At 40.2% G+C, this 108,327-nt stretch overlaps 3 protein-coding genes and 1 non-coding gene across 5 annotated transcripts; 1 reads left to right on the plus strand and 3 right to left on the minus strand.

The window, feature by feature from the left end:
• Positions 1–517: 517 nt before the first annotated feature.
• On the minus strand, positions 518–38,801 carry ZNF143 (zinc finger protein 143). 2 transcript variants are annotated; one of them, XM_030949541.1, is made up of 16 exons: positions 38,697–38,801; positions 26,633–26,751; positions 25,749–25,841; positions 25,227–25,310; positions 24,920–25,000; positions 23,795–23,991; positions 19,937–20,011; positions 15,761–15,880; positions 14,716–14,791; positions 12,519–12,644; positions 9,459–9,638; positions 8,121–8,348; positions 6,735–6,883; positions 5,263–5,424; positions 4,413–4,559; positions 518–2,481 (listed from the first exon to the last, which is right to left on the minus strand). In XM_030949541.1, exons 2-16 carry the CDS (start codon positions 26,742–26,744, stop codon positions 2,398–2,400), a joined length of 1,914 nt encoding a protein of 637 aa, XP_030805401.1. In that variant the 5' UTR covers positions 26,745–26,751; positions 38,697–38,801; the 3' UTR covers positions 518–2,397. The 2 variants fall into 2 exon arrangements, with proteins under 2 accessions (XP_030805401.1, XP_030805400.1); XM_030949540.1 differs by having other exon boundaries at positions 26,621–26,751.
• A 2,691-nt stretch (positions 38,802–41,492) lies between these two features.
• On the minus strand, positions 41,493–75,149 carry IPO7 (importin 7). The gene is made up of 25 exons (XM_030948759.1): positions 74,922–75,149; positions 66,342–66,423; positions 64,602–64,755; positions 64,108–64,266; positions 61,662–61,818; positions 60,966–61,055; positions 60,466–60,560; positions 60,279–60,363; positions 57,153–57,287; positions 56,545–56,644; positions 55,420–55,496; positions 54,958–55,074; positions 54,086–54,175; positions 53,396–53,561; positions 52,494–52,654; positions 51,544–51,672; positions 49,862–49,928; positions 49,658–49,783; positions 49,266–49,363; positions 47,790–47,885; positions 46,860–47,080; positions 46,549–46,754; positions 45,974–46,180; positions 45,505–45,621; positions 41,493–43,221 (listed from the first exon to the last, which is right to left on the minus strand). Exons 1-25 carry the CDS (start codon positions 75,003–75,005, stop codon positions 43,124–43,126), a joined length of 3,117 nt encoding a protein of 1,038 aa, XP_030804619.1. The 5' UTR covers positions 75,006–75,149; the 3' UTR covers positions 41,493–43,123.
• Positions 53,713–53,893, minus strand: LOC115904860. The gene has a single exon (XR_004060818.1). It is a non-coding gene; the product is annotated as a small nucleolar RNA SNORA23 (small nucleolar RNA).
• Positions 75,150–91,808: 16,659 nt separating the features above from the next.
• On the plus strand, positions 91,809–102,980 carry TMEM41B (transmembrane protein 41B). The gene is made up of 7 exons (XM_030950384.1): positions 91,809–92,094; positions 93,923–94,040; positions 95,055–95,183; positions 96,758–96,851; positions 97,681–97,785; positions 99,551–99,689; positions 100,166–102,980. The coding sequence occupies exons 1-7, from the start codon at positions 92,004–92,006 to the stop codon at positions 100,333–100,335; spliced, it is 846 nt and encodes a 281-aa protein (XP_030806244.1). The 5' UTR covers positions 91,809–92,003; the 3' UTR covers positions 100,336–102,980.
• The last annotated feature ends 5,347 nt before the right edge of the window (positions 102,981–108,327 follow it).

Here is a 108,327-nt window from a genome sequence, read left to right on the forward strand (position 1 = left end):
TTGTCCTGTCTAAACTCTGCTACAGGACCTTCCAATGCCAACATGCAGCATCATCAACCAGAACAGCTCCTTCCACTGCTGGCTGCATGGAAGCAGCAGGGGAGAATCACCATGGTCTGTTATGAAGGCAGGCCTTGCAGCTAAGGCAAACATCATCACCTCAGCTTTTCTTTAAACACTAAACACCCTACCTTATTTATGTTGAGAGAGCTAGCAAAACATGGGAGCACCACCTTTGACTTGTGAGTTTTGCAAGAGTAACTGATAAGGTAACAGTCACAGAAATAAATTTAAAATACTACAGGTTTCCTGACTGAGCTGGTTGTGAATGAACACCTTGCAGCAAACCAACTTGTATGAAAGAAAAAGAATACTTACATTTGTACAGTGGTCAGGAAATGTCCTGGGAAATGAGAAGTAAGAACTGAAGTTATTTCTTTGCTAAGTCAAAGTCACCGTTCCAGCCATCATTTCCAGAAACTATTAGCAATGAAATTTAAGAAAAAAAAAAAAAAACTTGAACATTCAGTCAAATGATACAACTTTAATTTCTAAAAGGTGATAAGTACTAAGAAACTGATCTATTTGACAGGCAATTAATCCTCCTTGCATAGTACATTTATCTCCATGGGATATCAAGATTTACAACATTTCAGGAAAACTGGCACCTAAGTGAGCAAGCAACCTCAATCCTATACAAAAGTTACAGACAACCTATATGTTTCCAAGTTTTACTTTGTAATTTATGCAGAGAATGGCCTTTCCTTTGTCCCCATCTATCCCACAGTACTGTATTCTCTCACTGCTCCTGTGTAGAAAACATAAAAGGCTGCAACCCACACTGATACAGTAATTCACAATAAATTGGCTCATTCTATTCAAACTTGGCCTTTCTGAGGTCAAATACCTCAGGGTACTTAGTTATGGACTTTATTTTTTCATGTAGGATGTGCACCTCACAATACTTGGGATTCCTTAATAAAGACTTTGTCCAGAGGGTGTTCAATCCTTCCCTTGAGAAAGCTAAAGGTGAGGCTTCAGTTTCAGCAGTGCTCTTGACACTAATCTAAAATAAGCACTGAATCTTACAGGAAGCCAAAAATGTTTAACTTGCTTAACCAGCTTGCAAACAAGACAAGAGTAAAAACACTTCTTCATATAAAAAAAATTGAAAGTTACATTTTGCTGTATATTTTAGACATATCTACAATGGATTTTTTCCTTTACAGAATGATAGTTGGAGAGGAGCATTGTACTTACATCATCATTAATCCCTTTTTCCTAGTAACTTGTGTCCTGATTTTCAAAAGCACTGATTATCAAGCACATCCTAGGTATTGAATAGTAGCAGCAGGCACTCAGAACTGTTGAAAACAACTATTAGTACTTGTACTTTTGCTGCAAATGCACCATTTGAAAATAGTTCACTTGAAAATGGGTAACTTCACCTTTTAGTGAAAATCACTCTTGTAGTGTTTTAGAATGTCTGAAAGAACTATTACCAGTATTTGCTTAATACACTATAGTGGATTACGATCAAAATTAATGCCAAAAAATTAAGTTTAGGATAAATAAACTTTGGAAAAATTTATACAAGGCCGTAAATAAATAATTTGAACTTCAGTCTCAGTAAGAAGTAAAACAGTATGTCACATGACAATATCATCCTATCTAAACAATACAATCTTGCTATATTTTATTGCATAATAATTCAAGAGTAACATCTTAAGTAAAATATGTAAAGAAACAAAATCATTAGATTTACTTTCTTTAATATTCAACAACCAGTTCTTTGTACATAATCAAATTTAAAGATAATATAATTAGCACTTCCAGCATTAACAGTCTGTATTTACAATGAATGAGATGGGGTAGATAATCTAAAGAGTATTCAAATCTGTATGAAACAAATCAAAATACGAAGATTTACAGTAGTAGGCTCAAAATCCAAGACTTTTCCATTAATGGAATGCAATTTAAAAAGGCTTTGTTGCCTTTATTACTTGTAAGGGTTCCTGAAATGGTTATTTAAACAGCTGAAATCTTCAGTAATGCCTTCATTATTTGTACATGACATTAAAAATTAATTCCAATACTTCTGTTTTTTACTTGCTTGTAGACCAGTCTGAAAATCTGATGAAAGGATAACAAGGAAGTTTACTATATAATCCTAATTCCATATTCCTGAATGCAACGGTTGGAAGTAGATGATGTCAGTCCATTCCAAGGGTTATGTACACAAAACCTAGAAAATGTTCTTCACTCTTGCATATAATGTGTACACAGTGTCAGTGAGTGGGGGACTTCAAAGTTTTTACGGGCTGTTGCTGGCATGGACCTTTGTTGGTTGAAAATAAAATACCTTTCACTCTATTGTTCTGGTAGCAGTTTTACAAGTTAATCATCAATCCCTGGTGTTTCCCCCTGTTGTATTCTGGAGGCTATTCTAATGGCTTCTTCCAGAGACTGTTGTTCTCCAAGCTGAAACAAACACATTTAAACAGAAAAAAATCCAAAATGTTACGCTTAGATAATAAATGCATCAAAAAAGATCTGAAAGCAAAGATCTAGATACTAAACAATACTTCAGCCCAAATAAGTGTGATCAATATTGTCACACCTCTCCTGGATGATAATATATAGCAGCAGCTATCTAATCAGCATGACAATTAAGATAGCTGCTGCTAGGAGATCACACTGAGTTTATATGTAACCACCAAATACATGTGCTTCAAAGAACTGCTGCATGATAAACACACTTCATGACCCACAAAGTAGGTGATATTTTACTTGGCAGATATTACAAAGTTCAGACCCGGCACAGAAGTCACAGTGGGTGTTGCATTTCATTTTATCATTGGTAATGCAAACAAACATCTTCATTTTGCTTAACTCTCTTAACAGAAAGTCAGCTCTTTGGAACACCACGTGACATTACTTTATAGAAAAAGTGTTAATTTATTGCAGAATCCCAACTGCATAAAAAAGCTGTTATGATGACACTGTTTGATTCTACAGTTAATTTCCTCTCTAAACTATCTGGTACTACCAGAAGTAAGATAAGCAATCTGAATAAATACAACTTGACACAATTTTGGGAAGGAATCCGTGGAGTTTGATAATATCTTCATGGGAACACTAAAGACAACCTTAACCTCACAAAAAAATGTAAAGTTGGGCATTACCTATTGGCTCAGAAGAAGCATATACGCGACTGTGAAAGAATTGTCCCATTAGGTCAAGCAATTTTCTTTTACCTAAGTATCACTTGTTATTTTTACAGTCACTGCATATCACATTCAGGATCCACTCAAATCAAGACCTCTGTTTGCACCTCGTTAGGATTTCAATAGGACTATCAGGCTACTGGCTTTACCAGGACTTAGAAACCAAATGGATTAATTTGTTAGTATTGAAGTACAAGAGAAAAGCCAATCAAACTCTCAGGAATAATCAATAATATTTTAATTTTAAAATCTCTCCCTTCTCTTTGTGTATTTTAAGTTTAATTAATGTAAAGTGACTTAAGTTAATGCCCCATTGCTGGTAACAAAAGAGAGGCTTGTGCAGAGTGCCTGTTTTCCTTTCATTCAAAGGACCCTTTTAGCTACTTTTTTCTTGCTCTCATGCAAAAATTGCCTTCTGACATGGTTTCTCTTACAGGCAGTTTTGATTAGTGCCAACTTAGCTCAAAAGAGAGGAGTTCAGAATTCAGAGCTTCTCAGCTTTCAACAGCATCTGACTTGCTACTTTCCATTTAACAAAGGGTAAAATAACAATCTCTTGTTTCTGCTTGAGGATATTAATACTATTCCTTTCAATCTGAGCTCTTAAGAGCTCTTTCATACCTAGAAATTACCTTTTCCTGACAGTGTTTGAACAATGTGAGGAACTATTTACAGAGACTGTTTGTACTGTGCTGGTTTGGCACATTACAGAAGGTCACTATTTCCAGAGATTTCTGATTATTAATCTTTCTATATAACTGTTAGCATTATTTTGCTATCAGCATTTCAAGGTTCAAATAACAAATTTGCTAATTTTATAAGTTCATAGCAATTTATCCTTGAGACTTTGGCTTTATATGTGTCAATCCTACATGTAAAGCTGAAGGATGAACAAAAGCACTTTTTCACTGAAAACCTGTGAGTCCATGAACTACTTGGTTGACTTGAAGTTTGGACCTCCCCCAGCCTTCTCCTTTTTTCAGAGTTCTACAAGATTTGGAAAATCAGATACTGTTTATTCCTTTCCCTAACCCTATATATTATTTTAAATATGAGATAATTTAGTTGTGGGGTATTTTTTCCCAGGGAAACCAAGCTTATTCAAATCATTTTGTTACCTGACTAGGTAGCTTCTAGCTCTAAAAGTAAGAAACACTCCAAAAAAACCATTTCTCCCCATCTTACCTGTACTGCAATTTGTGTCCCATTGGATGTAGCCAACAATGTGACAGGTCTGGTTTCTGTAGTCACTAGGTGGTGTCCGTGCTGCTGGTGTCCCATTTCTGAGGAGGCACTATGAAACGCTGCTAGGTCTTGGGCCACAATTGCAACCTTCAGGACAAAGGGACACAATCACCTGCCTGGCACATCTGTTCCTGCCCCTCACCTCCTACCACCACTGCCTTCACAGTTACAGTCAAAGCTGGGATCACTCATCAGCATAATTGTATTGTGCAAAAGAAAAGTTGCCATAATTGTGTTCGCCAAATTATTACCAGTTCTTAAAGTATAAATATCCTCAGGACTGCAGCAATTCAATAAATGCACCTACAGATCTGTGATTATCTACACAGAGATTAATTACTATCTTCATTTTCATGTGGTGCAATTTTAGAACAGTAGAATGAATTTTACCTTAAAGATAACATCATATTTGTACTAAAAAGTTAGCTGTTTTATCTGTACATTAAAAACCAACCCACAGATATAGACTTACAAAAATGTTTCCCATCTGCCAAATAAATTACAGTCCCATAATATTAACCAATGAAATTATAGCTCATATTGGATTCTATACTTAGTTCTGTCACACATTTACTGTGTGACTTTGGGGAAAAGGCTTGACATTTCTAGGTGTTATTTTACAGACGCCTAAATGAATCATTGGACCGGTACCTCAGATTTTTTTTTCTTGGTGCCCCCTTGTTTTTAAAACATTTTAAAACACTAAAACCTGCAGTGTGGTGGCTCAGGGGCCCCTTTGCCACCAGCTCCTGAGGGGACAGGAGCAGGTGTGCAGGGCAGTGTCCCTCACCTGCTGTCCCTCGGTGCCCTCTGCAGTGACCATGGCCACCGAGTGCGTGCCGGCCGAGGAGATGACGGCGTCGTGGGCAGGGACGGTGATGGTGGTGCCATCTTGTGTCACCATGGTGATGGTGTTGCCGATGGCCTGCATGTCTGCCTGGGAAATGTTCACCTGCAACACACAGCAGCTCCTGAGGCAGGGAACAGGCTGAGAGCTGCTCAAGCCTCATTCCCTCTGCCCCACTGGCTGGGATCCAACAGCTCTGACCTTTCAGACACACTTACCTGCTCACAGAAAACAATATGGCCCTCAGTAGTAGGAGGGGGTGCAAGCCTAATCCCAGAGCCTACAACTCCATGTTATCCCAAATAACAGCATAACAGATTATCTATGCATGTGTCTTCACAGAGGTCAATGGGATTTCAGGTTGTACCACCTGACATGCTTTGATCTTGATGTAAATACTAAAAGGCCCTATGAGGGCTTAGAATTGAAGCCACAAATAAACAATCCATAACAAATTAATGTTATAAATTACTGATGTCTCCAGTATAAATGCATTAAGGCATCAGATACATAATTTGACGTCTGATTTTCAAGTTAATAAATCCCAGAACTGAAATCAAGCTGAAAGATAATTTAAATGTAAGATCTGCGTCAAGGCTTCTGCAGACCCTCATTTTAGAGGGTAAAAATGCCAGTTACTTAGTATTGCTGCAATTTCCAATGTCCTGGCACTGTATCAGGCCCCTTGGATATTTTATTTCAGTCTGAATTCAGAATATATCTTTCATATATTACTGGTATTTCAGTTGCCCTGCTAGCTGATTGAATTTTTTTTCCCAAAAGCCTTCAATATACTGCCACATTGAATCAAGAGAGTTGTGTTGAAATCCCCTTCAAAAGAAATTTCATATGAAATCCTTAAAAATGTGTGTCCATGGAAAACCTTAAAAAAAGACAGCCATAGGAAGGTTCAAGTGGAAAACAGTATCAAAGGCTTCCTTATCCTTTAGTTTATGTTAGAAACTGCACACTACCAACCAAACTGCTTGTGAAGGAAGCACCTGGACTGCAAAGACTTCCCACCCCTCAACCCCCCAAAGTGTGTGCAGAGAAGACAATGAAGATGCCCATGAGATATTAACAGCATAATCTGGGAATTGTGAGAAACCTCAGAAACAGGCTGTATATGTAACAGTTGTTAAAACAGTTCTTTTCAGAGTGAGAATGATAACAAGGAGAGACCAATCCCCTAACTTTGGAAAACTTTACAGTTTCATGTGTCAGAATATGTGGTTTCACTTAGGTATTCCACAGGAGCACAACCCTAAAGATATCTCAACACAGCTCCAAAGAAGCTTCTTTCCACCAACATTTATCCAGAATCCTGAGTGATTTCAGAGAGCCCATGGAGAAGCTACAACCTGTGCCTCAATTCTCAGCATGCTTTTGTCAGCAGGTGACACTGAGTTACTTACATGTTGGGTTCCATCCTGGGATATTAGTGCTACTTGTTGGCCTAATCCTGACTGAGTAACTGTAGCAACCTGTGCAGAAATGACATCTTCTCCCTCTACACCTGTCACATAGGTGATCTGGGAGCCTTTGAGCACATCTTCACCTTGACCTATTGGATACAAAAAGCCAAGAGGTTACTTTCCATACTCTAAATGCTACCAGGAGAGCAAATGACAAGTCCCAGTCTTGTCTGAAGGTTTTAAACACTCCAAGAGAAAAAATTAGTGGAAAGATGAGAAAAATAAAAGAAGGAAAGATACTAGAAGCAAGTCAGAAAGTCTTATTTTGGGAACATGAGGTATAATCTTCTAGCAATCAGTTTAAAGACACATAAATACTACATATACATTTCGTTTGTAAGCAAATATTAAAATGTGATAAACATTTCTAATTTATTCATTGAATGTTAATCTCTCCATGCAAGGGACTCCATGCAAACACAACTGGATTTTTTTCTAAAGTTGTTAATTAACAAACATGCAGAAGAACCTAGCAACATGCCTTTGTTTGAAGATTTAAGTAAATTCATTATCTTGATAAATGTTTAACCTCAGCAAATAAATGTTATCATTCCTTTAAAGGAAGGAATTAAGATATAGTAAGTCTGCTTGAGGCATTCAGTGCAGTTTCCCATGAACATGGAGCAAAACAACTCTGCTAACCAAAACAGTTTGTGAGGATATTTCTGATCTTCAGGCACATCCAAAAATCACGATTTGACAAGTGGTGTTTGTCCTTTCACAGTATTTCCTTCAGTCTGATCCTTTACACTCATAGGATTCAATACTCGTGATACCATGAGCAGCAAACTGTGAGGAGTACTGCAGCACAGCAGCTCCTTTTCATCTCTGCCTCTAGGACAGCTTACAGAAACTGCTCTAAAGCACAGCAAAGCCAGCCCCTATCACTGTACTGCAAAAACAGATTTTTTTTTCTCAAGGCAGAGCCTTTACTCCCACACAAAAGATTGTCACCAGCCATGGTGTTATATATATACACTCTTTGAAAAATCCCTAACAAAAGTCCAGTAAGTTAGCTTAGAGTCTCTCTGGTCCCTTGCCCACATTGATGTTTTTAGCAGGTTTGCTGAGACTACAACTCAAATTTCTCTCTTAACCCCATGACTGCTACAAATGAGTTTATTATCTGGCCAATTACTATGCAATTTCTGTTTACAAGTTGCCTATCACCCTGAAAAGTCTTACAGAGAAATTAAGATATCTTTATTAAGTACTTTTAACTTTTTATCTATGTTTTCATTTCCTTAGCTATCAAAGTCCCCCAGCAAAATACCATCTAGCCTTTTTTTTTTTCCCAACTAGAGATGCAAAGGTTGCAATTCTAACCTGGAGGTGGCTCAAAGAAAGCCTCTTGTTCTTCCTCAATGGGCTCTGTGTCGTTGTGTGCCGTCCGTTTGTGCATAGCAAGGGTAGAGATCTGCTTGTAGGTCTTCCCACAGTGATTGCAGTTGTAGGGTTTGGAATGAGTATGTACAACATGATGTTTGTATAAACTGGAATACTCTGTGAAACGTTTGTCACAGCCAGGAACTGTACACACATAGGGCTTCTCCCCTGCATAGGAAAACAAAAGATATAAATAGAACTTTATTAAGGATGCACAGGAAAAATTGCCAGCAAATGATATTTGAGGACAAACCTTCATTGCCAACCATACTTTAATTTCAAAGGCAATAGAGAAGTTCAACCTCACAAAGTTTATCAATGCAACATCTTACTGTCTTTAAGAATTACTGCCAGTAAATTTGGCCCATTTTTCTCCCTATCATTCCATCTAAAACATCCTTCTGATGAAGGCAGAATGATACAGGTTGAAAGCTGCAATTACTGTTTGTCATTGTGCTGAGAGTTTTGTTCTTTTATTACTGGAAGCCCATAGTTTTCCTCAATGATCAGATATATTCCTCAATGATCTCTATATATATAGATTGACTAGTATCACTTTTGAGTATTGAGAGCTCTGAGGAAATCCATAGGAAGCATGTGTATAAACAATTATGGTTTCATATTAAAAAACCTTCCATTTAAAAATCAATGGAACAAGTGTCCAAATTACATTGTAAACTAAAAATATAAACTAAGCTATAAAACATTGCTCTATGAAGCTTGTCTGTGTTTCTTTAACATACATAATGCTGCCAAGCTGATATGGCTATCACTGGCTTTTACATTTTAGAATCTTCAAATTTGTGCTTATTATTTCTGCTCACCAAACAAGTATTCTGCTCACTAGATAAGTATTTTCACATCTAGTCTATAAAAAAGGAAGTTTTGACCACAGTTCCAGCAGCAAGGAAAATACAGCTGGGATGAAAGGGTGACTCATAACAGTGAGCCAAAGTTAAGCTCAGACTTGTCCTTTACTGGTATTTATTTAAGAAACAGCTCACAAGGGAGGCAAGCCCCAGAATTGTATTAAGGATCCAGCACAATGCCCAGTTTAAAAAACTTTGTATCCAAACCAAAATGCTTCTGCCTTGACAGCAAGGTGGGAAATCTAACTGCTTAAATATCCTCAGCTGAGGGCAGAGGACACCCAAACAGAATTACCAAGCCAAGTCACAGAAACATGACTATACCCAATTACAACATTGTTCACAAGGAGAATGACACAGCCTCTCCCAAGCAGATTCCACTTCAAAATACAATAAATCACTCATATACCTGTGTGTATTCTCACATGATTCTTATAATTAGTTGCACTGGCAAAAGCTCTCCCACATCCTGGCTCTGTACAGTAATAAGGCCTTTCGCCCGTGTGTGTCCTGATGTGAACCTTTCTAATATTAGATGTTGTGAATGACCTGCCACATCCTTCAAAGGGACACTTAAAAGGCCTTTCACCTGAAAAAGAAAACAAGAAAAGGTGCAGAAGCAAAGGTTACAAAAGAATGAAAATCCTAAGTTACACTTAGACTTGAATGTAGGAACCTAAAGCTACCGAATTTTATCTGTGAGATCCTCAGTCAGAAATACCATGAACATGCCACTGTAGAGTGTTCTAGTTTAGCCAAAATGAACAAAACTCAGGAAAATCATACAGTCTGTAAGCTAAATTGTGGACCATTTAGATTAATACTTTAACATGTATAGAACAGACTCAGTTGCTTGGATCAGCTTGCACACTGCCCATAATCTAGCACGTGTTTAACAACCTCCCCAATTCATACATATATTATCCAAACCAAGTGTATCATACCACTGACATCTGACAATTGTTAATTCTTCAAATGAAAAAAATACCTTCGTGATTTAACATATAACCAAGATAAAAATGGATTAATAAAACTTGTTATAGAAAGCATTAACCTTAAAAAAGAACAAATTTTCTAAAGAGAAGCAAGTTTCAAACCCCAATACCAAAGCAAATCACAAATACAGGTTCTTTTAAAGTCTTTTTGTGTAATATAAGTTTAAGCACAATAACTTACATCACTGCACCACAGCATTTCACTGTGAATAGCAGACAAGGCCAACCAATAATAGTGCAATAACCCTGACCTTTCAGATCTATCAAAGCACACAGAGAAGGAGAGCAAGGGGGGTTAAATTTGGAGATGTTGGAGCCACTGACAGGATGTCCTGGGGTAATTTCCCACTTCTAGAGCCAAGTACATTCCACACACTGAGCTGCTTACCAAAGAGCAGAATCTGAGAGCAAGAGCAGAACACCACTACAGATACAACTGTAGGTAATTAAAAATAAAAGAAAAAGTCCTGATAGACAGTAATACCACAAAACTCCAAAGCAGATCGCTCCTTGGCAGAGGAAACTACTATTCACTCCTTGGGGCAGCTGTTTTGGGAAGGTTTTCCAGCTTCCTGCCAACGCAGTGTGTATTCCCCGAACACCTCAGTGTTGTGTTACCATGGCTCCCCTAATGCTCGCTGCAGCCAGGACCCCAAACAGTCCCAAAGCAGCAAGGCTGCAGAGCCAGCCCCACCCAGCAACAGACCCTGCACTAGAAACCAGGACAGACCGCTGGGAAACAATGCCCGCAGGAATGTCACCAGACCGGTCCCTGGAGGGGCCTTTTCAAATTCTAATGTACTTCCTAGCTAAGCGACCTGTTTCCAGGTGACAGCGAATTCCAGCTCTAGAAATGCAAAGCCTTGAGGCTCTACCCCTCGGCAGCACAGGGCACCATCCGCAGCAGCTCTCCTGATGCCAGAGCTGAGTGTCTGGGGAGGTCATGGAGGAAGCCAAGGCAAGCATTTGATGGCACTGAAAGCAGGACTTGACTCTTCTCAGAGAGGGGGAGAAGTCACTCCTGGTTAAAACAGGCAGAAAGTGAAAGAAGTGCTGACCCTGATGCGCCTCCTAAAGGAAGGGAAAGGTTTCTGAGCCTTGGGAGGGAGTGGGAGAGCCCAGAGCTGCCTCCTGCCCTGCTGCAGGGACAAGCACAAGGCATGAGGACACGCTGCTCCATCCATCTGCACAAAGCTGGTGCTGCACTTTTCTTCTCATTCTTTAGCTTCCTGGAAACTCATAAATCTAAAATGAGACACCTCTGGCCCCTGGTCTGCTGGGAGATCATGATTCTATTACTCATACTGTTCAGGTGGGTAGGTTACATAGGGCTGGCTCAAATCTTTTGTCTCAACTGCTGAACAGAGATTAAATTACCACACACCTTCTATGGCCATAAAAAGGAAAGAAAACAGTCCACAGACAAGAAACCTTTCAGTTCATAGTCTGCACTTGATGCAGTGCATATCAACAGTCTTCTAGAGCTGAGATGTGTTCACACTGGTGTTTAAAAATGAAGATAGCACTAATCCCAACAGAATCTTTTTGTGTATGGAAGCCCAAAAAAGCAGAAATATCTTAATGTAATCCCGAGTTTTTACAATTTTTATTGCCTATATTTACATCCCACCCCCCATATTATAAGTATTTTTAATTTGAAAAAAACTAAACCCCTACTTTTATTGTTTCTTCTTGACTCACAAAGACTCAGACAGTTCAGACAGTGGAAAAGCTTGTCAGTGTTCTAGCAGAGACATAAATATATTTAATGAAATAGGTTAGCAAGTGATAGATTGTCCTTCCTACATTTAGGAGTTGTTTTTCTTGAAGATCACAGGCACAAAGGAGACATTGTGTAATCTTGTTTACACGTGTGTGCAGCCACAGAATTTTGCAGAATGTAGTGTACTGTCTAGAATGTGTGGTTTGGCTTTCAATTTAATGTTTTTAGACAAAATGTAAGATTTTATTTTTTGTGCCTTTGCAAGTTTTAGTAGCTGTTGGTTTTCTATGACATTTTGGTTTTTCTGCTGGAAGAAGAGATGGGGAAATGAGGATAACAAGCTCAGAATATCAGCTTTCATGGAGCTGGCATGCGAGTTATATTAAAGCACCAGAACTGAGGAACAGTGAAGCCATTTCTAAAAGGCAAGACAGATTAGTGAGGAAAAGTTCCTTGTTCTGTTACAGCTGCAGATGAAACTGTAAAGGCAATGAGTGACTCAGTAACAATATAAGTGAGGCACTGCTAAAAGTTAGTGCATTTGCCATAGCAGTGTGAATGCTTTAGCACTTTTTCCAAGAAAAGCATGTTGGATTTAATGCTTACCATGCTGAAATGCTGCTGAGCTCACTGGGCTTCAGAAAGAAAATATACACAGGCTGATTTTGTCTGTATAAAGTCACAGAATGAGCAAAGAGAAAGAACTAAAAATCCACCGAGGTGAACGAACAAAGATGTGTGCTGACAGTACCTGTGTGTGTCCGAATGTGCTTCTGCAGGTCTCCAGAAGTCTTGAAGGACTTGGTGCAGTTCTCCTCGGTGCAGCGATAGGGCTTCTCCCCGGTGTGCGTGCGCACGTGGCTCTTCAGCCCGTACCCTGGGGGACACAAAGGCTGTCAGGCACCAGCACACAGCCAGGACACTCAGCAACCAACACACAATCACAGCACTCAGCAAAGGGTACACAAAGGGTGTCAGCAAGGCACCAGCACACAGCCAGGACACTCAGCAACCAACACGCAATCACAGCACTCAGCAAAGGGTGACACAAAGGGTGTCAGCAAGGCACCAGCACACAGCCAGGACACTCAGCAACCAACACGCAATCACAGCACTCAGCAAAGGGTGTCAGCAGGGCACCAGCACACAGCCAGGACACTCAGCAACCAACACACAATCACGGCACTCAGCAACCAGCACCAGCAAAAGCTGGGCTTGTTATTCCACTCAGCAATGTTAATGAGTAAAATTTACTCTCTCATTCTTTGCGAGCCCTTCATTCTACCCTACAGAGCAGCAGAACTCTAGGTAACAGTTTAGAAATTCTTTGATTCTTGGTTTTTTAAAAATTATTTATTTCCACAATTCTTCCCCTTCCCTTCAGAAGGATAAACTGCAATTATGTGGGCAAATATTTATTCTGCCTTCTGAAGAAGCCATGTGCTGTGCATTCCCTCTAGTTTTTACCTCTTCCTACTACTGTCATCAAAAGGACATTTAATTATTTGCTCACAGGAAAAGCAATAACCACAAACAAAGTCAGCAGTAAAATCACATATACAGGTGCTAACCAAGAGCACTCATAGACACTCATTCTTTTTAAGATTACTTTTAGGAAGTCATCATCATCAAAAACTCTACCAATCTGAAGTGAACTTTGAATCAGGCCCTCTACAAATTATTTTGCAATGAGCATTTATCCAAGATTTTCCTTTCAGCACTTCCCTGAAAAGATAATGACTAAAGAAGCCTGAAACAGCCATTTTAGAAAATGAACCTGAATGTCACTTGTACCCACAAGTGATATATAAATTTGTACAAAATAAAGTCTGTAAGAAAATGACATCTGCTTTAATTTCAGTGAGTTCTCCCCAAAACAGCTGAAATTCCTGTTCTTGATGTTTTTAAAGCATGAAGCATGTTAACCAAGCTGAGCATTAAATTCACATGTATATCTAAAATAAACTCAATTTCATGACTCAACCCAGGAGAGTTCTTAACATTTAAACCAAAGACTACTCAGTACTTAAAGTGAACTTTGTCCAAGGCAAGGATTGTTGAACTACAATAGTACAATGGCTCTGATCAAAAAGACAGTGTTTATAAACAACCAGCTGTTTATAGCCATTCATCAGTGTGTTGCAAAGGAAGAGTGTACTTAATTACATAGTTCTGAAATCCCTTTACAAACACTATGCAATTAAACTTAGGTGCAGCCCTTTAAAAGTGTGCTTGTTTCCCTTTTGACTCTTTGCATCAGTATTTATTTTGCTTGTTTTTATTCAAAGCAATTGTAGCAAATGTATTGGATCAGATTAAGTTATTTCAAAATAACCTTATTAAAAAAACAGAGCCTAACTTTTCTGAGCATTATACTAATTTACATTCCAAGTAAAAGAATAAAACTTGAAACAAGTTTTGCTCTTCCACTTTCTTCCCTGTTTCATTCCTCATAATTGCATTTTGCACAATCAAATTTAGTCTCAGGGAGAGCATCACTTATGAGCAGAGTAATCTGTACAAAAGGAGAGTTCCCTTCATGACAGATGTCACTCTGATATAAATTCAATAAAGAACACTTAAACAGTATCTTCTCTCAAAGTTCCTTTCAAATTTAGACCAGATCAGGAATCTGCCTGTAGCCTACAGGTTCAGCTTTCTATTATCACCTCATTTAACTTTTGCTATTAGTTTAATGGTAAGAAAGGCCTATTTTTAACATTTAGTTTGACTTGACACATGAGGAGTGAGGGAAGTGTTGAGTGCTTCACCTCCTTCCCCCTTCATTAAGAGTTAAATCCTCTGTCCTTCTATTGCTACTTTAGATGAAAATGTAAGGTTTTTTTCCAGTTGTCCCAACCAACTCAGCAGTTAAAAAAGGCAATATTAAAAATGTACTTTATTCACAAACACTAACAAGCAGGAGGAGCTAGTCTGCACAAGATTACCTGTTGCAAAGGCTTTGCCACATCCAGGATGTTCACACTGGTATGGTCTGTCTCCAGTGTGAGACCTTTCATGCACCTGTTGACATCCAATACAGTGACATAATGAAATGCTCTATCTGGTTACTTCAGCACAGAAACAGTTCATTCTCAAAGCCAACATATTTTATTTACTAAGATTCACATTGAAGTGTCTCTTTATATCAGTGATGAAAAAATAATGAAATATGGTAACAACATTTTCCCTAAAACTAAAGATGTCTCTTTGCAAGGTCTAACCTGATCCTGCCAGTCCGTTTGGCACAAAACACTTCTGTAAATACATGAACAGTTACCATCATGCACTACACTAAAGACAGGAGGTAAATATGCCTCAGAGCCCACTCTCTATCTGATTTTTGACTGAATGCTTCCAATGATGCTCTTACATTGCATGAAACCTCTACAGCAAGGACATCATTTTAGCAATGACTCCTACAGCCAGCCACTCACTGGCTCCTGTGGTCAGACACAAAGCAGCACTGTGAGCAGGTTACCTCACCAGCAAGGCATTGTGCCAGCCTCAGCTAGAATGTCAGCAGCCCTATATCCTTCACCATTTCAGTAATTCCTTTACTTAATTTAAAATAAGGAAGAGAATTAAGAAGTTGCCATCTGTGAAGAAAAGATGTTCCTATTTTTCACTTTGTATTGGTTTTGAAGAGTCTCACTTTGTACTATGATGGTGAAATATTTCAAAACCTGGAATTTTTGCATGATCATGCATACATGTAAAGTTGATAAAGCAAATGCTGGATTCCAGAATTTCTGTGACACTGCTGGTAGGAACAATCTCATCTTGCTCGCTATGAGCAGCTGATCATCATCCCAGAACACTAAATAAACCCAGCTGAGCACCACCAATTACTGTAAAATCAATCCAATAAACATCTGACAAAACAGCCCCATTGCAACTGGCTCCCTCTCAATTTCTATCACTTTTAACCACATAATCTTTCCAAAAAAATTGTATCTACAAAGTAGCAATGCATATTTTCCATCTCCTCACCTTAAGATGGTGAGCTGTTGTGTACAGTTTTCCACAGCCATCATAATCACAGCGAAAGGCTTTCTCTCCAGTCTGCTGAGATTTTGCTGTCACTCTTGTTCCGTGTCCTTGCAAGACAATCTTAAGCGAAAGAGAAAAAAAAATTTAAAAACCCCAACCACATACTAAAAAAAGAACAACCAAAAGGGATCAGAGAAGTTACACACTTTATTTTGCTATCAAGCCAGAGCTGATTTTGACAGGTTTCTTTGTTTCTCTTTGCTTTGCTATGCCATGTATTTCTGAGCCCTCAATAAATAAGCTAAAAATAAATGAACTAAAAATAATTATGGAAACTGTAAAACATATTTACTTGTACCTAGCAGATTTAAAAGCTTGCATTAATTAGTCCAATAACAAAGACAAATTATTTAAAATATAAGCACAATGGTAAAATGACCAAATTAGTAGACAGACAAGTCATAGGTGCTAGATCTGTTCCTAAGGGAAATTAGTTATAAATCAGACCACCTTCAAATATAAGTTCATGGAAAGGCCAAACAATAATTAAATATCCTTAGAATGAGCATTTTTTGAAAATGAAGGAAAGCATTTTGTACTTGGTCTGCCATGCATGTACTTTGATCAAGCTAATTGGAGCATTGTGAGCTAGGTTCTACTCTCCCTTGTGGCATGACAAGAGGGAAATAAACAGCACAGCTTCAGGGGGCACCTGAAACCCCTTGCACAGGCTCCTTTCTACACTGACATGCAAGAAACATGAAAAAACCTGACATTCATGCAGACAGACACAGAGGCAGCAGCCCAAACATCAGCACTTCCACACAACTCTGTGCAAAGCACTCGAGACTGTTTTATACAGTCTGTCCTTTCAAATCACCTCCCTTTTGTTACAAATCCAGTTCTATTCCAAACTATTAAAAGAACATTTCACAGGGTGGATGAGGAGACAGTACTCTCAGCAGAAAACAGAGTCAGCTGCAGCAGGTTGCTCTGAGCCATATCCAAATGGGTTCTCAGTATCTCTAAGGATGGACACTCCTGAAGTCTGCTCCCAGTGTTCACATTCCCAACTAATTCTTTCGGCAACTGAGGCTCTGCAAAGTGGCTCCCTTTGCTCAGTAGCCTGCTCAGATTGCCCCTTGCCATCCCTGAGCTCCAGACTGCTCCTCCTGTGCTCTGCTGTGCTGCCCTTCTGCAGATACCGAGGAGGTTAAAATTCCCCATGAGGCCGTGGGCCTGTGCACACCACGCTTGCTCCACTTGTCTGGAGAAGGCTTCATCTTCCTCCCGATCATGGCCTTGTGCACAGTCACCACCTCAGCACCCTCACTGGGCTGAGCCACCTCCCATCCCTGGGCAGTCCTGCTGTTCCCACTGGAAGGGCAGCTCCTGCTGCTCTCTTTCCCCAGCTGGCCCTTTTAAAGAGCCTGGATCCATCACCACAGCACTTCAGCCACCTGAGCCCTCCCAGCACAGCTCCCTGCACCAGGGAGACTGCAGCCCTGCAAGAGCACACACCTTTATTTCCTCTTCCAGAGATATCACAAATTTCATTGCTAACACCTTTCTTACAGATCCTTCAGAGAGGACGGAATAACCTGTTACCTGCAGAATATTTCTGAGACTAAATGAGCAAAGTTTAATACAAAACTTTTAATCAGCTGAAATGTTCAACTCCATCACTTCAGAAAGTCTCCTCTGGAACCACAGAGAAAAATAATCTGGATCAAGAAAGCATTACTGATACTATTGTTTAACCTATGTCAGCATGAATCACAGAAATTACTTCAATACATTAAGAATCATGAAGAATATGCACCTGCACTGAAGCACTAATTATTTTTTTCCTATCTATATCTCTACTACTATTTCTTTGTTGTTCCAGCATATAAAAATATTCATATAAAATATGTGTATACTTGCTAAGTTCTGCCATAAAGTTCAAGTATGCCAAAGTTGAAAAGAAAATAAGAACAATTTTGTAATGTGCTGATATCTGCAAGGAAACAACCAGCCATAATCCTACCAATATTAAGATGGATACAAAAACTGGGGAGGAAGCACCTTTCTAATAATGTGGAACTTACTGAGAGGAACTGTGTACTTCAAACATTTTTAAACAGAATGAATAAATAAATAGAATTTTAAACCCCCTATTTTTAAGAGATCACAAATGTATCCTGATCTCAGAGAGGTAACACAAGAGAAAAACAAAGATCTTGGATCAGATTTTTCTACTGCACACATAAAAGCAGAATCATATAACCAAAGTATGTATTATGAGCAGATGGGTATGACAGGATTGAAAGGAAATAGTGAGATATCCATTCGGGCACACAGAGTCTTTTGTTTTCCCATGTAGAAATCACAAAGAGGTTTTATGCTTTTTTTTCTTTGCTGAAACACCTAACTAACCACAAGCAAGACTGAGTGACTGCTTAGCAGTCTGACATCTGTCCTGTGCTGTTCCCTGTGGACTTACAAAGTTTATAAACATACACCTATTTAATTCTACAGCTAAATATAAGACAATTTTATAAATTATATATTAATACATATAAATACAGTATGAGTTCCAAGTAGATATCTACTTAAATCAAGATATAAGAATGACTTCTGTTTTTATACAGAACAGATAGCTGTGGGCCCCTTCAACTGAAGGCCAACTGTAGTCACCTTATAAGGGTCAGAATTTGAGACTAAGCCTCATTACCTTTTTGAAATATCAGATCTTGTTTTGTTTGGAACATGCAGTGCTCCATAGATTGGCACATTTCCATATTGCACATATGTTGCCATATATGTATAAGATAAAACCACATTCAGTTTGCTTTGGGGCTGAGGCCAAAATCAATATTTAGGTGGATACTGATTACAAGTAATTTTGCTTAATAGGCTCTTACTTCAGGTAAAACCAACAAAGCTTTTATCTTACTCTTCTCTGAATTTTCCCTTTCATTGGAGTTGTACCTCTATTCCAGCCTAGAAGTGCAGACCCTCTAAATTTCTTAATTTCATCTTCTGGAACGTGGTCCAATACAGGAAATAATGCAAGTATTAGTTATTCTCTCCTTCCACAGTCATGCCACAAAGGCAAAAGTGAAGTGTCTGCAGCTTTAAATATTGTGGGATCTAACTTGGAAAAGACTAAAAATAGAAAATTTGAGCTGAGAGAGGTGAACCTATAATTATTCTTTTCACAGATGATGTATTTTGAACTTGGAAGAGGACATTTTTCCTCCTTGTCTACTTCATTACTTCTTAAATTAAGTAAAAAGAAAAGGTTTGCCCAGAGAAGCCCCATTCTCAATGCAATGACTTTTCCATTTTTTATTTTGTCATCTGAACATGTGAGGATATAGAGGTTTTAGTATTAGTTTAGTTGTATATTTGAAGCCCAGGATACATTTTTGTCTTTTCCTTTAATGAAATACATTATAATGCCAAATACCATTCTCCTTACATAATTTTATGGATCCTAGGGAAAAAAGCTTGAGACTTAGTAAGTTGCACCTGTATTTTCCATTACCCTTTGAACTTTTACATTAATCTTTTAACATTTAAAGGTTTTTACACTGCTGTGCACAAACAATATGGATCCAGAAGAAGTTGAAGTAATTTTCTGTTCTTTAAGCACTCTCTAGGAGCAACACTCTTAACTACTGATTCCTTATAAAACCTGCTGTAAAGGTCAGGGACCCTAACAGGGCAAGTGGAATCAAAATAAGTCATTAAAGAAAGAACAGTTCCAGACCTATGCCTGGAATGGTCTCTCCTAGATGCAATTTAATAACTGAGACAGCATTTTCTGCTTTAAATACTATCAAAAGTCAGCTCCTTCTCTGGAAAGAATTTCTGAAATACTTACACTCCTATTGAAGAAATACTCAGGTCAGCTTGAAAAATCTTAGAAAGCCAACATAATTTTAAATAACCTTTTAACAGGAAAACCCCCTAGACAGTAGTATGTATTAGAAGATCTTTTACAACTCTTGTGACAGGATCTTGTACAGAGTGAGCTAATATAATCTATCTGTATAGTTTGAAATCCACAACTTCTGAAGGGTAGAAGCAAACCATAGTTCATGGCTACAGGGCTCCCTATCATGAACCTTGCTGAGCAGAAAAGACAAATATATAAATGTATTTAATAATTTTGTATTAAGCACATACCTGCATTTTTTTATCTTGTTCATTTTCACCTATAATTCCTGTGCTACTAACACTGTCATTTCCATCAATAGACACCTGAAAAACAAAGTTGAAATAGGAAAAACATTTACATCAGTTACCTTTATTCATCTGAGAAACAAAGGGTTACAGACAGTTCCTGGGTTTATTATTTCATAGCTCTCTAGCTCCCTCTTGGAACATGGATATCCCATAGTACATGAACTTACACAAAAGTCGCCACTTGCAGCACCTGCATTACACAACAGACCAAGTGAGCACAGCAAAGTTGTTTTGTAACAAGCTAGGAAAGACTGCAAGAACTAAGGATGTTAAATTAATAGACAAAAGTATTACAATATATCAATAAATTTAACTATACTGAATTCTGACAAAAACCAAAAAACCCAAACATTTACTTCTTTTATAATGAAGATCTCTAACTCCTTGCTAAGCAGAATGTACTTGTTTCAAACAGCACAACTGCTTTTTGAATCAAAATACCTAAGACAATGTGTTACATCTCAATTTGAACTAGTCAAATTACAACTAAGCAAAGACTTAGGTATTACTACATAGGTTTGTTTTTAAAGACAGTCTCCAGGAGGAGAAAGGTATTGCTGTTTCCAAGGAGCTCATAAAAATATTTGAAAGACTGTTGGATGTTAATGTGAAATTTTTATTTAAATAAAAATGTAATTACCCAGTTTAAAAAAAGCACCCCAAACTCTCTCACAAGCAGCAGCTCAAAGAACAGCATGTTACTGGTCACTATATAAAAAATTAAAGTATACTTTGCATAGTTTCCCATCCCTAAATTGTCTCTGTACTAACCACAGGCATTCACAATACTCTCTGCCTCCATTATATTCAAGGCTGAGACTGATGCACCTAAGCCTAGTCTAAGTGATTTTATTCTTCTCTAGAGCAGTTTGGCAGGAACCCTACCTCCCAAGAGGCCCCTGAGATCACTGGGGTTGTGTGAAGCACCTTGCCCACAGCACCAGCCCCCAGCAGTTTGCCTGGAGACTGGCAGGAACTCATCCCACAAGAGGTTTTCACACACTCTCTAAATTAAACAATTTACTTTTGGGAACTTTGAGCTACAACAGTAATAAGGAAAGTGCCCAAGCAGAGGCAAATTTACATTACAAAAAGATTGAAAAGAGTGTCAGAAAGCAGGTAATTTTGGGGTGTTTTTTTCAGAGGGAAACAATAGCTATTTTGGGACCTTCTCCCTCAGAATTTTTAAAGGAAGAGGGGAGAACCTGCACAGAAAGGAGACTTGTATTACTTTATCCTGAACTTCCTGTTGTTGGTAGAGAGAAGAACTGCTGACATGAAATTAGAACTTGATCAACTATTGGAAACAAATGATGCCAAGAGAACGTGTGTGCACGTGTTGAGGCAGGCACAAATCCCAGTTCCTGCACGCTGCCAGCAGCTGGGATGGCACAGGAGAGCAGCTCATGGAAGGCAAGGATGTGCTGTAACCTCTTCACCATTCCATCACCTATCCTCACTTCACTGAGAGCAATGACCTTTTCTCCTTGCTTGCTCTGGGAGGATGGTGGCATTGACTCAGCCCAAAATTAGAGGGCTCAAGTTAAGTCTGCATGTGCTTTGCATGTTGGGGAACGTGGTACTTTCCTGCCTCAAGGAGAAGTGAGGGACAATGACAAATGTACATGTTCCGCCACTTCCAGTGAGCTTCTGGGGAGTCTGCTTGCACCTCTTTGTATGAACTCTCTTATATTCTACACTGATCTGTTTCTGCCTGTTGCATAGGACAGGGAAACAAAGAAGAACCACCACTCTCCAAATTCACTTTTTTTTTCTTTGCCCTTTAAATTTCAAAAAGAAAGCCTTAACAGAACCAAACAAAAAAGACACCCAACTTTAAACTTCTCTTTTGCAGTATTGTAAGAATTCTGGAAGGATTCCAGGGCAGATCTTTGAGCTCCTCCTAAAATAATCTCCTTGATGCTAAAGAAAGATTTAGTCTGCCTTCAAATAAAAACACAAGGGCACCTACATTGAGTCAAAGTAAAGGCCATACCACTGCACCATTTCAGTTCCACCAGCAGCCAGCAGCAGATGCGGGAGAACACTAAACAAACAGGCCAAGCATGTAGTGATGCATTCCCCATAATATTCTGCCAACCTCCAAGCAATTTGTGGTTTATGAACTTCCTGAACATGTTTCTACCTAATAGCCATGGACACATTTTTCTTCCATGAATTTATCTAATTACTCCTTGAATCCAAGGACATATTAGTGTCCACAATATCCTACAAGCAGTGCTTAACTTTGAGCTGTTTGAAAAAGCATCTTCATTCTTCTTGAACCCATTACATGAGAGTTTCACTTGATGGTTCCCAGTTCTGAAACTGGTGCAGCCAATGACAAGGCATTACTCTTCTTTGCGCTACCTAAAATTTTATAAAGTCCTATCATATACTTACCATGTGTATTTAATTTCTTCCTGTACCTTTCTCAAGGTGTCTGAAACACCAGCTATGAAAAGTATACCTTGCCTCCCTATGAAGAGTGCATGGACATGGAGAAGAATCACAAAACCACATTTCCTCTTTTAAGAGAGATCCAGGGTTCTGACCATAGAGCTAATATTTGGTTTTGTAACATAAAAAAACCCCATAAACCAGGTGTAGTGCTTGGAAACTCACTTCTACTGACTGTCCCCTAAAGGTTCCATTCAGTACCATTCAGAATAAGGTTCTGAGATGAAAGCTTAAAGAAAACAATTTTTCCTAAACAAACACACAAGTGCACTAAAAAAAACAAATTCACATGACAGAATTAGAAAACCTATATTGAATTAAATAGGATGAAAATGCAAATCTATTTGCATTTACAGAAACATGTCAGAAATTATGATTAATATAGCTGCTGGTTAAAAAGGGCAAAGTTATGATTGATTTAATCTAAATGAAATAGTACCTGTGGAATGTATAAAAGTTTGTGATTACAGCTCTAACACTGAGTTACCTTTTATTTAATGAAATGTTAAAGCACAGCATCACAACACAATTTGACTGCCTGCCTTAGGATCTCTCAATTCTAACAGACACCAGCATAATTAAAAGAATAGTGAATAAGCTATTTAATTACCCTAACTGGCCTCCCAGATTTTGACAACTCTCTGTAACATTAAGAGGACAGATTTTAAAATATATTCTGCTCTTTTTGCAGAGCAATACAAGCACAGATGGCAATTATCCAGCAAGTGGGACACAGCTTAATTAGAGAGTCATGGAAGTTGCATCACCCATTACCATACTTACATCATGCTTTATAGAGCCCAGGAAAGTGAACACCATGAATTTTGTGCATCCTACTGCATTTTTACTATTGAAAATATAGATCAGAGAAGTTTTTTTCTGAACTGTCTGATTGTCTTTTCACACTTCATACCATGTATTGCCCTTGCTCAGTACACCAGGCCATGTACTCTTCCCATTCAGGAAAAAAAAATTAATCCAGCAATAGTGCCTGAACAAGAATAATTCAACTTTGTCCTTCTTTGCAAACAGTGTCCTTCCAAGGGACTCCTTTGCAATGCTATAGGATAGAGAAGATTATAATTTGGCCGTCTAAAGGGCTTTCTAAATCCTACTCCAGTTCAGTGTTCAATCTTTTCTCCTTTTTATGCAACACCAGGCACCAGAGCTGCTCATGACAGTAAAGCACTGCCATGACAATTTGGTGTTTTCTAGGAGTCTGAGACTCTCCCAGTTACAATTTCATTTTTTAAACAACAATTGCCCTGTGCTGCCAGATATGCTGTGCTGTACATTTTTTTAAGACATGAGGGCTAGAGAAAATGCCTTGCAGATTACCTTGGCTGCATATTGCTCCAAAGCACTGATGGTGTCAGGGTCGATGGCAGCATCTCCTGTGTGCAGCCCTGCCACTGTGCCATCAGCCTGGATGGCCAGAATGGTGTCTGACTGTGGCATCTGCACCGTGTGGTGGATGTAGGCAGTGGTTCCATCCTCCAGCTGCACAGCCTGCAGGGCACTCTGGTCATAACTGTCTGAGGAATGATATTACACAGTGTTAGGATTCTGAAAGGAGCAGCAGTGTGTTACATGAGAAACTACTGCTCTCCAAGAGGTGTCTCCTGAAGTCTCAGACACATATGAAATATATGGGAAATATAACCACTAGCATATGAGATACATAAACACTTAAATAATACTATGAATAACACAGAAATTTGTTTTCAAGACAACACCTCCTATAGTTTTATTTCTACACTTCAAAAAGTAAAAAAAATTATATTGATCTAGTTTTATTTATAAAGGAAATCAGGAACACAAATATGCGTTCAATTTCAAATCTACCTATAATAAAATGAAAATAATATAAGAGATCTACTGATATCATTACTTCAGATTTTAGAATTCATAGATCTCACATTTTAAGAAGAGAATCATGCAAATATGCAAAAGAACCACAAAAGATAAACCAACTTTTAACCAAAAAATTCTACATTACATTCTTTCCTCTTATTATTGTTGGTTGTAAAATGTAATTGTCGCACTGGTTTAAAAAGACTTAAAATATATACTTGACCACTTTTTCTAGAGAAGTGGTACTATTTCCAAGACTAATGTTTCTGCAGAAGATGATTACACAAGTTTTCTGGAATAACAACATTTGCATTCTTGACTGTCAGCTATCACATTTTCTGCCCTACTACCTAAAGGTATAAACTCACTTTAATGTGATCCTGGCTAAATAAACAGCGAAACACACTGGGTTTGATTTCATTTATAACTGTTATAGGAGGCCCAAGTCAAGAACTGAAACAGTCATTTCAACAATTTTCGGATGTCAAAGCAACAAGTAATTCACTGGGAATCCCATTAAGAGGATAGTTTCTAGAGAGAATCCTGTTAAATACTGCTGAAGTTCTGTTGGACACTGAGGTGACAAATGCCACTTGGCAGACCAGTTACCTTTTGAGGTGTGATGAATAAATGCTGTGGTTCCATCTTCCAGCTGAACCGCCTGTCCATCTTCCAGGCGCAGGCTCTCCCCTGCTCAGGAGAACAATTACAGCACTTCAGCAAGACTTCAGAGAATCCTTAGATGGAAAGATTAAACACTAAATACCCAGGATTACAAAATACCTAAGATCTCTTCATTACTATTTCCATTAAAATAAGAAATCAAGCTGTTATCATGACTGTTAATTACTTAAGAGCAATATTTTTAGCAGGAATACATTATTTTAGAACATATTTCTTGTATTATTGCACTCACTGCTTTTAGGCATAGGTACATGTTGAACATAAGCAGCAGAACCATCTTCTAATTGAATCACTTGGCCATCCATTAATTTACCATCTGAAAGATACAGAATATTTTTAAGAATTCTTATGGTGTAACACATCACAGTTTTAATACACAGTTGATACTTTCTAGATTAAAATATAAATAAAATATCAACAAGAAATAATGTTTGGTAAATGTTTAATGCTTTTAAAATTCTGGGATTAAAAAAACAGAAAAGGTCTGCTGTCCTATCTGTTAGGCAGAATGTTGATATCTGGGTTTGAACAATAAAGATCTCTTCACTTTTGTTTGACTCATGTTCTGAATTTCATTTTTGCATCTTATTAGTGGCAAAACAAAAACATTTATTTTATAGCATTATCATAATTCCCCATGGGAATTGGAGCTTCAGAAACATTGTACAGATTCTGCCTGACTTTGCAATGCAAAGGGACGGTTAGAAAGGAGAATACCACTTCAGTAGCCATCAGTTGGCACTGCTCTGCCTACCTTTAGAATTGTGCTGGATATAAGCAGTGGAGCCATCTGCCAGGGTAACTGCTTGCAAACTTACACCTTCCATGTTTTCCAAGTTGTCACCATCTAGCAGGGAAAAAAGTTCACCTTCACTACAATCATCATGGAACCCTAGAAATCTCAGCTGCAAGACCTCCATAAATTATGACATCCCCTCAGAGCACATTGGTTTGACAAATAAGAAGAGCAAGTAGTTCTTACTTGCTTTCTGGTTTCTAAGCCTGGGACATGTACTAGAGTCATATATTCTAGATTTTGCTCTGTAAACACGACAGCTAAATATTATTTTCCTTAACAAAAAAAATTCAATGTCACTAAATAAATAACTACAAAGCTGAGGTTTTAGGAGAACTATGAATTAAATCATCAGAGCCAACAGTGAAATCATGACACACACACTTGCATTAATAATTTTGTTTTGTACAAACTACTTGTCATTAATACACATAAAATTATTTAGATTAAAATGCACATTTAGGAGAGAGTTTGTAATCATGTAGAATCATAACAAAGCTGTCAGGAAACATCAGGTTTAAGCCAATTTCAAGTCATTCATCTATTTTAAAACTCAACTTGCTTAATACATACTTAGATATCAACTGAATTTACAAAGTCTAAAACAGTAAGACTATACAGAGAATAAAGTCAGATTTTGTATTTCATATATTTTGGGCACATTTACACTTCTATGATCTTAATTAAAAAATAATTTCCATCCAGGAAATTTAATCAATCTCAGTTAACTGTTTTCTGTTGGACTTTTAATTCAGAATATATGACATGAATGTTAGTGTTTTATCTGAGTTTCAAAGAGAAAAGACATAATAATGTAGAGGTATTTTAACCTGAAGGGTCACCTTGCACAGCTACAGCTTCTGTTAGACACAGAGTCACGTGCTGGGCCTCCATTCCTCCTCCAGAAAACTCCGTCATTCCCTGAGAGTCTCGATTGATCTGAGCTAATAACATTGTCTACCTAGAAAGGATTAAAAAAACAGAACATTGAAATGCAGAGCCATAATCCCAGTTTAATGTGATTTTAACACAGCTGTTACAAATATTTTATGTTATGTTTTGTATAAAATAGCTGCAAAAAATGCTTGATTTATCTGGAAAATACTTTGAAGGAATAAGAGTTATCTGAAATAGATAAGTATTTTACTTAATTTAACAATTAACTTAGATGGTAAGGACTTCAGATAGCACTTATTTATATAAAATGCACCAACCACATTTAAATGTCAGTTAAATATAAATGATTTAACCAATGTACAAAGACTAATGGTGGCAATGACAGTACAGGTAATGATACCTATTTGTCCCCAGAACTGAAATAACGCTGACAACTCACCCATAGCCACCCATGACAACAGCAGGGCTTTATCTGTATAAATCAAAGATCTCTCTAGTGCCAGTAAGAGGTTTAAAAACACCAACACACTGCAAAAGTCTAACTGAACAATTCAACTATTTCCCTAGATTTTTCCAGAAAGGTTTCTGTTTAAACAAAAAAACCAACCAACCCAAAACAACAAGACAATCTGTCCTTTAGAATAATGACGTATCCCATGATAAAATTTGTTAATTAGACAAAAGACCAGTGATCAGGGAGTGACTGCTGTACCTCACAGAACCAGACAGAGCCATCCCCCTGCATATTCACATTTTTACCCAGCCATGTTTTACTATGGGAGATCACATCACAGCTTTTAATCCTAGTGTGGTTCCATGACCTGCAGGTTTATAATTCAAGGCTGAGAAAAATAATCTAGGGGGTTTAATTTATTTATTATTATCTTTATAAATATATTTAGCTATTTTACCTCTACAGTCCAGAAATCTGCTCTCAAAGATCACTGAGAAAATTGCACTTTTCTCAAAACTAAGGAATAAGGAGCACAATATTAGACCATGTAGATACTCCAGTGTGCCTACAGTATTTTAAAAGTTGCCACACTAATTTAGTACTTGAAAATCACACCCAAGCAGTATTTTCCAAATATATCCAAGTGTATAAAGTGAACCAGACTTTTTCCTGGAGCTGCAGGCTCAGTTTCTTATTTCCAGTTAATGGAACAGATACAGCTGAACAAAGGAAGTGGAAAGCAAGGGTACCTTTGGGAAAGTTTTAAGCCCTCCTGTGTTTTTCATATATTACATTGAAAATCATACCAAAAAAATCCCTATATCATTACTAATGATCAGTACATAATTCTGTAAGAAGTATGCCTTCCAAGATTAATGTCCTCATAATTTCTCTCTGGAACATTAGGGAAATTAAAATACTGGCTTGCAATAAGGAATTTGAACCTTGAACAACTGGCATCAAAAAGATACAATTAAGAGAGAAACAAAAATATAATTCAAAATGGGTGTCAGGGGATTTTTTTAGGATCCAAGAGAAGATGGGTAATTCTTCCCAACATCCTTTTCAGGAAAAGAAGCTTTTACAGAAAATAAGGCCTCTAAAAGATATGTAATACACATGAAAAGGAGAAGCCATCCAGACTAAATTACATTTATATAGACATCTCTGAAGAAAACGAAACAGGAAAATTTGTATGGATACTATAATCTAAGAGACAAGGTATTGTATGAGGATATAGGAGATCCTGAGTTCAACCTCTTCCTCTGCCATGTCCATGACTGTGAGTTTGGAAAAGTATCTTCTTTTCCTACTACTTATTTATCATCCCCCATCTCAAAATAGGCAGAAAGCTTTCACTTAGGAAGCAGTTTGATCACAAACCAAAAATCAATCATGATGTAGCTACAGAGTCAGCCTAAGCAGACACAGAAGCAAAGCAGCCCAGCATTCATGGACTATGCAGCAAATAAGATCAGAAAACTGTTGCAGTTTAAAAAAACCCAACAAAACAAAATAAAACAAAGCCAAACAAACCACCACCAACAAATCTAGCAACAAAAGGACTTTTATCCAGCCCAGTTTGCAAGGACTCCGTTTCTGGAGGTACTACCAGCTTGTAGCAAGTTAAATTAACTATTTCTGGTATTACATGCTAGAGGTACCCAGAGGCTGGCTGTCCTCTGACTGCCGACAGAGGTCTGTATTGGCAGCATTTTCCATGCACTCAGTTTTCAGGACACCTCATGGAAGCAGGCTGCAAAACAGCTACACCCAAAATTACACCCAGCAGAGAAGAAAGGCTTCACAACCACAGGTGTTCACTGGAACTAGAGTGAAACAATTCCAGCAGATTGCACCTCAAAGGCCTTTCAACTCAAGGTCTACTGAGGAGAATTCCCTCTCTTAGACAAAGTATCTTTTGAGATCCCCAGCACCGTTAGTATCACCTCCCTTCCTGCAGGACTCACAGCTCTGCACCCACCCCTGGGCAGCAGTGAGGGAGGCAGTCCATGCAGACAGAGGCAGAGCTCCGAGTCTGAGCAGAATTGATGGCTTAAGGGGTGTGTAGCTACTCTGGAAGGAAAATAAATCTAATGCCAGATACATTCAAGGGTTGCAGGTGCAATAGTTTTTGTTTAAATTGTTTCACAGTGTTTGTTACTGTAGCATGGCTATCAACTCACACACACTGAAAACAGCTGAAAAGGGAACTGCCGCACACACAACAACGGCTACAACTTTCCTCTGTTCCAGAGGATCTGGACAATCATACAACCTCACACAAGAACTCAGCAGCAATGCAGCCTGTTTCTCCCAATTCCAGCTCCTTTCAATGGTCACTTCCAACATAGCCTTTTCTCAATCCTCTGTCCTTCCACTAAGTTCCTTATCCCCTACTCCATCCCTTCTCCTTGTACCAATTTTCTTCTTTGGTCCTATCACGATACCAAATTTCCAGGACATGCCTCTTCCCAGCTATAACCCCATCCTTCTTGTCAGAATAATATAAAATACTTACATGCCCACACCAACTCCTTCTGCAACCAGTCTCAGTCTTCTCTTGCTGCTGCTCTGTTCTACGACTCCCTCCCACCATTGTCTATCCCCTTCCTTCCTCTCTTCCTCACCAGCTCATGTTCTGAGCCACCTTGGAACTGCATCCCCCACAAGAAGCTGGAGCACTGGGGTTCCCCCAAACACCAGCCCCAGCTCTGACTCCCTCTGCAGGGACACAGCAGCTTTGCTCTGACACTGCTGCACAGGGAAGAGAGCTCTCAGCCAAAAGTGGCTGAGATGCGCTGCTCTTTCCAGGCTCTCCTCTTCCTCCCCACTGGAGAACACTGACTAGCCAGACAGGGCAGGAAAGATGCAGGAAGGAAGGACAGATGTAGAGCTGCCTGTGTTGCAGAGAAAAGGGTCAATCTGTCAGAGGTAATGATGTCACAATATCACTTGCTGAGAGAAGTCAAATACAGGAACAAATTGCCAAGCCAGGTATGGACCCTCCATCCTTGTAGAGGTTCAAAGCAACTTGGCACAGCCCTGAGCAACCTGGGCAAATGGGACTTGCTTTGATCAAGCCTGAACCAGATAAACTTCTGAAAGTCCTCCTAACTTCACCTGCTCTCTGGTAATCATTTCAATCATGCATACATCTACAATAGCATCACCTTGCTGTTCATGTATCATCCACCCTGCAAAATCTACTCTCCTAACATTTTATGATTTGCTTTGCTTTTTCAAAACCAGTTGGTTTTCACCAAACTAAAATCTCTTTCTTGCCTCCACTTCAGTCACACTCTTCAGTTTCCATCAAATTTGTCTCCATCATTTATTCAATCTGAATCTCACCAGCTTCTTTCACTAATCCTCATCATTGCTTTTATTCCTCTGCATTTGCATCAGTTAGCTTTTTTCTTTAAATCTCCTGTCTGCCAGCAGTTGCGTCAATAAAAATCTAGGAGAGATTTCCTCTACCCACTTCAAATACTGCAGCTCATTAGTTAAAGGCAGCTGAAAGTAACCATTTTTAGGAAAAGCCAGGATCCCTGGGGTGGAGCCTACATAGCAGCTTGGCAAAGATTGACACACGTGGAGTCTGCTTCATCTCAAGAGCTGTCTTACAGAAAAGACAAGTCCAGGCTCAGTCACCAAGTACTCACTGAAGTGAAAACTTAAGAGTTGACTTTGTGAACTCTTGCAAATCTTCACAGATCACAGGCAAGCTGCAACTGTCAGTTTCCAAAGGCACATCAATGACGATATCTGGGCTGACTTTCACAAGGACACTAACGTATCCTGCATTCCTGAAATGATTAGTCACCAAAACATGTCTATGGTATCCACGCAGAGAAAATCTTACCATTCTTTTAGATGGTTCAAACACTTCTCACAAAAATCAGCCTGAGGCAAAAAAAATATTACAGAAAATCTCTGAACTGAAGAGTGTGTCCAACCACAGGCAGCCACCCCCTCTCTAGCACTGATCCATTCCTTCAACAGCATCCAGCAGGACACAGAGGTGCAAGCTCTTACTAAAAAAAAAAACAACAACAAAACAAACCACTGCCCCCTGCAAATTATCTGAACAGAAAAAAAAACAGGTACACATTAGATTCTCAACACTTGGAAACCAAAGGCATGTGAGGACGGAAAGGATGGTTAAAAACAAAAAATGTTTTTCACCAAGTTGCCTATCTAGAGAGCAACTCCTGTAATTTTTCCCCCACCAATACTCAGACAAATAGAATTTTCTGGGTGCTATCACTTGTTTTGGAGAAAAGATGCAATGTTAGAAGAAAGGTTTTTATGTAAACTCAATGTAGCAGCTGGAAACAGGAATCTCCACTAAAAACTAGGAATCAGCAACTAAAAAAACAGCAGGTGGAATTCAGGCAACTGAAAAGCAAGAGGAGAGCTGGCAGAGGGCATGGCTGCTCTGGAGCAGAAAGGGGGTTTGGGGCACCTGGGAACTCCAGCAGCTGAGAGGAGAGCCCAGTGCAGTGGAAAAAAGCAGAAATTAGCAATTTAAAGAATAACTGTACCACTGTATTGCTGGACAAAGGAAAAATCCTGCAGAGACAGTAGGAGAAACTCAGAGAGACAAAGATGATGCTTAATGGGAGGAGGATGATTAATGAGAAATATAATAAAGTTTGTAATAGCAGGCAAGGAAGAAAATTTACTGTTACAAATACAAACTTAGAATGTGCAAACAAACTGGGAAAGAATGACAGGAAAAAAACTACTCTAGATGTTCAGCAATCTTGTGATTGTTCACTCCCCTCATGCAGACAGCACTGAGAAGTTTGAAATAATATGCATTTATTTCATTTGAGAAGAAACATCACTTTTATTTTAATATACTTCTAAATAATGTACAAAACCATTGTAATTTTATAAAACTTATAAAAACAGTAAATAAAAACTAATCAAGAAGGGTAATATGGCAAATAATACACAGCCTCACAATAGTGAAACTTTTATTAAGGAATTTTAGAAAACTGTACTCCCATGTTTGACAAAGCTGGATCCCAAAATCAATTCAAGTATGTCCACAGTGTAGCATGATGAAGATTTTTCTGAATTAAATACTGCCTACCTTAGGGTCCTTGTCAACTGATATGACTGCAAATATCAATAATTTCACAAAACTAATCTGAGCAACAAATGTGTGAAAACTGAAAAACAGTACCTATAATTAACAATCAGGTTAAATACACTTCAATTGATAATTCATATGTGTTACAGCCTTCTGAGTCTCAGTGCAAAAAAAAAAGGTCTGACACACTGGAAAACTGACTATTCCACACAAAGATTTTTCAGGCAACCCAAGAAGACTTCCAGCATTTCTTCCCCCACTAATTACATAAAGTCATTTGTCATCTTTAAGCTCAGAAATAGACACAGGAGAACTAAGACTCTTTTTACAACCTTACCTCTGCTCCCCTACGTAGCTGCATGATAATTTTTCCAGTATTAAACAGAAATCTGTAACAGGGTCAGAAATTAAATCTAGATCCTATGGGTGCTTAGATGAAACACTTCAGGAGACATGGATTTCCTTCTGCATCAACAGCCCTTACCTTTTCCAGGATTTTACTGCACTGAAAAATTGAGGTTTGCACTGTTGTCAGTCAGACTGACTTTCAGTAAGTGTAACAACTTCTTAATTGCTATGTGCTTTCTCACATAATCTCAATTTCTTTTACTGTATTTTCTCCAGTCTCTTGTAAAGGCAAAACATAATTAAAAAGCAATTTGCATCACATTAATCATCCACAGTATAAAATGGAAAAAAGACTGAAATACAGAATAAAAACCTCTCCTACAGAATCTGGTAACATCAGGTGGATTAAGATAATTTAGTAGCAAATCACAATCACTTTCTAATTTCCTACATGGTAAAGAAGTGTTGTGAATGATAAACCACAGGCTCTAAGTCTGGTCCTGCAGAAAAGCCTGACCAAGAGTGAGAGCACTGTCAACTGCACAAGCGCAACTTACACACTCTGAAGCAGTCAAACTCAAGGCTCCTTTTTATTCTTTTTACAGTATTTCAACCTTTCTGTTCCACAAGAGATACATCCTAATAATAATGCAGTTCAAGACTAATTCACTGCCACAGTGTTTGGGATTTCTTCAGAAATGAAAAATAAATGCAGGACCAAATTTATCATTGCCTTCACCACACATCAGTCTGACTTAAGTGTGAGCAGTGGGAACCACACTTAGCCTGACAAAATTACTTCATGTTCCAGCAGTCTTTTTCCCCCAAAAGTCATTTCCATATAGTTTATAGAGCAAATGCTATCTACAAATTGTGACTGTAAAAAGTATTGTCTGATATCAATGCTTGCATTTTATAGATATTAAAAAAAAATGGATTAACCAGTGCAAATAAATATTTACAAATCCTTACTCTAACTAATGAGATTATGGGTGTGTGTTTTCAGTCTGTGAGAATGTGAAGGTTGCTATTATTTTTGAAGGTATGGCATTTAAATACAGGAAGATTTAGAAAGTCACCCACCAACAAGTCCTACACATGTGAGAACACTCAGGCTGATCCCAAATATGACTTCTAACTTCACACATTTCTTGAATATATTAGAGAAGAAATTACTGGTTAATGAACGGAGGCCAGAGTAGTTCCATGAGCACTGAGCTGTCAGCAGTGCTGACAGAAGCTGAACTCCTTCTGCAGCTCTGGGACAAGCAGCTCACAGCAAACACCCACTTCCATGACCACATCTGCCCTGGGTGCACCATTCCAGCAGCACGGGAGGTTTGAAACAGATTTGGGAGTTTCCAACAGAGCCAATTCCAAAAATCCTGCACCGGAAGCTGACAAGCAATTGAGACCCATGCAGCACTGTTTGCAGAGGTACAGACACCAGGATTCCCAAATTTTTATATTAATTGAGTACAAAAAAACCATATTAATGCAGCTGGTCAACGAGCAACATGCTAATGACTCAGTTATTATTATTATTATTATTATTATTAGCTGAAGTAGTACACAGCAGCAGCAGTTTGGCTTGAGGAAGAGCCACCCATATAATCTGTCCCAAACACCAGATTCCAGCATGCCTGAAACACCCGTGTATCATTAAGAATGCTGGGCTCTGTGCATGGAATGCTTTGCAGACCTACTGCAAATGCAACTGCAGAACTCACCTACCCAAACTGCCCATCAAGTTTCTCTCCATGCAGGTGGTATTTCTTGTTCATTTCTTCTCTCCCAGTCAAACTTCTATTATCAGTGCTCAGGCATATCTTCCTTTCTAAAGAACCTCAAACCCATTTCTTTATTGCAGACTGACTGTTAATAAATTTACTTGTGTTTTAAGAGTCAAAAAAGTTTTGGGTAACTAATCATAATATGCACACTCAGAAAAAAAGCTGAATGGCAGGTGAGCCGATTTTCTGAAAAAACTTAGACCATGATTAACAAAGATGAAAAAAACCCAAACCTAAAGTAATTTTACAGCACATGTTAGTGAGATAAAGCATTTAATTCCAAATTGATTTTCACCCCGGAAGTATAAAGGGAAACAGATTTAACACACCTAATAGATGAATGAGTGTGTTTTTAAAACTACAGGCTTTTGGTTTGTTTTTACCATCAAGTGTACATATAGCTAAAATACATATGCAGAAGGCATCCAGCCGATGCATGATGCATGTCACAACCGTATCTAAGTCACTCCTAGAAATGAGCAGTGATGCCTACTTACACTAAAAAATATATACAGTTAACTTCTGAAACACTTCATAGGGCTACTTATCCCTTAAATCATAAAACCTGCAGTTATATTGGTGTTTTAAATAAAACTGGGAACATCTGGTGATTAAATGTACAGGTGAGGGCTAAAAATCTGAAAGAAACTGAGACCTGCTATTTCTATTGTTTTACTTCCATGCCAAACAGACTCCTAACTTTTAAACTGTCAAGCAATCACAAAAGTCTCTTATTTCCATCACCAAAACAAACGAATCCTGGCCATGCCCTTTCAAACCCTGCAAATCCACTGAGACTCCCAACAAAGAGAGGAATTTTGAGTGGGTTGTTTTGTGTGGCTATGAGTTAATTAGCAATCTGGTAAGTGCATTACTGATGTATCAGCATTAGCCATGACAGTTAATGGCACTGCTTTAGCACAGGATTGTATTTCAGGAGCTAAAGGGACAGCTTGCTGGATTGCCAAAGCCAGATCACAAACAGAACTTGTAACACAGTACATTGAAATACATCCTACAAAACTCTGTGCAGAACCACGCTAACTATGTATGAATATACTTAACATATGAGCAAACCAACTAACATGCAAATACAGACCCATCTTTCAATTCTAATCTGTCATCAGAAATGAAGTACAAGAGTATTAAGCAGATAACACAATTTTCTGCTCAAGTGTGTACAGAGGAAAACATTCTGCAGACAGTAAAATACAGACTGAGGTAAGCCTTATGTAGTTTTAAGTGTAACTCTGATGTCAACCTTGAAAATTGCAAAACCTGCTGGAACTGTAAATTCCCTTTGAAAGTGAAAATTTCATTTATTTAACAAGTGTTATCTTGGTGGAGCAAAGTACAATCCCACTATACAATTAAAAACCAGCCACGTAGCCCAGAACATTTTAGCAGACTAAGTCACTGGAAGCATCTACTAATTTAATCCAATTTGGTTTGGAGTAACTGATCAATGATCCCTGGGGCACAGAGTGGGGGGGAGCAAAATCATGTTCTATTGGAATATTATATTCCCTTCACTAAATACAACTAAGGGCAGATGAAGTTACACTTAGGTACAGGCAAAACCCCACAAACCCCAGAGAGCCGAGATGGGTCCCCAGGCTTCCTTCCCCTCCTGCCTAGAAATGGTGTCCATGGGGAGACACCTGGCTCAGACGCTCTCTCCAGGCTCAGAACAAGAGCTGTGCACACCTCAAGTTACAGGAATTTGCACTTCAGAGCTGAACTCTTGGGTTCAAGAAGAGGATCCATAGGTTCAGATGGTTGCATATCTCAGGGATCCATAAGCGAAGCAGAAACTTTCCTCCCATCCTTTGGGATCTTTTGTGATACAATCCACAGGAACAACTACCCAATTCACACTGTCTTTACCAGGTGCGCTGATTTCCTCACACAGAAGAGATAAAAACCCAAGCTGTCCCCAATTAATGCTGAGCAAAAAGCACTGCTGGTGAGCTGCAGAGATGTGGCAGCAACACAGGGGAAAAGTCCGTGAGCAGCAAGGCAAGGCTGGCCTGGGTACTGTGCTAGGTGCACACGTGGCAGAGGAGTTACAGGAGACACCACGGGAGGCACAGATCACGGGATGGCCAAGGAAGCAGGCACAAGCCACAACGCAGACAGGAAAAGAGTAACTACATGAGCATCAAGATGGGTGCCACCCTCCTCATGAATATTTGCATTCTGGCCATTGTAAGGCCTGGAGCTGGAAGAATTGCCCTGATTATCTGTGCGTGTAGAAACCCATCCAAACTAACCGAAGCCCTTTGGAAGACAATTGGCCTCACAGGTGCCCGCTAACGACTCCCTAAAATGCAATAGTGCTTCTCAAAGACTCCACCTACGCTGAGCATGTGTTAACGCCAAACACTTCAGGCGAAGACTCGCAGGCAGTAGTAAGGGAAGACCAAGATCCCGTAGGGTAAATGAAGTCATCCTGACCAAACTAAAGCCGAGGGACCCTCGTCCTTATTATCCCTATGCCCATCCCACAGAGCTCCAGGGGGCAGCCAGCGCTTGGAGCTGGCCGCTGCTCAAACTCCTGGCAATTCCCTGCTCCTGGATGGCACAGATCAGCAAAACGTCCACTGAGCTGAAGCAGCACACAACTGGAGACATTCTAAAGAAAAAAAACTAATTTACAGCCTAATTTTGGCACCTATTACCAAGGACTATTCATCACTTGACTATCTGTGCCTGTCTCCTGAGAAAAGCATTAAAAGCTACACAAGAATGAACACAGAGTGAAGTCAGTGTGACTTTCTACCTGAAGTTCCTTTTACACTAATATAAAGCACAATTAATCTTCCTCAGATAGGGTAGTACAAATGAAATATTAATTACAACGAGAACAGTTTAAATAAATTATTAAATCAATTTGAAATACACTTCTCAGAACTCTTTCAAAATGTTTATTTTTACATCTCATTTAAGCTGCAATCCATTACCAAAGCAATCACCTATTATTTGACCACGTATTCCTGAGGTTCCTTTTCTGCAGTGATACAGACAAATCGCTTTTGACACAAACACAGCTTGAAAGCTCAAGGCATTAATGCAAAATACAAAGAAACGAGCCATGAAAACACGGCTACACCGCACTCTGCCATTCTAAAGCCGTATGGCAAACGCACAAAGCTAACAATCTATCATGTGCATGTAAAAAACTGCTAGTTAAGCACAGTCTGATTTCATTTTTCAGGTACCTAGAAGCTACAACAGAAATATCTGCTATACAGTCTGCAAAGACAGCTGATAGACCAGTTCCTATGTCACTGGACTAGAAATAACATTCCTTACAAATACTGGTATCACTCATGTGCATATGATGGCAAAAGTAATTCTCTGATAGTTCAAAATGAAACTTTAAAAAATTTAAAACTTAAAACAGAGCTGCTCGACCGCAGCCTTGTTTTTACAGAAAAATTAAACTTGCACGGGAGGCACGTCATTTTTTCTGGGTGAAAACGCACCAGAAATAAGGCCTTATCAGAAAACAAAATAAAAATCTTTGCGTATTGCAGGCCATTATTCTAGAGGAGCAGCTTCTCGTTATCACGTTCTACTAGAAGTTCTAGAAAAAAAAAAAAAGGATGACTTGAACAAGAGCAATAGAAAAAATAAAAATTAAAAAAAAAGGTTAAGATGCTTTTGTATTTTGGCGAGGTGATGCAGTAGAGCAGCAGGGTTTGAGGAGGCCGGCGGTGCCAGGAGCTCTCCCGTGAGAGCGCGGCCAGGCCGCGCCGCAGCCCCGCGGCTCGGGCGGGCTCAGCGCATTCGCCGCCGGAGCCTGCGCGGGCCCGGCCAGCCCCGGCCAGGGCTGCTAATGCCGCTCGGCGGCCGACAGCATGGAAATATCACCTTCGGAAAATAATAGCGACAAAAAACGTGTATTTAAAAAATAGGGGGAAAAAAACCCAAAAAATGAAACAACGTGGAAAATGCAAAAATTGATGAGCCCCCCCGATTTAGGCACGGCGGGCGGGGGGCCCGGAGCGCCCCGGCCCGCGCCCCCCTGGCCCCCCGTCCGTGACGCAGCGCCGAGCGGGCCCGGGGGGCGGCCCGGGGGACCCCGCGGGCCCGGCGGGCGGGGAGGGGCCGGGCGGGCCCCGCGGAGCGGAGCGGCTTTATCACCGCGGCTCTGCCGCTCGGCTCGGTGCCGCCCGCGCCCCGCTGCCCCTGCCCGCCTCCCCGAGCACCGCCGGCGGGCGCGGCGGGCGCGGCGCGGCGGCCCCGTCCGGAGATGGCGGAGGGAGCATAAGGCACACTGGGTAAAAGCACATTTATATACGAACCTCGCCGAGAAATTTTCCAACAATTCCTCCGTCCGACCACCATGCACCAGGACAGGAAACGGCCGCTCGGCGCCGCCCGCCCGCCCGGCACCGCCCCGCGCCCCGCGGGCGGGGCCCGGCAGCGCCGGCTCCGCTGCTCCCATTGGCCGCGCCGCGCGCGCCGCCGCCGCCGCCGCCCGCCATTGGCCTCCTGCGGGCCGCGCGCCGGTGCCCATTGGCCGCGCGCCCGCGGCCCCGCCCCGCGGCTTCATGGCGGCTGTGCCGGGCGCGGGGCCGCCGCCATTTTGTGCAGCGGGCAGCGAGGCGCCCGCGCGCCAGCGGGGGAGCGGCGCCATTTCCTGCCCCTCCCCGGCGCGCGCCGGCAGCGCCTGAGGCGGCGGGGACGGGCAGGGCACGGTGAGGGCACCGACAGCGGCCCCCGGGCCCGGGGAGCTGAGCCGCCTCCGCCGGGGCCATCCGCGCGCCCTTGGGCCCTGCGCGGGCCCCGTGGGGCCGCGCGGCCGGGCCGGGGCCAGCGAGCGCTCTGCCCTTCCCTTCCCGGCCTCTTGCCGCGGTATCTCCGGCTGCCATTCCAGCCCGGCTCTGAGGGAGAAGGACGCTGTGATTAAAGCTGTGCTTGGGAGTGTTATCCTTACGAGATTTTTAGGTATGGAAACGTGTAAAAAATAGCCCAAGAGCTCCCAGTGTAAGGCAAGCAAAAGGTGTTACGGTTAATTCCGTACGTGATTTATCATAAAACCCTGTTGTGAAGTAGATGCGAATTATTTCCATTGATGGGACAGTAAGCCCAGCTCTGATGAACTTAAGGTATCTTCCTGAACATGAGAGATGTAAAAAAATACTACGTTTTGCTCCAGAATAGTAGTTCGAAATTCTTGCAGTCCAAAATTGGTACAGTTGTACAAAAAGCCAAAAAATACTTATTCCCTAACAGGCCTAATTGCCAACAATTTTTCTTCTTTAATTTACGATTTCCTAATTGTAAATGTTAAGCCAAATACAAGCTGCAGGCGTCAGTTTGTTTCGAGGTACAGCAGCAGCGAAATACCCAAGATAAAATCCTGTTTCTGATTTGCCAACTCTCCTTAATAGATTATTATAATCTTTGCAAAATACTACAGTCTGTTTCCCATTCTGAAGTGCTTTATGTTTACACCATCAGCGGTTTGCTATGAAAAGCAGAAATACACAAACCAGTGGCACACCATTTAAGATAAAGCTACGTACTGACTGAAAAGTAACTGATAATCAGCAGCAGACAAAGCTTTTCCACCTGGCTCATTCTGGCCAAATAGAAGATTCCACAGAAAAAATAATCAACCCTTCAAATTTACCAGGTATCCATTAGTAGACAAAATCACCTACGTGTTTATTTATTGGCAGGTAGTCAGTAATTATTCCACTGCAGACCTGACAAATCTTACAGTAAGTCCTAAGCTATAGGAGATTGGAATAGAGCTTTGTGGTACTATGCTGATACATATTAATAAGTCTTTGAAGACAGTGATTAAGGGAAAAATACTAACCCAGTATGTCAGCATTTTAAAAAACTACCTTATTATTTACATTTAACACAGTTGAAGAGAACTCTGGTTATGCCTAACATTTGTTTGGAGCAATATTTTGGAGAGGGAAATACAAACCTGAGAGCTGTGCAAGTCGAGCAGGACTCTACTGTAAGGATACAGCTACATTCAAAACACCACACTGAAATAAGTGAAGATAAGGATTTGCTTTAGATGTTTATTAATCCAAGGAGATCTTCCATAATAGAAAAAAAAACAGAGGCTTTAAATTTCCCAGCTCTTCCTTTAGAGTTGCATTATCCTTGAAAATGGAATGGATAAGTGCAAGTTCGAGGAGGAAGATCAGTTTTTAATTTGACATAAGTGTATCACTGAAATTGATATATTGCATCACAAAATGCGCTATCACCACCAACAACAATGCAAAATTGTTTTGCAATTTATATAAATACATTTCTTGGAGCAAAGGAAAGCAAAGTTCTAGATCCATTCTTAAAAAAGATGCTCCTTGCTAGCCAGTCTAGTGACACATAAAAGCACCCTTGAAGTAAGACTGTATTCCTCACACCAAGGTAAAATTCTTCCCTTGACTTGTAAAATATAATTGTTCCAGAACTGACAACAGCACTAAAATTGGTGATTTCCCCCTATTTTTTTGTCATCTGCTTTATACATGAAGCCTTCTCACTGCTGCTGTCACATCTTCTGCCATGAGGCCCAAAATGGCTCCTCTGTCCTCAAAGCTTCTCATGCATTTTTAGGATGCATGTGAAGGTAAGCAGATGCCCAACCAGCAGATATTCAGAAATGATTTGTCAAATTGTCTGGGTGTTCCCAAGCAATGCAAGAAGGCAGGCTGGAAGCACATCTGTCAGCTTTTTCTACAAAAATAAAACCCTGTCTAGAGATTCCCTGGGGCCTGGAGCACATCTGGAAGTGCCCGTGAGTTAGAGGCACAACCCCCAGTGAGTTCTGCTCTGTGCAGCCCCTAAAGCTGCACAGCAACCATCCCAGGTCTCACACCACCACGAGGATGGATATTCCCATCCAAGGCTTCTGTAGTCAGGCTTTTCCATCTCAGGTGCTTTGCTTTCCAAGTGTCCCTTTGGTACTGGGCCAGGGCTCTGTGTCCCACCTTGTCCCCCGGGTGCAGGGAAGCGTTTGCTGGAGCCAGGCAGAGCCTGGGGCTGGGCAGCTCAGCAGGGAAACCCCAAAGCACCACCAAATCCTGCTACTCTGCTGATGCAAAAAAACACACCACACAGACCAATTTTCTGAAGACTGCATTTTGAGTATCATAATATATATATATGTGCATTTCATTTTTACAGATAAAAACTCAGTTTATTTTTAACCTGTATTTAAATTTTGGAGGCTTACATTAAATTAAGGTAGCTTGTTTAATATCAATTGTAACAGCAGGTGACATTTTTATATAAAAACAGCCTAAAGAAAAAAAAAAACCAACCCAAACATTTGATTTAAAAGACCTGACACCAATGATCTCAAGGCAAGATCAAACGCCAATGGATTTGCTTTTAGAAAAGAAAAAGGGGGCATTTAAGCCAACCCATTCACAGCCTCTCCCTGCTGGCTTCTTCATACAGTGGTTTTGATAGTGGTCCCAGAGGGAACTGTATTTTGCCTCTCTAGCTAAAATACTAGTTACTATAGCAACTTTGAAGGAAGAAAATTGTGGCTTCAAAACTGAAAGATTGGCAAAACTTCAAATACACTGTCTGGATCAGGCAGACAACAGCACACACTAATGCTGCAAGTGCAAAAAGAGGGGGAATGAAATGCAGGAGTAGTGCACCTGCACTACCATGATCTGGAAACAGAATATTCTGCACACCTGGGGAAAAAAATTGCATTTATATACCATAGCCCAGATCAGCCAATGACACTGGTTTTTAATAGATTGCATATGTAGGTGTTTCACCCATACACTTCAATTGACCTTAAGAACTTCACGTCTCATTTACCTGCCTTAGAGAGGATAACTTTTCTTTGTGCTTACAGTACATATTTGTTCAATTTTCTAGCTTGTACAGTGAGATCTTTAAAAAAAACAAAGGACACGGAGGGTGTTGCTATTTTTTCTTTAGCAGCAATGAAATATCACTAACCCCTTTTTACATATCCGAATTCAAGTCACAACCAGAGGTGACTGCACCACAAAGTCACCAGGTACAAAACTGCTAGTTCATTTTAAATTAATAACTTGAAATTATTTTCCCCAATACATCCCTTATTTTTTATTTTTATAAACAGCAAACATTTTGCTATTTTTGTACATAGGCTAGCAGGCTTGTTTCAATATGAAAGTGCTAATTCATTTACAGATTTATCAGTTATGTAGTGCTACATTAAGTGTCCAATATTCTACATATGAACAATCTTGATAAATGGAAATGATGAAGATTAAGTAAGGCTATCTGATTACCTTATCTTATTTACATTAAAAGAATAGACACCCAGTAGTAGGGATAAAAGGGAAAGAAACTGGGCAAATACTCATACTGCCACAGGTGTAAAAATTAAGTCTGCCTTCTAGCTTGTACTGTAAATGAGACATTTTAAATAGTCCTGCAGCCCATGTCTAGTTTTTTTTCCTCAGAAAAAGAAAAGCTGCCTTCACGACATCCCCTCTTCATTTCCGATCTCCAAAGTGTGTCATTTGAAGCTTTAAATTCAGATTCTTCCTATCTTCAAAAAAACCTCTGGTTTGCTTTCCAGTATCAGGTTGAATGATCAGGTCCCACTTCTGGGGCTTTTGTCCAATCTATTTATAAATTAGTTTAGAGTGAGTTGTAGATAACATGAACCAGTTCTGGAACCACTATTGGGAGGAACACAAGCTCTTCACTACAATCACACAGTAGCAGGAAAAGTGATAATTCAATTCATTCCTGGGGCAGGGCCTCCAAAATTAAATGAAGTTGGCACAACTGGAGCATTGAATTTGTATCCTCCATGCTTTTCGATCATTTTGGATTCTAAAAACAAAAAAACAGAAGAAGTTTTAGTGTGTGTGCAGGGGAGAAGACAGACCAAGATTCTGTGACTGACCACTTTGAGTTTCTCTGAGATACAGGTTTAACCTGGGGTTCCCCAGCCAAGGAATCAGCACCCACAAGTGAGATGTGCCAGGCCCCAGAGAACAGATGGACTGATTATTTTTTTTTTTAACTTCTCAATATTGTTACCACCATGCTTTCATGAATTTGTACTGTAAAAAGCCCACACTTTAGCTTTTGGACATGACTGTACTTCAGAAACAGGACCAGAAAGAATACTGCACTTATAAATTGGGTAACAGGCACACAATTCTTTCTGGTTAACATCAACAGACTTTGCAGTCTAATCAGTAACAGAGCATGTGCAAAAAAGCAGTACACAGATATTCGCTGAATTTTTGGTGTTCCTATCTCAATTCAACTATATAAGCAGAAACCACCACTGAAGCACCAGAAAAAGCCTTTTTACACATCCTGCTACCCAAGCAGGTAATCTGGACTTTAGGTTACTAGACCACAAAACATAATTCTGAGAGAAAACTACCAAGTTGATCGCTTTTAATTTTTAACCAGAATTTAAGATCTTTAGACATCTGAGGTGCACATATCCATCACTGTAACTACCAGTGATTGTTAAGGTGTCTGGTTTTACCATCCTATAAACGCTGCTGTAGGACAGGGATTACTGTAAACTGCTTTTTACAAGCTCTAATACATGGACAACTGAAAATCAGGTTGGTAATTTGGGTTGTACCTTTACTACAATCTAGATAATGCAGAAGGTGGCTTGTATTATTCCCAGGCCAAGATAACAACAACTTATTAATGTCTTATGTTGGTCTGAGAGCTTTCTCCTAAATCAAAACAGTTGCAATCTCTCTGGGAATACAGGTCAGCTCATATTATCTGGCAAATGTGCATTTTGGCTCTGTTTCTTTGAAAACAAGCCACAAAAATGTTGTCATGGCTAATGGAGCATAGGGGGAGAATCCCTCCCAGCTCCACAGAAGACAAATCTCTCAGCATATAGAAATTCTTCTAAGCTATATTAATAAGGGAGAACTGTATTTCAAATCCTTCTAACAGGATGTCCCCATGTGTGGTAAGTAGCCTAAACGTAGTATCAGTGTGCTGTGATAGTAGGCAAGAATTTCCCATAGGGATCTGGTCACTTAAATTAAACTTTACAACTTCTCTGAAAAAACAGTACAAAAACCACAAACAAACAAACACACACCTCAAACTCTTTTGTCTCCATAAAATGCAGTAGTATAAAATTACATTAAAAAATGTCTACTGCTTGATAGGAGTCACAGTGAAACTGTATTTTATAATCATTAAAATTGGATCATTCTGGACCCAAACAAGCTTTGTGAGGTGATTTAGGCTGTTCTCTCTTAAAAAGCACTTATTAAATGTGTATTCTTACTACCAATATTTTCACTGAAATAAATGATGAATTTCTGTTTTGAAACATCTCTAGCAACTGCTCACTAAGACAGATGACTGTAGCAACTGCTCACTGAGACAGATGATATGAGGCTGGTATATTCTTACTACCAATATTTTTATTGAAAAATTTATCAATTTCTATTTTGAAACATCTGTAGCAACTGCTGCTCACTAAGACACAGGATATGAGGCTGGACTGATCCCTCAATATGCAGTCTTGACTTAATAGTGTTATATATATTGGCTTATGCTCCAAAGTGAAAACCTAGGAAAAAAGGAAAAAATACGAACTGAATAAAGATTTAAAAATCTGTATTCTATGTAATATTTAATAGGCTTAATGATGTGGCTTTACAGATGGTACTACTTCCATAATTTAGTGTTCTCCTACCCACAGAATCCTTGTCTATCCCAGCTGGACTATGTGATACCTCAGGAAATCATTCATCAGTCACTTGATGTGTTTGTAAACATACCTGGAGTTCAACTATCTTCAGGTAATCAAATAAATTGTTTTCAAATCTAAGAAATTAGGACAAATATGCTTTTATTTCCTTGGCTACCTCCCCAGGTGTTTCTAGCACTCCTCTCACCTGTGGTATTGCCACTCAGTTTGTGCATGGAGGCTGGCAATTCTAAGAGCTTTCTAACAACCCTGTTCTGATGGAGCCACTCTCAGGCTTGACTGAAAGGCCTGTTCTGTGCTCCTTGAGCACATCATCATCATCCTCACTGTCATTTTCATGCTCCTTGAGCCCCCCCAGGGCAGGGCAGGGCCCAGGAGGCAGTGCTGTGTGAAGGTGTGAGTACCGTGTGCTGCCCGCCGCTGGTCCGCCAGGGTGGCGATGTCCTGCAGCTGCTTCCTCTGCTCCTCGCTCAAGCCCTGGGTCAAAGCCTGGTACCACACAGGGTTACGGTTCTGAATTGCTGCAGCAGAGAGAAAACATGAGCAAAAGGAAAGTGCTGATTAAAATGTTCTAGAACTCAGACCTTACTCACTCACTGCTGTTTTAATCAGAATAATATTCTGTTATGGTTACATAATTCAAGACACTTAAACACTAGTACAGCTTCTGACCTCCTCCCTACCACTGTAAATTCATTCAAGCAACTCCCTCTGCTATAGAAGTTTAACAATGCCATCTCCTTTCCAAAGAAAGAAATGGTTCAAGCCCATATTGGAAAGCTTGTTTGGAAGTTTTGAACAGGTTCTAGTTAACAGCGTACACTAAAGCTGAAATGTAACTTGTTGGCCGGGAAAAGAAATACAGTTACTTACTCTGAAAAATTGTTTTAAATATTTGATATTCATCAACAGGGTTATCTTCATCATCAATAATTGTGGAATAACCTTCCAAAGCAGTTTCTTCAGCATCATCTTCTTCCCAGTCTTCATCATCTCCATCTTCACCTGCCTGTTTTGCTAGAATTTCAAGATATTCTTGACCATCTTCATCAATGTCATCTTCATCGCTCCCCAGCTCATCTAAGTTAATTATAAAAAAACAAAAGTTTATCTTGAAAATGTCAAGAACAATTCTTTAGAAATGTGGCTAATTAGGTAAAACAGGCAGTGGAAGTGGTAACAATACCATGCAGGCTGGAAAGGGGGGAGCTCTTTTAACTCTGCCCTGGAAGAAGTCAGTTTTAAGAGGGAGTGGAAAGTAATATATACTTTGCACTATATATACTATACAGATAGACTTAAAAGTTGTCAAAAAGATATCCGGTGTTCTACTGCAGTGCTTCATTTTTGGAATTAGGATACTCAGAATAATTTCACATAGGAACTCAGTATCTCCATCAGGAAAAAATGAAACATACAAAATAGTATCAAAGGTTCCGTCTCCATACCTGTTTCCTCATCTTCTTCAGCTTCATCATCATCATCACTGTCATTTTCATGCTCTGCATGACAGGCATATGCTCTTTTCAATCCATTAAATAAAAGAATAAAAGCTGGCAGGATCTGCCCAGCAACTTGATTTAAAACCTGTGGTATTTGCTCCAGATTAATAAGAGCACACAAGCCAAGGACACACATCTTTCTGTCATGGAGTCTACAAAACAGAAGAGTAGAACAGTTGCAAGTTTTGTCATGATTTCCAAGCAGGTCATACACAGGTGTATCACAGAGAATCATCTCCAGAAGTACAAACACTCACCCCAGGAAACAGTCCACATCATTAAGCCACTGAGTTATGAAGTGATTGGTGACAGGCTCCACGTTATTGGGGAAACGAAGATTTTCCAACGTGTTTAATAGTAAATGAGGATTGTAATACAAAGCAGCTATGGCAACCTGGAGGCACATGGTTCGCAGTTCACTGGTTTTCACTTCTCTGGTCAGTCTCTCCAAGGCAGCTTCCACAAACAAGGGTATGCACTGGACAGTGAGAACATTCACACTCAGTGATCAAAAATAAAACTTGTCATTCTGTACTTCAACAGTGTGGCACATAAACACAGATGGCATAAAATTGAGTCATTTTTAATTGCCAGCAGAAGTCAGATACAAAGATGAAATGAAAATGTGAAAATATTTAATCACATGGATTTTGTGACATCCTGCACAGCAAATGTAACTTCTGGTTCTATAATCTTGTGTATTAAAAATGGAAAGTAGAGAAAATGTGTACACTACAAAGTCCAGAAAAATCAACTTATTCATCTCTCAAATTTCAACTGCCATATGTACATAATGAAGTCCCTGGTCCCTCTATTATATTGATTTGGATTCTAGGAACTTCATTTTCATTCTTCATTATTTCAAAGCTATGAGGCTGACAGAATAATTTTCATTAAATATTCACTACAATTAACGTCGAATGCAATTAATTGACTTTTTAGAACCAAGATGCTCCTCAGGTGGCACTCTTCCAGACTCATGAAAACACCAGTTTTGCAGTGTCCTAAATTCTGAGCCAAAGCATGCAAGAACTCTCTGCAGTGCTCTCAGTGAGTAACACTGACAGGATTATCAGTTGCACCACATGAAGTGCTCATAACAAAACTCATCTTAATACATAATCAATTCATACTACACAATAAATATTTTAAAAGTATTAGTTTTAGCAACCAAAGTCATTACCAACCTGATCAATGCCACGCCCTTTACACTGAAGAATAATTACTTCTAACAGCTTTGCTGCATGACATTCTGCATCTTCTCCAGCAACTCCTGTAAGGACCTGAAACACAGCCATTACTGGTGGTGTATCCCCTCAAGGAGTATTCTCTAGACACTGCTTTGCTTTGAAAAGCTGGTATGAATTTACCCCCTCTAACAATGCCAGCATTAACAGCCATCAGTGAAGCAGCCAGATCTACAGCAATGGCTCAGTGTGACAACCAGGAACTGGAAACTGCTGGAATTGGGCAAAACAAACCAAATGTACAAATACTCAAGATCTCTATGGATGCTGAGCCTATCACAGTTACTGTAAAAGCATCAGCTGCTATTTTGCCAAGGATTATTTCCATAAATGAAAGAAAACCTTTACTTATCCATCAATGTACTGAATTTTGTAGAAGTTTTATTTACAAAAATGGGCTATCCAGTGGAAGATCATGCAATACCTAAAACCTATGTTAAAAATTCACTGTGCTCAGGTAACACCAATCACTAAGTGGTCATGACAGGCTAATTTTATATATAAGATTCCAAGAAATTACAAACATCCCAATAGGCCTGGTTGCAACTTGTTTTCAACAAAGGCTGGCAAGAGTTATTCACGAGTATTTATAGAATACTAAAATAGTTATTCACTGTAATATTTTAACATTTTCAAAAGAATTACTCAGGAAATACCATGGGCATCACAGCTGACAGTTCACCTAAGCTCTTATTATAGACACCACACCCCATATCCAGGAGTGGAAATCTGAAATCTATTACTATTAGAGATGGTAAAGCATTAACACATATCTTATAAAAAAGTATTCCTTTCCTCACATGGTGCTAACACTCTAGAAAGCTGTATATTCTAGAATTTGACTGGACAAAGAAAGCCCAGTAATACAAATTAAAATACAGAAACCCTGCCCAAAAGTGCCTGGACTGAGTCAGACCAACTGCATTCTGCTCCCAGCTTTCACCACTGATGTGGCACAAACTCGGGGAGACAACTTCCTATTCCTGTCCCTTTACCTTCCATCCCCACACACTTATTTAGCACACAGGTGTCAGACCTTCAGCACACATGCAGCATGTGTATCCTGGCCATGGTGAGGCTACAAATCCCAGATGGAAGAATCCACCTACCTTTTGCAATCTGTCTTGCATGCCCATATGCACAAAGTGTATTGCACCAAACCTGCTTTGTTTATTCTGCTTTTGTTGTGTAGGATTTCTTTTTCCCTTCTGCCAAAAGCATGTATCTGAAATTTTGATGCAATCTCTTTAAAATTCTCTGCAATAACTTAGTAATTTCAGGAATCTTAGAGGATGTTAGATAGCAAAATGCTTTAAAGAGCAGAAGTCAAAAGCTGCTGTGGAAAAAAATACCCAGTTTAACACGGTTATTTCTTCAGAGATGACAGGTTTTGTTACCACACAGGAATCTACTCACCTTCTTGCACATACTGTAGATCATTTCAAGATATTTTGTGTCTGACAGAAGTGTATCTGTATCAACAGTCACATAATTATGCAAGAGAGGCATCATATCTGTGTTAAAAAGAAGGATGATCACTGTTAGGTATCATCTGTTTGCTATTAAAATCAGGTTGAAATCTGTGTATTAATAATTACAGTTCTTGCATAATGCTTGCCAAGATAAGCCTGCAAGTCATAGGTGCCTTAGCAAAACAAGTCTGGTAGCAGCAACAGCAAAATAAAAATATTTCAAGTGTAACCTCACTTGAGTGTTCTCCTAAGATTTCAGTCATGATGCAATTAATTGTATGGCTGAAATTGCATCCATGAAACCCTCTGGCTCCCTGATTTATTTATATTACTTACCAGTAAAATAATCAAAACCATCCTGCTGGAAGACTTCAAACACAAGAGGAAGAAGCTGCCACATTTGTGCAGAAACCTGTTGGCAGGTCAGACTATGAGCCAAGGAAAAGATCTCCTCGTAGAACTCTAAAACAAACAGAATCTAGGTAAATAGCATGCCAATGCCATGCACTTCTAAAAGTAAGCCAGCAGAAGTACAAATACCTAATACATGCTGCTGCAAAACTGTTCCAATCACTTGCAAACAGATCCCTTCCAGCTGCTGGGTAATCTGAAAAATAAAATAAAATAAAAAAGAACAGGTAATGACTATTTTCAATACTTTGGAGTTGAAATGAAACACATTTTAAAATTTGTCAAAGCAGCTTCTATATATACAATATAGTTTTTAAGAACTATTAGAAATGCCTCACATTTTAGAGCACTAAATGTGTAACAGCACAGCTCAGCTGTGCTCAGCACTCAGCTAAGGACTTGCAAGATAGCTTTCAATACAAGGTGGTTTTTGAGTACTGGAAGAATCTCATTATAGGGAATCCTTTAAAAAGAAAAGCCTGACTAACCCTCTGCACCAGTTCAGTCCCATTAAAACACTGTAAGCAAATATATATATATATATCTCAAAGGAGTAAACAATTGAAATCACAGGAGGTATTTTCTATCCCAGAAAAGAAATTAAATTAAAAAAAAAAAAAAACCAAAAAAATCCTAAATACCAAACCACTTCCCAAACCTAGCTTAGGATGTTCATATGGTATGGAGACCACCAGTGTAAATGCTGGTCCTACAGATTCAGTCAGTGTTCCCAACTGGTATCTGTTAGTCCATGAAATAGCTAACAAAACAGTCAATAACCTGTTGAGGGCACTCACCTTGCACAGGGACAAGTAAAGGCTGAGTTTCTGGTTTTAGCTATGCAGAACAGGATTTGAGCCTAACCTGCTAAATACCTTATCTCTTGGAACACTGGTCATCCTGTGGGAGATGTCTCTAAATATAAATGTTTACTGGTCAACATTTTCAAACTGAGCTCCTCAGGACTAGCATATCATTACACAGACTCTTAACTTAGAAGGCAAGGATTTACTGACAAAAACAAGTACAAACAGCTCTAGCAACAAGTAAATGATCTGAGCTGGTCCTTGGTGTGGCAGCACTGAATTCTTGGGAATTTCCTTGGGAATTTGATGCTGCTTCTTCAATGAAGCCTTCAGAGCTCTACAGCTTATTACTGAACTTTTTAGTCACTAAAAAACTATAATGTATTTATTAAAAGCCTGTAGCTGACTTTGTCAATAAAGATTTTAATTGGAAATAGCATCTTTTGAACTGGCTGTACTCTGGACAGAAGTGACTCCATTCAGTAAACCAAAACGAAATGACAGAAGTTTTAATCCCAGAGGAAAATTCTCCAGGGCAGATGAGGCAGGTAAAATCCCCATCTCTGAGCACAGCCACAAGAGCTGTATTTACCCACATCGATTCTGTCACAGAGAGCCAACCCAGCCAGCAGAGTCAATGTTTACAGCTATGTGAAGCTTTATGTGTTTTGTTTGAAGGGCAGACCTCATCAAATCCGATGTGTGTTCCCAGCTGAGCTGACAGAGCTCCACCTGCTACAGACACATTGCTTCTACTATTTGAACAAGAAGCTGGATTCTTATGGGAAATACTGTGGCAACATTTATGCTCTATTACTGCATGTATTGCATTAGAAAAGTGACCCACTCTGTCACAACTTGGCTACATGATAAGTACTTCACTATTTTCTGTTTTAATATCTTTTTGGCCAAAAGGACAGCTTTTCATGTAACAATGCTAGGACTATAAAAGACTTACAGTGTTCTTACACCATACATATCAACTTTAAAGTAATTTTTACTTACTTCCTTGTGATCTTCAACTACACTGAGAAGTGTATCAATAGTATTCAAGATTCCCATTGCTGTCACTGCTTTGTCATCACTGCCCTCTTCATCTGGACCAGTCTGGATTACCTGGTTAAATGTCATTGCCTGCACAAAACAGCAGAACAACCCATAAATATGTCAATAAATTGTAGAAGTCTGGCACTCTACACAATTTCAGAAGGACTTCTGCTGAGAAAGTGTGTACAAATAATAGCAAGTGACTGCTCTGCTCCAGAATTTCTTCTCAGGATGATAAAATTTGGATGTTAAACTATTGGAGCTGTCTTTACCCTTTATCTACTCCTGATAGAAAATATGTAAATGACATTATGTCCCATGCAAAAGAATACATTTTCCCTTGGTAAGTTCTTCTGACACAAAGTTGCCTCAGTAGCTGTAGACTGGAACACTTGGCACGCATTCCCAGAGAGGACACACAAACAATTCCATTTTTACTCCAAGGCCTTTAATAGGGAAGCACTGAGCTGACCTCTGCTTTTGCAACCATTAATACAACTTGCTAGATATGGCCATTCAAGCTCTGAATTTCTCCTGCAGATTCAACTTTATTTTCACACGAAACTTTTAATTAAAAATTTACTCTTAAATATTTTAAAACAGACAACCTAAGTGACATTATAGAGACTACCTAAAATGTGCTACCAATTTCATTATTACCACTATCAGGAGGAAATATGCAAAGATTTCACAAACATTTCTAGAATTGTTCTTAGAGAAATTTCTACTCAGTGTAAGTTATCAAGCCACTTCTGATGAAACACTGTCTAAATGAAGAAAATTACTTGTATCAATGCACTTAGACTGGAGTGACAACAGCTATTAACTGATGGTCATACTCAACTATCAATTTTAAACACCAATCTTTCCCATATTAAACATCTTCCCAAGCCACTGTAAAGTCTCACCAAATGCTGTGTCATTTCTACTGCAATTGGGGTAACTTCTTCACTATATTCACAGATCATCTTCTGAATCACATTAGTAAGATCATCATTTTCAGTCTCTCTTATAATATGAAGCAAAGCTTGCATTACAGGTCTAATGAATGGAGTAATATATTCTTTAGCTGTAAAACAGGTGGAATGTTTGAATTAACATTCTTAGAAAACCACAGATCAGTTTAAGAACCTACACCTCAAATAACTTTATTTACTGCTTCAGCATTAACATGCCAAAACCATGAGTAGAATAAATCATTATAGCAATACTACCATTCAGAACAGATTTTAATAATATATAACAAGAGGATTGAAATTTAAGTTTGAAAACCAGAGCACTGAAGTCTGAATTAATAAAATGCAAGATTACTGATCAATGCAAATGTTAATTGAATGGGAACTGGTATATATACACCTTTGTCAAATTACCTGAAGTATTAAATATATAGTTTATGTTTGCTTTGTGGCTTTTATGCCAGCTTCAGGAATACTAAGCCATCTAAAACCTGCTTGGATCAAGATAGTTTTTTATTTCTTTAAATAAACTTTAACATGAATGAATATATGCCAAGACAGATATCGCCACTGTATTTCTGATTCAATTATTAGGTACCATAAAACTGGATTTACTGTACCATGAAGCTCTTGTTTACTACATTTTAATAATCATAATGTCTTAAAATGTTAAAATGCAATTTATTTTTAAAAATTAAACTTTTCTAGTTGAAAAATTTAGAGTAAATGATTACAAGTTACAATTGCAAGAGGGAAATTAACATCAGGGAAGGAGAGAACAAGTCTGCCTGAATATCACAAAGTTAACAGCTATTCCATTAAAGCTTCCTGTAGCTGTAGGAAAAGGCTCCTACCTTTCTCTTGATTACTGATGAGAACTTGAAGAGCTATTGCAGCTTCTACTTTCACAGGCATTTCCCTATCATCTATCAGACACCTTCTCGTGAGTTCTAAGGCTGTCTGGAGATTCTGGTCACTTTTAAATTTGACTTCACAAAAATAATGAAGAACCCAGCAAGCCTGAAAAAAAAAAAGACATTGAAGAAATTCAGAGCTGCAAAAGCTACAAAGAGGATTACCAACTGTTTGTATACCCATAACCTACAAAAATCATTGAATCTGAGGTGCAACTCCTGATGAATAAAGATACTGTAAGAGTTGTCAGAGATGAAAATGTCTGAGAGTGTGGAGGCTGGTCAGTGGGAGGCTGTCTTGCAGACATCACTAAACCAGTACTATGATCTCAGGTTCATCTTTGGCCACAGGTTTTGTGTGAGCAGTACAGTCTATGTGCAAAACACACACAGACCCTACCACCAGACACAGATGGGAAACTGTGCACACAGCGCTGCAGCCATTCCAAAACTACACAGGGGCTATCTATAATCACATGTAAAAAATAGTACCCGTCCCTGGAAAAGCTGTACAATTTATTATGGAAAAGGTGCAGAAAGGAGAGCATCTGTGAGAGGGAAGAAATTGCAGATTTCTGAATTCTTCAGTTGGAACAGTGTTTCTCACCAGTAAATGCCACACTTCCTTACCCGAGCTCTCATGTAACCCAGCTCACTGCTGAAGAGAGGGAACACATGATTCTGCAACATATATTCCATCTGATCCTTATAGATCTTTTTCTGTCAAAATATGAAGGGAAGCACATCAGTTTAAAACTTCATATAAAAATGTATTTCTATCCCAGTAAAAAAAGTCACACGTGATAAAGTGTGAAGAGTGCAACAAACCCTCAGACTTTTCACTTATCCCTTTTTTAAAGTCAATGATGTAACAATGATCTCCTATATTAGTAATTGAACTTGGATCCTACATGGATTTTTAAAATTTTCAGTCATAATAGTGACACCTTTTTCCCCAGCCATTTTTTAACCCCAAGAGACACCTTTCTGTTGGCAGCACATTGGCACCAAAAGTAAAAGTGGTCAGGGAAAGTGCTTAGAGCTATGGTCCAAATACAAGTCCATGCCATGCATCTATTTTGCTACCATTTTAACCAAGCAACATCTCTAATTTCATTTTTATTTCCTCTCTTCTAGACACAAAAACCAGTCCATTACATAAACAGCCTCTCACTGTGCACTTTTTTCCTTTCTTCCACAAAAAAAGGAATGTAATTAAGTGAAGCATAGAAATGGTGTAGTAATTCTCACCAGAAGCACAGAACTTAAAGGAACTTAATAACTGAACTTGAACATGTCTATAAAACTTTGGTAATTAAGTAATTAAGCTGACATTAAACCCAAAACAATTAAGTTCAACAGTTAAAAAAAAACCTGGCAGCAATTCAGAAACTTGTGAACTCAGAGCTATTTGCATTTCTTCTAAGGCACTACATGTTAGAAACAGCATAGGAGGGGCAAAAAAAAAGGATGAAAAGAACTACTAGATTTGTTCTGCTTACTTTTAGGAGAATTTCAGCCAAAGAACCAATCATATGTAAAGCACCATCCTTCTTGCGAGGATCAGCATTTGGCTCCGTAAGGATTTGATAACAAAAGCCCATTGTCTTCTGCAGGACCTAGATTACATGTAAGGTCAGTCACAGTATTCCAGTCAATCACCCCAGGTACCATTCTCTGTGCTCTGAAATGCTACAATATCTAATAGCCTGCTCCAAGTCTGGAATGTGGGCAATGTTTTATGTCTTTGTTATAAACACACAATATTCTGTCAAGAATGGGTCCTAGGGGAATTTGCAAATACAAAAAACCATAAATAGACCAGTGCAAAATAAATTTGGAATTTCAAATTTTAGCATACTATGATATCAGAACAGAAAAATAAAAACTTTTATTAATAGCTCTTTCAGCAAATAAACTGAATTTAGCTGGTGGTATTTCAGTATAATCCTTGAACAACTTACCTCTTTCCTTTTACTACACGATGTAAACAATAATGTCTGAGCAGCAGTTGTTGGAGAAATGAAGTCTTCAAATACATCTGTTAAATAACATTGTAACAGTTTTAAATTCCAGTCCTTTACTACAGTTCATGATCCCAATCTATTTAATATGAAAAAAAGAGCACCCTTCAGGTGGTTAATCATGCTATCTTGCTAGAGATATTCCAAGACCAAAGAGCAACGTATACATACCATATGGATACATATGGTTCATGTTTTCCATGATGACTGCCTCTACATGTCTAATTTCAAGTTCTATGTCTCTTATTTTTAAGATAAATCGTTTTCAACAGTAGAAGCAGACACAACAGTCAAGTTTTAACATGGATGTTATTTGCTCTACAGGCCAGCACACAGAATTAATTGGGTTAAAAAATGCACTGTTTCTCATTTCTCTGCAGAAGAGGATTATCAGAGCCTTGTGCAATACCTGTAGTGTTTACAGGTATGCCTCTGACCTGAGGGATAAAAACTCCCAAACTCCTCAAGATTCTTTGTTCCAGCCACATAAACATTCCTAGTGAGGGGATGAATTTGTTCAGGGAGTCTGAAGTATATTTTTTTTTGTTCCCAGCCTCAGAGGACTGCACAGACTTAGAGTAAACCCCAACATAAAGTAGCAGAGCACAGGAGGTGAAATGGGACAAGTCTGGAATGCCAGGCTTACTCCATACCTTGTCATTTACCACTGGCGTAAGTCTGCTCTGAACTGTGCCATGGGTGAAATCCCCTAAGAAATGCAGGGCCTGAAATATTAGCTGTTTGTGGCATAACCTTTAAATGACATTAAATTTATGCAGTTGTTGCTAGCAAGACCAAGACTGTTTGACTTGCAATAAAAACTTTGTAACTGTAAATGAAATACTTTCACAAATGCACAAACTCCTGTGCCATTGATGACTGTTGTAGCCCTCTCCTTTCCACCAATACATCCAACTTCTATTATTTGGTTAATACAATGTGTTTCTCTCTCTCTCTTTTGTTTTTAAAGATTAAATCCACCTCTGCTTTCACAAAAACGCCCCATAAAAATCCCATCCTTTGCGTGAAACCATTTTTTAACATGAGTAGATTTCAAAGGCTCACCAAATTTCATGCGGATATATTCATATGGATCTTCTTGCCAAAGCTCTTCATCAGCATCTGTATAGCACATCAATGGGAAAATAACATCTTGGATGATTCCCTAGAATAAAAAAAGAGATTGAAAGCAGGTTAGCATTACTAAATCAATCTCTGCATTCTGTCCTATATTTTATAGATTTTCTCCATCCTGTCGGTAACATTCTAAAACTATTTGGATTTAGAGTGGATTTATGTGGCACTTTACAAAGAAGCCCATCTTTTGTGTTTAAGCAGAGTTACAATACAACACAAGATACTAAACTGGCTTTGGATAATGGCATGTGGAGATGATTTAATGCCATAAATTCAGCAGCTAACACCATCTCCAAATATGCTGTGTTAGATTGTAATCTTTAATAAATTAAAGCACAAAGGAGAGACAGCAATAAATTAGTGCCTTTGCTCATGTTTCAAGGTAACCTTCATTAAACTGGCCTAAACTCTTTCCACCAGCAATTTATAAGAGAAGCGCCTAAAATGTGAATTATAGCAAGGCTGGAAACACTCTACAGTAGACTGACTAATGTACTTCTGAGTCATGTAAGTATTAAACCCCAAAAATGGCTTACTTGAATATGAGGTTTCAGATTCCTCCAGGTGACTGCATGAGACACTCCTTGATTGATGTAATTTAGTGTTTGCTGCAGAACTCTAGGAGCCATGTACTGCTTTTCCTTATATTGATACAGCACCTTCAGCAACACCTAGAGAAATCAGATCTCGTCAGTGTCTTATACTGAGCACAGCCCATTTTCACCACAATTCTACCCTCCCTCACAAGCCTACATAAGAACCCCTCCAAACTGAACAAAATCCCCCTTTATTCATTAGGCTAAAATGGGTACTGACTAAGCCTTCTACCAAATGTCATTGTTAATTTTATAAGACAATTTGCAGCTCATAGTGGGTGCTTGCACACCTTTTAAAAATACCATCCTTTAATAACACAAACCATACATGCTAATTCACCACCAACACACCCCAGGGGGCTTTGCCCTCTGCCTCTGAGGTTTGATATTCCATCTTCACTCTTTGGGGGCAGAAATTCCCACCCAGCCACTGGATCAGAACACTCCACAGTCTGTGCCTCTGCTGCCTCACAGAGCTGTGAGCAATGTGTGTGTGTGGAGTGATCCAGCAGCCAGATACTCCCTTTGGCTTTCTGGCCTCAACTCTTCTGCAGTTCTCCAGAACTCGTTCACAGGGATCCACCTGTGTTCAAGACCATGCTTCTCCACAAATAAGGTCATGAAAAGGACATGGGACCATGACTAGTAATTAAATTCCAGCTCACAGGAGAGGTTTGCACGGGTAATGCAAAGGAATTCCCTGTAGCCCAATCCAGGTCAGTGGAAACACTGCACCTTCAGAAGCAGCATGACTAAAATTGGAGAGAAATGGCAAATCCCGTTGCCAGGATTTCATTTAAGTCTTCACACAAAAGAAGCATTTTTTAAAAAATCCCAACAAAGGAGCTGGAAAGATATTGATCAATCTGTAATACTACCAAAATAAAAATCAAGGGAAAACAAGATTCATTATTTTGAAAATGAATGCTGTTGATACCATTTATTACACAAAGACTGAAGTGTTTTTCCCAAAAGAATTGCCTTGTACTTCAGTTTAAGGAGCATGCACTCAGTCATCAACATATTCACAGCTTTACAAACAGTTTTATGCTCTAGATGCTTTATCACTTCCCAAAGTTTGAACTGCTCATGTTTAAAAACCTTCAGGATTTAGAGAGAAATTACTTGGTACCAACACCTGAGTACAAGCTTTTGTGGCATTAGGTATTGAGTTAGGATAGAAAAGAAGAGAGCGAAAGATCAAATTGCAGGGTTTTTTACAACTAGCCAAGAAGATGAATGTAGTTTCATGATTCAGATGTAGTAGGTAAAGATATTAAAAACTTAAGAACATTTTTAAGAACTGCAGTGAGAAAAAACAGCATGGACACTCTGGGGCAAATAAAATAAAATTCTGTAACAGTGCCAAGAACTACAAGGCAGCAGTGTCCAACCAGGGCTTAGTTCTGGCTCCTGAGAAGTGTCTTGAGCAAAACAGCTGCTAACACAAGGGATAAATTCAGGGTATTCCAGCTAGGCAGCTCAGCCTGGTTTGGACAAACTAAGAAAGTTTAGCTAAAGTGAATGCTGAATGTACAGGATTTTTTTTTTGAGGGGGCTAATCAATGAGAAGTAATTAGGACAATAATATTAGCAGTATATTTCAAGTTAATACTTGAACCACCTGTAGTCTTATGCCTTATATTTATCTATTACTCCTTTACTAAAAGGGTGCAAACACTTTGGAGAGTAGAGAGTTCATGAAACATATTATCCAAATTTATATTCTTCAGTAATTAATAGATTTACAATTTCTGTGAAGAAACACACCCTGCTCAAAAATCTTCCACAACATTTGTTTGGCAGATTCCATGTCCTGAGCAAAGGCCCAAGATCTATCTTCTGCATAAAAATGGAGGGCAGAACATAGTCTGTCTTCCTAAACAAGTTACATTATTGTTTAGGAACAAACTAAGCCTGCCAAAGTATTGATTTTTTTTAGCAGTTTTCTTTAAATACCTGAATTCTTAGGAGCTTCCTAGCTGTAATAACAATAAGGATCAAAATTGATTCAAAGAGAATGTAAAGAAAAACGAGCATTTTGTCAAACTGTTAAAATTATCTTTTCAAAGACTACTTCTGGCCATAGCCCTTTGTCAGAACTTCATTTTATCTTGGAAGTGCAAAGCAACCAGTAAGGCCTTAAAGAACATGCAGTAATTATCTGTCTAATGTCATCTAGAGGTGACAGGTGAGCACCTCAGCAAGCAAAGCTGACACCACTTCCCTGAGCAGAAGGTTGGGATATATTGCCTCACACTTCATGTGAAAAATGCTTTCCATACTTTGGCCAACCTTCAAAATGCACGGATTTATGAGACACTTCCTCTACATTTCATCTTTAAAAGTTCTGTAATTCATTATAATTTCATCAGAAATTAAGAGAACTGAAACTGAATCAAGAACTGTTTGTCTGACTCAAAGGCTTTAAAGAAAACATTCTGCACTGTGAGATTTTCTTAAATCAATAGTCTATTTATATTTGCAATATAATAACCTTAAAATAAAGGTATTTATGAACCAAATATGAGATAATTTTATAAAAACATACCTGAAGTTTTTAATTAATCCAAAGATTATTTGCATACAGCAAATTTACCTCAAAAACACAGCACAAGTGGCAACCCCAAAACAAGGAGATGAGCGGAAAGGGAACATCAGAATTACCTGTCTATAAGACAGCCTCTGCTTCATCAGGCTTTTGCAGAAGGCTGAAAATTTAGCATTTACATACTTTAAGTAAAAACAACCTGTATCAGAGTTTAAAAGGTAATTCTGAAGGTCAGCTACACCACATACACCCATCTCTTTCAGAAAGGAAAAAAATTGGTAGCATTTGTCTGAAGCTTATTTGAGGGCTTGTAAGTGGAAAGTGGATTGTGATATGTGGCAAATTGATAATTTCTTGATCAGTCTTTTTTTTTAGCCCACAGACATCACTGCTTTCCATACCAATGTGCTTGAAAAAAAACTGTGAATAAGAGCAATTCAGCAAATAATGAAATAAGCAACCAGTACTAACTCTAAACTTATCCTAACACTCCCCCCACACTCAGTGTTTCTTACTTGCTGAACACCAACAGCGAAGGCCTTCAAGAAAACTTCAGCAAACTCATTGTACTCCTTGGAAACATTCCCAGGGCTTCCATACCTAGAATTAGAAGCAAGTATGTAAACTCAAGGCTGCAGCAATATTACTGACTTGAATGTTTGCTTGGAGATTTTTAAAAAATAATAATGGAAGAGAAAATACCTCTCAAAGAGCCTAGCTAAGATATGCAACGCCCACTTCTTGCATTTCCACCAAGGCAACTCAGGTCTATCATCTTCATCAACCTGAAGGGTTTCCTTTAGAGAAAAAAAAAAGACATTATTTACCAATTATTCACAAAGAGTTCAAATGATATCTAATTAGAACAACTACACAGTGTATCTTGCTTTTAACCTGCCATTTGAACATCTAGTTTAATAGAAGTATGAAGCAGAGCATATCTAAAAATAAATCCCATGAAATATGCCTACATGATCAAAAATTTTTGAAACAAGAAGCCAAAATAAGTTTTGCTATAATTTAAAAATAGAACTTGCATACAAAGCTACATATTTTAAAAATTTGTTTAGTCTGTTTGAAACTCCCCATATAGCCTAATATTTTTATTTATTATTTTCTTGGCATCTGTAAAAAAGAACACAGAAATAACATTCTAGTGAATGAAAAATACTTAAAGACATTAATAGCCAAAAGCCACTTACAGCTGGTACATCCCTATCAACAACAGTCTTCAGGATTTCTATCCACTCAGCCAGGTTTTGCTGATTTATCAACTCCAAAGGTAATGTGTACTGGTTAAAAAAAAAAGAAAACAAACAAAAAAAGAAATTATGTTTTAACTGCTTTATAATAAATTTATGTTACTTTTACAGTTTAAATTTTAGCTTTCAAATCTTTCCCCACACCACAAAAGATAGAAATTTGCCTCAAAAACCAGGCTAAAGAACTCAACACCATCTAACCTATATCCTAAATTTCCTCAAAGGTGCTAGAGGTCTTTGCTCCAATTCATTGTGCTTATGCAATGCTAAAATGCTACTTAAATGGATGTTACTCTAATTTCTGAGGCATTTAACAGCAGTTCCATTCCAAACTGCTATATTTACACTGGTAATTCTCTGTAGGCTGGCCTCCACAATCTGTCCTTAGAAAACTCGTTTTCTAACTGGTTTTCAGCAAACACCCTACCTTAGAGGATGGCATGTGTAACTTTTATCTAGAATAGCACTGCTCAAAAGTAAAAGCACAAGACAATCAGAAACTTGTGATTCATGGAGCTGAGTAGTAGAGAAAATTATTCAAATGTAATCTAATACTGTAATATTTCTGTCATTCACTATTTTAATGAAAAGCATAATGCTTTAAATTATTGTTCAAGTATATACAACGTTTTTTACCTGGACAAGAGCATAAAATATTTTGAAGATCTGTTTCTGGATGAGGACAGACTGGTCTGATGGATCATTCAGGAGCTGAATGAAGCTGTCCTTCAGGACTGGCAGAAAATGTTGCATTGCAGCTATCAAGGGACTCCGCTCCTCTGGTTTCTTGTACCTTTAGAGAAGAACAAAACCAGTTTTGTAGTTGTTTCAGGTGGCTTTAAATTGAAAAACCTTACCTTGCCCCAGTGTAGGCACAAGTAGGTTATATGACAGTTCATAACAACCTGTCACTTAAAAAGAAACCCCCAGCCAGTTCCTGTGACACAATCTGAAATAAAGCCATAGCCAGATGGTGTTACAGATAAGAAATACAGTAATCAGAGTGCACAGTTTCTCAAAATATTTGCAGAAGCTACATTGCTTCACTGACACTGGATAAAGCAAACTGAGGAGCCTCTCACAGCCTGGCACTGATGGCTCTCACATCTCACCATTTAATTTGCCCAAAGACAACAATCTGATAGAGAGGATGGCATTCCAGGCTCTGGATTCCCTCCTGCTTGGGAAGGTGGGGCAGACTCTGAGCAGGCAACCACCCCTGAAGTAAAACCTCACACCTTCTATGCTAGGGACAGCCCACCAGCTTGCCCACGCTGAAAACAAGGCTCCACTTCCTTTCTCCAACACTTCTAAATTCCTGAAAGGAAATGAAGCCATATTTTGAAATTTTTGCCCTAGATTTTAAATGATACACAAGAAACTCCTAACTGAATCAAGAGTTATCACAGCAGAGTGATGACAATAACAAGGTAAAATATCATTTTGTGATTGTACATTTGTTTCTTGATTCAGCAATCAACACTTGTCAGACTCTTGGACTTCTGTGGGAGATTTCTGGGTTAGAGGATTAAGCTTTGGTTTGGTTTGTTTTTCAAACACATTTTTTGTAGACTTTTCACTAATATTAAATATCAATACTCAGCTTCCTGAACAGTGGAAATTTTCAAAATACAACAAAAAAATGACTACTGAGTCTGCTGCCAGATGGCATGGTCTGTACCAACTACTACAAAATACTGAGCTCCAAAATCCTATTCAATAACACAGTCGTCATGCATTTTCTGAACCAGAAACCCAAACATTAAAATAAAATGTTGCTCAGGAAAACCTTGTTTCTAATTTTCACAAGAAAAATGAAAAATACTAGAAAAAAATTACTATGCAAAGAGCAGCCATTTGATCTTGCAGGTTGAATTTGAAGAAAAAAAAAAGGGAAAAGCTCCAACATATTTATGTCCCATGTTAAGGAAAAAAAATTCAAAACTTAAATATTCCTACAACTCAGGCAGTAAAAACTTGATCAAAGTAATAACATCACACAGATTTGTGTCCCACTAAACTGACTGAAACACTGAAATGTGCACACTCCTACATGACTGGTGACATGAAACTCACCCTTGCTGAGTCCACCAGAAAGCTGAGCAGGCAGGAGAAGCTCCTGGCCTCAGCTGAAGTGTTTGATCAGCTGAGACTACAGACACACCTGGTGCCTTATCACACAGTGACTGCACTCAGATCCCTAAACATGCATTTATTTCTATCATCAGAATTCACTGCCACTGAACACTTCATTTACAGCTCCCAGATCTCTGCAGCATATTTGGTTAATGATCTTTAAGCTGAAAATCAAGTGAGAAATTTTTGTTTTCTTTTCCTAGCAGGACTTACAATTTTCAGCCACTAAGAAAACTCCCACTTGGGATTACAAAGATTTTTATGGCATTCCTGTAAAAGTATTTTTGAGAAACTGACATTCACTGTTTTACGCTGACTGACGTAAAAATCATTAAATTAGATGGACATTTTTCCATGCAACATTTTAAATCAAGAACCTGAAAAAGAAATGCTATGCATTCCAACACTTTGAAAGAGTAAGCTGTGGATCCCATCAGTTCCACTACTACAATTCCCTGACCCCAGGATTGTCCTTTTCTCTGATCACCCAAGTGATCATACCAAAGTCAGTTAACTAATTCTGAGCTCCCAACATTCCAGATTTCACATTTTGAAACCTTTTTATGGCTACTGTCACCAAGTACTAGAGTACAAATTGTTTAAAAGTTTAAACCTATTTTAAATAATAAAGTCCTGCAAAAGTCATGATTTTGAGCACACTTTCTTACTGCTATCAATCCATAAAAACAACTACCACACTAATGTTTTATAACATCCTTTTTTTCTGAATTCCAACTTTTAATGAAGGCAGTTTTGGTCATTTTAGTTGAGAAGATACATGAGCCAGCACCTGCACAGCAAGTAGCCAAGAATACTTTCCAAGATTACATTTCCATCACCTTTGTGCAGTCCCATAAACAATTCTACATGGTTACAATATACACAGAGTACAAAAAATAGACACCAATATATTAATTCTGCTGGTTTATATGAAGAAAGAACTTACTCATAGTTTTTCACAAGTTGATAAAGACAGAGAAGAATTCCAAGCCAACAAGCACTATTGTCAGACTGGAGATAAAATCCAATTTTCTCCACAACTGCAGTCCAGCGACTTGGATAATCATACTTGATGATGTGGTGAATGCAAGTAGTAAGCTGCACTCTGGAAATCAAAAGCACAACAATTAAAAAAGTTACTACTATTATTTTAATAATATTCTTGTAGTGTTGAAGCAACAGATACTATCCATACTTAGACTTCCTTTTTGTTTAGAAGGTTTAGGTTCTGTAGTTTCTGCTTAATATTCTACAAATTTCTACATGTTACACAAGCTGAAAACTGTTTTTCCATCTAGATTAATTCTATGTTTAGGATAAACAGTGTGTGACGATGATGCTTAGCACGTGGGTGATCTCAGCAGGGGGAAAAATATAAAAAGAAAGAAGCCCAAGGGTCAGAATCCACAGGCAATTGACACAGAGGCTGAAAGTGTGCACCTGATCAGCTCAGGAGAGTGGATGATGGCTTCTACAATGTTCTCACGGATGCAGTGTCTGTCCTCTTCTGGGATGGAGTAAGGTGGGATCTCCCCAGGAGCACTTTCACGGTCCGGCCAATACTGGGTTATCATATTTTTCAAGTAGATAACCCCTGTGAAACAAGATGGCAAATCAGCTGGCAGCCATTCAAAGCACAAAACAAACACACATCTTGCAAGCCAATATTTTCTAGAACAAAGCTGACCAAAATTACAAAATCATTGTCCCTTCCTAACTAGGAGAATCAAAATACATAAACCATGCAAGTTATTAACCCAGTAATTTACTAAACTGATACTCTTTCACCCATTTAATATAAAAATACTACAGGTATTGCTTTTAGCTGTGATTCAGATAAGTAGCTGTGGAACTATTTAGCAACACACTTCTGAAAAATCCATTATAATGATTTTCTCAATATTTTCATTAAAACTGAAAAAGAAAAGCTGATCAATACTAATGACAACCTGAAACAGCCCTTGTAAGCTAAAAAAAAATATCTAAGTTAGTGATACAGGAATGAATGCTAGAGAAACAGAGCTCCTTTATAGCAAGGTTATGGGCTACAGCAATTTGTAGCAATCAGGCTCCTGGAACAAACCCTGCATTTACCATTTGACAACCAAATCCAAACTGCTTGTGTGACAGAATATAAATCACAGCACTTGGAAAAGTACTTACAACATGCAACAAGAAATTTAAAAAGGCAAACTGGTAAAAAAGTTACTGTTAATCTAATTCTACATAAAAGTCCATAAAGCAACTTCTCTTCCTAAATTTGATATGCACCTTTTGAAGATTCAGAAACCAGAGGGTTTCTGAAAGTGTCTGCAGAGGTCAAGAAACATTCAGCAGATTATTACAAGACTGAAGTAATAGAGACTTCAGCCAGCCCTCAGAGAGATTTATCACTAATTGCTTTGCAAACACACCCTGTTTGTAAGCTGGGCCTTGAATGAGCCATCCCCACTCTCCATGGGATGCTTTGGGTTTAATTAGCTCACATGGAGGAGCGTAAAACTTCAGAGGTTTTCTTCAAACTTCTTTCTGCATGTTACACTTGTAGGGCAGTAAGCTTTTTGAGTCATCATTTGAATGGCACCCCCAAGCAGAAGAATAAAATGCAAGCTAAGTTTAGGCTACAGCTTAGATTTTACTAGATAAAAGGTCCAAATAAGCAGTCTCAGTCACACCCTCCTGAGCAGTCAGAAAACCCACTGCAGTACTGCACTAAAAACCTCTGTCAAGTACTTAGAGCAGCTTTAAGGTGATGTTTGGAGCTGTCAATAATTAACATCCAATTTTACTGATGGCTCACATGCAAATAAGCAGGGTTCCAAAAAATGTAATTTGTTTTCTTCCACTTAGTAATTTTTAGAAACATAAGTGCTCCCAGTACAAGTTTAAATGACGTCCTTGGACCAAGTGCACCAGCATCATAAACCATTCTGCTTCCCTCAGGAACGTTCACTAGAGATAAAGGGGAAGAATCATTCAAGAGCCAGACACACCTTTACTTTCTGTCTTCCTTATTCAGTGAATGGTGCCAGATAAAAGCTTGTGATGACTGTAATGTGAGCAACTCCCAACTTCTGAGTGCTTGACACTAAAACCATTAGAATTCTTTAACAGTATCTGCATACTTGTGTGTGTGCACCCTTTGAGTAGATACAATGACAAAAATATTTGAAAACTTGCCTGCCTGTCTCACTGGTAAATCCAGTTGCTCGGACATAGTGATCTGAAGCAGAGTTGAAACAAAGTTCACTGACTTATGAGCCTATGGAGAAGGAAAAAAAAAGATTTAAGTTTTAGAATACTTCCATTAAGTTTTACAATATCTTTATAATGATGTAATGCGATCGATAGAATAGCAGCAATTCAGCCAGTTGCACAGGAGTCAGCTAATCAGCCAAAGCATTCCAAAGTTTTGTGCTCACTGTATTTTGAAGACAGCAAGGGTGAGGAAAAACCCTAATGTTTAAGGTAACAGAGCTGAAGAAATCACTGAACAGGAATCAGCCTTGCACAGTCACCAAACATGTTCCCCATTCAGAACAAACACTTGAAGCAAGAGCACCTGAACAGCCTGAAAAACCCAAGCACAGCAAGTTTACAGTGACCTTTAGCAAGGTATGAGTTCATGAGATAATAAGCTAAGAAACAGATGGGAACTATGCTTTAAAACTAAGTCCACCTCCTACTTCATCTTTCTGAAAAATCAGTTTCAAGGGACCACTGATGCACTACTGCAGCAGCTGTCCAGAGAGCCACACCACAGCAAAGAACAGCAGGGAGATCCAAATGGAGACACATCTGCACAGTAACAACTTCCTATGGATGTGCAGGAGTTTCACTTAGAAAGAAAACAAAAAATGCTTTTTCTTACCATAATGAGAACTGTTACTGATACCTTAGGGACTGGATTGTATTTTCAATGAGGAAACAAACCTTAACATTACTATAACACCCTTTACCCATCTTTCCCAAGCATCAAGTACTCCAGACAATAAATTAATTTTGCTGGGAAAATCAAGTTGCAATCCTTAAAAACTACCTCTGCTTTTCTTAACTGAAACCCAACATAATTTTCCTTGAGGTAAAGAGTCCATGGACATGAGTTACAGTGGGAAATCCCTCTTTTATGCACGGGAAAAAAACTCACAAGGGAGGCCAAGGCCTGGAACACTTATCAACAAGGGCTGTGGGACCTCATCCTTAGAGATATTTTGCTGGACAAGTCCTGATCTGCCTCATCCAACTTCCAAACAGCTTTGCTTTTCTGCTTTATCTTCACTTACATGCCAATGATGTTTCCTATGTTCTCTGTAGTTTCCCTATCAAAAACAACTGCATAGATCCACATCATTTAACCTGCTGAACTCCTAGGAAAACACCTCTTACTCACTTGTTACTTCCACAACCATTGAAATTACACACGCTATTTACGAAAACCAAATGGCTGCCTCAGATACTGCAGCAACTTCATATCCTTCCATTCCTTTAATATGACCAAAAACTCTTCTGACAGTATGAAATGATGACAAGATTCCTCCTAAGTGTGTCATGCTGCTCAGCTCACTCCTACAGTACTAGAATATTCTCTTCAACTTGCATTTTCCCGAGTAAGTATCTCCAGTGGGTTCCAGTATAAACCAGTGTGAAAGGGACAGCCTGGGACATGACATTGGTACTCAGATTTGGTTAGTGCAGCTTGTTTTCTACATCCTGTTCTTTAAAACAGATTTCAAATGAAGGACAAACTTCACTTAAGAATCTGCCCAAAATGTTAAAACACTGTTGACCACATTCATCCTGAGCACTAAAACTCTACAGGCTCCAGGGCACCCAGAAGCACCTGGTCCCACTGAAATGTTTATTTACAGAGTGTGGTTTGATGAACTGAGAGTAAATGACACTGCAATATGAGCACACGTCCTGCTGACCCATGTCCCGATATTCCCCAAGTCCTCAAGAAGCAAAAACATTTTCAAACTAAAAGAAAAATAAAAAAGCACTTGTCTTCAACTGCCAAGTAATGGCTGAATAAATAAATTTAAAATAAAATTTTCTAGTTGGGTTTGATTTCCCCACTAGCTCCAGGGAGCTCCAGGTCCGTTAAGTTGCTCCTTTCCTTAAGGAACATTAATAGACACACAGAGTCCTGCAGCACATTCCCAATGACATCAGACCCTAATTCAGCACAGCACTCAATTATACGCTCAGCATTCATGGCAGCGGAAATGCTCCTGTGTTTAACGTGTCCTGAACCTGAAGAAAGCTTTCACTTTCAATAACCTTTAACTCACCTACAATAAGGTCATATTAGTCTGCATAAAATGGACTTAAAAGTGCAAACTGATGTCTTTCCACAAGGGCTATAAGCTTAACAGATACCTTTTCTATAGTGAAAATTTGCAATGTTTGCAAAGTCAGAAGCCTTTAATCCTATAATTTAAAAAATGAGGGATTACTTTCCTTTTTCCATGATAAATGACCACTATTCTTGGAGTAAAAACCATCCATTTCAGCAACAATATGGAAATAATGCTTAAGAGCTACTAAGGAACTAACAGGAAAACCAAAAGAAATTAAATTTAAAAAATCTTATGTCATAAAAGAAACAAAAAATAGACAGCAGTGTACAAAACCGCCACACACTGAAATTTAATAAAGTATCAAAGCATGTTTTCTTCATTTCCAAAGACAGGACTGAGCCTGTGCCTATAGCAGGCTAAAGATGCTCCCTAGAATTACCAATTCTATTAGTATGTGGGATTAATATATTTTCATTGGGTTCTTTGAACTATAGCAAACTTTAGGGGACAAAACTGAAACATCTACACCATTACCTGTTTGGTTTTTAAAAAATCTTACAAGTATCATCCTTATTAGCATCTGAAGCATCAGACTCCAACCAACCAGGAGGATGAGCTGCTTTATCACCTTTAGTGGTTCAAAGCAGATTCAGCCAAGATATAATCTGTGCTTTTAATACAAGTGAAAGACCTTGTACTTGCCAATCAAAGCCTGCTCTTAATCCTCTCTGTTAAGACCTGCATTCACACAGAGCTAGAGTAACACTTCCATGCATTCTCTGTGGAATGTAAAGGATTCCCAAGCTCCTTCCCAAGGCACTGAGAGGAAGGTGATTGCAGAGAAACTGTGCTGCAGGGATGAGTAGGGACAGTTCCATGAAGACAAGGGTGTACTGAATGCTCAAATAAAACACCAGGTAGTACAATCACCTCTCACCACTCTGCTTCACTCTTAAAAAGAGCATCTGGTGTTTTACTGGCACTTGGAGAAAAACAACTGAACCTAAAACAAGACACCACCATAGGTGCCTTTTTGTATCCACAGCATTAAAAAATACTGAATCCACATCTCTTTCAGCTATTTCCATCTTTAATAATTTTATTGCCCCAAGAGGGCTGCCTCTCAGGACAACATGCTCCTCTTCACTGACTGCACTGCTAAAAAAAAAAAACAACCAGACTAAAAACCACACCTATTTTAGGTTCAGTTTTGAACTAAAATCAGGATTTCACAATGGTCACTATCACATATGCTGAACTGCATGAAGAACAGAAAATTTAAGACTTTAAAGTTCTGACATTGATAAATTTTTTACTTTTATTCTCTTGCTCCTTGTTAACATGTACCATTTAGAAGTAAACATTACATTTAGAGAACTACAGTATTATTTTAAAAATAGTTCTGTCACAGAAGTCAGTTTTCCAGCACTTAACTCAGCATTTAAAGAAAAACAAAACCAAAACTCATCTCAAATCCTTCCCCCTTACAAAAGGTCCAACATGCCATGTCACTGGTATGACTTTGCTGTCTAAGAGCCAAAGAATTCGGGGACTTTTCCCAAGAGCAATCTTTGCTATGCAGCCTGGCTAGCTGAGGAATGTGTTCTATCAGACCACAAACCTTGCACCACTGTCTGTTAATACCAATCACTGCCCCAGAACACACAATCTTTTTGCACGTTGCAGTTTTTCCTAGCAGGGTTGCTTTGTTAGACATGTGCTAAAAGAGACTTTTGAGAGAAGTGTCACACCAGAGCTGCAGAGTCCAAAAGAGGAAAGAAGTTCAACGTTAACACTGAAGAGACCAGTTCATGGCATGTGAACTATGAACAGTTAATTACAACGTGGAAAAGCACTTTTCCTCCAGTAATGATGCTCACTGCAGTAACTTAAACTAATCTTTAATGCTGGGATATTCATCTCTCACACAAAGTCTGCATGCCTCTAAATCTTAAAACCAAGTATCATCTTGGGTAAAAAGACCTCCATGCATTCTTTTCAGACATCAGGAAGCTGACATACCATAACAAACACACTACAAAAGGCACCTCCTTTACTGCTGCCCAAAAAAGCAGAACAGATGAGCAACACTTACTAAATGCTGCTGAACTGGAACCCCAGGTTATTTATATAGCTATTCAAAGTAGCACACATGTGAATAAAGAATAACATTTTAAAAATAAAGTAGATGAAAAAAAAAGAAAATAATTCAATGCTTGTCCTCCATTCAAGTTTTGGGGAAAAAAACCTACATGCAATTTTTGATCTGGGCCATCGCAGGACAGGGTGCATGTAACTATTACACTGAGATGAAACTGTTTTCTTACAGAAAGGTAAGGTCAGGAGCTGTAAGGCCACGCTGAATCAGCAAACTGCCCTGTAGCACTCTTTTAATTCTTTTTTAAGAACTCAGCAGGTGTGGAAGTCATTCTGACCTCTGTTTTTTTTGCAAGCCAGTTTTGCCACCTCTCACGCAGCTACAATGTATATGCAAACCTAGTTTAACAGCCACAAAAGTGACACGCACACTTAGCAGTTCCTGCAAACATCCCTGCTTGCTCCTTTCATGGCTGTCTGCAAGTTTGCAGGACTATTTGCTCTCCTGGCTGAGGGAAAAGCAATGTGCTCCTAGCAGAGGCTGGCTAGGCACACACAGGAACTATTTGCTAAGTCATGAGAAAGTGACAAGTGGCTCTTTCTGCTCAGATTTTACCTCGCGCTGGGCAACTTGCACCCAGAAGGAAACTTCTTCCCAGTGGAGCCAAGGCTCCCTCGGGTCCTTACTGCCCCCAAGGGGATTCCTGGTGTTGGACCAGCCCCGGCACAAGCAGCTTCAAACACCCAAAGCGCCCCTCATCTAGCAGCACCAGAATGTACAGATGGAACATGAGGGAAGCGAAAGTAACGAAGTACTTTGGGTAAAATGTCACACCAACAACTTCAAAAGAGACCCCATGATCTGATAATCAAAGCCAAGAAACTCATGCTCTGTTCTTTTTCTCACACTACAATACAGAGCTGTAGATGTTACACATGCAGACCATGTTAGAAAAGGTTAAAAAAAATTCAAGCTGGAGGTAACACTATAAACACCTCGCTTAAAGTATCCATAGCATTCAGCATTTGAAAAATCCTGTCTGAAAGACTCCATGTAAGAAGAAGCTTGCCTCTTCCCCTTTGACAACCTTCCGCTCCTAAACCCTCAGCAGCTAAGAGTCCAATCATTTAATGTAACCATTCCATCCTTGTGACATTTGTAGCTATTAAGGAGGCAGAGAAAGGCACTGAACCAGGCCCTACTGCACTGTGAAATCAATGGTGATGGTGGCCAGCCAACAGGAATCCCTCTCTATCCTTTCCCTGTCACTCACATTAGGACACAAAAAACTTTAAATGTAACTTCTGAAAGTCATTTCCCAGTAGAGCATCGGGATCTCTTCCTAAACAAACTCTGCTGAGCTCTGACTTACAAAAAATGATGAGTTATAGGGGATTGCGCTTTTTCCCCCCCCTAAACATTGTCAGACACAAAAATTCTAAAAAGATGTTTTATTTGCTCACACACTGAGGTGAATCTCAGAGACTTACAGGACACATCACAGTGAAGTTATAAATTCCTGGGAATTACAAAGAAAAAGCCTGCAAGGAAAGTATTATCCAGCAACTGCACCTTTATAAATATGTTGATATTAGAAGATGAAACAACACTCTGTATTGTTTTCAGAGTGTCATTCCACAACTGCATAGTTAAAAATATCTATTTTCATCACAATTTCTGAGTAACTCATTATACATGAAGCACAAAGACTATTTCAAAAGGCAGCAATGTCTTCCTGCTGTTCTCCAGTAGCTTAATTGAAGAGTCTGGTTCTAAGTCCTGGTAAAACACAGGAGACAGGGACAGAGATGGGTGAACACCCCAGGGTACCCCATCAGCTGAAAATGCTGAGACACAAGAGCCAGTGATCTCATTCCCTGCAACTTCTTTTCACAGTGAGAAAAGTAAAGACAAGGAGACTGAAATAGTTGCTTTTTAACATTATCTCAACTCTGAAAGTTCTCACAGCCTTTTATGTGCAGGCAACATAACCTGATAAAACTTAGTGAAAGGAGAAATAAAGCATAGAATAATTCATGACTTAGCCAAGGTCAAAGGAAAAATAACAAGTGCCTGGCCAAATCAAGAATCATACTCTCCAGTCCCCTTCTCCAGTCAGGAGAACTTTGTTGACTGAGAGGATATGGTGAAGACAGATCCAAATACTCGGTTAACTCTTACCTACTTAAGTTATCTCTTGCATTAATCAGGAATATCAATTACTGACTGATGCACAGTCTTTTCTGGTAAGGTAAAATGACCATTCTGCTGAAAGCCAGTCTCATCAGCTCAACAGAGGCACTTCTGACAAATTAAAGTAAACTGAAAGGTCAACCAAGGACAACTATTAAGCTATAAAAATACCTGTGCAGTCTGGCCATGTGCAAGAACAGTGTTCACTGCTGCTGTGATCTCATCTTTACAGAGAAAGAGACCCCCATACCTGTAATTAGGTATTAACTGGTAACAGAATTGCTCTAACATTCAACAAATTCAGACCAGCATCCTGCAAGAAAATGCATAGCTCACTTCAATAAACCTAAGTAAAACCAAGACCACACATGTGAATAAAGCTGAATGTGTGTGTAAGTGCTTGCAGACTTCTGGTTTAGCACATACTTTTATCACAAAATATCTGTGAAAGATTAGTGATGCTCCATTTCCCACAACAAAGAATTTTTACACACTGGTTCAGTAATATCTGGTGCTTTTAAAGGGGCACAACTATTCAGATTTTATGCCAGTTTGGCACTTGTGTAGTACACGATGGACCATGGGGTTTTGGTTCCAAAGTGAGAACAAAAGCCAGTGGCCAGCGAGCACAATCCTTCCTGCAAGTTTGCCATTTGCTGAAGACCCCAGCCAGCAGTGAATGCTAATTTCCTGCACCTTCAGCAACTCAATACCTGCAAAAAAGAACTAGAATAGATTTCAAGCAAGTTACTATATATAAATATTGACATCCATTGAACATGAAAAAAAAATGCATTTTGGGGCCAGCTTAAGATTTCATGGATATTACTGTCTTTATATGCCATCATATTTTTTGCATTTTTGATTTAAATAACAAACACTAACATACTCTTCAACAGAGTACACGGAAAAGACAGGCAATTACTTCATACACATCTCAATTAGTCATTGAGTAGTTTTAGAGCTATCTATTTCAAAGGTACTTAATATTTATTTGCCAATCACTTATTAAATAACATGCAAGAATCACTTTTTAATTTTCTGAGAAACTCTACCTTTAGTTTTTTTAATTTTCTCCACTGCCAGCAGAACATTTGGCCCACCTTTATCTAAGCTCTGCTGAACATCTGTTGCATTACATGAGTATTGTCAGGCCCAAAGTCTGCTTAAGAGCTACAAGGAAAAATGTTCGTGGAAAAAGGCAACTAAAGGCACCACAAGAGCTGCCATGCAGGCTTATCCTTCACCTCCTCCACCAAGACATCCTCTTTTCTCTGGGTCAAACACTAAAACACTTTTGTTCTCCAAGTGTCTACAAGCCCCGTGGTTGTGTCTCATCAATAGTTTTCATCTACCAAGTGAGGTTAAGCAGAACAAAAATATAATCTTCTTCCAAATCCGAGGTGGCTGGAACTGGGAGCTGCTGGGATGTTACATGCGAGTCTGGTAGGTAAGTGCAGTGCAAGGATGACACACCTGGGCTGGGAACCCTGTCTGCCCCCCGTCCCTGGGACACGTGTCCGCATCCACCCAGGAGCACACCTACCCCGGCAGCCCTACCGACCCCGGGGCCCACGGCATCTGGAACACCAAACACCGCCAGGCTGCCAGATCTGATTCTCAGCTCAGCCCAGGCCATCAGATTTGATTCTGAACTCAGTCCAGGCCACTCTTACAGGCTGCACTGCTTGCGAAGCGATGGGGCTCTCGCTGCCTCCTTCCCGCTGCCCAGTTAGTGCTTTCAGCACCCAAAGACTGATGTCGCTTAAGCGGTCCCGGGCAGGGCTGTGTCCAGCGGAGCCACCGAGGGCCTGCACAAGGGCGCTTTTAAACCCCACTCCGCGATCACCCTTTTCCCGGCTGAGCACGGAGACAATGGAGGCAATTTGTTCCCGCCGAGAGAGGCACGGGGGCCTCGGCCGTTTTCTGCCGCTGCCCCCGGCCCGAGCAGCCCCGCCCGGTCCCGCTGCCATGTGCGGGGACAATGCACGCCGGGCCCGGCCTGCGGCCGGCGGGACGCGGCCGGCGGGAAGGGCCGCGGCGGCGGGCGGGCCGGCCGAGGAGCCGGGGGGACCCTCTCCGCCCCCGCCCCGCTCCCCCTCCCACGGGCCGGCCTCGTCCCCGCTCCCCAGCGCCGCGGCCCCGGCCCAGGCCCGGCGGCGCCCTCACCTCGTTGAGCTGTCGCTCGGCGGCTTCGCGCAGCGCCGGGTCCATGGTGCCCCGCAGGGCCTCGATGATGCCGCTGGGGTCCATGGCGGGGGCAGCGCGGAGGGCAGGGGCCGGGGCCGCGCCGAGAGCACATGGACCCGCCGCCTCCAGCGGCCGCCGGCGCGAAAGGAAGGGAGAGCGCCAAGAGCCCGGATAGAGCTGCCCCCGCCGCCGACGGCAGCGACGCCCCTTCCGCCACCGACGGGAGCGGCGCCCCTTCCGCCGCATGGCCCGCCCCGCCCCGTCGCGGGGCGCCCCGGGAAATGCAGTCCGGCGGCCGCGCCGGCGCCGGGACGCGGCTGGGCACTGGGACCGGGGACACGCGGGACACGCGGTCTCGGCCCGCACCAGCCGCCTCAGGAGCCGCGGCCCGGCTCGAACGGCCCCATCACGGGGGCCGCGGTCCGGCACCGGCCGCTCCGAACGGAACGGAACGGAACGGAACGGAACGGAACGGAACGGAACGGAACGGAACGAACTCCCCGGCCGCGCCAACGTTGTGAAGGATCTGTTGTTTTAGCGAAAATCCCTCCCGCATCCGCGCCCCTTTCTCGGAGAGGCTCGTGTGGCTCAGCGAGGAAGGAGGGGTGCGTGGGGACATGGGTTTGCTTTGTCATGGGCATGGGGTGCTGCCGTGCTGGCTTTAGGGTGGTGGGGGAAAAGAGGAGAACAAAAATCCTGAAGATGTGTCAAAAAATCAATATAAACGGAGCTGCCGCTCGTGCAAGGTCTAGGAAATGTGTCTTGTGAGGAGCGGCTGAGGGAGCTGGGGGCGTTTAGCCTGGAGAAATGGAGCCTCAGGCGGGGCCTGACTCCCTGCCCGGCCACGGCAGGCCCGTCTGCGCTGCTCTGCCGGCAGAGGAGCCGAAGAAAGATGGGACAGGGGAAATTCAGATTAGATGTTAGAAAAAAGTTTCAGCCACAGAGTGGGCAGTCAATGGAATAGGTTCTTGCCCAGGTTCAAAAGGCATCTGAAAGTGGTGCTGGATGATGTGGGTTACTGGGTTAGGGGTTACAAGGGCAGTGCTGGGTGGTGGTTGGACGGGGTGATCCTGAAGGTCTTTTCCAACCATGACAATTCCATGATTCAATGATTCTGGGGGCCTTGGCTCTGTCACAGAGTCATGACTGAACTGCTTAACTTGGTCCTCTGTAAGCCACTTCTGTGAGTCACTTCATCCCACGAGCATTTGAGCACTGAAGTAATTTCACTTCTATGAGTAGTCACGATAAAATGAGCAATGCTATATTTAAGTCAGTGAGTTGTAGAATTTAATTGGCACTATGCAGTCATTCACTGTCATGCCTTCATTTGGGGGATGGCATGCAGCGATGTACTTGAAATTTTGGGAGTTATTTTTATGTGAGGAATTTATTGAAGAGTCAGATAAAATCATCAAGAAAAAATTTTCACAAACACCTCATCCTGGAATGACTCTGAAATGTAGGCACATATCAAAAAGAAAAGCAGAAATGCATATGCAGAAAATAAGAAAATTTAAAAGTGATATAATTTAGAAAGTTGATAAAGTGCACTATCTCTAGAGTTAAACAGTTTCAGGAAATCTAGGCTTATCTAGACTGTCTTTGCATATATGGAACAGCGTAACAGACTTGATTTTGTATATAATTTTACCAAATTAGTGATTTTTCTATGATTGTCACTGGACTAAAAGCTGGGTTTCTCAGTTTCTTGTGCTACTGGTTTGTTGTTGGGGTTCTTTTTTACATAATGCTAAGAATTATTATTTACACTATGTAGCTTTTTCTTATTACAAGTGTGAAAATGAGCAACTAATTTATGAAACTAAACTGTGAAGCAGCGATGAATGTCTGTGTTTCTAAGTAAGCACAGGAGACATATGGGCCCAGATGACCCAAGTAGCAATGTGGCATAATTTTGGGACATGATGTCATATGCTGTTCTTTTATGAGTCGCCCAGATCTGCAGTCATACTCCAATTCTAGATGTTGCACAAAATGCTAAAAAAAAAAAAAAAAAAAAAGTGAAATACTGTAGGTTCAATACCATTACAAAATGCTGCAACAAAGTCTTTTCCCTGCTTTCGTGTCACAGCACAGATAACAAGATCAAATCTCTTTGTATCAAAGGAGCAAAGCAATCATGCCCCCAGACAGGGTGCTAAGCTGATCCAACAAGTTATGAAACAGAATGTATCTTCTCTAAAAATAAAAGTGCTTCAAAGGGCAGAGGGCTCGTGAGGTGCTGGTTGTGTATAATGCTCTGTGTCAGAGGTACAGATGTGAATGCTGCAAAGACAAGCACAATGGGATGGGAACCATCATCAGCAAAGGTGCTGTGCCTCTGGAAGCTCGTGCCAGAGCTGTTCCTGTTTGGATACAAAAGTGAGGAGGACAAAAAAAAGTTGTGCAAAAGAATGTGTAAGCAATTGTCCACCCTGAGTACTCTGAAAAATAAAACCTTGTATATGCAGGAATGTTGGCATTGTCCAGGACATTTGTACTTGCACTTTGCTTGCCCAGAAGTAATAACAATAGCTAACTTCACAGCAGGATTAATTGCATAAATGACTCAGAGAAAAAAATAAATGCAGGATTCAGTCAAGATGGACATTTCATGTCCACAGGAAGCCAAATTTAAGAGGAAATATCTATGGGGTTAAAATAGAATTTCTCAGAAATCTGAGCAATTTGTTGGTGGATCACATTTGCTGTGGGTATTTTAGTGTTAGAGAGAGATGAAATAGTAAAGCTGAACAAAAAACTGACACACCAGCAGTTTGAATGGAGCAGCCTGAGAGGTGGCAAATTACTTCAAATTACAAGGGACCGGTGAGCTGTGGTATCCTTAACACTGAAGTTTTGATTAAATAAATATACCCACTTCCATCAGACACTTTCCTTGAACAGTATTAGCAGGACAAAAGAGACTTGAAGCCCACCCATCACAGCACAGCAATTGGTGAGGACTTTGGCCAAACCTGTTTAGCAAACAAAGGAGATGTGAATCAATATCTTGCAAGATTCAACAAGATGAGTTGGTAGAAAAATTTAATTTTGAAGTCAAATTTCAAATCACAAGAATTAACATTGGAAAGAAGTATGTCCTTTAGCCAGATAAGCCTCATCAAATTCTTGGTCTCAGAAGAGCACAAAAAGAAGTGTACGTGCTGCAGCAGGGATTAGCTGCCCAGAGCTGTTCTCTGTGGTGTAGGAATGCTCACAGACAATCTCAGGCTGCTGTGGGAGAGCATAGCCTCTCAAATTATCTCAGAAAGGGCAATGTGGTATTGCACAGGCCTCAAATATTGGATGCAAATCAGTCTCAATTACTCCTGAAGATAAACATGCTCTCCTAGCCTGTCTGTCTTGGGGTTTGCAGTCATGTGTACTTTCCCTGGAAAGCTGGAGCAGTAACAAAGACAATGTTTGTCAGCTTTAATAAAGTAATGTGCTCCTTGGAGCTGGCTGTGGAGCACTGCTTGGCCTGTGTGCCTTTCTGGGGTACCATTCTCTCCACTGTCACTGAAAAGCCAGAAATCAGATATAAAGACAGCACAGCTACCAAAGATCACCACATTAGGGTGCATTTACCAGATGTTGCTGAAGAATTGTGCATAAATTTTTTATGCCATCTACATATTCCAAAAAGAAAAACCAACCAAAAAACCCAAAGACAGTAACTGATAAATGCTGCTATCAGCTGTTCTGTGCTGGAACAGATTTGACAGCAGCCAAATTAACTCCAGCTATGCAGAGCATATTCCTGCATCAACAGCATTCCAAATGTCAGCCCAGGATTTGGAAAAAAAATTACTTGCACATGGAGGTACTTAACCAGTCCTGCAGATCCAAAGGGAGTTTGGACAGGAATGAGTGGATGAATCACCAGCACCCAAAGTTTTTGTGAAACTACTTTTGATAAATCAAAGATGGCAACAGGAAGAAAAAGGTATGCACAGAAATATTGTGCTGATGTGCAAAGTTTGGAAAGAACTATTTATATTTTCTTTTTTTTTTTTAAGCTGAAATGAGATTAAAATATGAAACTACAAAATGAAACATGCTAGTCAACATATTTTGGTGTAAAATCATCAAACAAAGGTGATTGTTTGAGAAGTTCTCTGGTTTGGCTGGGGAAACAGTACAAAAGAAGTGCCTTTCTTTGCTTTAAAATATCATAGTAGGCTATGACCCTGAGCACACACTGAAGGGATTGAGAACTGGCTAAATTGCAATTCTCAGTTAAAAGGTGATAAGTGAAGAGTGATTATTTAAAGGGCCAATTTTCTACTGCCTTTCTACTGATACCACTAGCAGACTCTATTCGGTACTTTAGGCAGTTTTGAAATAAATACAAAAATCACTGCAGATCTTCGTGAGAATGATGTAAGATTAGCAAAACAATCCTATGTGGATGGGACAAGAGTATAACTTGGAAAAGAAACAGAAATGCACTTTAACACAGCCAAATATGAAATTACACATAAAAAACCAGAAAATGAAAGGTTGGAAGGATCAGGGATACCATGGGCATGCAGGTTGGCATGAGCAGGTTGGCATGACCTCCCAGTAGAATGTTGTGGCAAAACCACAACTTTTGAGTTGAAAACAGCTGTCTGAAGAGGGGGAGTGGGGAAGTGGTTTGTCCCTCCCTCCAGTGGGAAGAGATGGATGTTCATTGCCAGAGAAAAACACCAAGGTTTTTTTTTTAAAATATTTACAAATTGCAATGCATTAAATACCCCCAAAAATTGTTTGAGATGAAGAGTTTATTCTCCTCATCTGTCTGAGACCTACTTGAAATGTCCAGTTAGGTTTAAGACAAAAGATGTGAGGGGTCTTGGTTGCTGTTTGTGACTACAATTGTGCTGAGGTGAAACAGAAATTTAGCAGGCAGAGTAAGGGTGGTTCCTTGCAGAGTCCCTGATCTGGGGCTGGCTCTAGCCAAAGGAGCAGGATGCCATTGCATGCCCAGCTCATGGTTTCACAGCTCCCTTTAATCTCCTTTAGTCAGCTGGGAGTTGGCTTTACCCCTAAGGAGAACTTTGCTGAAATTTCTTCAGCATTTTTTTAGTGAGGAAGGCACTACTCTCCTTGCTTCACCCCACCAAAAACCCCAGGAGCCATCCCACCCCCTCCAGCCAGATGGCAAGGCTGGAGCAGATGCTAAACCCTGTATCCAAACAGGTTTCCCAAGGGACAGATGCTGAAAACAAGATTCAGCCATTAGCTGGTGGAAGTGTCTGCAAGTGGAACAGCAGGAGTAGCAAGGCTGAGATGGAGCAGCAAAGAAACAGTTGCTGTTATTCAGCCAGGGTTATTAAGGTCCTGAGGAAATGTCAAGGACATAGAGCTTTCTTAGAGCTTTAGATCAATAGTTTACTAAAAAAAAAACCAACCAAAAACACCCCAACAAACTACCAAAACCAGGAAATACAAAAATCTCTGATGTGTGATTCTTCTGAGATCAGAAAAACTGGATATCTTGTTAATAAACATCTCTCAAACATGCAGGAGTCCATCAATTCTTACTTTTATCAGTTAACTCTGGACAGCAAAGTGAGGAAAAAGAGAAAGATCAGGAAGACAATAGTGGGTACTGAACATGTCTTTAGTGAATGAAGTTGTAAGAGGAACAAATGTCTACCAGGTGAAACTAGAGAGTCACTGAAGAAAATTCCCAGTGGCACTAATTGGTGCTTTCTTTTCTCCAAGTGAGCCTGGGTGCAGTTCTGGAAGATAGGTTTTAGTGAAAATACAAGCTGTGCTTCAGTCAAACCAACAAGATTAGGGCTTTAATAAAAAACATGTGCATAAAACTTGAACAGGATGTTGGACTAGATAATGTGATGATTACTGCACAATATTTTGGATTTTGCTGTGTGCTGTCAGGTTGGATCTGTCTGCTCCTGAAGGCTGGGTTTGCATTGTGTGGAGGTCCAGCTCATGCAGCCCACAGCCTGCTTCAGGCCCTGTGTGACAGACAGAGGAGCAGGAGTGTCTGTAACCTACGGCAGTTCCTCCTCCTCCTCCTCCCTCTTGCTCCGTTTTCCACCCTGTATGTTTATATTTCACAGCCCTGAGGGAAAATGCTGCTTAGAGAGCTGCAGAATGGTGGATTGGTGACACCCTGGAGAGATAAGCAGCAGACAGCAACTGGTATCTGTGGCATTAAGATGACACTCACAGTTCATGCTTTTTTTTCACTCTTTTGATACAGTTGCACAGGCACAGAAGTTACAAAGGCATCAGTGGAACTGGTTATACTGTTTTGAAATGAAACTCAATGAAAACTCTGTGCTGAGGATCACGGAATTACAGTGTGACCTCAGAATAATGCCTGTGATCATGGTGTTCTCCAAGAATATCTCTTTAAATGCATGATGGGAGTTGGTTTATTTTGTTTTTGCAAGGAAACAAGTATGTCCTTTCTTTACTGTTCCTTAAATAGGACTGCAAGCTTATTTATTTTTTTCTGATTGCTCAGATGGACAGCTGTGAATCCAATGTAATGTTGACTTTACATTTTGAGGAAGCAAATGGAAAGAAAATTTAAGTATAAGAGGTGTATATCTACGAATTAGAGTTCCAGCAGATGTTGATTTTTAAAACACAAGCTTTCTAATGCAGTTTTTACAGCCAAGATGCAACAATAAACTGGAATTGTTCAGAAAGAATTGTGAAAATAATCAAGCTGTGGAACAGGCAAAAATTTCCAGAACTTCTGAAGAGTAAAAAAGTAATATTTCAGCTATAACTTTAATTGTATAATTAAATATGTGTGTGAGGCTTATGCAAGCTTTATGTAGATTTATCAAGCTATAATATTTCATTCAATTTAATAAGACAGAGAGGTCTGTTTAGAATAATTTTAGTCTTTATAATCCTCTCCTGTTTCCATTTAGATTGATTCAATAACGAGTACAGTAGAACAGGATTTTATTCTATTAAAAATTCACTCAGAATAAATTCTCAGCACCTAGGGAGAGCTTTTCATATGCAAGGAGCTACAAACACGCATTAAGAATTTCAGTAATCTAGCAGCACAGCGTTCAGTGCGTGAACTCATCCAGTCACACAACTGCAGGCAGTGCCTCCAGGACACACCTGTGTTTGGGAAGTGTGCCAGCCTGGCTCCTCAGGAGCCTGTGAGGCATTTCAGATCAGTAAATTGATTGACCTCTGGTGATGGCCACAGCCTTAACTGTACCCTTGGGATTGATTATAAAAATTTTGGTTGTGCTGGCATGGTACATTATTCCTTTTTCTTACTTTGTCATCTTTTCCCATCTGCCTTTTCCTCTGTCCTTTCTAAACTTGAGGAGACAAAACAAAGTACTCAGAGAGTAAAGTTTCTGGATTTCTGCATAGCACAGGGGGAGCAGGGAGATAGAAAAGGAGTCATTTATGCAGGAAAAGTGTAAAACCACTTTGGTGGCTTTGCAGAATATACAGCTGAGGTAATCACAGCTGTGTTAGCAGCAGAGGTGAAGAATTGGAGCTACAGAGCCAAGTGTGTTTCTTGGGTCTGGCTGCAAAGGGAGCAGACTGACTGAGGCAGGGTGAATTCTCTGTGTGCTCCAGAGGAAGTTCAGTAAAGGCAGACGTAAAAGAAAGACCCAGGGGCACACAAGGAAGTGCTCACAGCTCTCTGGGAGAAAAACTGAGATGAGATACAGAGTTTGTGAGCAGCAAGTAAGCCAGCAAGTTTATGTAAAAGTACTAAAATAAATATGCTTTCCTGTTTGATTCCTGATTCATTAAGTGGATCATAGCTTTTGATACATTTTAAGATAAACATTTAATAAAACTACCTTACTTTTTTATGAAATTACTTTGCTATTAGAAATATTTCTATAAATCATAAGTCTTAGACAGCTGCTTATGTTAAAGGAGTCAAAAATAGCTAAATTAGGGTTGGCAAACATGGAGATATCTAGATAAAACACGGATAAATAACAGACTTTGAGTGTATTAAAAATATATTTTTATAAAACAAAATTATCTTTATTTTCTTTTACTTGTTTTTAAGAGGTTATCAGATTAGCACTTTTATTGGGACACTCATAGTTTTTATTCCTTGCAAAGCTATACAATTCATTATTGCTGTCCAAAAGGGTTTAATATGTTTTCCCTTTTGGTTATATTGTTTTAAATACCAGTATTTTCTAATGTGACAAAAGCAGTCATAATGCTGGAATGTGCAAACATAGGACTTATGCTGACCTTTGTGTAAATTACTAAAGAAATACAGATGTGAAAACAAGTGATGAAATTGATAATGCTCCAGCTGTGCACAGATGTGTGTTTCCTGGTGACTGTGGGTGCACCACTAATTGTTTATGTAGAGCAACAGGTGGAACAGCAGGAGCAGCTGCTCACCAATCCCCACTCCTGTGCCTTCCAGGCCACAGGCAGCCAACAGCTGGATGGAAATCCTAGTACCTGCAGCAGCAAGGCAAGGCAGGAAATACAAGAAATGTATTGCCAGTGCCCATGTCTTTGTCTGAACAAGCCTATGTCTTTTCCAGGTGTTTTGTGAAGTGACAAGGTGGAAAATGCTTGCCCCCCACTTCACCTTTGGCAGGCACAGGAGTGATGCATGCAGGACAGCATCATGTTCTCAGGAGAGCAAGGAGCTGTGTCAGCTTCTCTGGGCGCTCCTCGTAATCGTTGGCCCCTGCTTGCCAGCGTCCCTCTGTTCCACTCCTGGCCTTTCCTGAGCTCAAGGGATTCCTCACTTCAGAATGTGAAATGGATTTTCATTCATGTTCTGTTTCAAGGTAAAATCATTCATTGCTATAACTAAATCAAGGTTAGAGTTTATTAAAGCATTTGGATGCTATTGTATTGCCAGTACAACAAGTAATTCCACACAAAAATCAAAGATACTGGTTCAGCTTCAGCAAGGACTTCTACAGAATAATGGCACGCCAGCTTCTTGTGGTTATTGTAACCCCACTTATCAGTCTTCCTGTGGGCTCCTTTTATTTTCTTCACGTTAGTCTTTCTCATTCAGAAGTTATTACATCATATTAGTTAATAATGTCTCACTCAAGCACCTGACACTTCTTTTCTGCAGTCACTGGTTTTAGCCAATTTTGTTGCAGGGAACAGGCCAAAAAGCTGATCCTGTGGTTTATCCATAGGCAAAAAGGAACAACTATTTAATGCAGTAGAAAACACACAAATTTCTTCATTGATATTTGTAGATCTGGATTTCTGCATTCAGCCAAGGTATCTGACAGGAAACTTGTCTAGGACTGGGTGCATAGTATTCAAAATTGAAATGGTTTCCCTCACAGAACTGCCTTAGGTGAGAAGAGTCAATTCTTATCAGACCATCCCCATTTAATCTCTAATCCTGATTAACAACTGATTTTGTGATGCTCATTTAGTGTGATAGTAAGTGCTATCAGTCATATTATAGCTTTTTCAATTAATTTGATAATTTCCCTTAGGAATACAAATACAGCAAATAGTTTCTGTGAATGTTGGCAGCTTTTCTAAAATGTTTCAATTAAATCACATTTTCACCCTTCTGATATTGCTCTGAATTTTCATTATTATCCATTGCAGACTACTGGTTTAATGATGACCTGAATGTATTTCTTAAAAACTGACTGTGGGTGTGGCTGCATACAGCAAGGGTTTGTTCCATGTGAACTGGTTATTGCCCACTCTTTATGGCTGTTTTCTGCAAGCACTTAGACCTTAGAGGTCAGATCAGGACAACACTGAGCACTCTCACTGCAGACATTTTGTACCTCACAGAAAAAGCGGCCTAGATGAAAATACAGCGTGACATTTGTACATATTATGATTAAACCATGCATTCTTAAATTGTCAATTGTGAAATGCATGGTTACAAGAAAAAAACTTCTTCCCTTCTAGTTTCAAATGCAATTCATGCAATTTATCTGAAGGTTGCAAGAAGTCTTTACAATATGGGAAATATTTAGAAGTTATAAAGTTTTTCTCTGGAAGTTTTGCTTTATTTTAAAGTAAAGCTGAATTTTCCTACTTTTTTTTTAATTCTGCTCTCTTCTACAAAGAAAGTGTTTCACATTCCCATATTACCTGAACACACTTCCTCATCTTTCTTTCCCTGTCAGACTCATTTTGCATTTTCTTCCCAAATCAAGTGTCTATCATATCACTTTTTTTCCCAAATATTTGCTGGTCTGCACTTCCAAAGGTCCAAAATTTTTCTTTTCTGTCTCCTTTAAGATAGAAGAATTTTTCAATCAAAAGCAAGGATCCTCTTCAGCAACAAAAGCAACTGTGCTTGTGAGCACAAGCTGGGAAGAGCTTGGATTGGCCAACTGCTATAATTTTGGGTTCATTGGTGACAAGAAGAGATTCAGAAGCAACACAAAAAACAGCAGCACTTCAAATTGTCAGTGTGAGAGGAAGGTTGATTAAACCAGTGCCCCTGATGTTTCCTCATCTAGTTTATTTCTTAAAATTAAGGGACAGAGTTAGAACCTCAAATCAGGGCAAATTGAAATAAAAGGAAGCTTTCTTTAGCACAGTGCAGCCTACTTTGAGTCAACAAACAAAATGCGGAAAGGAAATGTCAATAATGTCAATAGACAGTTGCAATGATATTTTTAAGACCCTAGCAGCAAGAGGAGATCATTCAGGTCCTGATGAGCTCCAGCAGGAGGTCCCACTTGGGCCTTTTGAGGACAGTAGAAAAAGCAGCTTAAAACTCACTTGATTGCACTCTGCAGCATTAATTTCTGTCATTACTCCAGCAGATCAGACATGGTCAAAGCTACACACCCCAGCATGTGTTCAACACTGGGAGGTGGCCTGAAGCTGGTTCTCCAGACCAACAATCTTTGGTTTAGCTGAGCTGAAACTTCAATTCCGTGTTTGTAGGAGTAGAATCTGTAACGGCATCTAAAGAAAAATTAAAATGGGTCTTTGTTCAGATTAAAGGTGGTGCTTTTATCAGCATCTAATAACCTATATTTGGAAACTTTTGCCCTCCAGACAGATATGTCCAGCTACATCACTGCTGTAGATTAGAAGGAATCCTTGAAGGAACATACTCCTCTTGGCAAGATTATTTGAATTTTCAGCTATGTTAGTAAAAACTCAGCTTCAGACAGGGTATAAATCTGATCATTACATTTAATCCTACCCTAGCATTAAATATGAATCATGACTAATGGGTGTATCTCAGGATAAGGGCCTGTGCCTTCCCTACACAGAAATTTACAACTGTGATCATTATCACAAGCAATAAACACCAGCTTATAAATACCTCAGCTGCAGAGCAGAGCTGCGTGGCTGAGCCTTGTGCAGCTGCTTTTGAGTCAAGCAAGGACTCTCCCTGCAGCTCCACATCCCACTCTCCTCTCCTGCTGCCTCCCCTTTGGCCTCCCCCGACCATGTTCTGTTCTGCTGTGCTCTGTGTGGGCTCTGCTGTGCTCCACAGGTACCCCCAAGAGCTTTGAAGGAGACTCTCAGCTAGAATAAGGCACCAAGAATATTTTATTGCTTTGCAAATATTTTTGCTTCCCTTCCTATCTATCTTAAAGTTGACATTGTCTGAGTTCTTCGACGTATTTGCTGCTTGAACCCATTCAACATATTTGCTGCTTGAACCCAGAACTCAGATGCTGTAAATTGGTTACAAACACTAAGTGGGTTATTACTGCCAGGAGGATACCTGAGATTCCTTGTACTGTGATGAAAATTCCCTCTTTTATTGGTATTTTTAGTAAGAGATTTGACTTTTTAGAGAAAGTGCTTTCCAAGGCTGGGAAAAAAAATAAAATTAGAAGTAAGGTCTCTGAAAGTTGGAACTACATTTAAGGAACCTGACAGAGCTTTCATGTTCCTCAGTTGGGGTGGCATAAGATTATTACAGGGTGTTTCGCTCTTAATTTGCAGGAAGACAAAAGAACCTTTAATTCCTGGTTTTTGCATTCAAATAGAGGATATGAGCAGACTGACCAGAAAAGTTTCTTTCCCCATTTCATGTACTCCACTGACACATGCAATAGGAAAAAAAAAAAAAAAGCTGGCTGTTAAAGAGGATTTATTAACTTTTAATTAGGAACAAGAGGTGCATCAGAATTGAGAATCTGGCTCTTATTTTTACCACTTGGAATAGAAACATCATAGCTATCTGTTTCACTGTGTTCCTAAGTAATTAATCAGTAGTGAAAATAGGTGCACCCAGTTAAAATCTGCACTTTGTACATTTGTACATTAATCTGTGTACAGTGTACTCTCTGTACATATGTGCAGTATATAGCCAAAATGTACATAAAATGGACAATAGGACTTAAGAAACATACTTTCTATAAAAAATAGCAGGAGAGAAACAAATCTGAATACTTATGATCTCTGAGCTCAGATTCAACTCATTTTAATGCATACAAGTCCTGCTCTCACTTGCTGTTTAGTAATTTTTCAGCTTCTGTCCTTGAGCACTGACTTTTATAAATGAAAGCTTTCATTAACTCTCCTTTGGTCTCCAAGAAATTTTTAATCCTTCATTGACACAAACAGCTACAAATAAGTGCTCATTTCTATTTATCTCACTTGTTGGTGACATTTTTAATTAATTTTGATCAGTACATTTGCATTGTACCCCGAGTTGTCTCCCGTGCAGCTGGTTATTCTCCAGTTACATCCCCAGACTCCTCGCTGTAACTGATCAAAGTATGAGCTCAGTAAAACACACCAGCCCCCTTCCAAGCACACAGGTTTATTTGGTTTGAATGAAAATTTAGATAGAATGACAATAAATGTTGGAGGTTTAATTACTTGGCATATTTATACAAAATAAAAATGTTACAACAATGCAGTTTGCTTTGTGGTGATCAAAAATAAGTCAGTAATAGAGGGAAAAGGGCTTCTGAATCTGCACTTCTCAAGAAATTATACATATTATTTGCTTGTTGATTAATGTTTCTGGTTTGTATCATTTCCAGCTAGAAGCTCTCAGGAGCAGGATCATTCTCAGTCTCTCATCCTCCTTCTCTTGCTGACAATTAGCATGACCGTCCACAAAGCATCAGCAGTGTCAGTGCCTCAGCCGTGTGACATGGGCTCTATCAGTCCATCTAGGAGTGATTTAGAAAAGAGGCAAACACAAGTTTCTGTGCTGAGGAAAGACAACTCTTTCAGTCTGACAGAAATAAAGCATTTCATCCAGCCACGCCCAGAAGGAAGTGACTTCATGGAGCTGACCACTTAGCTGCTGCCCTGAGAGATGTCAATCTATTTCATTACTTTCCAGCAGGTCAGGAAAATATTTTTCTTTTTGGTTCACAGATAATTTGAAAGAACTCATACTCTGAGTTTAAGGTGTATTTTCCAAAACCCATTTCATGTAAAGCTTTTGGCCCATTCAGTCTCTAGCCTCTAAGTACACAGAGAGAGTGCTGCTCCCACTGGTAAAGTCACTGAGCAAACTCCAGCTGGAGACTGGAGTCCTCCTCTCATTCCTCTGCTGGACAAAGCATTCTGCAGCATGTGTTCCCTGCCAGGTGGGATGCTCCAAAGACAGGGCAGGTTTTGTGCTGTTTCTTAAGTTATATATTATATACAGGGGATGCTTTATACACAATGAGAATAAATCTATTTTCAGTCCCTAGCTATGGTTCCCAGTGTGCTGTGGAGTGAAGCTGTTCCTGGCAGTGCTGATCTCAACCATGTGTCAAAAATTTCCTTGATACTCAGTGAGTTCCAGCTACCAAAACTCTTTATCCTCTGAATGCATACAGGATGTGGCCTACAGCGATATTTTTCATTCTTTGCCTTCTTTCCAGTAAATAAATCTAAGTTAATCATCTAAATAGAGTTCCTGAATTATTTTATTTACAGAGTGAACCCTAAAGAACATTCCCCAGACATGTCCTTTTTTTCTTCCTGAGTGAGTGCAGAGGTTCTGCTGACATTTGTTAGGTGTGGACATCTTTGTAGGGGACTATTCAAATTATCAGCAGATACTAAACACCGCTGACAATTTCAAAGTTTAGTGAAATAGACTACACATTCACACCAGCAGTACCCCCCAGCAAAGGGAACCAAGAACAGTGAAGAACAGTTTAAAAGTCTGCTGCTAGTTCAGTCTAACAAATATAATTTGTGCAGTACATCTCAACTGCAAAGTGATCTAGCTAATGAATCCTTAAATTTCACTCTGGCAGCAATTCAGAGAGCTGGGGCTCCCTAAAAGTGAGGTGATTAGAGTTATCTTCTCTATTTTTAATGAGACATATACTAACACTGTGAGCTTCCTGCAGAATCAGCATCCTGGGAATCATCTGCAGGCCATGTGCTTTCTACTAAATGGAAGGGGAAACACAGAGCAAATCTATATTGTTGAAATTGCTTGTTGGGCGTTTCACAGTGGTGTCTTGGACAGGGGAACTGCAGAGAATTCAGCAAGAATCAGGAGTTGCTCAGCCTGTGTGTCAGTTCACCTGCAGCTGGGTTACACACAGGGGCTACACAATACAGAGCAGGTTAATTAGAAATCAGACATCCCCTGGAGCAGGCTCTGCCCAGCTCCTTGCTCTGAGTGCCTACTAAACAATAACTACACCAAACTGGGATTGATACCCCACTGAATGAACAATCCACCTCACCAAAATGAGACATGGCCCTTGCAGCATTTAGCATCTACAGTTTTAAATGGTGGCACTTATTTTATTTATGTCTTTCAGTCTGCATCTTTCCTCTTCTGTTTCAGGATGTCTTGGTAAAGATTCCTCTGCATAATAATCTGGTTTCTGATTTTGCTTCCAACATTCTTCAGTTTAGTATCTCTTTGATGCTTTGTCAGAAGTTAGTCAGAGAGGAAAGAAGTCCCAGTGTCTGAATAATTTTACCTGGAGTTTTGGCAGTAATAACCAAAAAGAGATGATAAACATGATGTGCATTTACAATAGGGGGAAAAGTGCCATTTTCTACAGTGTCAGCAACTGCCATCTTGCTAGTATGTACAATTTTCTAGTGAAAGGGTTTGAAAAAACAAAGGACTCCCTCATCTGGCATCAATGCCCAGAGCAGCAAGCTCACAGACCTAACTGGCTTCTCAGGGCACTAAATTCCTGAATTATCAATTGCAAATATTAAAAGAGCTAATTACATGATTTAATGAAATAACTTTAAATAATTTAATTCTAAAAGAAATAAATTCTGAGTAAATTATAGGTTCACATGGAATCTGCTTATGATTTTAAGCTTTATGTGGAATCTGACCACAATTTATAGCTTGGATTATTTCCTGCCACTGGATTTGGCAGGGGCGGTACTTGTGTAATAGCATATTAGACTATTTAGATCTTAAATGAATCATCAACTTCCTGTAACACCAGCGAGTTTTGTACATGTAGTAATAAAGCCATGCTTTGTAGAGCTCTGCTGTGTGCTGGTCTGGATCTCCCTCATGGCTTTGGGAACATCTGTGATCTCGGGAAACCTGTAAATACCCGTGCTGTAAAACAACTGATCTGCTGGGTCCTGTATCAGCAATTTAAGAGCTGTTTAATCATGGTGTAAAGGTGGAGTAATCAGACAAACGAGGCTGAAGTTAAATCTGAGTGTCCAGCTCTCCCAGGAGAGCTTCCTTTCCAGAAGACCCTGAGGAAAGATTGGACATTTATAAGCAGACACAGCTGGAAAAGAGACGAGGGGGAGCCACAGTGGCTCCATCAGCCCAGAAAGTTGCGCAATGTGCTGTCCGCAGGGTTCAGCGCTCTCCCTGGAGAGCTCTCCCTGTAACACTCTGTGCTGCCCGGGCGCTTGGAAGGCTCCGGGATCTGCTGCTGCCAGAAGGTCGCAGAGGAAAAGGTGCTTCGAGGTCACATTGGGCTTGAAGGCCACGGAATCTGGGAAGGCTGGGACGTGCCCCTCTGGCTTTTCTACGGGATTTCAAGCGTTCTTACTGGCAGGAACGGACGTGAGGAAAATTCCGGGGCTGATAGAGGAATTTTCCTTCTTCCCGGAAAATAGGCTTTCTTTTCGAACGAGAGGAACAAACGCAATAAGGTTCCCCTTTTCCCGGGAGCCCGGCACTGCTCCAGCGCCAGAGGCACCGAGGGACTCCCGCCTCCCGCTCCCTGAGGGGAGATCCCGCTCCCTTGGCTGGTGTAAAGCCATTACCGAGGGAAAAGGAGCTCGCAGACGGGCTTTATCGACGGCACGATCGGCGCTTCAGTGTGTCCAGGGAAGGGAAACGAAGCTGGGGAAGGGTCTGGAGCACAAGTGCTGTGGGGAGCGGCTGAGGGAGCTGGGATCCTGGAAAAAGGAGGCTCAGGCGGGACCTATAGCTCTGTAATTCCCGGAAAGGAGGGTGTGGGCGGGCAGGGTCGGGTTCTTCTCCCAGGCAACCAGCGACAGGACAAGAGAACACAGCCTATAGAACTCCTCGTGTGCCAGGGGAGGTTCAGGTTGGACATCAGGAGGCATTTCTTCACAGAAGAGGTGATTAGACACTGGAATGACTGCCCACGGACGTGGTGGAGTCACCGTCCCTGCAGGTGTTCAAGGAACCACTGGACGTGGCACTCAGTGCCATGGTCTAGTTGACACGGCGGTGTTCGGGCACAGGTTGGACTCGATGATCTCAGAGGCCTTTCCCAACCAAATTCCTGGGATTTATGTGATTTCTCCGCAGCCGGGAGAAATCTCCCGCCGCCCCGCACCGTATTTACCACTAGTGAGCGCACTCCCGTTACCGTACATACCCACACGGGTACGCCCAAAAGCCGGCGTTACCGTATTTACCGCCACTACCCGCCGCCGCATTTCAAGGACGTGGAGCCCAACACGTGCTCCCGCACACCACAGCAAAGCCGTAATGCCCCGAGAAAAGCGCATGCGCCGTGCGCCGGCGGGGGCGGGAGCGCGGCCGCGACCCGGTGGGGTGAGGAGAGGAGGAGCGGCCGGTCCCGCCTCCTCCTTCTTCTCCTCCTGCCCGCGGCTCCCGGTGCTGCCGGTCCCGCCTCCTGCTCCCCGCGGCTCTCGGTGCCGCCGAGGCCTGCCCCGGCCCTGACTCGCCGGGCCCCGGGGCGCCGCAGAGCCATGGCGCAGCGAAGGGTGGCGGAGCGCGGGCCTTGCCAGGCGGCGGCGGCGGCGGCGGAGAGCGCCAGGCACCAGCGGCAGCTTCTGGAAGGTGCCGGGGGCTCGGGGCGGCGGGAGCGGGGGTGACCTCGCCCTGGCATCGGACGGTGCCCGGTGCGAGTGTCGGTGCCCGGGACGGTGCCCGGTGCGGCTGTCGGTGCCTCTCGGCGCCTCGGGCACCAGCCCCGTCCCGCGCGGGCGCTGGGGCGGCCGGGCCGGGCCGGGCCCCTCACGGTGCGTGTGGGGTGAGGCGGCTCCCGCCCCTCGGCGGCCGAAACGGGGCAGCGACCCCTTTCCCTTTTCCTTTGCGTGAGGGAAGACGCGTGGTTCCATGTCTGTATGTATATATGTGTGTGTGTGTGTGTGTGTGTGTGTGTGTTGGTGTTATTCCACTACCGGCACACCTGGAGTACAGAGAGTGGAAGTGGCGGAAAGCGCAGTGGGCTGAGTTTTCCTTTCTTGCCCTATGAGTTGCTTATTTGTTTATTTATCTGTAATTGATTTTGCTCCTTGGAGAAGGTGTTGTCAGAATAACCCCGGTTACAGTGCAGTGGAACAGGTTGCCCAGAGAGGGTGTGGAGTCTCCCTCAGAGGCGATACTCAAGAGCCGTGTGGCTGCAGCCCTGTTCCTGGGATGACCCTGAGCTGGGAGGTTGGACCCGCTGACCACTGTGGTCCCTTCCAGCCTGACAGCCCTGTGATTCCGTGCTTGGAATTGCTTTGTGGATGCTGCCTTTGGCCTCGGCTGACCCAGTGCACACCTGTGGGGTCGCGCTGACCTTAAACCTAAAAAACCACACAGCCGATAAAATTGCCAGCTCGCCCAGCGGGCTCCGTGGGTTTCGTCATCCAGTCGCTGCATTTCACAACGGTGAGGAGTCAGCGTGACCCACTTGAGTGCTGTGTGTTGGCATTGTAGTTGTGCCAGCGGCATCTGCGAGGGAAAACACAGCCTCGGCTCTTGGAGTGTTCCCCAGGTGACCCTGGGTGTGAAGCTGGGTGAGCCTCAAAGTGCCTGAGGAGAGAGTGGTTTAATACATGCACACATACACAGCCCGGTGTGGATGCAGAGAGTGTGTGGTGTTTATTTCAGTTCTAAAATCTTTATGTGTGTAGTTGCATTTGTGTTAAGGAATGTATTGCATGGACATGGTCATTTTGATAAACATCTAAAACACAGAAGAGGCCTAAAATGTTATTGTGTCACTTGCTGTACTCCCATTGCTTCCACTACACAAGGACTTAAAGGCTAATAGTCTTGGGAATTACACCTTTTTTACACTTATGTGGATATATATATATATCCACATGAGTGTAAAATAGGTGTAATTCCCAGGACTAGCACTTTATGTCATCGGCCAGCATGTGTGTGTTTATGTAGGTTTCCTCCTAATGAACATGTCTCATCTATCTGGCTGTATCTGGTAGTCTTTCATTAGAGGGGGAAAAAGCCCCAAAATCTGTTAATGAGCAGGTTTTAAAGTTACATTGTACATCCTGGAAATTTAACTTCAAGTTGAATTTCTAATTAATTAGACTGGCAGAAGATTTCTGACAAAAAGGAAAACATGCATGGCTTATGTTGTTCAGCTCTGTTTTTTCTCTTTACAAATGTATTTATTAATTGAGGCTTAAATTATTATGGATCATAAAAGGTGACTTTTGTGGAATGTTTGCCAGCATAGAAACTTCAAAGTTGTTTGAATGTTTTCAGGGAATGTGAGCAATGTGTGTTATTGAAAGCATTGGTTGGGAGATGTCTACAGAGAGTTGACTTTAATATTTCCTTGAAGGATAAGTTTGAAATCTGTTGCAAGTTGTGAGATATTGCTTTGCTAGTGCTGAGGTTTTTTCTAACTTTGTTTCATGTTTAATTTCAGGGAAAGCTCTTGCAGAAGGTGGATCAGCTCGGACATCACTTCTTATTTTAGTGTCGATCTTCTTATCAGCTGCTTTCCTTATGTTCCTAGTATATAAAAATTTCCCACAACTTAGTGAGTAAGTATGTTATGAAAGTTTAATTCCTCAATTGATTTGATTTTCAGTATCAGACTGTAGAGGAGCCTGCATGGGGATATGCCATAAACTCAGAGAATTGTTCTTGATCTGAGGTTTTTGTTGCACACAGTGGAGATCCTGTGTTCTGAGGTGTTACCCCTGGTACATTATCAGTAGTAATTGACTCTTCTTAACCACCTTCAGCTAAGAGCAGAGTGTGTTTGGTTCAGGCTGAGTTCACTTTAAACTTCCTTGTGCCTTGGTGAAACTGGAGGCTGTCACCAAAAAGGGAAATCCTTCTTCCTTCCTAGCTAAACTTCCTAGCCTTCCTAAGCCTTCTCTTTTTCTCCTTCTCGTTGCACCCAGTGCTTGTGTTGGGATGGCAGGTGGGAGCCTGCTTGTCTGACAGCTTTCTTTTTCACTTTTAGTAGTTAAATTTCTGTCTGATTAACTTGCTCAACAAGGTCAGTTTGCAATGGCCCATCCCACAGCCTGATACAGAGCGAGCAAAGACACTCAAGTGTGCTGCCCAGGGTTGCACCAGATTAAGGTGTGACATGAGATTTTGCCCTTAGAACTTTATTTGTTTGTGAGGTGAAGTTCTGCCACTCCTGCTGCACTTCAGCTGTTCTGACCCCAGCGCTGAGGCAGCTGCAGTTGGTTTTGGCTGAAATGTTGGCTGCTTTCACTTGCCAAGTTTGCCTTGCGCAATTCTTTCTTCTTCATCAGTACTTGGTAAGAAAAAAAAAAAACCAACTAGAAAAGAAGCACATCGTTGTACTGAATAAAAAAACAGCTTGCAAATACCTAAAATTGGGGATTTTCTAATATAAACCACACTGTAAATATTAGGTGTTCATCTGAGAACATTATTACAACAATAATCATGGTTTGTTTGCTGAAGCTGTAATTTAGTGTTGCAGTGTATCTAATTATCTCTGTATTCAGTAAGTAATTGTACTACACTGTTTGATTATATTTCCATCATTCCTGCTTTTTTTTTCTCCTCTTCAGAGAAGAAAGAGAATGTATAAAGGTTCCTAGAGATATGGATGATGCAAAGGCCTTGGGAAAAGTCTTGTCCAAATACAAGGACACATTTTACGTTCAAGTGTTAGTGGCTTATTTTGCCACATACGTTTTGTATCCTTTTTCTGGTATAAAGGGCGGCTTTGATGTAGTGATGCTTCTCTGAAAATGAAGAATACAATTTGATCAATTCTTGGTCATGGGTGAAGTTTAACATACCTAGGAGTGTCTACAAAGAGACACAAATACTTTAAACTCTTGGAAATGTATAAACTTCTCTGTATATTAGGCTTGTTCTTACTTTGGTGTTATGATAACTTTTAAAATAAGTTGAATTTTGAGGTAGAAATTACTGTTTGCTTTAAAAGAAAACAGAGACTACTGCTTTACTCTTCCTTAAGACATTCAAAGACATTTCCACATAGGGTAATGTATAGAATATTTACCTCTATTTCTGAAGGAAAGTATTTTGAGCCATCTTTCATCCCAACACTGCCCAAATTCACAAAACCAAATCTGTTTTCTTTTAGAAAGACAAATTTCTGAAGTACTTTCTGTCCAAGGAGACACAATTGTGTTGACTTCTTTTCCCGAGTGCTGAATATATTAATCATTAAGCACACTCCTAGCTGGAACATTTAACTAAAGGTTAATAACTTTAAAACTGTAGAAAAGGTTTGTGTCACAGTTTTAATGCAGGAGGCTTTTGTAACTCAGGAGAGTCAGCACTGAACGTGCCATTGAAAGAATGAGCTGAAGGATAATTACTAAAGTATTCCACAAAAAGTATTTATTATTCCCCAAATTATAGATCTAGGAAGCAAATTAAAATGTAAGTTTATATATTAACAAGGAGTAGAATACCTTGGCTCTTTATTGAGCTGCTCTAGCAGTTCTAGATGTGATGACCTTTACTGTCTCAGCAGCAGACTGTGGTCAGTTTCCAGGCATGGGTAACTGAACCTTGACATGGTTAGCAAAAGCTGTACTGGCTGTAATGCACTCAGGAACATTACTGGGCTTTTAATATTTCAGCCAGTTCAACTTGAGTAAAATAGTCTACAGAGTTTTTTTGCTTTATAACTTTTCTATCCAAAGTGGGCAATGCATCATAGTCTCAAGTATGCCTAGCAAGCCTTAAGTCAACAACCTGCTTGCTTATGCTGCAGAAACCTAATTTTTGCCTCTTAAAAAAATTCCTGGCTGAAATGAGTGATCAGCTATTGTAGTTAGTGACTACACCAAGCCTGTTTCTAAGGAAGGAATAGCTGCCTTCATACATTTCAGTCTTCCATGAAACTTGTGCTTATGGGCTCGGACAGGCCTGTGAGCTTTCCAGAGACAATGTCTGAAACCACACATCTCTAGTCAACAGGGTAAAATCAGAAGTGTTTCCTGGAAGTCACAGTAAATTCTCTGTGGCAGTTGTAGCACAGATAAAGAGAAAAATGTAGTCAGCTGTTGTTACTTTGTGACTTATTCTTTGTATGGGTAGTGATGGATCTGCACCTTGCTGCTCTTGCTTGAGTTCTTGTGCTACTCTACAAGAGGTTTTTGAAGTAAGGATCTTGAGAGGTCCTGCCTATTTATGCTTTTTCTAGTTGTAAAATGTATCCTGACTGCTTACAAAACTAAGAAGCATGTAGCTTTTTAGAAATGTGTTTTTTCCTTAACTAAGATACATCCAGCTTGCAAACATTTGCTATTCCTGGGTCTATATTCCTCAGTATCCTGTCAGGGTTTCTTTATCCCTTTCCACTGGCCTTATTTCTTGTTTGTTTGGTAAGTATGGAAAGTAGTTTATGAGGGCACGTATTTCTATCAATTTGAAATACAACCAGGCATCTGAGCAGCTTCCTGTTGGAAATGATCAGTCTGAGACTGGCATACAGTTCAGTTTCTGGTAACTATTGAGTTCTTACTCAGCTCTGCTTGCAGGGGTGGCATTACCCACAAAATTCACTGTAGTATTGGGTGATGATCCAAAACACTGAGCTGTTCCTCCAGGTTTTCTTAATAATGAAGACATTGGAGTGTGAATCAGCCAGAGTTTCCCATACTCTAAATTTGTTTAGCATCTGCCAGAACCCAGTTGTAATTTCACTACACAATTACTGTGGTTTTATTATCACACTGCAAAATACATCTGTTTTTTAACTGGCTTAAATATGCAAGAAGCATAGTTTCAGATTTGAAATGTATGTTATCAACAAGCTTTAAAATATGGGCAAAGGATGCAATGGTAATGCGCCTTAAGTATTGAGAAGGTAGGGAGGACCCTGTTCAGTTTTCCTGTTTGAATTTCTTTAATGGCATTGTGCTTCTTATTTGCAGAGCTTTCACTGTTCAAAGTCTAAAACTGCAGAAGCACTCAATATTAACTGATAAGTAATCAATGTTGTCTACTTTGAGTGTTGAGATTGATTGAAATGCCTTGGAAATACACTGTCTTGTGTCAACAACATTCTTAGGGAGTGTGTCCATAGTGCTGGAGGAGAGCCCTAATGGAGGGCTGCATGGAAACCTGCTCTAGCCAGGCAGGGTAGTTAATACAGACACAAGGCTGACATTAAGTAGAGTTTCTGCTCATTTGTTGTCTCTTTTTTTTTAGTGCTCAGGACTTGGAGCTTCATTCTGCTACATGCTGTCATACCTAGTGGGACGTCCCGTTGTGTACAGATATTTAACAGAAAAAGCAGTAAAATGGTCAGAACAGGTAAGATTTCTAGAGGTGCTGGAACTTACTGTACAAAATGTGCCATGGAATAGTGGAAAAGTAGGAGGTCTTGTGCTTAAGTATCCAGTTACACAGAAGGGATTCTGGAAGCATTCCTGATTTTAGGGTATTTCCCATGAGAAAGTTCTAACCTAGGAAGTGTTTGCTTATGTAGTGTCAATAGGAAGCCTCTTCACTTTCAGGTCATTTCAAGTAATTGCTCTCTAAGCATTTGCAGTAATGAAAGCTGGGTTTTTATTTTTGTGTTGGAGGAACCTGTAGCTGGATGTCTGATTGAAAAACCTAATTTGAACATGTAACTGTAGTTGGAGCATTAAGAAACTTTTTCTTACAGTATCTGGTAACATTAGTTTCAGCAGGTCTTCATTGTGAGATGAGCCTAAAGGTTTTGCAGTACAGAAATACAGTGTGAGTTGTACTTGACCTTATGTGTCTTTAACTGATACTCTGAAACATTTGAACAAATTTTTATTTTTTGCAAGTATGAAGCACATGTACTCTCTTCAAGATTTTTTTGAATCACATAAAAATGCTTTAAGCTTGTTCCTCATTAAGTAAGATATGGAGATGTGTCTGGCACAATTGACCTTGTTAGATTTTACAGTACCACTTTGACTCTTGACCCAAGTAAATCTTAATATTGCACTATAATCTTGAGGCTATTCTGAGTAGCAAATGGTTACTGTTGCCATTAGTAGAACTGAACAGGTGATTTAAAATTGCATGTGCAGCTCATATCTCAGTGTTTCCAGGTTAATTGGACTGTATCATGCTTATAATGCTTGCATATTGAGGTAAAGGCATTTTATATACAGCATTAATCAACATGTAAATATTTTCCTTCATTAAGGTTTAAAAAACCCACAGTGCTCCTGATTTTGATGTTACAGTAAAATCTAAATTTGGCTAAAGCTGAAAAACAGGGTTGTGACTGGGGTGAGCTGCCATGTGAGATTTCAGGTGGAATTGCAGACCAGGTTTGTTTTCAACTGTCTGAGGCTTAAGCTTAGTGCAGGTCTGCCAGGCTAGGCCAGGATTGTGGATGCTCAGCTGTCCTTGCAGCTTGGCCCAAGTTGCACTTGCTGTCTGAAAGGGCTGAGACAGGCTGGAAGGAGAAGGAGTTTGTTGTAGCATTGGTGTGAGGAGCTGGGCTAGACCTGAGCACTTCATTAAGACTGTAAATGAAGTTGGGGGTGTTGTTGCTCCTGGGTAAATGTTCATGCTGGGCACTGTAACCTCTGGGGAGACAGGCTTTGGAGCTGTGCTGGAGCAGCCACCTCATGACGTTCAGAGCTGTGACCTGGCTGAGTTTCCAGGTGTGGAATGAAGCTGTGTTTGAAGCTTGATCACAAGTTAGGACAGAACATCTTGAGGAACAAACTTCATTGGTGGTTCCTGGAAAAGCTTTAGGAGTGGGGTGACAGGCTGGCTGTGGTGGCTGGGCTGTGGCTCTGCCTATGACTCTGCCTATGACTCCTTTGCTGCTGGAGCTGGCTGAGTCAGTCAGACACATCACCACTGCTCTGCCACACACAGCTATTTCCAGGCTGATCTCAGTGTATTTAACAGATGACTCACTGGGCTCTCTTCCCCACATCACACATTTTTAACTGATTTTTATGTTTGCAACATGTAAATGTCTACCAAATATAGGGGGAAAAACTCTTGAAACTTCTATGGTTGTGTATTTTCAAGGCAGGGATTTTTTAACCAAAGTTTTGTTTGTTTGGTTTTGTTTTGGCAGGTTGAACGACATAGAGAACATCTCATTAACTACATAATATTTTTGAGAATAACACCTTTCCTCCCCAACTGGTTTATCAATATCACATCTCCTGTAATCAACGTGCCATTGAAAGTGTTTTTCATTGGCACTTTCCTAGGTAAGAATTGTGGCTAGTGAGCCACAGTTTGGGGTGGCCAGAAGAACAGGCATACACTATAGCTATTTTAATTTTTAATGTGCTTTTTGGCATATTTCTGCACATACTTTTTAATCTGATTAGGAAACAGTTCAGTAAAAATCCAGTATTTTTCCTTTATGAACTTTATTAAAAAGTTCATTATTTTTCCTTTATGAAAAGTCAGTTTGTAAAGAGATAACTTGAAATCTGGAGAGTCTGAAGAGCAGAGATTATTTGCTTAGTCTCCTATATTTGAGTCTGCATTAAAAATATTAAGAATGGCTTAAAACCATTTTTTATAAAGGTTTTTTATCTTTGAATTCTGCATTTACTGCATTCTTTAAAAAAAAGTACAAGACAACAAAATCTCAGCGTTCTGGTATTAAAATTGGGATGACTAATTTTTAAGTGTTTTTACCCTAACAAGCTGTTTTTTCATCCTCTCCTTGCTCCAGGTGTAGCACCACCATCTTTTGTAGCCATTAAGGCAGGAACAACGCTGTACCAGCTTACAACAGCAGGGGAAGCTGTTTCCTGGAACTCTGTTTTTGTCCTCATGATTCTAGCCATCCTCTCCATCCTACCAGCTCTGTTCCAGAAGAAGCTGAAACAGAAGTTTGAATAAGCATCAAACTGGAACAGAATTTCCCATATTTCATCTCAGGATCAGCACTTCTGATATTTGTATATTTGCTTTTCTATTGGATCTTAAGTAATTATAGGGGAGGCTTGTGATTGATAAGAATGTCTTCAAATGAACACATAGCCTTAGACTGAAGGAAATGTGTTCAGAAATGTACTGCATATAGTTTTGTAACCAAACACCAGTGTTTTACTTTGGGATGGTGTGTGTGTGGCCCTCAGGATGAGGGAAGTGAGAACGTAGGTGTAACATTTTGCTCTAGTTACATGCAGAGCAAAAACTGTGATGTAGACATAAACTACAGGTGATGCTCTCTAACACTTGCAGGAAAACCCCCTGAACAATTCAGTCCAACTTGGTAACGTTCTCTGTAGGCTTGCATGTCATCTGCTCTGAGAGCATTTGTCACTAACAATATTTCCCTTCTTTTTTGCCTTGGGGAGTTTCAAAATAATGTAACGGTGCTCACTCAGAAACAAGGGTTCTTTGCAGTACTTTAACTACAATGTTATTCTCATCCTGGTTGTTTACTTCTATTTATTAGTGCTGTATGGAATTAAATACTTGAACCTACATCTGCTTTACTTACTGGATTAACAAAGGCAAATTGTCACTTCATTCCCTCTTGGTCCCTGTAAAGTTTTATTCTGGGAGCAGCTATAGGAAGGGAGGGAGCAGCTTAGAATTCATATCTTGGCTAGCTGATGATTTTTAAGTTCTAATTTTCATTTTTTAATATTGTTTTGCCAATATTTCACTTGCATAGATTTATCCTGCCAACTTAAGGAAGTGATGGTATGATTATATAAAACTTGCAGTTTTCAAGTGATTTAAAAATGCTTAAGCAGTGTAATATTACCATTTCTCAAGCAATATGTAAAGAGCATAAAATTTCTCACTGCAGCTTCATTAGCTAAAAGAAATGTCAGGTACACAAACTGGTGCAGTTCCTATCAAACAGCTGATCCCAAATAATGTTCAGAACACCATGGAACAGAAGGCTCTTGTGTCAGTGTATATAAAATGGGGGTTCCATTGTCTGCCAAGGCAGTGACCAGCCATGACTCACCTCCAGTAGCAGTGTGTGTGTGCTCTCAGTAAGGTACAAGGTACCTTCCCCCGTGCTTCCAGCTGTGCTTGTTTGTTGTGTTGTCAGTGGAGCCCCATCAAACAAGGCCCTGGGCAGTGAGGAGCTGGGCAGCACATGGGTGTTTTATCCTGCTGAAAACCAGTGCTGCTCACATGGTTTGAGCTGATGCCCCTGCAGTGTCTTGCTGGAAAAGGACTCAACACATCAGCATGTGCTCCAGTTCTAGGGTTTGTTTGTCTGTGTCTTCTGCTAACTCGTGATCATATCATAGATCTTTGAGATGTAAGAGAACAGTTCATGAATGTGATAATGTAAAAGGTACTGACCGGTACCTTTAAAGGGTTTATTCATTTTTGTAACATAATGTTAATTGACTGCTTCGTCTCATCACAGTATTACTTGTAAATATATAGTAAATATTATTGATACACCATTTGTCTTTTATTTAAATCCAGGCTGCACAGTAAATGCTATTTTTACATAAGTATATAAATGAATTTATATCAGTTCTGTTTGCAAGTTTATTGTAAGATCATTCAGCTCCAGCAATTATTTTGTTATTTAGAATTTACTCTAAAAGTGTACTTTGGCATTTAAAACTGATCAATGGTTACTTTTATTGCTGCCATTCTAATCTCCAGAGCTCCTCTACCCAGGGGATTTATTCCATAGTAAACCTGGATGTGAATTGAGCCATGTGAGCAAGTGTCCCCCGGACTACTGAGTGAAGCTGCTGTGGATTTACAGCCTCCTTTTCTGCAGAGGTAACATCTCATGCAGATGAACTCTCAGAATAAATTACCTACCACTTATTTTACAGTGGCTTTTCTCAAAATCTGTCTCAGTTCCTGGTCAGTTACAGAAGCTGCTGTAACATCCCTCCCATGCCAATGTTTTGGTGGAACCTTGTCGCTAAAGAAGGAGCTGAACTCTCTTTCAATCTAACATGACTTGTGCTATCACTTGACATTTTCACTGGGTTCTGTGTCACTATGGAGATGGGATCAGGCTTTGTTACTGAAGACTCTGTTACTGTTGTATTTCAGCCACAAGACTGGCCTCCCATCACAATAACTAAAAGCCTTAAGACCTTAAAAAGGTTCAAAATAGGGTTCTTTACTTTTTCAAAACCTTAACATTTTTTTAACCCATCCCTTCTGTGTTTATCTTCAGCTGCCAGCAGCCTGAGGTGCTTCCCTATCCCATGAGGACTTCTGAGCATTGTGCAGAGTAAGGCAGGCCTTGTGGAAAGCAAAAAAAGCACTGTGCTGTGGGTACTGTACTAGCCTACTCTTTCCTTTAGGGAATCCAGCAAGTGATCCAAGAGATAGCCATAACATTTTGACAGAAAAACAGTGGCTACCATGAAACAAACCAGGACATCAGAAAGATGTAGCTTTGTTTTTTAATTGCAAGAGATTTTTGAGCTGTTAGGTGACCTGGTTATCTTTTGGAAGCTTTTTTGTGATACCTGCATGACATCATTACTAAGTGTCTCTTGCCATTTGATAATAAAGCTGTTATATAAAATCTGAAATGCTGTATTTTTTGATTATAATGAAGCATTCTGAACTTCCGACTAAGCTGAATTTTTTATTAACCTGTTTAAAAGGGCTGAGTTCTTCTTAAATGGGATTTTTAATGACTGATGAGAAATTAAACTGTAGATGAGATTAATTCTGTTTCTACCTTTATTTAAAAATAAATAGGTAAATTCGACTTATCTCTGGAATTAATTTCTCACAGCAGTAATTTTGAAAAGCTTTTCTGGTTTGCAGTGAGAGGCAACTGGGTCTATCTTCTGTGTCTTCAAATACATCTATTTTCACAAATTGCCTTTTTTTTTTCATTAATCCCTTGTGGAAAACTCCTGTGCCAAAGTTATTGCAGCTTCATTCACCTTCCCTTAATATTCTGTCAAGGCCAGTTTATGAAATGCTTTTTCTTCCTTGTATGGGAAACTTGCTGAAAGGGTAAGACAGAAGAAGTAAAAGTCAAAAATAAGAAGCTTTTGTTAGTGAATGATGCTGTTATGCAAAGTCAAAACATATATTTTGGTTTTAGGGAGCTGAAGATTTTTGTGTGTTTCTGAGAATTTTCATCATGTGTGGTTTCCTTCTGTTGTAGCGTGGAGTTTGGGAACCCTATAGTTGAGTATGGCAGTGCTAATGGGGAAATGGAAAAGGTTTTTGACAGGAAAGCAGGATCCAGAGCAGCTTTTTCAAATTTCCATCAAAGAGAAGTAAATACTCTTGACTATTTTATGACCAATTGATGTCTTGCAATGACAGACATTTATAACTCTCAGCTGGTGGCTTTATAGCTCCAGGTCGTCCAAACTGAAAGAAGTTACAGCCTTTTAGTACTGGCAATTAATATAAATGATGGCATCATACATTTACTAACATACCATAACTCCCAGTTCTTAAAAATGCTCCACCCAGTGTGATAATTCCCATTTCCTTATTTTATAGTGCACAAGGAAGAATCTGGGTCTGGATTACGAGAGCTCAGTTAGTGACTGGTGTATGTGTGAGAAGCTCATAAAAGCTCCTTTCTGTAGATGGTCTTCCAAACACAGAGGATTCTGCTCCTGTGCAGCTGTGGGAATTTAGAGGTTTCTAGGCCCTCAAGAGGGCTGGGAATGCTTCAGTGGGAAATAGCTTTTAAAATTCTGCCTCAGAATTGAGATCTAATGTTACACTCATAACTCCTGATTTTTCTTTTACAATCTAGCCCTGAGGAGTTGTATCTAAAACCTGGAATTTGCAGTGTTTACTGTACTTGGAAGAATTCCATGTCATGGAGAAGTATTCTGAGCAGATCACTTAATCATTCTATGTTTGACTCTTTGTTCTGTGTTAAACTGATTTCTTATGCCTGTGAGAAAGATAAACTTCCTAGTCAACCCTGAACTTGAGCAGGATTTGCTTCTTCAGCTGGATTTCTCTAAGTCTATGGGGCCTGATGGGATTCATCCAAGAGTACTCAGAGAGCTGGATGCTGTCATCACAAGACATCTCTCAATGATTTTGGAATCTTGGGAATCTGGAGAGGTCCAAGTCTACTGGAAGCTGGCAAATATTACCCCAGTTTTCAAGAAGGGCAAGAAAAGGATGACCATGCAAACTACAGGCCTGTCAGTCTCACTTCAATGCCCAATAAAATCATGGAGAAGATTTAGTAAAGCTTTTGATACCATTTCTGACAGTATCCCTCTGGAGAAAATGTCCAGCACTCAGCTGGGTAAGCACATTGTGTGACAGGTGAGTGACTGGCTCATGGGTCAGGGTTGTAGTGAATGGGGTGACATCGCCTGTGGGCCCTGTCACTAATGGGGTTCTGCAGGCTTCTGTCCTCAGCCCCATTGTCTTCAACATCTTCATCCTGCTCTTGTGCAGCTGTGGGACTTCACTGCTTCAACATCTCCATCAATGACCTGGACACAGGACTGGAAGGAGCACTAAGCAAGCCTGCTATACTGACTATACTGCAATGGGAGGAGCTGTAGACTCCCTGGAGGGAGGGAGGGCCCTGTAGAAACCATGGCAAGGGCTGGGCAATCACCAGCCAGATGAAGTTTGATAAAGACAAGTGCTGGATTCTGCCCCTTGGTATGGAGCAGCCCTGGATGTATGGACAGACTGGGCAATGAGATGCTGGAGAGCAGCACTGTGGAATGGGAGCTGGGGGGTTGTAGTTGTTGGTAAATTGAGCTTCAGTCCATAGTGTGGGCTCCTGGAGCTGGGGAGAAGAGGGACAGTGCTGCATGGGAGTTCAGGAAATGTTCCACATCCTGAAGTGCCAGTTCTGCTCTGAGCTGTGCCCTGATGTGTGAGGATCTGTGTCACAGGTGATCCCGTGTGCAGGCTCTATTCCGCAAGTCTGTCATGCAGATGTCACACCAAATACATGGTCAATAAGTTGCAGCCAGATTCAGCTGTCTGGCTTTGCTTTAATGGTAAGAGTCACTGATAGGATTTTTGTTTTCTTAAAGAATCCAGGGTAAATATCTTAATCAGAGTCATTAGAAGACACCACATACAATCAGCACCCTGACAACTGGAGCAATTTGTTTGTGCCCTGAGCTCTTTGTTACTTTTCAAAGCTTAGCTTATCTTGGGAAACCGCTGCCCAGAAAAAAGAGAAATACCCCATTTCAGACTTCTTCAATTCTCTGAGCAATGTTGAATGGAACTGTAATTCGCTGTTGTGTTTTCCTATTGCTTAGTAAATAAACTCTTCCAAAAATTGTGACTGGGATTGCTGGCAAAGTAAATCTGAATTAGGTAGTATGAGGAATACTCAAGATATCTTTGTATCAAGTTCTGTTCTTCACTATTTCAAAGACTAATTTAAAGGTTTGAGCTTGAAAATACAAGTCTTTGCCATAAAAAACATCAGCTGAATCAACATTGATGGTCTTGCCAAAGACAATGAATCTTTTAAATCTCTTCCTATTTACTTATGATTCTCTGGCTAAAGAATCCTAGTTTCCACAGAATTCACAATTCCACAGATTTTCTCAACATCATAAAGAAGACTTTCAAGAATTCATCATGTTGTCTAGAGTGTTGTTGTTTTACTCAAGGACATGTAAGCCATTTGCAAAGTCTCCTGACAGAATTGCCATATTTTGGGTATTTCCTGTGATGGGAACTTTGGTCAGGATGACCGACAGATTAAAGCTACTGGCCTTTGAAGTAGGTGTCACAGGTGTTCTTTGTGGTGACTAGGCAAGACTATTTCAGAAATTAAATAATTGGGGAGGAAAAGGATACGGTGGAAAAAAGAATCATTGACAAAATGGGAGGCAAAAGCTCTAACTTTTCAGGTACGTCTGCTGGAGGCACAGATTTGAGAGGGACTACCCTGCAAGTTGTCTTGGAATGCAGAGAATTTATCTGAAAAAACAGCAAAAATTTGAGTTAATATTTTGTTGGTTCTGGTTCAAGCAGTTCTACCTATCTTGTCTATTTCTCATAGCAATTCAAAGCAAACCAAATCTGAGTCTCTTAGTCTAAGACTCTCCTTTAAAAAATATTTCCTGTTCCTTACGCTGTTGCATAGCAAGGTATGTGTGCATTTACATACTGCAGCTCAACAGTATCTCTGGTATACTTCTGTTTACTTAGTGGCCCATCTAACTTTATTTACTGGTTATTCACAAAATTCATGGTTATTTCTGGAACAGTTGAGGTGCAAGAACAACTTTTTATTTGCCCTTTTTACTCTACTCTACTCTTTTTTGACAAAAAGCCCCTGCCAATATCTGTGCTGTTTCCCCAGAACTTCCTGCAAGTGTCAGAAGAGACCCTCAGGCTATGGACTTTGTCTTAAGGGTTAAAGTACAGTTCAGGCTTACTTAAAAGAGGTTCACCACGTGCTGAATACATTGTCCTTTGCCACACTGAAAGCAGATTGAGAAGACAAATGTGCAAAAAATGGCTAGAGAACACAGCAGAGTAAGAGCAACCAGATTTAGCTATTTCTGTTCCCTGTTGTGCCTTCCACACACCACCAGGCAGGCTCAACACAATCTAACTGTGCTTTTTGTAGAGTAAACTCGAGCCCTTCACTCTAATATTGCTCCTACCCTGCCATCTGTATTGAAATCTTTCTCCCAAGTTAAATAGTACTTTAAAACTGACCTCTCAGTCAAACCTAAGCAATGCTTTCCTTCACTGGTAACCCATTCTCTGGCCAGACAGTCAATCAAGTGAACACTGATAGCACCAGTGCTATCCTAGCAGTTTTTCCTGGTTCCCAGAAGGATGTCCAGCTGTCCACAACTCCCTGGGCACAGTGGCCTAAGAGTTTAGTTGTACTGCAAAAGGTTGTAAACCATTGGCAGTGAAGTCTTCTTACATGTGCTGCTGCTTCTACTCCCTACAGACAGCTTGGTCTGTCCTGGCAATGGAAATTCAAATAGGTGAGGTTTCCTATGCTTGGCAGTGTTTTAAGTTAGATTGGTGTCTGATCGATTCAGCATTATGGATGCAACCTTAGCTACTTGGTTAGTCCTGGATAGAAATCATTAAAGACTGCAAAGTTTTAATTTCTCCTCTTCTAAGCCCTACAAGATACGGAAGGATTCTGATGAAAATGCCACAAATAGAGAACTGAGAGAGGAGAGGAAGGGGAACTGCTTATAGGTCTAATTTTAGGCTGGCAAGGCCATCCCAGGTGCCTCTATAGACAGAGGGAAAAAGCACTCTCAAGGCAGAGCATGGGTTTGTGTCACTCGTCCCTCTGCACCTCAGTTCGGGTCATCCTTCCCCAGGACTTGTTCTCCTTTCCATGCTGAGCCAGAGGGCAGCGTGAATTTCACTCTGTGCAAGCCCAACTGTTAACAGAGATGTGTGTGATGTTAATCCAAATAGGAAAAAGAAAGCAACCTTAAAGCCAAACAATCCCTAAAGCATTTCCCTGCACAGGTAGCTGCTTCTCAAAGCTGTGGAGTCAGGCCAGCCACCGGGGCTGCAGGGACAGGAAGGTGCAGGTGACAGGAGGACAGGAGCCCAGAGGCGCTTCCAGGGCATCACCACGGATCCTGTCCTGGGCGAGCAGCCCTGGCAGTGCCCTCCTGGCTCTGACTGGCTCCGGTTCTGGGCTCCTCAGTGCCAGAGACAGGGGGCACCTGCAGCAGGGCCAGCAGAGCCACAGAACTGATCAAGGGGCTGCAGCATCTCTCCTCTGAGGAGAAGCTGAGGGTACTGGGCCTGGACACAGCACGTTGGACTCGACCTCAGAGGCCTTTTCCAGCCTAATTGATTCTGTGGTTCTGTTCAGCCTCGAGAAGAAAGAACTGGGAAGGGACCTCATCAATGTGGAGGCGACGGAGGATGGACCAGGCTCTGCTCGGTGGTGCCAAGCAAAGTGAC

Source organism: Camarhynchus parvulus, chromosome 5 (assembly GCF_901933205.1).
Source record: "Camarhynchus parvulus chromosome 5, STF_HiC, whole genome shotgun sequence".
In the NCBI taxonomy this organism is placed as follows: Eukaryota; Metazoa; Chordata; class Aves; order Passeriformes; family Thraupidae; genus Camarhynchus; species Camarhynchus parvulus.

Coding starts and splice junctions, on each gene's coding strand:
- ZNF143 (XM_030949540.1), bottom strand. CDS start 26,744: ATGTTATTAGCTCAGATCAATCGAGACTCTCAGGGAATGACGGAGTTT. Junction 23,992..24,919: donor TATTCATCACACCTCAAAAG/GTAACTGGTCTG, acceptor ATCATTCCTCAG/ACAGTTATGACCAGAGTGCC. Junction 9,639..12,518: donor GCACATTCGGACACACACAG/GTACTGTCAGCA, acceptor TTTCTTTTTCAG/GTGAAAGGCCTTTTAAGTGT.
- IPO7 (XM_030948759.1), bottom strand. CDS start 75,005: ATGGACCCCAGCGGCATCATCGAGGCCCTGCGGGGCACCATGGACCCG. Junction 53,562..54,085: donor TGGGTTACATGAGAGCTCGG/GTAAGGAAGTGT, acceptor TTTTTTTTTCAG/GCTTGCTGGGTTCTTCATTA. Junction 49,364..49,657: donor TGGTTTTGATTATTTTACTG/GTAAGTAATATA, acceptor TTTTTAACACAG/ATATGATGCCTCTCTTGCAT.
- TMEM41B (XM_030950384.1), top strand. CDS start 92,004: ATGGCGCAGCGAAGGGTGGCGGAGCGCGGGCCTTGCCAGGCGGCGGCG. Junction 92,095..93,922: donor CCAGCGGCAGCTTCTGGAAG/GTGCCGGGGGCT, acceptor GTTTAATTTCAG/GGAAAGCTCTTGCAGAAGGT. Junction 96,852..97,680: donor CCTTATTTCTTGTTTGTTTG/GTAAGTATGGAA, acceptor CTTTTTTTTTAG/TGCTCAGGACTTGGAGCTTC.